The sequence below is a fragment of the Odocoileus virginianus genome, chromosome 2 (assembly GCF_023699985.2).
Source record: "Odocoileus virginianus isolate 20LAN1187 ecotype Illinois chromosome 2, Ovbor_1.2, whole genome shotgun sequence".
NCBI classification, from domain to species: Eukaryota; Metazoa; Chordata; class Mammalia; order Artiodactyla; family Cervidae; genus Odocoileus; species Odocoileus virginianus.
In genome coordinates, this window is record NC_069675.1 from 98745672 (window position 1) to 98854031 (window position 108360).

General features: G+C 60.9%; 3 protein-coding genes and 1 long non-coding RNA gene across 5 annotated transcripts; all 4 read right to left on the bottom strand.

Moving 5' to 3' along the window:
* Positions 1-20781: 20781 nt before the first annotated feature.
* Positions 20782-28439, bottom strand: LHX3 (LIM homeobox 3). Of its 2 annotated transcripts, none has more exons than XM_020888366.2 (6): positions 28352-28439; positions 23897-24068; positions 23103-23305; positions 22231-22382; positions 21955-22126; positions 20782-21200 (listed from the first exon to the last, which is right to left on the bottom strand). In XM_020888366.2, the coding sequence occupies exons 1-6, from the start codon at positions 28437-28439 to the stop codon at positions 20782-20784; spliced, it is 1206 nt and encodes a 401-aa protein (XP_020744025.2). The 2 variants fall into 2 exon arrangements, with proteins under 2 accessions (XP_020744025.2, XP_020744024.2); XM_020888365.2 differs by lacking the exon at positions 28352-28439 and adding an exon at positions 26293-26386.
* A 1443-nt stretch (positions 28440-29882) lies between these two features.
* On the bottom strand, positions 29883-54698 carry QSOX2 (quiescin sulfhydryl oxidase 2). Its single transcript, XM_020888504.2, has 12 exons — positions 54328-54698; positions 45266-45366; positions 43807-43855; positions 43172-43277; positions 42946-43036; positions 42081-42226; positions 40716-40850; positions 40354-40483; positions 38111-38233; positions 37027-37177; positions 33847-34035; positions 29883-32107 (listed from the first exon to the last, which is right to left on the bottom strand). The coding sequence occupies exons 1-12, from the start codon at positions 54665-54667 to the stop codon at positions 31563-31565; spliced, it is 2106 nt and encodes a 701-aa protein (XP_020744163.2). The 5' UTR covers positions 54668-54698; the 3' UTR covers positions 29883-31562.
* Positions 51002-54320, bottom strand: LOC110134082 (uncharacterized). Its single transcript, XR_002312962.2, has 2 exons — positions 53902-54320; positions 51002-53224 (listed from the first exon to the last, which is right to left on the bottom strand). It is a non-coding gene; the product is annotated as an uncharacterized lncRNA (long non-coding RNA).
* Positions 54699-61524: 6826 nt separating the features above from the next.
* On the bottom strand, positions 61525-107975 carry CCDC187 (coiled-coil domain containing 187). Its single transcript, XM_070472858.1, is given in 25 exon segments — positions 61525-65126; positions 65333-65463; positions 65986-66104; positions 66415-66650; positions 68217-68546; positions 70776-70939; positions 73231-73388; positions 74284-74430; positions 75588-75675; positions 76895-77708; positions 81056-81147; positions 81236-81357; positions 81602-81715; positions 82023-82075; positions 84448-84685; positions 86717-86906; positions 91175-91262; positions 91606-92168; positions 95483-95577; positions 95775-96937; positions 97387-97620; positions 102318-102413; positions 105540-105632; positions 106392-106922; positions 107494-107975. Coding segments are annotated over 25 exon segments (7860 nt in total). The 5' UTR covers positions 107657-107975; the 3' UTR covers positions 61525-63288.
* Positions 107976-108360: the final 385 nt, after the last annotated feature.

Below are 108360 nucleotides of genomic sequence, written 5' to 3' on the forward strand. Positions count from 1 at the left end.
CAGCCCCGCCCCTGTCAGCTGGACCCCCCAGGGCACTGCCTCTGAGCTGCTCTGACCCTCGATTCCCTCTTCCACGAAGTACAGCCCACTCAAGCCTGCCCATCCCTCGCAGAGCCTCATCTCATCGCCTCCTCTCTGACCTGCCCACCCCCACCCCCCCCACCCCCCGCAGTGCCTCATCTTTTGGCCTCTCTGACCTGCCCTCCCGGCTCTCACCTCCCTCCGCCCTCTGTCCTCCACGTGGGTGGACTCCTTCCTGTCCCAGGGACACTCACCCCACCTGTGTTTTTTTTTTACAGCACTTGTCACCACTTGACGCATCTCCCGGCATGCGGACTGTCATGGAGACTGTCCGCCCCACAAACACAGGGACGTCCGTGGCCTGTGGGCCGACCGCCCTCCCTGCCCTGGGAGCAGTGGTGGCCTGCTGTTACCAGGACGACGTGGAAACAGGCCGCAAGCTCGCCCCTGCCGCCCGCTCCAGAACTCATTAGTGGCTGAGACTGGGGCCTTGTAACAGGACCCCTGGGTAATCCCCTCTGGGGGCCACCCAGACAAAAGCCAAATTAAGTGGACAGAATTGCAGTCGGGGTGCTGGGAGGCCAGAACTTACCCCCAAGAGCAGACAAAGAAGGTCCCTTCTCAGGTGTGGGCTGCCTGGAGTCTGATTTCCATCCCGTGCAATTTAATGCCACCCTGGGAACCGGGGACAGTTCCCCTACTCGGGGTTGGCACTGACAGTTCTTGGCAGAGCCACCCCTGACGGAACATGGCATCTGCACCTGCCCCCGTCCAGCACCCCCACCCACCCCCTGCCAAGCCTTCCTACCTATCCCTGTCCAGCTCTCCCACCCGCCCCCCACTCAGCAGCCCCCATCCCCCACCCAGCACCCCCAGCCGCCCCTCAGCGGGTGGCCAGACGTGAAGAGGGGTCCCTGGGGGAGCCACGACCTTGGGGGGTGTGCTCTGGGCTGTGGAAGGCCCCTGTGGAATCTGCTCCCCAGGCGATGCCCTGAAGCCTGTCCACCCCCCTCCCCCACCACACAGGCTTGGTTGGTGGGGGCCTCTAGGCAGGCGCTGGCCACCCTGGGGCTCCCACGGGGCTGCGGGGTGTGGAAGACGAGCAAGGGGTAGCACGTCTTTGACATCAGCTGGTCATGGCCTTGGACTTGGCCAACCCCCCGGAACCCCAGCCGCAGAAGCTGCTTGGAAACTTGAGTGACCTCCCCTCTGGGAGACTCAGTTTACTCAGCAGTGACCGGGGAGATGACCCCCCTGCACTATCAGGAGGCTTGGCTGAGATGTCTTGGTGCTGGCCGCCTCTGGCCGCCTGGCCAGAAGCTGTGTCTGGTGGCGGTGGTCATAGTGACGGGTTGAGAAGCCCCCAGGTGTGGGGGGGTTTCGGGAGCGGGAAGGGGACCCCCACACTGGCACCGCTGGTGGGGCTGCAGGGAGGATGCCCACACCAACAAGGAGGTATCGTCCTGGCCTTGCTCCAGTGCTGAACACGTGGCCCCTCGGGGCTTCAGCCTCTAGACTGGCTGAGGGGGTGGTGGGCCAAGCGGGGTCGGAAGTGCCGGGCTGGGCATGTGATGCCCCTCCCACGGTGGTGGGCGAGGGCAGGGCCTGAGCACAGCTTCGGACCCCCATCCAGATCCCACTTGTGATAGCCGGGTATGCAGCCAGGGCAAGGCCCTCTGACTCCTACAGATGGAGTCTGCCTGAGCCCCTCTGATGACCCAGGAGACGGGGAGCACACCCCCTGGGGTCACTGTTGATGAGATCGTCCATCCCCCTCCCCACAGATGCCTCAACCACTCAAGCACAGCTGGATATTCACTGTGATCAAGAACTCTCCTGCCAGCTGGACCCAGGGGCATCCAGGGGAAGTTTGGAAACACTCATGACACTAAAGATATCCTTGATACTGAAATCTTTCCCTTGAAAGTGAAAGTGAAAATCGTTTAGTCGTGTCTGACTCTTTGCAACCCCATGGGCTGGACAGTCCATGGAATTTTCCAGGCCAGAATACGGGAGTGGGAAGGTTTTCCCTTCTCCAGGGGATCTTCCTTACCCAGGATTCGAACCCAGGTCTCCCGCAGTGTGGGCGGATTCTTTACCAGCTGAGCCACCAGGGAAGCCCGGAATCCTTCCCTTGGGAAAGCAGAAATCACCAGCTCAGCCCTGAGAGAGCTGGTGCACGGGGAGCTGACCCAGGGCACTGCTCTGGGTCCCGAGTCCACGTAGGTGGGCAGGCGGCCTTGTAGAGACCCCTGAGTTTGGCATCCCCGCTCTCAGGGAGGACAGCCACATCACCTTCCAGAAGGCACACGGAGGCCAGGAGTCAGCCAGTGAGCGGCAGATCCAGGGTCTTCGCTGATGTGTCAGTCCAGGAGCTTGAGGTGTTCCTGGGTCCAGGTGGCCCCACACCCAGTGACTGCTGTCCTCATAGGAGAAAATCAGAGTGAGATTCGAGACAGACACAGAGAAGCCGTGTGAAGGAGGAGCAGAGACCGCAGTGATGCGGCCACAAGCCAGGGACGCCTGGAGCCACCAGCAGCAGGTAGAGGCAGGAGGGACCCTCCCAGGGAGCCTCCGAAGCGAGCACAGCTGTGCCCACGCCTTCATTTAGGACTTCTGGCCCCTAGAACTGGGACAGAATCCATTTCTACTGTTTCCCACCATCCAGGCTGTGACATCTGTTACAAGGGACCAGGGACACTGAGTCACAGCAGCTCCCCCGACCCAGGGCAGGGGCATCCCGGCTAAGAGTCTGTGCCCCGCTTACTCCAGCCCCCCACCCCCACCCCACCCTCTTCCCCGCCCCCACCCCCATGGCCACAGGAGTCAGGGAGGAAGCTTAGGACCCCTGGCCGGACCTGAAAAGTGAACTGACAAGGACGGCTGAACAGAGAAAAACCAACAACCTGTTTCGTGTAAGTCTCCCCGCTAAGGAAGTGAACACCCGGAGGGGCAGTGAGCCCCGGGCTGTGACCAGGTGTAAGGGGAGCAGGCAGTCCTGGAGGAACCAGGAAGGTCAGGAGTGTCAGGCGAGCAGAGTAAGCGGGGAGCTTAGCAAGGCCTGCCAGTTAGGATTTTGCCCAGGGGCCTGGTCTTTGGAGATGAGGAGGGAAGAGAAGGTGGGGAAAGGTCAGAGCGACCTTCCTGCTTCCATATTTTTCTCCGACTCCTTCGGCTTTAACATTCATCAAGCCCAGGTGCTGTATTTTGGGATAGTGTATCCCGAACCCCATCACAAGCTCCTGCTCCGTCCCTCATCCACTCACAGGCCTCGGATACTCCCACTGCGGTCCAAGGGGACCCAGCGCTCCAGCTCAGGCCTGGACCACCCTCCAGTGGTTCCAAGTGGGGTCAGCCATGTGGAAGGGGACTCGGGAGCTGCTGGAGAATGTGCTAGGCGGAGGACACAGCAGGTGAAAAGGTCCTGAGGCTGAAGACTCAGGAAGGAGCCGGGTCCCAGGGCGGGAGTGGGGCGGAGTGGGGATGTAGGAGGTGGGCTGCTGTCCCCAGCACTGGCGGAGGACCGGGAAGAAGGCCAGCCCTGGGACCGCCCCGTCCTTTCTCATCTCTGGGCTGCAGGGACCTAGTGGCTCCCAGTGAGAGCTCCCTGAGGGCAGGGCGGGCCTGGGGGTCCCTGGGAGCCAGGAAACCGGTGTGAACAGACCCTTGTGGAAGCCGGGGAAAGGCCTTTCCAGGGCACCACCCTGGGCAGCCCCTGGGCAGCCGGAAGACCCAGTCAAGAGGCCCCAGAGGCTACTTGGGCAGCTGGTCCAGACTTCCTGCCCACCTGAGTTCGCCCAGACTGTCTAGTGAGGCAGCCATGCCATGGGGCCTGGGTTCCAGGGCCCTGAGCACCGACCTCCCTCCCAAGGGCAGGTCTGTGGGGCAGGGGGCTGAGGGCCCACGTAGGAGGCTGTGTACCCCAGGGCCTCCTGACCCTTGACCCTTGCCCGGGCCACTTCCTGCCTCCTTTTCCTCCCTGGGTTCAACAGAGACACTATTGTTCAAACCGGTGGAGACCTGCCGGCCTCCCCCGTCCCCACTCTCGGTGACCCAGGGATGGCACCCCACCCCCTCCCAACCCAAAACTAAATAAAATAAATAGATGGGACTTCCGAGGGGGTGCTGGAGGAGCGGGCTGTCCAAATGCAATCAGCCAAAAAGGCCTGAGCGCCTGGGAAACATTCATTCATCAGCATAATGGCTCTGCAGTGGAGACTGGAGGCCGGTTAGGGCTTTGTCTCAGGTGCCAGCGCCTAAGCCCCTGCCCGGCAGGAATGTGGGCCTGGCCAGAGCACCTGAAGCGAAACCCGACACCTCTGCCCGGCGACTGGCGACTCCCATCCTCTCAGCTTTGCGGGATTCCGTTCTGGGGCCCAGCAATTTCTCCAGCACTTTCCCCGGGATCAGCTCTTCACTGAGGCCATAAATCTTTTTCTTCCAAAATGCAGACCTCATTATTTTTGGTTTCTGGCACAGATTTGCAGCATATTAGACCAGGGATCCCGGAGCTGGGGTCTAAAGTCCTAGATGAGTTTGTGAATTGCATTCGTGGCAAGGTTGCCGTTTCCCCCCCTCGGTGGCACCACAGCCAACAAGGACCCTCCCTGGGTCAGAGGCCCAGTTCCACCCTCCTGGTCCGAGAGGACACGGTCCTCCCTCTGCCCAGGGCCATCGTCCTAGGTGCCACCTCCAGTCTTGATCAGAGCAGCTGGCAGGGGTATCACTTTCCTCAGTGGTTCTGGAAGCTGCTGTGCAGGGGGTTGGCATTCATGATCCAGCCCTATCTGTTCTGAAATAGTCGCAAGTCCTCACGTAATAGCAGGTCAGCTGGCTGAACGCTCCCTGCGTTCAGGGAGCCATGGGGGCCACGCCATTTCTCTCTAGCGGCTGTATCTTCATCCCTTAGATGAGAGATGAGGCTCAGAGAGCAGGCGGGGGAGGCCACGGGAGCCCCCATTTTGATCCCAAGGCCTCTGTCCATCCCTCACCCCGAGGGTCACACCTGGCACAGTCCTACGGCCACCCGACAGTGAAGGGCCGGGAAGCACTCCGAGGGGCTTTACCAGTGTGGCCGCTGTCCACCTGGAACCCTGCCTCTGAGAATGGCAAGAAGGACAAGCCCATTATTACTACAGAGGTTTCTAGAAATTTTTGACCGAAAGCCAACATGTCCATTGGGAGTAGAGGACCAGAAGGAATAGGCCATGAGTTGGGAGAAAGTCTTTGCGGGGCGGCGTGTCGGCCACAATCTGCGTGTCCTCCCTGCCTGGCGCCCCAGGCTCCCGCACCGTCTCCTGGCCCCACTCCCGGCTGTGGGAAGGGGGCTGGTGGGAGCGGGGGGCCCAGCTGGCGCCCCTCCTCAGCCACTAACTCTGGACAAACACCATGACCTAAACCACAGCCGGGAGCACCAACCTTTTCATCAAGAAAGATTTAATTTATTGGGAGTGCGGAGCCACAAATCACAGGCCTGGAGATTTATCGCCTCCAGGAGTGGAATTGACCACGGAGAGAAGGCAACATCCCCAAGCTACACTCGCTCCTCTAATAAAGTTGAAAATGTAAAATACACCCGTCCCACCCCGGGCGCTGGGCGCTGTGGGCAGTGGCCCATGAGTTTATGGCGGGAAGTAATATATGCCTCTCGTCACCCCATCCTTCCGGGGAGACTCAGAGAGGCAGTGGGGCCCTCCCAGGCCACGGCGGGTGTCCACGATTTAGGTGACAGCTGCCCGGAGCTGAAACAGGCCGGGAAGGTGCAGGTCTGGGTGGGGGATGGGGCGGGGGCTCCCCGACGCCCCTTCTGCTTGCTCCGCCCTGCCCCTGGAAACACCTCCCCAGTGGAGAGACCCTGACCTGGAGGGCTCTTGTCTGGGAAGACGACAGCCTTAGGAGAAAAGCTAATCCCTGCCCCTCCGGCCTTAATCCGCCCTCAGGAAATGCCGGTTTCCCAGGCCAGGCCTCCTGGAGATCTGAGATTCCGGTGCTCCCCGGCAGGAGTCAAGGGCTCTCAGACTGCCTGACTCCCAACTCTCCACTTACAGCTGGGAAACTGAGGCCCGGAGGGGGTGGGTTTCCCTCCGCCATGGGCAGCCCCCCGCAGACCACTGCAGGTACTTCCCTGGCCAGGATGGGACAAGTGTCCTCCAGAGACCCTCTGAGGCCCTGGCCCTGGAACCCCGACCCCCTGCAGACACGAGGGGCGGCCCCGCCTGCTGGCCAGACCGCACGCATGCTCTGGCCGTGGTCTCAGCCCTGGGGCTGAAGCTCTGCCCTTGATCGGAACCCACCTCTACCAAAGAGTGCGCGCCCGCAGTCACCCGGCAGGGCTCATCCGAATGACAGTGCAGAGTGTCCCTCTGCCCTCCGCCCAGCCCGGGACCCCGGTGACTTTGAGCCCCTCCAGCAGGGGACTGGAGGAGCGGCTCTGAAGCAGGAGGTGGTGGGGAGGCTGGGGGGCAGGAACCAGGTGTGCATGTGCCTGGGTGCTCACGTGTGCAGACCGGGGGGTGTGCACCGTGGGCATGTGTGTTCATGCACACGCTCCCAGGCGCGTGAGTGGCCGTGATGTTGCCATGTACACGTGTGTCAGCATGGGCACGCAGTTGCACAGGTAAGCGTGTGTACACTCCTGGGGCGAGTGCAGACGCCCGCAGGGGGCTCACCAGGCACCCCCAGGCCTCAGATCCCGGAGTCCTGAGACCCCCGGGATGGGGGAAGACGTGGTCCTCTCAGCGGGCCCCCCACCCGCTGCCCCTCCCCAGAGGGCCGCACCCTGGGCCGCCCTCCCGACAGCTCCAGGACCACCCACTTGTCCAGCCCCTGCCTCCTCGACGCCCAGCACTCTACTTGATGTCTTTCTCATAAGGAGTTTTAAATTATAAGCCTAAATGAGGTCCATAAATTTGACTTCATAAAATTCCACGCACATCATTTTCCAGCAGAAAAGGCTAAGAAATATTTTCCTGGAGACCCCCTGCGTCCCTCTCCCTGCGCAGTATAACATTTATTCTAATATTAAAATGGCAGGTGTTCTATAAATCGTGAGTCAGTTAGCACGCTTCATTGATTTTTTCCCCGCAGCTCCCAGCCCGGGGAGAAGCCACGTGTAGATCCCAGTCTATTCGATTGAAATTCATACCCTATTTGGGGGTCAAAGAGCGGGACCCCACGAGCTTGAACTTCTATCAGCCTAAAGCTGATCAATACTTGGAGATATATTGGGGGCCGGCGGCTCACACAGATTAAGTGGCCATAAATGCGAGGTGTGGGGGTGGCCAGCAGAGAGGAGGCGGAAGACCGGGCCTGCTGCCTGTCCAGTCAGGAAGGGGCTTTCCGGGGCCGTGGGGGCAGGGGTTCACCAGAGGTGCTGAACCTGGGTGGAGCGAATGTGGGGCTCAGCTGGGTGAGGGGCCCCTGGCCCACCCCGATCCCTCAGAGGTGGGGAAGGCAGAAGACACTTGAGGGGAACAGGGGGCACCCTTTTTTAAATTAATTTATTCTTTATTGAAGGATAATTGCTTCACAGAATTTTTCTCTTTTCTGTCAAACCTCAACTTGAATCAGCCATAGGCATACATACATCCCCTCCCTTTCGAATCTCCCTCCCATCCCCCTTCCCACCCCACACCTCTGGGTTGATACAGAACCCCGGTTTGAGTTTCCTGAGCCAGACGGCAAATCCTGGTTAGCTCTCCATTTTCCATATGGTGATGTAAGTTTCCCTGTTACTCTCTCCACGCATCTCACCCTCTCCTCCCCTCTCCCCATGTCCATAGGTCTGTTCTCTATGTGTTTCTCCACTGCTGCCCTGTACATAAATTCTTCAGTACCATTTTTCTAGGTTCCGTTATATATGTGTTAGAATGTGGTATTTCTCTCTTTGACTCACTTCACTCTGTCTAATAGGTTCTAGGTGGCACCCTTGTTTTTAATTGTAACAAGGGATTCAAGATCCAGCTGCAGATCTTTGTCCTGCTGTTTCGGGGTCTCTGAGCTGTCCGACCGTCTGTGCAGCCACTTCCCTCCCGCACTCAAGCGCACACGGGCAGCTTCCCTGCCTGTTGCACCCATGGATGCCGACCATCTGGGCCTCTCTGGCCCTGCCTGGGGTTCCAGTGCATTCTGCTGGGACCCCGGCCCCTCGAGGCAGGCCCAGGCGGCCCCTCCTCCCTGCGCCCCTTCAAGGCCCTGGGTGACATCGAACCCCCAACACCTCAAAGAACCCACTGTGTCCCACTCTGGGAGAACCATGCAAGGTCTGCAAAAGCCAGCCCTCACCCCGGCCCCACCCTCTACAAAGGTTGCATGGGGTCAGCGCTTGCGTGCAGGGCCCCGGAAGGGTCGGGCTGACCCCACCTCTCCTCCCCCCCAGAAGTGGGTCCCCCTGGCTCTGCGGATGCTGAAAAGGAACGTCCTTGCTGTGCCCTTGTGGTGGGGTCACTGCTGTGTGAGGATGGCATGCCCTCCCCTTCCCGCCCCCTCATATATCACGCCCACCCAACCCCACGTGCAGCTCTGGCCTCCCCCGCAGAAGGCACGCGATCTGCTTGGTTATTAGGGAGATAAATAATTTGAACTCTGGCCTTTTACCTTTTCCCCCAGCAGGCAGGCCGCCCCCACGCCCCTTGGGCGCCCAGCCTGGAGGAGCAATTTCATTAGGAGCCCTGGCAGCTGGCAGAGACCACCCTGCAAGGCCAGCAAGGAGAATTTCTTTATGGAGATGAGACGTAGGAATATGAAAATTTAAGCCGGAGCGGATGTAATTTAACTTTGCATTATTTATCGGGGACACAAATCCTTTCTAATATTGGCGGATTTGGGAGGGCTGGGCAGGGCTGCTGGGGCCCTTGGGGACAGAGGGGGCGGCCGGGGGCCTGCTTCCCACCCCCTCTGCCTGTAACAAGGGGACGGAGGAGTTGAGAGCACCAGTGGACAGGAGGCGAGTTTGCAGATGTCCATCCAGGCTAGGCGGCCAAAGCAGGGGCAGGGAGGCAGGCACCAGGCGGGGGAAGGTCAGAGGCCCCGGAGGTGCCTAGGGCCCAACCCCGCTCCCAGCTGACTCATTTCGCCCTGCCCCCGGGGTGAGCAAGGCCCTGAGGACACACACACACACACACACACACACACACACACACACACACACACACGCCCCTCCCAGCCCTGGAGGCCATAGGCCTGATGTGCTGGAGGCCTCAGGGCGGGATGCTCCACTCCAGGCCTCTCCTAAGCTTCTGGTGGGGCTCCCAATCCCCTGCTCCCCATGGATCGTAGATGTCAGGACCATCTTCCCACTGGTGTCCCTATGTCCCTGTATCTGAGATTCCCTCATCTCTGAAGGACACTAGTCGGGCCCACCACACCTGCCTCCTGCCAACACAGTCACACCTGCAAAGTCCCCGTTTCTAAATACGGTTCCCTTCCTAGGTGCTGCGGGTAAGAGGGGGCCCTCTGTTTTGGGGGCACATGATTCAGCCCACAGTTGTTGTGGGGGGGTGACGTCTGCCACCTCACACCCAAAGGATGTTCAGAGGACGGAATAGCGGAGTGTGAAGCTGGGCAACAAAAATTTGATTTATTCTGTGCTCTTGAATGTTTTTTTTTTTTCATAGAAAAGATGATCTTGTGTAATTTGGTTTTTAAAATATTCAGTTAACCAAAACTCCAGCTGTTTGCTAAGTTGTAAATTCAGTTTACAAATATGATTCTATTATGGAGCTTAGCAAATTCTAAGAACAATGTTAAGGAACTTTTACAACTCTATGAAATTCCCTTAAACATTTAAACTCCACTTAAAGTCTTAATATTTTATCTCCTTAAAAAAAATTTTTTTAATATCCTTGTTCATAACTTTGGTTTTAGGACATAACAAAGAAAAATTCCCCAAAGCATAAATAATCACATATCTAAAAAAACACAGCAGGAACTTCCCAGGTGGTCCTGTGGTTAAGACTGTGCTTCCAACGCAGGGGGCAAGGGTTTAATCCCTGTTCAGGGAACTAAGATCCCACATGCTATGCATCATGTGGCCAAAAAAATGAATAAATAAAATGAAGAAAAAATAAAAAACATAGTAAACTTAGAAACAGGGTGACTCATGTCTTCTTAGGTTTCCAACGCTGTTTACAAAGTCAGTAAGAGACTGATCTAAAAGTCTGAATCCGTCATTTAATTAAACGTATCAGCTGGAATCACAAACTGGTTGATGACTGATGGGCCAAGATTAAAACCAGAAAACAGCAAGTAGCAGATACCTTGAAGCCCAATCGGGGAAGCAGTCCACATGGAATTCTGCATTTTCCTGGCTTGGAGCTGCTCCCTTCCTGAAGACACAGGAGGTGAGGCCGTGGGCTCAGCGGTGGCCCTCCTCTCTCGGCCACTGCTCTGGGTCTCCGTCCCCCTGTTCCGGACGGCCCCGGGATGGTGAAGCTGGACCCAGGACTGCAGGGGTCCAGGGTCCCTGGGGGCCTGGGTGCAGGAGGGAGGAGGCAGCCTTGTCCGGCCCCTAAGGTTGCCTGGGCTCCCCCACCCCCACAGCTGTCCCCTGACCCCGACCTCATGAGCATTAACCCCTCTCATTTCATCGCCAGCGACTGGGGGAAGCCAGGAGACAGTTCCATTGAAAAAAATCCTTCAGAGGGTTTGTTAAAGGACATGACAGGAGGTGGGCCGGCCGGGCCTCTTGGGGAGGGGGCTCCCACTGGCCTAGACCCTCGTGGGGCACCCGCCCACCCACTGGCCGCCTCCAGCCTGTGCACAAAGCGCCAGATGGACAAGATGCACGGCCAGATGTAGGGGTGGACGGCGCAGGCCGGCGGGATGGGTGAGGGGTTGCATGGGCTTCTTCTCAGGGCCAGTCCCCTGGAGTCGGCCCCCAGACCCACTGGGGCCCCCAGCTCATCGGCCAGCAGGGAGTATGCCCGCATGTCTGGGCTGGAAGAGGGGCCAGGAGCCAGAAGGGGAGACCTCCAAGGGGCTCAGGATGGCCCGGAGGTGGGGAAAGGTGGAAAGGCGGGGGCCCACCTCTGAGTGATGGCGTCGCATGAACGGGTGACCTGAGGAGCAGCAGCGGCTTGGTCCTCGCGATTCTCCTGCACCCCCACCCCTCCTGGTTTGGACCCACCTCCTGCCCACTCCCCAGCTGGTCCCCAGGGCGCCCCTTCCATCTCTGTGTCCTCCGGAGACCGTGGCTGAAAGCTGCCCAAACCCAGCGTCTAACCCCAGATGCGAAAAGGACAGGAAGTCTGCCCAGGTTTGGTCCCTCAGTCAGGGAGACGCCCCTGGAGAAGGTAGAGGCTGACCCTTCCCTGGTGGGTCCTAGACTTGGAGACATACAGGGAGGGGCAGCCGTGCCAGCCTGGCGAGTGGCCCCCTCCTGCCCAGACGGGACCCTATCGATTCTGCTGGGAGCTGACACCTCCCCCGGGAGACCAGTACAAACAGCGGGAGGGGGTTATTGGGCAGTCAGACCTCAGATAAGGCCACCAGCAGACACATCTCAGAAGGGACACTTGGTGGCCCAGGAAATGGCCGGGCTGTGACACCACAGAGAAGCAGGTCACGAAGCAGCTGTGTACAGTCGTGACCCCCCCGACACACGAGCCACAGAGAGCCAAGTCCGGACGGAGCTTCGCCGACACGGCATCTTTGTTAGAGGAACTCAGGGCACCGGGGAGGGGGTGGTGAGGTTTGTTTTTCTACGTTTGTCAAATTTTGCAGGTTGAGCACACATCACTTTCCTAAGCAGAGCAGGAGCCATCGGCATTAGTTTGTAAGCCTGGGCAGCAGCCTCTGCCCTCTTGACCTAGGAGATGGGCCAGGAGGCCAGGGACCCCCAGGAGACCCCAGGGAGGGCCCCAGCAGCTCTCACCACCCAGCCGTCTTTCAGATCCCTGGAGGGCCCCGGGCTCCGTGGTCCCCACGGGTGACATCATCTCTCCAGGCAGTCGGGTACCCCACGCCCCCATATTTCACCTCCCTGCCAGCCAGCCAGCCCTCCCCTGCCCCCCCCCCCACTCCCCGCTCCATTCTGAAGCCTGGTGTCACCTGAAGGTTGAGGGGAGAACTCTGCCCACCTCAGTTACGACCTGGCTCAGGGCTCAGGTTGTGGCCCATAAAACTCCTACTTTCTGGTCCCCCTCGGCCCTGCCTGCAGTGTGTCCAGAGCCCACCCCCACCGGGCGTCCTTTTAACTAATAGGGCACTTAGTTTAATGAGGAGACTTTGCATAAGAGGGACTTGCTAATTAAACTTTAAACCTTGTCATTCTAAAGATTAGCCAAGCTCTGAACGGAGAGCATTTGTCATGGAGAGAGGGAGCCCCCCTCCCTGCAAGAAAAGGCAAGCTGAGGGTCTTGCCTCAGCAGCTTCTGGCTGACCAGCCAAGTCAGAATCTTCCGGAAGGTATAGCAAACCCCTGCCCCAGGTCGGGAACGTCCGAGGTGGCACTAGCAGTAAGGCCTCCCCTACCAGTGTAGGAGGCCTAAGAGATGCAGGTCTGATCCCTGGGTTGGGCGGATGACCCGGAGCAGGAAATGGCAACCCACTCCAGCACTCTTGCCTGGAGAATCCCAGGGACAGAGGAGCCTGAATGGGCTACAGTCCACGGGGTTACAAGAGTCAGACGTGGCTGAGGCAACTGAGCACGCACGGCCCCAGGACGAGCCTGGCTTCCAAGGCCCCCATGGAGGGAACGCATTCCCCCCACCCCACCCGGAAGCCAGGCTTAACACTCCGGCCACAGGTTTTCTGGAGGAGTAAGTGTCACGTGAGGTGCCCGAGCAGCGTGGAGGCTTGGCGACCCCTTCCTTCCCGTCATCCCTCCCCTCACCCGCCTGCCATCACCTGGGGACCCGTCCCCGCAGCTCAGAGCTGGCTGCGGCTGGCTGGCCCACCTCCCCTGTCCTCCAGAGTGCAGAAGCCCCAGCAGCCATGGCCAGCACTGACCACGCACCCAGCCTACAGCCAGCTTTGATCCCCCAGCAAAGAAAGACACTGGGGGGTGGGGGGGCAGCATGTGAAGGGAATGTGAGTCACCATGTCACTGTATCACCCGGAACATCACAGGTCTTAACCTCTGACCTTTCTGGAGGTCAAACCAGGCTGGCGGTCAGGGCAGGCTGCCTTGGGGACAATGGCCAGGGGACACAACTGAGCCACTCCCCGAATGACCGCCAGGCTGGGAGGGCCTCCCCCCAGCAGTGGGGTCTTCCATGTCCCGCTCTGTTCCTGACAAGCCCTTTCGGGGAGGGGCAGAGGGTCATTAGCATCCATTCACTTGCTGGAAGCTGGTGACAGCAGGCCGCTGTCCTCAGCTGGGGAGCGTGCCCCTGCGGCCAGGCCCCTGTCTTGCAGGTGGGGTCCAGGGATGTCCCCCTGTCCCCGCAGCAGTGCTTAGGACCCTCTGTGTGTGCCAGCCTGGAGGGGAGGGGGCAGGGGGAGGGGCTCTGGGAGGGCCTTTGAGGGACCCCTCTGGGGGGAGGGAGCTCTTGAAGGGTGGGAGCCTGATGCTGATCCCAGGCGCCAGCTGGACAGGGGGCGGGGGGGGGGGGGGGGGAGGGGGGAGTGGGGCACCCTTTATATAAGTGAGGTGAAATCCGCACAACATAAAATGAACCATTTTATAGCCTACAAGGTGCAGCCACCACCTGAGTCAAAACACCTCCGTCCTGCCCAAAGAGAAACCCCGGATAAGTCACTCCTTATCCTGCCCACTCCGTGACCTCTAATCCACTTCCTGTCTCTATGGATTCACCTGTTCTGGACACTTAGTAGAGACTGAATTATACAATGTGTGGCCTTTTGTGTCTGGCTGGGTCGGGAAGATCCCCTGGAGAAGGGACAGGCTCCCCCCTCCAGTATTCCTGGGCTTCCCCTGTGGCTCAGCTGGTAAAGAATCCGCCTGCAATGTGAGTGACCTGGGTTCGATCCTGGGTTGGGAAGACCCCTGGAAGCAGGAAAGGCCACCCACTCCAGTGTTCTGGCCTGGAGAATTCCATGGACTGCAGTCCACAGGGCCGCAAAGAGTTGGACACGAGCGACTTTCACTTCACTCCTTCACCCAGCACCTTTCTAACTTCCCGAGTTGTAGCAAGTCTGTGCCCCCCTCCACGGCAGAGGTGGACCACTGTTAGCAGTCACACATGGATGGATGGGGTTTTGGGCCACTTCCACCTTGTGGCTGCAGCGAACACACTTGCACAGGTGCTTGTCTGAGTCCCTGTTTTCGGGTCCTTTGGGTTTGACCTAGGAGTGAAATGGCGGCATCCCGTGGTGATTCAAGGTTTCCATCTCTGGACCCATCAAGCGGTCCTCCTCAGCCGCTCCGTGGACATTCCCACCAGCAGTGCCTGGGGCTCTGATCTCTCCCCTCCCATCATCCTGACCGCGTGGAGCAGCATCTCCAGGGCTCTGATCCCTGTTTCCCTGGAGCCGGGGCTGTGAGCGCCTGCTCCTGGGCGCGACGACCAGGATCACCCTTTTGATGGATGAGGACACAGAGCGTGCCGTGGCGCTGAGCAGGGGACACCCACCAACGTGGGGCTGGACCACGGCGTCCCCCCGGCCCTCAGGTTCTGGTGTGAGAAATGTGAAAGCAAAAACATTAGTCACTCAGCCGTGCCTGATTCTTTGAAGCCCCATGGACTGTGGCCCGCCAGACTCCTTGGTCCATGGGATTTTCCCGGCAAGAATACCAGAGTGGATAGCCATTCACTTCTCCAGATCTTCCCAATCCAGGGATCGAACCCAGGCCTCCCTCATTGCAGGCAAATCCTTTACCATCTGAGATGCCAGGGAAGCCGCCAGGTTCTCGGATGGGGTCCAAGTGGACAAGGACCTCCTCCAGCCATTCCTCATCCTGCCTGCCCACTGGCGGGGCAGACACTGACGAAGCAGGGCAGATGGGCATGAGCCACCCCGACTCCATCTGGGTTCCCCGCCCCCCATTCTCAAGCACAGGGGGACTTCCCTGGCAGTCCGGTCCAGTGCTTTAAGACTTCACCTTCCAATGCAGGGGGTGCGAGCTCCATCCTTAGTCAGGAAGCTAAGACGCCACATGCCTCCCGGCCCCAAATAAAGCATAAAAGCTGCTTTGGTTTTAAATCCCACTGACCTGGAGGCGGTGGTACCCACTGGATCCAAGAAGCTGCACGTATTCAGGACTTGGAACACAGAGCTTCAGGTTTTAAGAAATTCAATGAAGACTTTAAAAATGGTCCACATCAAAAAAAAAAAAAAAAAAAAGGCAGCAGCCCAGGGCACAGTAGGGCTTTCAGAACCTGAGGGGGCGTGGTGTTCCCCTCACAGCAGTAGGGGCTCGGTCCTGGAGCCACCCTGTCCACACCCCTGCCTCGGCGCAGGTCTGATCCAAGCCTGACCAAGGTGGGCATTTGACTTCTGGAACAGCAGACTGGGACCCCCCCGCCCCGTCCGATCTGGCTCACGTGCCTTTGCCCTCAGCGTGGGTGCGCAGGGCGCTGAGTGTGAGCTGTGTGGAGCGGGGGTGAAGGTGCGTGCCCAGGGGTGTCCCTGGCCTGTGCATCCGTGCCCCACAGAGTTCTGTGTCCCGAGTCCTGGGTGTGTGCAGCTCCCTGGGGCCCGGCGGCTCCCACCGCCTCCCTGTCAGTGGGATTTGCCCGCAGAACCGCGTGCAGGGCACTTCAGGGATGCCTGAAGGGCACTCAGGGGTGCCTGCTTCCGGCTGTGCCTTGGGAAGTGTCCTAGCAAGCCCGGAGAGGAGGTTATACTTGCTACTCCTCAGGCTCAGAGAAGCTGAGCAGCTCACCCGTGGTCACAGAGCTGCAGCGAGCGAGGGGGACGGAGGGGAGCGTCCCAGGTCCCTTAACTGGAGCCCGCGCGCTCTACCAGGCCCTTAACCACAGGCGCTGGGCTCAGGGGAGCCCGGACGCCCTTGGTCTGTGTCCCTCGTGCTCCCCGGGACCTAGCTCCAGCCCCAGCTCTGCAGGTGTGACCCCGGCGGGCACGTCCCACGGTTTGGACGGGCTCTTGGGAACGTGTGGAACTGAGGACTGCGTGAGCATCCTCGGGGCTGGCCTCTACACCCGCCTGTGACACGCTCTCTCTCTCTCTCACACACACACACGCACACACACATGCATGCACACCCTCGCTCTCACACACACACACACACGCTCACGCACACACACACGCTCACACACGCACACACACACGCATGCACACGCTCTCTCTCACACACACACACGCTCACGCACACACACGCACACACGCACGCACACACACACTCACACATGCTCACGCACGCACACACACACACGCTCACGCACCCACACACACTCACACACGCTCACGCACGCACACGCACACACACATGCATGCACACGCTCTCCCTCACACACACACACACGCTCACGCACGCACACACGCTCACACATGTCACGCACGCGCGCATACACACGCTCACACACACACGCTCACGCACGTGCACACACACTCACACACGCACACACACACGCTTACACACACACACGCTCACACACACACACGCTCACACACACACACACGCTGTCTCTCTCTCACACACACACACGCTGTCTCTCTCTCTCTCTCACACACACACACACGCACACACACACACACACGCTCACACACACACACACACACTTTCTCTCTCACACACACACGCTCACGCACACGCACACGCTCCCGCACACACACACGTGTGCCTCCCTGAATCTGGGGTCTGCAGTTTCCATACTTCTCTCCCAGGTCTGACTGCATTCCTGCGATGCCCCCCGAGACAGCTGCTTCTTAGGCTCCTATCTCTTTTTTGAATGCCGAGGGGGGCTCTGCTGGTCAGGAGGGAATATTTTTATGGTAAAAAATGAGTTGCGCTGCATCAGTGCCGGGGGTGGGAGCCGTCACCGCAGGTCACCCAGGCAGACTGATGAAAATTCTGCTTATGAAGTCACTGCTCCCCCATTAATTAGGGGGGAGGGGGGCCCGCGTGCCACTGCGTACCTCGCCCACGGCCAAAAGCTTGTCAACACTTTCCACGAAGAATGAAAATGTAAATACCTTTCAGATTATTCAATGTCACCAAGGTATGGAAAAAGGTCGGAATGCTGGGTGTCATTTATCTCGTTGTGGATTTGAAGAGCTTTTTTCTATTAAATTTCTTAAAATTAATGTTTTATGTTGCTCAGAGTAATTTGAACAATTATGGGCTTAAAGAATTGATCATTACAGCCCCTGGGCTTCAGAGCTCCTGACTGAGTCCTTTGAAAACCCACTGATTTATCGTTTTGCTACTCAACCAGGCAAGCTCCAGGGATTTGGGTCCCCAACCCCCTCCTGTCCCAGACGGGGGCCAGTCCCCAAGATACACCCGCCCTGATCTTCGGGAAGAGAAGCAAGAAGCAAGTGGGTCCCCAGGTCTCCAGGAGAGGGGTGGGGAGGGAAGGGTGTCTCTGATTCCAGAGCTTTCATCCGCCCTGAGCAAATTTTATTTTTAAAAGGAAAGAAGTCCTTTTACATACTGGTCGAAATTGTTTTTATCATTCAGGTATTTACCTTTGATAATGTATGCAATCGGGTTCAAAAATGAAAAGAATGTGATAACACGGTCAAGATGAGTATTCCACTTATGTTAAAATTTAAAGTTCTAAGTATCACGATACAGAGGTTACTGTTTTTCAAAAGTGAACAAGCCTAGCCCCTCAGGAAAAAAATAACTCAGGTGTGTCCCGCCTCCCCGCCAGGGTGCCTCCCACCCCGAGCCCACCTCCCATCTTGGCTGGCCGCTGGCCGCAATTCGGAGGGGCTCTGGGGAGGGCGCGGGGCCGCCTCCTGCTCCAGCCTCCGGAAGGCAGCCCTACCCAGCCCCCCGGCCCCGCCCCCACCCGCTTCGTAGGGCCCTGGCTGCCTGGAGCCGGACCGGCGGGAAAACCCCTCCGGGGCGGGCGCGCCCTGGACTCTGAACTGGGCGCCCACCGCCTGCATCCGCGGGGAGACGGGCCCCGGGAACCCGCATCCTGCGCTAACATCCACACGCCTCTAGATGCCCCGCCCGGTTAACAGGGTCCAACGTGGGAAATAAGTCGTCGTGGTCTCCAGGTGACCCTTGCAGGGGCCCGTAAGATGGGCGTCCATCTTCCTCTGCGGACCCGCCCGAGGTCCTCCCGGTCTGAGATTGGCCCCTCCCGCCTCCTCACTGGGCCTCGGGTTCGGGCTTTGGCCACCCCAGTCCAGGGTCACGTCCCCAGACTGAGCTGGGCCCGGACCTGGGAGCCCGCTTTTCTGCCCGCGCGGGCCCGCGGTTAGGGGGTAACTCGGGGTCAAGCGCTCCTCCCAAATGGGGAGACAGACCCGTGAGGTCTGCACACGGGCACTGTCCACTGCCCGGCTGACCGCGAGCCCCACTCAGCTGAGCACTTGCCCCGACAGGTTGGGCCGTGAAGCGGGGCGTGGCCCCGACGGGGTCCATTCTCCCCCCACCCCCCCAGGACTGGGGTCTGGGGCTCCGTTGCTGCCCGGACGCTCCGCCAGCTGGGAGCCCGCAAACAGGCGGAGGCTCCCTCGGGCACACTTGGCACTTTATTAACCTGTCAGTGCCTGAAAGGTCCCAGGCGGCCTGGGGAAGGTCTCCAGGCTGGGGGTTGGGGCCCGCCGCGACTGGAGGATTTATACTCCCCTCGGGCTGCCGGAGGCGGCAGCGTCGGCCCGCCTCCGCTAGGCTCCCTCCCCAAACCCTGAATCCACCCAGACAGGCTGCCTTCCTTCCCCTCGAGGGCGCCCCTTGCAGGACCGAGTCCAAAGTGGTTCCCTCCGGGACCGCGCCCTACAAGCGGCTCAGCCACACCCGTGGGAGGTCGAGATCTCGGACCACCAACCCCCAGGCCAGCCTGGGACACCTTTCACCCAGCCACTACACCTCTGCTCACCGGTTCCCTCCCCCCAATGCTAAATCGCCACCCACCCCCAATTTTGCTCAGCCAGGCTCTTCCCTGGGCGCTCTCCCAGACTGAAGGGTGATGGGGTGAGTGATGGGGTCACTTCTCCCATCGATTCCCCGAATTTCCTCCGGAGGGCCTCCCCCATTCCTTGCCATTTCTCCTGGCGGCTGCCAGCAAGATTCTTGGGGGGAGGGGCGGGCATGCTGTGGGTCCCGGGCAACAGCGGGTGCTGGTGAGGGAGCTGACCCTGCTGGAGTGAGCAGGACTGGAGGCCAAGTGGCTGTACCTAAGCCCCTTGGGCTGCCTGGTGGTCGGGGAGGGAGGGGGGACATCTGGGGAGCTCTCCCCATCCTCGCCAGGTCACTTGCTCAGCATCTCACAGCGAGTTAGCAGGTGGCTGGGACTGGAATCCTAGTTGCAGAGCCCCCGGTGACCGCGTTCTCCGGACTACTTGCCTCCTGCGGTCCCCCTCCCCCTGATGAAGCCTGCTCCAAGTGGCAAGCAGTTTTGCTAGGTCCTGTCACCTGGCCACCCCAGCGCCCGCCTCTCCCAGGGACAGGGTGGGAAGGCCCAGCCCCTCCACCCACAGTTGGACCGTCTGTTCTAAGTCTCCATCCAGTGCTCGGAAGCCTGGCGGAGAGAACGGGACAAAGGGGCCCCGATCCACACCAGGTGTCGTCCCTGGCAAGAAGCCAACAGCTACTCCAACGGGGCTTCCAGCTTTCAGAGATCCACCCCCAACCCCCAGCCTCACTGAAAGTACAGGCCTTCCAGTGACTGTAACTGACGAATTTATTGAAGTCTGGGAGAGAGCCAATGGTCAGAGAATAAATAAAAGACAGGGGAACGTCACAGAAACAACAGGTAGCTGGGGATGCAGGCTCAAGGAATCACTTGAATCCAGCCTCGGTGTCTGTGGTGGCCAGTGGCAGAAGCATCTGGCGGGGAGGCAGCTCAGAGGAGCCCCCGCCCCGGCCTTCCTTTGCCTGTGGGGCGTCCAATCCTTGGGCAGTCGGAGCCCACGGGGAGAACGGGAGCTGGGGGCTCTTTGGCAATGGAAATCGGCGGGCTGGGCTTGGCCTGAGCTCTCAGGGCAGCTGTGACGGGGGCGGCGGGTGTGGGCAGGGACGAAAACCTAGTCTGGACGGGAGGAAGCTCCTTAAAGGTTTCGAGAGTCCGCCTCTCTCCCCCAGGGTAGTGGGGTCCAGAAAGATCTAGAGCCGATGGCCCCAGGGGAGGGGTGGGGAGGGGAAGACAGGAATTGGTGGCAGGGGCGATGAGGAAGTTCGCAGGCGTGGCCTTCCCACAGCCACCTCCTGCTGGACGGACAGCCTGATCTCTGACCTAAAGAGGGGGTTCGGGGCGGGGGCGGGGGGAGCAGGGGGCTAGAGAACTCAAGATATATGGAACCTGGGAAACGAAAGCACAATTAGTATTGTTTTTAATTTTAGAAATTAAAACATCTTCCAGCCTGAGGGCTGTGCTGGTCTGGGCAGAGGCCCCTGAGGGGAGCGAAGGCCTGGCCTCCCTGGGGTGACATTTCCTGTCTGGAAATGGCGGCAAGCACTCCGTTAATTGGTTGATAAAGGGAAAATCTGCTTACAAAACAAGGCTTGCAAGTGGCCCCAGTTCCCGCGGCAGCCTCTCAGACCCGAACCGGGAGAGTCCCTCTGCCTGGGTGAGAGGGAGCATTCCCAGAAGCAAGCCCTCCCGAGTCTGCATCCTGTTCCCCACGGCACTGCGTCCTGCAGAAGTCCGTGCTTCAGGCAGGAGAGCTGCTGCCCAGACTCCTCACGTCCGGGGCCTGAGGGCGCGGGGACTCAAGTCAGAACTGAGCGTGGTCCACCTCGTCCAGCCAGGAGGCGGGGCTGGCAGGGAAGTCAGGGTAGCCCCCGCTGCTCCCGGTGGAAAGGTCAGAGCTGGGTCCGTTGCCTGCTAGCACTCTCATGGGTGGGGGCCCACCTGGGGCTCCCGTGGTCACGAGCCCTAAGCCGGCATCGGGGTACACCAAACTGGAGAGGAGGGGCTGCGGGCCAGACAGGCTCTGCAGGGCGGCAGGCGAGGGGGGGACGCCGTAGGGGCTGCCGGGGCGCAGCTCTCTGTACTGCTCCGGGCCGGCCAGGCCTCCGTGCTCCAGCTGGAAGCTGCCCGGGGCCCCCGAGGGCCGGCCCAAGGCCGGGGCAGGCTCTCCCAGGCTGCCGTAGAGGCCATTGGCGGGACCCATGTCGGCCATGGCTGGCTCGTCTGCAGTGGAAGCACAGGGCACTGCTCAGTGCCCACCTGCTGCCTCCCCTCAGTGCCTCCTGCAGGGGCGACGTGCCCCACCTCCCAGGACAGGTCAGCCCACATCTCTCACCCCTTCACCCCTGAGTTTGTTCAGCTCCATCCCACCCGATTCCTATGGAACTGTGGACTCCCGTGCTGGGGTCAGGGCCAAGGACTGTCCAGTCGGTGCCCAGGGGTCCAGTATGATCCCAAGGCTGCCCAGTTTTGCAGACAAGTTAATTGAGGCTCAGAGAGGCTAGGTGAGTAGCCTAAGGTCACAATACAGCCAAAGAATCTCCTTCACAAACTCTCTAAGGATGGTCATTAAGAGCTGGCTGGTGGAGGGGGGGGGCGGGGGTGGGTCCCTGCTTTGGAAAAAGGAGGTAACAGGTTCCAGAGATGAGGGTGGACCCTCCTCCAACTCTAAGCAGCTAGGACCTTTCATCACCCCAAAACTGTGCTGCTGCCTTCCTAAAATATCACTCTAAGTGCCAAGTGCCCTGAGTGGGGGCAGTGGGGGAGCATGATCAGACTCTCCCTCCAGGACAGAGCCTGCCAGGGGACACGCCCGTGGGTCACAGGGTTCCTGTCCCCCTCCAGAAGAAGGGCAGTGGTCCTGAGAGGCCAAACCACAGGGCCTGGGGATGGGCGCCAGGGTCTGTTGAGACAGGGATGCTGATTCCCAGGCTCCGGCGGTCAATCAACCCAACGCTCTTCCCGACTCCGCCCGTACCAGTGAAGGAGACCTCCGCGTCGCTGTCCTGCCCCTCCTCCTGGACGCTGTCCTTGTCCGACTTAGAGCCGCCTCGGGCGCGCTTCATGTTTCGGAAATACTGGCCCCAACGCTGCCGGCCCGCGTCCTTCTTGAGCCTCTTTTCCTTGGCCCGGCGATTCTGGAACCACACCTGGGGGGGGGGGGGGGCGGCGATGAGTGGCCGCTGCTCTGGGACCCGGGGTGGCCCTTGTTTGCCAGCGGCTCGCAGGGCGCGCGGGGCGCCGGGGCGCTGACCTGCACGACGCGCATGTCCAGGCCGGTCTCGGAGGAGAGCTGCTCCCGCACGTGGCGCGCGGGCTTCGGCGACGTGTTGTAGGCGCTCTTCAGCGTCTCCAGCTGCTTGGCTGTGATAGTCGTGCGCGGCCTCTTGGCCGTGGCCTCGGCCTCTGCACCGCGGGGGAGGCGTGAGGCTGCGCCTGCGCCTCCGCCGCTCGGCGCTCCCACCTCCCTCGGGGCGCGCGCACGTGGGAGTCGGAGGTGCCGCCGCCGCTGTGACCGCCCGACTCGCCGCCGCGGCGGGGAGGCCGGAGGGTTTTGCGGGACGCGGGTGCCCGGAGCGATGGAGGAAGCGCGCTGGGCGGTGACCCGGCCCAGCCAGGGGCGGCCCTCTTTAGGGACCCAGCTGCCCTGGGTCCGGGCGCAGGCGCCTCCAGCCTCGGCCCCCCACTGAGAAGCGCTGCCCCCCCAACCCCCACCTAGCTCCTCTTTGTTCTAAGGGTGCGGGTAGGGTCGGATCTTCACGGTCAAGGATTTAGGACGATAATTCAGACCCGAAGAGCTAATCCACGTAATTCAGGCCAATCTCCCTGCGCTGGGAGGGAGGCGGCTGCTAAGACCCTAGACCCGGCTTCCCCAGAGCGGGTCTGCTAACTGTACCCGCCACCCCTGGGCTCCGGGCCTGGAGGCGGGGGCGCCCGCAACGCCCCCACCCAGAGAGAAGACGCTTAAGTTCTCGCCGCTTAGTGAGCGCTTCGCCAGGGACGCTGGAGGGAAGGATCCGTCCACACCCGACCCGGACGGGCCTTAGCCCTGTTTTGCAGGGGAGGAAAGGGGAAGGTGGGCCGTGCCCAGGCCGAGCCCTGTGACCGCCACCCCCTCCCACTGACCTCGCTGTTTGGCCGTCTCGTAGTCTGCCTTGCACACGAGCCGGCTGTCCTCCATGAGATAGAACTCGTCGCCCGTGGCCAGCTGCCGCTTGCACACGACGCAGGCGAAGCAGTGCAGGTGGTACACGAAGTCCTGGGCGCGGCGCACCACCTGCGTGGGCGGGATGCCCAGCTGGCACGCAGCGCACTTGGTTCCGAAACGCCTGCGGGAGCACAGGGCGCGGCTCAGAGCGCCGCCGCTCCTTCGCCCCGAGCGGGTGGGAGAACCGCTAGCGCAGTGCGGGCAGGGCGGTTCCTGGAGGAAGGCTTCCTGGCCCTGCCCCTGATCGCAGAGACTGCCCGCAGGGACTCCCAAGAAGGGGATCCGAGGCCCTGGGGCACACAACTGTCCTCTGTGCCCGGATCGGGGAGGTGAATTCGGAAGGGCAGAGCCCTGGCCACTGGGACCGACCTGCAAACCCATGACCTGCAAACTCTGCCGGGTAGGAGCCCCATCCCTGCCGTTAAGCACGAATACAAGACCAAAACGAAGAGGGAGCACGTCCAATAGAGGCTTATAAATTTAGGGTTATCTTTTTAACGACTGCTTCAGTGATTCACAAAATTAATTACTTTTAAAGGTTGTTCGTGGGCCAGCCCAGCCGACAACAGAGAGGCCTCCAGGGTGCCCTGTTTGGGGAACAGGAGGGGTGTGGAGATGGGGGTTTTCAGGGCTCCAGACTTGGTTACGGTGAGGGCCCCGGGGGTCCCCCTGGGTGTGCCACCCCTCCCTCCCAGGCGGCTGGTGGGCTCACTTGAAGAAGTCGTCTTTGCAGTACACGCTCTCCCCACGGCTGAAGCAGCGCTCGGCCAGCGGCGCGTGGCAGTCGCTACACTTGAGGCACTTGCTGTGCCAGTGGCGGTCCAGAGCCTTGAGGATGAAGCGGTCCAGGATGTGCTGGTCGCAGCCGGCACACAGCGGGATCTCTGCAGGCAGGGAGCAGCCACCGCGGTCAGGGCCACCGCACAGAGCCAGAGGCCTCCCCATCCCATCCAGCTCCCAGGACCGGGCTGCCAGGAGGCCCCCTTCCCGGCACACCCTCGTCCCCGGCCGGCTTGAGTGGCCGCCCAGCTCCCCGTTCAGGAAGAGTGTGGCTCAGAAGTCCGCGCCTGGCCCGCAGTGGAAATCCAGGACAACTGAAACTAGGCTTACAAACGTGCTGGGGCAGGAGGGCACCCAGGCCACCCCTTCAGATACCCTCAACTGCAAGAACATTTCCAGTGCATGAAGGACGCACTTTGAGCTCAAATGAAACACTCACCCCTGGGGCTGTCTGAGGCTGGGCTGGAGACCGGGTCCTTACCGTCACCAGAGGCCCAGCACACATGGGCCATGGGGCACCCACCACCCCGTGGCCCTCATTCCTCACACAATCAAGTGCCATGGCATCTAGAGACTTGTGGCAGGTGTGGCTGCCCGGCGCCGGGGCCTGTCCCAGGCTACCAAAATAAACACTGATGCCCTGCCTGTCTTTGGGCGGCCCTGGGGGTACTTGTGCATAGACTGGACATATGGACCCTCTGTCCTCCTGCTCAAACATGGATGCCTGAGCACACACAGTAGGCAGTTTGCCTTCCCCACAGAGACACTTGTGTTCTGTTCCCCTGGGACTGCAGGCCTCCGGGAGAACCAGGCTGGGAAAATGCAGGGCCTCTGCCTTTGGGAGCCACAGGTCCATGGGAGTGCTTTGCAGGGTGTTCAGGGTGTGAGGACTACCTGTTAATTTAGAAAAGGCCTCCTCCTGAGGACAGAGAGCCGCGAGAATATATCACCTACTCAATATATTGGAATCTACTCAAATATATCACCACCTCAGCACACTCACCTCGCTGACAGTGGACCCCCTCCAGCCCCAGTTCGGCCTGGAAGCCGGTGAAAGGGCCAGAGAGGGACCTCCCTTTGCCCCATGCTGAGAGAGAAACGGAATCAACCTCCTTCCTACAGCCCCAGGCGCCACGAAGGACGGGGTCCCGCATCGGGCAAAACCGCGACCCTAGCTGCGGAGCCTGGGGATCTGCTCCCTGCCTGGCCCCCCAACCCCGGGCGGTGATGGCAGGGTGGCGGGCGAGGACACCCTTCTTAGAGCTGGTGGCTGGACAGGCCCGCGCGGCGCGGATTCAGCACCGCGGCCCGGACAGCTCCCAGAGCGCGCTACCCGCGGAGCCCGCGTCGAGCAAAAGCCTCTCCCGCCGCGCCCCTCGCGCTCTCGCGAAGCCCTGGCGACCCAGGCCTTACGCTGCATGGCGACTCCAGCCTTGGCGGGGTCTCCTACCCTCGGCGCTGGCGGGCCCAGCACAGCCTTGCGCTTGCCTGCCGGCCAGATCCCCTTCGGCTCTCTAGAGACGTTTCACTCAGAGCCCGCGCCCCTCCCTTCCTGTCTCTCCGCCCTCCCACCCCTTCCTCCCAGCCCCCGTGGCCACCCCTCCCAGGAACCGTCGGAAAATAAATAAAGAAGTAGGAGACGGAGGAGACCCCCACAGCCTGGATGTAACCCCTTTCCCACCTGCTCCCACCCCACCACTGCCCACCCTTCCAGGGCCACCTCCCATCCCATCCCGCGGGTCCCGCCTGCTCGGAAGCTCGTGGAGAACCATCCCAGTTCACGGGGAAGCCAAGGCGCTGGGGGTGAGCTGGGGGTTTTCCTGCAAGAGGACCAGCCCTGCCAGTGGAGCAGGTGCATGTGAGTGCAGACACCAAGACTCCAGCTAAGGGAGTTCAGCCGCCGGGGTCCAGCTCCATGCTGGCCCTTGTGTCTGACTCTTCGCCCGGAAAGTGTGGAGGGTCCGGGTGCAGGCAGCCTTCATGGAGATTCTCCTAACCCATCGACACTGGGACACACGTTTGCTCTCTGCACACTCTCCCTAAAGGAAGAGTATTTCCCAAACCAGTCCTGGGACCCAGAGGGCCCCTAGCCTGGGCAGCACCAGCGCCGCGACGAAACGCCCGACGACACAGCTCCAGGGGCCCGGAGGCGAGCCCGCTGCCGGGATGCTCAGGTAGGGACGCGCTCTGCTGGGCTCCTCGCACCCACTCCCGCCCGCGCTCCCCGGCTCCCGCCGCCTCCGTGGCCAGGCTGGGAAGGCAGCGAGGACCACTGAGTCTCCACGGGGTCCGCCCTCCCGGGTGCAGCCGATCGGCCGGGGCACCCACCTCGGCGCAGGTCTTCCCTCCGCGCCAGCAGCGCCAGCAGCAGGTCGCCGCCCGCCGATTCCCGGCCCGGGGCCAGCTCCCCGCGCGCCTCCATGGGTCCCGCCGCCCGCCGCCGAGGCTCTCCGGTCCTGAACTTTCCGGGGGCTCCGCGAGACCGCGGCCTCTATGGCCCCGGGCCGGCGTCTGCGCGACTCCCGGCGCTGCTGGGCGCTGCGCCCGCGGGCCGCCCAGGGGCCCGAAGCCTCGGGCCGCGCGGAGGCGGAGCGGCGGGGGGGCGGGGCCGCGGCGCGGGGCGGGGCCGGGGTCGCGGAGACGCGCGGCTGGCGTCCGCGGACTCTGCGCGCCTTTGCCCGGAGAACTGTGGTGGCGAGAAACCGCCCCGAGTGCCCGGCCCAGGGATGGGGACCGGCAGGGGAGGAGCCGTGTCAGCGCTGCCCGAGGGCGCGTGACCAGGCTCCGAAGCTTCCTGCCCCGGCGCTGACTCGGGGCTGAGGCCTGGGCTCCGGCGCAAAAGCCCGCGGGTAGCCTGCCGGTCAGGGAGGGAGCTGGATCCTACCGCCGCTGAGGCTTGGGCCCGAGAGGTTCCGAGCTGGGAGGCTTGATCACAGTGCCTGGTGGCATGTGCGAGACCCAAGACCCAGAGAGGGTGAGTGCGGCGCCCACGGACTCACAGGGAAGCCTCCAGGAGCGGACCCGACCTCGGACCTTCCTGCTCTGAGCAGCTTCTGGGCCCCGTCCTGGGCACTGCAGCCCAGAAGTGGGCGCGGGGAAGCAGGGCGAGTTTCCGGAGGGAACCCAGTGTCCTCGGCTCGAACTCCATGATGCAGCCAAGACTCCAGGTCAGGAGGGACGGAGCTGGGAACGCCGGGATCCACTCTCTTCTCTCCACCTCCGCTAGCACGGGAGGAAGCCCTGGTGCCCCATTTTCCCATATTCTGCCCCCCTCCCCCAGTCTAAACAGGTGAGCTCACAGGAACCCACCGCCCTTGCACGTAGAGACACACCTACCCCGAAGGGTGCCCACCACAGGCCAGGCCAAACCCCTGCATCACCCACAGTCAGCACACAGCAGTGTGGGTCCTGGCAGTACAGAGCATGACGGGAGCAGGGGGCCCCCAGAAAGTGTTGGGGGACTAGGGGTTGGTACCATCCTCCAGGAGGTTCCACCTGGGAGCCCCTCAGTGAGGCCCCATAGTCGCCTGGCCTCCAGTCGCCTGGTCTGTACACTTAACTTGGAGGCCGGTGTGGAAGGACCTGAGCAGGAGAAACAGCCGCCTCTGAGCTCCAAGCAGACCCCAAGTCTCAGTTTGAGCAAAGGTCCCGTGCGGGCAAAGTTAAGGTGCCCCTTCACTTTGTGCTACGTTTGTTCCCCAAGACAGGACAAGGGCATTCAGGCTGGGGAGCTGAGCGGGTGTTGGGTGCCCAGGGGTGTTGGCCGTTGAGTGTCAGCTGCTGTGGAGGCCTGCCTGAGAGGGGCCGTGTGTGGTCTGCCTGGGGAAGGGGCGGGTGGGCCTATGCGCTCGGCATCTGGCCGACCGGCCAACAATGCCTCCATTATCTCCCAACGTCCTTGTGACCGAATGGCTCTTGTGGAGTGCAGTTCGGGCAGGAGACCCGACCCAGGGCTCTTGGCGCCGTGGAATTGGGCCAGCTATCGGGGCAGGACTGGGCTGTGTGGGAGCTGAGAGGCGTGGTCTCCAGATTTTCTTGGCAGCCCTCTCTCTGCCCCATCCCCTCCCCACTAGACATGTCGGCGAGGTCCCTTCTGTCCTCCAGGCGCTCTGTGAAAAGCTGCAGACCTTTCAGCGTGGGTCCAGGCTTCTCAGACCATCACAGGGGGGCTCCAGGCCTTCCACTCACTCAGGGGTCTGCCAGCGTCACCCAGGTCTCCATGTCAGGACCCACCAGAGGCCTCTCCAGACTCTTTCCGCCCCGACCTTAGTGTGCTGCACGCCTTCCTTCCCTCGTCCCTCTGCTCGCCTCTGCCCACCCGTGCCCTTTCCCCTCTGCGTATTCCTGCCCAGTCTGGAGACCGCAGGAGGACATGCGGGGCTCTTACCCCTGGTCCCTCCAAAGGTGCAGAGGCCGGCGGTTGCGGGGGCCCGGGGCCGATCTCGGTCGCCCTCGAGATCCGTCTCCAGGAGCATCGCGGTCTCGGGGCCAGGCCGGACCCAAGCGGCCCGGGGAGCGCTCTTTCCTCCTCCTCTGCGACCCCCGGGATGGCTGGGCCCTCCCTGCGTCCCGGTGCGCGGAGCGTGGTCAGACGCGCTAGCCGCTGGGCCGGGCGCTGTCCGCGGTGCTGAAGGAGGCGCGGCCGCCCACCTCCCCCGACTGCGCCTGCCGCCCTCAGCTCCTCCTGCCCGCCCTCCCCCCACGACCCGCCGCCCGCCGACCGCCGCCCGCCGCCCCACCTTCCCAGGTCCCCGGGCCCTCCTCCCGCTCCACCCCCGCCTGTCCCTGGGAGGCAGCCTTGGGCAGCTCCGCCCTGAGCTCCAGTCCTGCCTTGAGGCCGGGGATTCGCCCCAAGCGGGTGCTCCACCTTGCAGTTCCTGCTCTTTCCCGCTTGCGGACTCCAGGAAGCATCGTCCAGGCCGCCGGCCCTCAGGCCCCCATCGGTCCCCAGTTCAGGCTCCTGCTGAGGCTCTGGCCCCAGGTACTGCCTTGTTCAACTGTTGCTTTGGGCCTGAGAAACTTTCTGCACTCATGACCTCCCCAGCATGCAATGCCCCTAGGTCTCAGGCGGCAGCCACCTCCCACTCCCCTGGGGCAGCCTGAGGAAGGACGCCCCCAACAGAAACTACTCAGAAGGACCCAAGGGCAGAGAGCGCCAAGACCCCCCAGTGACAGGGGTTACCAGATGGTACGCTTACATTGGCACCAGCACCACACAGACCCGGGCTGGGGGACAGAGTGCCCACCGATCACCCAGTGCCCTGTCTGATGGCGCACCAGAGGGCTGCCCACACCCTCCAGGCGCTGTCCGCGGTGCTGAAGGAGGCGCGGCCGCCCACCTCCCCCGACTGAGCCTGCAGCCCAGCTGGGAAGGCGAATTCACAGAAACTTTAGCCAGGACTCCCCCAAGCTACACTGACCACTAGACCTCTCCACCACAATACAAGGTGTGGGGAGGCGGTGGAAAGAATCAAAATAGTTTAGCACCGGGGGGCAGTAAGCAGGTGCAGGGCAAAGCTGAGGGGAGGGGGCAGCCGCGCTGCTGGGCACTCTGGTCTGGGGGTCCTCAAGTTCCCTGGAACTGGTGCCTGCGGTGCCTGTGAGCAGGATTCCCAGGCATCTCAGTCGCCATGCCCTCCCTCATCCCCCTCGCGGCAGGGGGGCTGCGGTCCCATGCTCCCTCCATCCAGCTCGGCCCTGAGAAGACCAACTATCGGGGACTTCCCATCTTTCACCTTCTGCCTGTCCCCAGGCTGTCTTCCAAAGAGTCTCTTGAGTCACTGGACATTGTGGAATTTCAGAGGTCCAGTCCATACACCCCTGCCAGACACCCCATCACTGGTAGAGCTAGTTTTACTTCAGAACAATTACAATTTTTTCAAATATCAGATTTATTTTTTAAAATGTGCACATTATAGTTTACTTAAATACAAAATGTTTATTTTTCTTGCAGGTAAGAAATTTCACTGACATTTCCATGTCAATTAGCTTCTTTTTAATCAAAATCCTTCCATTAAAAATAAATATACATTTAAATTACCGAACTATCATAGTTATTAGTCTCAATACTTACAACTTTAGAAAACGGAACTTAACCCTTGCCTAAGGGAGCGTCCAGCTCTGAGCAGCGACGGACACAGTGCCGCGGCCACCCTGACCTGCCGCCTCCAACCTGCAATGTTATCAGGAGCCCTGAACGCCGACGCTGCCCCTCACAGGCTTCTGTCAAGTACACAAGACCATCCACTCACAGCACCATCTCAGTTCCGCTGTTGAAAAAACGTACTTTAGGGGAGAAAACGACATTTGGCGCAAACCAAAGGCAGTTTAATTTATGGTTCTGAGTTATACCCCTTTGGGCTGTGTGTGAACTGGCCCAGTTTTCAAGTTGAAAACAAACAACAGGTGTCTTCAGTAACCCAGGCACACAGCTCAGCCATGAAGACAAGCCCATGGCTTTTAAAACACAAAGGCTTCCCGGGGTGAAAAAGTCTCAAGCACAAAAAGGCTCTGGCAGAGAAGTGGCGCATTCCCCGCCCAGAGGCTGCCAGGTCACACCTCCCACTGGAAGGGACCACGAAGCTAAAGGCAGCTCGAGGAGTCGGCCACCCCCTTCCCCAAACCGTCAGGCGGCCAGGGTGCTCACTGAACACAGTAACTGGAGCACAGAACAGGCGTGGTGGGGACAGTGACAACCATCATTGTCACACACACTCACTCACACTCAAAGGGAGTGTTCCCTGCCATAGTTGTTTCTGTTTACATTTTCAGAGGCAAATTTACTTCTGAGCTTTTTGGGTTTTACAAATAATGTGTTAAAACATTCAATATTTGCAATTAAACCATCAAAGCCTGGGGACCTGTGGTGAAACAGCTCCAGGAAAATGAAGCTTGGCCGAGACCACAGTCTGCCCTGCTGGGGGCCACCATCTCCCTCCCACTGAGCGCGGGGCTCTCGCAGAGACTTGTACGTGCTGGGGGATGAGTGCACAGGAGGAGGGTGCCTTCGGAGACCCCGCAGAGCACCCCCTGCCACGGTGGGGCTCAGCGCTCCGGGTCCGCGCGGTGGACAGACTAGGATCCCCTTACAGCCTCCTGTCACCAGGCTCATGAACAAAGACAGCGCCCCCGAAGGGCCCGCCTCCCCTCCACACCCCCGACATTCGGGGGCTTCCCTCTCCTGGTCCTGAGCTGCCTCGGTGCCCCAGAGACCACCCGTAGCTGAGAGGCACAAACGCAGGCAATCTCCGAGAACTGCAGGCTTCATGGAGCCGCGGAAGGGGGCGGCAGGCAGCAGGCCCCAGCGGCGGGGGAAGGGTGTGGGTTTTTCTCTCCAACTCCCAGAGCGAGGCCCTGCAGTCAGGGAACTTGAGGTGAAAGCAGGTGGAAAGTCCTGTTCCTGGGGTTTGGCCACCACTTCCGTTTTCAGACCTGGAAGAGTGAAAACACAGGTCTTTTTGCTCTAGGGTCTGTAGGGGACTTGTCTGGGCCACGCAGGCGGGGAGCAGAAGGTCCCCTCGAGGGGCCGCCAGGGCCGGAGTGTGAACAGTGTCCCTGATCTGAAGAGCAAAGCGGCGGCTCCACAGTCTCGCCGCGTCCTACACGGACGGGTGGTGGTGCTTGACTTTCCAGCGCTTGGAGCGCACGCGGAAGAAGAAGTACATGACCATGAGGAAGAGGGATGAGGCCACGTACAGCAGCACGCAGAGGCTCATGTCCAGGCTGGAGAAGCCCATTCCCAGGAAGGCCGCGGCCGCCTCGGCACCCCGGCGGCCCTCGCCCCCCGCCCGGCTCCCGAGCGGCAGGTCCAGGCCCGGCTGCGACCTCTCGGACAGGCGAGGCCGGGGGGGCAGCAGGCTGGGCGGACGCAGGCTCTCGGCACCGTGGTCTGCAGGGGGCTGCTCTGGGGGAGCCCGGCTGCCCTCCTGCTTCTCGCCCGGGGCCGGGGCACCTTCGCCGGGGCCCCCCAGGTCTGCGGAGTGCGTGTCCACGAGGTTGTCCCTGCTGTAGTGCTGCTTCAGGAACAGCAGGACCTGGCCTTCGTTCCAGGTCCCCAGGCCCTTGATCTCCTCGTGGCAGGCTGGGCAGAGGTCTGGGCTGGGCCATGGCACCTTCGGGAACTTGGGGTCCTCACTCGGATGGCCTGGAGGAGGAGGGCTGCGGTGAAGAGACCTTCCGGCCGCCTGTTCCCACCCCAGCAGCCTTCCCCGTCTCCCCCGCTGCCCACCACCCTGTCCGTCCGGGCCCACCCTCCCCGCCCTCCCTGCCCTGCACGGCCGGGCGCCCGCTTCCCTGAAGCACCCGCAGGTGCACAGGAAGTGTCCTCACGTGGCACCGCCACTCCCCTGGCCAGACGCTGCCCAGACACCCAGAAGGGGCCGGGCGAGTCCGCGGCTCAGCACCCTTGACCTTGGCCCGTGCCCGAGGTGCGGTCCTCCCTTCCCTAAGGTGCTCCATGGGTACAAAGATCTCCAAGAGGACCCTCTCCGACACCTTCCCTCCGGCTCACTTGCTCCCTCGTTCAGCACACCTGAGGGTAGAGCACAGCCTGGGCCGTCAGCCGTCGTGTGGGGGCGAGACTTGGAGGCAGAGCCGAGCAGCCCCCCCGCACGCACAGCGGCACTTCACTGGCAATGCAGTGATGGCCCTGGGCCCTGGGGCTCCCACAGGCCCGGAGGACAGCGAGTGTGGCCCCGTGGGCTCCCGGGACTCCCTGACCTAACCGGGCATGCCTTGCCACCCAGAAGTGTTCTAGAAGCATACGTCAATGAGCCACTTTGTTAGTGGGGTGCTCGCCTCTGGACAGGCTGCGCTGGGTGGGAGCCACAGGGCCACGTGGCCCTCACGGCCCGGGCGTTCCCCTTGGGGGTCTGGACACACACACCCCGAGATGGAGAGGAGCTGCTAGAGCGTGTCCCACACAACCGCACAGACCTCAACCCAGAGGCGGGACGGAAGGGCTGGGTGTGGGCTGGGTCCGCCCACACGCAGAGTCACAGGAGCGATCCCATCTCAGGCCTGCTTCACGCACTGCACACAGCACACAGTGCCTGCTCAGGGCAGCCTGGCTGGGGTCTCGCTGGCTGCTCCAGGGCTGAGCGCTGCCACGATGAGGTCACCATGAGGCCCCTGTGAAGGTTGGGGGGCGGCGGCCGGGGCAGGAGGGCCCTGACGCCCTGGACGTGGAGCCGTCGGAACTAGAGCCGCGGTGGACGGGCTTTCACCTGCAGCCGCAGGCGAGGCATGACTCCCACGTGACCGGACCCGCAGCCCTCAGCCCCACGTCCAGAAAAACCAATTTTCTTTAGTGCTTTAGTTGTAATATGTTTTTACAATACAGTGGATTAAATAAAAACCAACAGTTTAGTGGCGTTTTCTATTCATCTCTATTAAGACTTATTTCTCGGCGGATTATGTTTAAGCCTAATTTTAATCTGCCAGTGATTTAGGAGCAGTTTGAGTTACTTAACTCTGAGAAAATATGTGTGCCCCAGTTTTTCTTCAAACAAAATCATTCTGAGGGGTCTGGTCTAAGATCTGAGGACAGATTTGAATGACACTAAAATTCCTTATAGAAAATGAACTGTATCCCAAGTCTCCCAGTGCTGGGTTCACTCGGGGGCCTGGAGGGCTCCCTGGGGAAGGGCACGTCCTCGTCCACGCGGCTGGGAGCCCTGCAATGCAGGAGCGTCTGGAGCCAGGACGGGAGCTGGAACGACTGGGGCCTGCCAGCCAGCAGCCAAGGTCACTAGGAAACTGACACCTGATTGGACAGACGACCCAGCCGCGGGCGGCAGTGCCGCGGGGTGAAGCTCAGGCACACCCCCGCCGCCTACACGCAGGCCCCGCGCAGGCTCGGGCCACCCAGTGGCTTCTGCTCACCTGCCAAGCGGCTGTTGACCAGGTTATGCTTCTTCCAAAGCCAGAGAATCGCTTGGTCCGGGGTTTTCACGGAATCTATTGATTCTTTAGCCATTTCCTCAAAATGCTCGCCACATTCCTTACACCCAAAGAAGACGTGGACATACCTCCTGATGGTCTGCAGCACAGCCTGCGGGTCGTCTTCCAGACCTGTGGGGGGACCAAGGCGCCCGACAGTGTCTACCAGCACCGCGGAGCCGCTGGGGGAGCCAGCGACGAGTGAGAGCCTGACGCGGGCCACGGGCCAGCCCCCGGGAGAAACGGGCTCCTTCCCAGGTGCCCACGGCCACCAGAAGCTGGCTGCGTAGTCCCGACACTGCGCCAAACGTCCCACCCCACAGGCAGCAGGCCTGTTTCGGCTGCTGGGCCTGCTCCAGGGCCCGTGCTGCTTCCCAGGGAACGAGCCAGAGGCCCGGAGCGGCCAGGCCCAGCAGGACCCCGAGACCGGCCCAGAGGCTAGCTCTGTGTCCTGTCCCCGTCTCTCCTGCCCTACAAGCAACCCCAAAGGCCGGGGCTCATTCCAAGTCTCGTTTGTTTTGCTTTGAAATGCTTGCTAGGTGCGAGCCCGAGTGTGGATAAGGCCTCAGGAAGTGCCTCTGGGCGTGACGCCGGCCCCATCTCTGTGGCCAGTCTTTCCTGGGTCAGCAGCGGTGCTCCAGGCAGTGGCCTGTCTAGGCCTGCCCTCTCTCAAACAGGCTGAGCCCCTAGGTGTGAGGAAACCCTCTTATCTACCAGCCACACAGATGCTATTCACCCCTGCGTGTCAGCCCAATGGGACACGGTGCCTGTGCAAAGCCCCTGGGGTGGGGGGCACCCCGTCTGAAGGAAGCAGCACCCCCAACAGCAGGGCGCGGCATTCACTGTGAGGAGCCCCCGGGGGCGGCCTCAGGGCGGGACCAGAGTCCTGTCCAGACAACTAATGCGGGGGATTGAGTGTGCACACAAGAGACCCGTGAGATTAAAACAGATTAGATGTCAACACTATAAGAAAGGCAGCAAAATAATAGGGGAAAAAAAGACGTGGTTGTGGAGACTGAATCCGTCTTAACAGCAGGCCCTCAAGAGCCCTCTCTCCCCACGGCCGGCAGGGGCCGGGGAGCCAGCCTGATGGGAGAAGCCCCGGGGGCATCGGCCTGGTGGGCCCCATGCGTGTCCCTCAGAGAAGGCCCCAAGGAGCACGTGGCCACCGCCTGGCGCTCCGTGTTCCCACGGGCAGCAGGGGCGATCGCGCAGGCTGAGGACTCGCCGTGGCTGGGCTGCGCTCCCAGCCGCAGGCCCTGGGCCGACATCTGCTGCGCCTGGTGGGTAATCCTGCCCCCCTCGTCCCCGCCAAACCTCTGCACACTCGGGCCGCCCTAATCTTTAAAGTGGACAAGAACCATAAACCCTACCTGGGGCGGATTAGAGGCGCGGCAGGCTTTTTAGTCGATGGGGTTTAAGCGTGCAATAAGGAGAGGAAAAACCTTCCAAGACATAATCCGGGTCTCAGTCTGACCCAATTCTTTCAGCGTGAGACAGACTCCTCGGATATTGCTTCCATTTACGCCGACCAAAGGGACGGACGCCCAAGACCTCTCGGACTGTGCGCCTGTCCCCCGGCAGCCCTCAGGCTGTGGGCATCGGCCCTGCGGTGCTTTTACAGACTGTCCTAGTTGCTGACCTCCCTCTTCGGGCACCACCTCCATGTCCTCTACGGAATGCCCCCCGTCAGCATGAGGTCCAGGTAGCGGAGGCTCCAGGGCCCCGGCCAGCGCCCACCCGCAGCGCTAAGCCTCTGAGCTCACCTGCTGTTTGGAGCCCCGGGTTTCTCCTGAACATACCCGACACATTCTTCTGTGTGATTCTCCAGAGAAGCTGTGGTTTAAAGCACCTCCCCACCACCAGCCCTGGGGAGTAGACATCCAACGCCCCCTGGAAGTGGGGAGGGGCAGGGATGCCTTAAGAGGCCACAGGCCCCCTTGCTGAGTCCCTGACAGGTGGGCTGTGGCAGGGGGAGATGTGTCTGAGCCACAGGCTGTGGCAGAAGCGACACCCAGGCCCTGAAGCCCCTCCGGGCCCCCAGGGGAGCTGCACTGCCTGGGGCCTCAGCTTCCGAGTCTAGAGCACTCAGCTCCCACCCGCTCAGCGAGCCCACAGGTGAGCCCATCCCACAAGTCAAGCCCCAGAACCTGAAGCAAACACCTGGTGGTGATTTCAAGCCATAGCACTTGGGGTCTGTTTGTTACATAACAAAAGGTAACTCTAAAATAATTTTACAATTTCACTGGAAAAAATAGTGAACCGTGTGGGTCCAAAGACTCCACTCTGATTCAGTACAGATGTCAGTGAACCTGACGATTAAAGGACAAAACTGCAAGATAAGCAGATACCCCCAGGGCTGCCAGGGCCCGGCGTCATGGGGGCACACACCACACGGTCCAGGGAGGATCCAGAGACCCAGCACGGTTTTAGTGATCTGAAGGGTACAGCGTGGCCCCACTTCCTGCCGCCCCCTCTGTGGCACCCCTGCCCCTCGGGGGCCTGGGAGCTTCCTTTTAACAAACCATCATGGCAGAGGTGACGGACAGGCCAACAAGGGCTCCGGGATAGCCGCTGCCCGTGGGCAGGCCGCACAGTGAGGGACAGCCGCCACCCACGCGGGGCGCAGGCGTGGGGAGGGCATCTCATCCCCTGCCAGCCCTGGCTGGTACTCTGCCCTCAGGCTCTGGGGGACCTGAGGCTGAAGACCCTGGGCAGGGCACACCTGAGCGCCTGTCCAGAGATGCTATGGCGTATGCAGTGTGCACTGCTCCAGGCAACTTGTTATAAACGGGACACCGCATACCTCCCCAAACGGGTCTCACATTCCTTAAAGCAAAAAAGAAAAAATAAAGAGGCGCCGACATCAAGAGGCATTCCTGGCCAGCGCGCCCTCCCAGCCCTGAGATGTATGGCCCGTGGGTCAGCCAGGCCCCGGCCTCCAGGGCAGAAGGTTGGGCCGCATGTGGGTGCCTCCCGAGCTGGGGCAGAGGCTGAGCAGGGTTCCTGAAAAGACGCACGCTTCCACCCTCCCCAGCACAGACCTGGGCATCCCAAGGGCCCATCACTCTCTGCAGGCAGCACGGCACCCGTGCAGGCAGCCCGGGGCGGGGGGCTACTCACCTGTGCCATCCAAGGCCTCCGGGTGGGCCCCGGCTCCAACAGTCAGAGTGTGGAACAGCTCCCAGAGAGAACACGAGTAGCCCCGCAGCCCCGGTCGGCTGCCTTGACATCCAACCCACTCGACGCGGTTTGTGAGAGATATCCCGGAAATCTGGGCGGGGAGGGGTATGGAGAGAAGGAGAGAGGAGAGATGCTAAACTGTTGGTGGCCATCCTGTCTCAGCTGCATGGTGGTTACACAGGGAGCATCCGTCTGAGACCTTCACCAACTACGAGTGCGGTTAATCCAGGAACAAACGGGAGAAAAAAGCCTCTATTTTACTAATGGAGTTCTCAGAACATGGAGCCGTGGCCCGTTCTTTCGTCTTTGGGAGGAGAGAAGCGTCCAGCTGGGCCGCAAAGAACCAGCACGAGGAAGCATGCAGGACGCCCGCCATTGTTTCAGGTTAGAATTAGTTGTAATGAGGTTTACGGAAGACTAATAATAATAAAGGAATTCAACTGTCAGACAATTCTCAGCCAGAACAAACAGGATCTTCACTTAACGAGCAGCGAGCTGATGGGCCTGAGCCTATAACAGGCCAGGAGTGTGGGCTGCAAGCGGCCCCTCAGGCCCTGCAGGCGACCCGCAGGCCTGGCCCTGGGGCCATGGTCCTGCTCTCATCTACCTGCCGGTCACTCGGCCTGGGGCCCACGGAGGAGAGGCCAGGCCAGACAGTGGCACCCGTCAGGCAGCCGGGCGCAGACCCCGGGAAGCCCACACCCTGGGCCTGTGGCTGCAGCGGCCAGGCCCGAGGCCCAGCCAGCAGCCCGGCCTGCCTGACGACTCGAACAGGGTGTCCGCGCGGGACACGCTGTCTTTGCGTACTTGTTCAGGTGTGAAATCTAGGTGAGTTTACTAAAAATTAAAAAAGAAACCCTAGTGCGATCTCACTGCGGAAACCCCCATCATTTCAGTCAGCTGACCCAGATCCCGGCCTAGGGAGCAACGGGAGGTCGTCGTGGACACCAGGGACAGCAGACCAGTGACAGGGGGCGGCGAGGGGCCCCCAGACAGACCTCCCTCTGCGAAGGGGCCGCCTCACCCGCATCTTGTTGTTGACCAGGTCAAGCACAGCATCGTAGGGGATCCTGTCCAGCGGAAGGCTGGCTAGCCACTCCTGCAGCATCTCCAGCAGCTTCCTGACCGGCGGTCGTCCGGGGAACAGCTGGGCAGGAAGGACCACACTCAGCGACTGTTCAGGGAGCACCCGCCACGGCAGGCATGACCTCCCAGGGCCTGAGACCAGGCCTGCCCCGACCCGACCCACCGGCTGGAGGGGGAAGTGACTGCGATCCATCCGGCTGTCCTGGAGGCCCGGGCAGGGGTCTCTCCAGAACACAGACGAGGTGGCCTGGGTGGCTGCACCTTCCCCTTCCTCCAGCCCCACCGCTGCCCTCACGCCCGACGACAGGCCCACGGCCACCCAGGACCTCATTCATCACGCTGCCAAGAGCTCCGGGGGCCTCTCCGAAGTCACTGCTGACTCACTCAGTCCATGCTCCTCAGCGTAACTTACACCCATCTGCTGCTCTCCTCACTCCCCGCCCCCACCACCCGCCCCTCCGACCCCCACCAGCTCAGCCCGCGGGACTGGAGAGGTGTGCACACTCGAGGCTTCCGTGCAAACAAGTGCCACCCGCTGCCCCGCTGCACACGGACACGCAGGCCCTGCTGGCTGCACCTCGGCACCCGGGAAGCCTCGAGCGAGGGGCCCGCGGCTATCCTGAGAGGAGCTTCGCTGAGATGCTGCCAATCACACATCAAGTAAGGGCTGACGCCGCCCTAACCACAGCGCTGGGACCAAAAGACCATGCAGAAACAGCACATTTTCAACTCTGCAAAGTCTGGGTACAGAGCATCAGTATCAACTGATCAGCATTTCAAGTTTAAGTAAACTTCAGAAAAGTTAAGAATAAGCTATGCTGATCTTACAGGCCGTGCGTGCCCTCCAGCCTGACACCAGAAAAGATAAGGACAAAGAACTCATGTGCAGAGCGAGACCCCTGTCTTGACGTGCTAACAGCTGGGCAGCCAAGGGGGCACATTCTCAAAGGAACGAGAACAGCGCAAGAGCTCTGACCTCCGAGGTCATCGTGGGGGAGAACCCTCTTGACAGTTTCCATTTATTCATTTGCAACACACCATGCAGCTTTCTGTTCCCTTAAACATAAGTTCTAACTTTTTAATTTTTTAAATGATCTCACTAAGTAAACTCTGGCCAGCTGAAGTATTGATTATAAGCTACTGTGTCAGCGGGGCTTCCCAGGTGGCGTGACTGGTACAGAATCCACCTGCCAATGCAGGAGACCTAAGAGACACGCATTGGGTCCCTGGTCGGGAAGACCCCCTGGAGGAGGAACAGCAACCCACTCCGGGGTCTCGCCTGGAGAAGCCCATGGACACAGGAGCCTGGCGGGCTGCGGTCCACGGGGTCACACAGCTGGACATGACCGAGCGCATGTGTCAGGGCTGTACACTCGGCAAGAGGAATCGTTTCACAGTGAGCCTCCTTATCTCTCAGGCGACAGTCACCAGTAACTCAGATCTTGTCAGATCACGTCAGAGACTGTAGAGGGTGGCCTCTGGAAGCAGATTCCTCTTGAGGCAGTGTAGGATCAAAGGTGACCAACAGGTGGGGGCAGCCCAAGGGCCTGGGCTCTCTCTGAGGTTGGAGAGCAGAGGGCCACAGCAAGGCTGCCGGGCCAGCGGAACAGGGTGCACATCCACCCCAGGGGGCAGGGATGCCTGACTGCCTGAACTTCTGGCCACAGACTGCGGGCCCGGACTCTTAGCTTGGGAGCTCAGAGTTCTCAGCAGGAAATGGATGCCTCCCGACAGCTCCTCACCTCTAGACCCGAGCAAACACAAAGCCACCCCCTGCCCCACCTACTACTAACGGCGTGCATGCCAAGCTGGCCCACCCCCAGGGCCCCCCGAGGCACCGGCCACAGGCGTCTCCTATGAGCCCGCCAGCCTCCGTGTCTCCACTGACCCCAGACACACAGGCCTCCTGCCCAGTCCCTGCTCCCCAAGCGCTCCCCTCTCACCCTGCTGTCTGCAGCCCACTCACCGCCAGCCTGGCTTGCGCCCCTTTAGGCCACACTGAGCCATGCTCCAGCACAGTCCCCTCCTCTCCGCTCCACATGCCCCCAGCCAGCGCTCGTCTCCAGCACCCTACACAGGGACCCCGGCTGGGCAGGGATTTTTGCCCCCGCCACGTGCGTCCCCAGGCACGTCCGGCTCCCCGCAGCCAGGGACCCCGGCCCAGCTCGGACGCCCACGCACCTTGGCCAGGACAGTGACAAAGTCCTTGAGGGTCTTCAGCTCGGCGCCGGCCAGGGACCTGTGTGCGGCGAGCTCCACCCTCAGCAGGTGGTGCAGCCCCGACTCCAGGTCGGCCGTGTACAGCTTGGACCTGGGGGCGAGCACTGCCAGGTCAGGGAACCCACCGTCTACAGAAACCCCCTCTGTTCCTGAGCCCGACCCCAGAGGGACACCCCTAGGACGCCCCACCAGTAGAGAACAGGGAGACTCCCCAAGAGGCCGGCAGGTGGGTGGTGGGCTTCTGAACGAGCCGCCCAGAGGAGCCCTGGGCCCAGACCCCCACCCACGGCGGCTCCCGCAGCTTCCTGGGGAAGAACACTCGCCTGTCAAAGTCCCTCCAGATCACAGCCTCCGAGCTCTCCTCTCTGCTGGGTCTCCCAGGCAGGGAACTGGGTTTCTTCCTCACTCCCGGCAGTGACCTCAGGTAAGAGGAGAAAAACGACCGGAGTGGCTTCCCCCTGCAAGAGCGGGGCAGGGGCGGGCTTAGGCGGCTCCTGGGCCTGGCCCGTGAGGAGGTGTCTCGGGGCGAGACGGTCAGAGCAGCGCCCCCCTCCCCACCAAAGGCAATGTGGTCCGCCCAGACCAGTCATCCTCTGAGCATTTACTGCAGGTGTTTGAGGCAGGGGGCAGGCAGAATGGTGACAAAGCCTGGGCCTTGGGGAGCTGGCCCCACTTGAGAACATAAGACAAATCCAGGAACAGTACCGACCTACAGGTATAAAAAGGACTAGGATTCATTTGTTTGATGGGGAGGTTAAAACGGCCCCGACAGCTGGTGTGAGCACCTGCCAGGGTCAGTTTTGTCCAAACTTGTGGTTCCGACCTCAGACTCTCTGCCCGCAGGCTGCCAGCCCCACTTGGGGCATCCAGGGTCTGACAGCGAGGGCCTCCCGAGCACTGCGGCGCAGCCCCTCTGCGGTGGGCGGGGGCAGAACTGGGGTCACTGGAGAGCTCCACCCTCCCAAGGTGGTCAGGGGTCACCCGAAGGGTCCAGAGCCTATTTTCATTCCCAAAGAGAAGGTGCAACAGCTATTGCTAAAAACACCGCCTTTTCATGCTGAAGTTACAGGGACACTTGGGATGTAAAATGAGCGTTTTTCCTTGAATCGGGATGGCAGTGTACTCAGGGGTGTACTCAGGGCAGGTCTGCTGAGATGGGTGCCCGGCTCTGCGAGCCTGGGGGCTCAAGCATGACCCCAGAGACCTTGCTTGCCCTGAATTCCACTGCTTTCCCAGAAAATACCAGACAGGCAAGGAACCATGCATGTCTGAGGCTCCTGGGGATGGCACCCTCGGTGCCCCAGGAAGCTTCTTGGGGTGTGGGGGGAGGCCCATCCACATGTGGCAACTCACCAACAGCTCCGTGGATGCAGGCGGGGCTGACCCTGGCCACTGGCTGCAGCGGGGGCCCCACAGGCAGCTCAGGTTCCAGGAGGCACCCCATCCCACCCGTGAGGCCCTCCCAGACTAGACTCAACTCACTTCCTTTCCAGCCAAGCTTGTCTCACGGTGCACGGGCCCCACTGCAGAGGCCAGCGGCATCCTGCTGCTTCTGTGGGTCTCACAAGGCAAGCAACACATGTGGGGCCAGAGCCGGTCCCCCTGCTTTTTATTCTGGAGACGAGGTAGCGAGTCCCCCCAGACCAGTGAGTGCCACGCGGTGCAGGAGGGCGGCAGACGCTACTTACACGCTGACTGACCCGTGCGACCCGTTCGGGTGGATCAGGTAGCACGAGGGGAGGGATGGCACGCCGAGCTTCTGCAGGAAGGCGGTGTCGGAGCCCAGCGCCCGCTTCACCTCGATGCGCTCGTAAGGAATCAGGTCCAAGATCACCTGGAAGACGAGACGGCACGTCACCTTCTTGGTGGGCGGCGGGGTCCGCAGGAAGCGCTACGCTGACGAGCGTGCCTTCTTACAGAAACTGAAAGCAGCCTCTCAGCCCATCTCCTCCCTGAGGCCGACCGCCACTGACGCCCCTGCTGTGCTGCGCATTCAGGCCCCCGGGGCCGCAAGGGCAGGAACAGCGGCGGCCGTGCGGACCCTCAGAGCGGTCAGAGCCGTGCTCCCCACACCCCCGCAAAGCCCACCCCGTCAGATAGGGCCGGCCGCCCCAGCCTCCCCACCACCACCAGCGCTTGCTTTGGGAGGGGGACAGCACCCCCTTCCCGACTGGCCAGCTGAAGGGCACTGGGTTTGGCAAAAAGTTGGGAGTCCAGAATACAGCAGAGAGAAAGTCTGGACCATAGCACCTATGAGACAGAGAACGCCCTCAGGGACAATGCGCATCCTGGGGACGACATCCGCTGTGAGCCCACCTGGCCCCCAGGGGAGGCAGCACTCGGAGCTGCTTCTGTCCCCCTGGGAGGCAGCCCCCCACCCCGTCCCAACCATCTTCTCTGTAAACCAGTCTTCTCTAGTGAGTTTGTTCAATAATGCACACGACAACTCTGAGAATTAATGAGCGCAGGACACACGCTCCAGAGGCGAGGCGGAAGTCGCTCCTGGCACGGAGTCTGGCCGCAGCGCCGACACGGGCGGGGCGCAGACAGTACCTCACGTCCCACGTAGGAGCTGTCGTCTTCCAACAGCACAGCCACATACCGGTCGCCTCGCTTCTCGATGAGCGAAAGCACGTCACTGGGCCTTTTAAGAGGAACAGAGCCTTTTAGTGCCTTCAAGGCCACCGCACACCAGTGCCCACATCACTTAACGCAAGTCTCTACTTTACAAAATTAAATTCAACTTGAAATGTGCCACCTTTTCCACAGAAGCACGCACCTAATGGGGTCCAAGGACGGGCAGGCGGGGGGCCGATTTCCGTCCGTGTGGTTCTGCAGGAAGTTGATCATGGTCTGCCTCACTGTCTGCAGTTCTCGGTCGGGCCCTGCAGGGAGGCCCCCCTGTCATGGGCGAGTCGGCGGAGCCGAGCGCCCGCCCCACCCCAGGACCCCAGGGCGCGAGGCACACACAGGGGCGTCATGCAGAGACCACCTCGCGGTGACCAGCGTGGGAACTGGGGAGCTTCAGAGCCCCCGGGGCGCAGACAGGCCACAGGCACGTGTCCACCCCCAGCAAGCGCAGAGGCAGGCCCAACGCCCTCACCTGCGGGCTCCGGGGCGGGGGCGGGGGGTCATTCACAAAATTCACCGGGGAGCCCATGTGACGCGTGTACCTTTCCAAACTTTTGTTTTCAAAAAAATTTTACTTAAAAAAAATTTAGCTAGCCACCATATTTGCCAAAAGCAAACATTCTTGCTGAAACTGTGGCTGTTGAACCCTTCTGGGGAAGAAAAGGACCAACAGCGTCAAGGCAAATCTGCCGAAGCGGGGGAGGGCAGGCCTGCACAGGCCCTGGTCTTGCTGTGACGGACGCAGGCGTCTAGGGGAGTAAAAGACAATGTGTGTGTCCTTACCTTTAAAATTTTCTCCAGTTGTAAAGTCCTTTGTAAACGCTTTAAAATACTAAGGAGAAAAAACCAACAACAAGAAGTAAGAAACAGACTTGCCCAGCGTCTGTGTAAACGCCTGATCTTCAAGCCACAAAACGGCCATCACGTCTGAGAGCTTTAGTCTAACCACTCCAGGAACTTTACTCTGATAATGAAACCACCACTCTACGGGCCTCTGTGCAAGGCAGTGTTTCCTCCAGACTCACGAGGGCTGCTGAGTACCAACCGGACCCAGGCGCACATGGGTGCCGCCCTGACGGGGCTGGGACCCCTCGGCCAGCACTGCCCCCAACAGGCTCGTGGTGCGCCAGTGCACAGACTCCTGGGAGGAAAGCAGGCTCTGCGGCAGGTCTTACAGCGGAGGAGAAGCATTTCACTTGAACGTTAAAAACCTTCTTCATTAAAAGACTCAGTGAAGACAATGGAGAAAGGGACGGCTGGGGTGATAACACTCCCCCCTCACAACTGGACAAAGGGGCATGATGAAGACACACGGAGCTTGTACACCAGCCCAGAGAACACAGGTGAACAGCGGGAGACGGGTGGGGGGCCGAACAGAGGTCACCCCGGGCCCCCGTCAGCACCGCACTCCAGGGCTGGGCCCCTGCGGTCACCGAGCTGCCAGGACGCGGGGCCCCAGCCACACCCAGAGTGTGGGGGTCCCAGCAGCGTCCCGTTAGGTGAGAGGGGGCCCCCGCATACGCAGCACAGCACCCTGTGGGTAAAGCCAAGACACAAGAGGCAAACCCAACAGGAAGGCCCTGAGGGGACCCAAGCCTGGACCCGCGCTCCAAGGCCTGGCCAGGGATGGACACACGAGGTCACCAGGTCAGCATGGCAGGGAGAAGCAGCTGGCGCCGTGCTCATGGAGCGCGGGTTCAGGGCTGAGGGAGGGGGCCCCCCGAGCGTCCCAGAGGCCACCTCCGAAGGCGCAGCTTCTCCCCTCAGATGCGCTCCAAGGAGGCGAGTGAGCACACACGCAGGCACGTGCATGCACACACGCAGGCACAGGCGCACACACTTGTGCACACACACACAGCTGGGTGCACTGCTCAGGCTCCAGTCGCCCCCTAGCGGGAGAGATGGGGACAGACTTGTCTGCCGGGCGGCCACAGCGACCAGCAGAGCCGGCACCCAGAAACCCCACACCCCCACCCCCCCACCCCCCACGCAGGGTGCCTGCGGGCCCCACCTCACTCAGGCACACTCTCAGGGCAGAGCCCGGCCGCTCCCACGCCTGCAGGCCTCGCTCCCCTCCCCTTGCTGGGCGTGAGCAGTCAAAGTGTGACCCTGCAATCCAACCAACGGGCTGCAACGAGAGGTGAGCCCTGCACACAGAAGCCCCTGAGTGGGAAGACGCCCGCCCCAAGCCCCCAGGCTGTGAGCGTCAACTTGGAGCAGCTGGCGCAGAGGGGCGGCTCACCCGGAAGGTGGGGTAGAAGTGGATGTCGTAGGTGCGGCACGCCTCCTGGTTCTTCTCCTCCGCACAGTCTAGGGCGGCGACGCGGATGGCGGCTGCCCAGTCTGCAAAGCAGGAGCGAGACTGTCAGCAGGGCCCCGTCCTGGCAAGGACTGGGGGAGCCGCGCCCTGGAGACCCCAAGGCGCAGCTCACACAGGCGAGGGCAAGGATGGGGCTCACGCCTTCAGTCGCCAGCTTCAGAGGCAGGGTCTCCCCAACATCCCCAGGTGAGGGTCTCTCTTTGGAAGACGTGCTCCCTGCTCCGGGACAGTAAGAGCCCCAAACCTTCCCTGGCTCCTCGGCCGGCTCAGGGACAGCCTGCAGGGGAAGCAGGAGGGCTGGCAGCGTGGCACACGGGCAGCAGAGAAGAGCTGGGCAGGACCGGCCCGAGGGGACGGGCCAGGACGGGCCCTGCTCACCGCTGCCCGCGCTCAAGTGACATCTGAAGGGGAACCTGCGGCCGTCCATCCCTGAGCTGCGTGAGTTCTGACAGATGCCACCAGTCTAAACCAGTCACCTGGCTGTAAGTCACGGCAAATGAGTTTTCTCTGAGTGCTGCTAAAGCCAAAGACTTCAGAGATTATAGTAAGGACAGGCCTGGAAGGAGACAGGACAGCCTCACTAAGAACTACGCAGACACGAAGGCTTGTATACATCGGCAACTCAGTAACTGCTTTTGTTCCATCTAATATTACACTTATCTTTAAAACTACATGCCTTCCTCCTCTGCAGTTATAAAAAGTATTTATTGATATTAACATAAAGCAAAAGACCAAGTGATAAAAAAAACAACACAAGATAACCCTATATGCAAAACAGAAAAAGAGACACAGATGTACAGAATAGACTTTTGGACTCTGTGGGAGAAGGCGAGGGTGGGATGTTTCGAGAGAACAACATGAACATTATCTATAATGAAACAGGTCACCAGCCCAGGTGGGATGCATGAGACAAATGCCCGGGCCTGGTGCACTGGGAAGACCCAGAGGAATCGCATGGAGAGGGAGGTGGGAGGGGGGATCGGGATGGGGAATACATGTAACTCCATGGCTGATTCATGTCAATGTATGACAAAACCCACTGCAATGTTGTGAAATGGTTGGCCTCCAACTAATAAAAATAAATAAAAAAAAAAAAAAACCAACACAAAACACACGGCTCCATCTTTCGCAAAATCAATGACAGAACAGCGCTCCACATAAGTGGCCGTAGTGAGGCCGGCTCATCCTGAAGGCATTTGATAGGATGGAAAAAATCACAGAGCCCTCCTGAATCACAGGTCACGTCTTTCCGGAATCTCAAATTACAAGGAACTAAGGAAGAACAGTTAACACTCTTGTCCCATCAGTGAGGCCGGAGCGCAGACGTGGGCAGGATGCACGGCCCGGGGTCACTGTGCCTGCTGGCACCGCGCCCCACCCAGGGGCCGACTGCGAGCAGGGAGCCCCGTGCTCTCCACTCAGCGGCCTGTCCATCCCGCCAGAGCGCCTCACTTCTGCGACCTCCTCCCGGCTCACAAACACACGGATTCAAGGCTTACTGAGAATTTCCATGACAAGCTTTTGCTCCATCTTAAAAAAAAAGTGCTCCAGGACCAGAGAGAGAGGAGAAGGAACACGGCTCCAGGCGCTGACACTACACACACGTGGAGCCGGCTGACAGAGACAGGAAAACACTCAGAGCCGCTCACGAGGGCGCCGTTTTCACGCGGGACTCGGCCCTACGCTTTTTCAGGTTTTTCTTAATAAGCATGCGCTACTTATAAAATGTAGAAAAATGTGGAACCTTGGGGTACTTGGGACCGTGTGTTCACGTCTGTGTACCATGGGACCCGTGTCCTGCTCTCAGCTTGTACCTCCCCAGACTCCGGGGGCAGAAGGCCACGGACAGCAGCCATCGGGGCTGCCAGGCATGCTGGCTGCAGGGAGACGGGGCCCTAGGCCCGGGCATGGCCCTCCTGACTCCAGAGGGGCGCTGGCTTCACACGGGCCCTGGTTCAACAGCCCCGTGACCACAAAAGAGCACCGCAGGCTCCAGGGCTCGGCCTGCAGGCCTGCAAGGGGGTGATCAGGACCTCCCAACTGCCCCCGGGGCCTGGCCCCCACCCCAGCCCCCTGGCCAGAAATTCCCCATGGTCAGCGGGTGACACTGTCCCCACCACGACGCACCCTGCTCTCAGCGCCGGACAGATCCCTCGAGTGGACACTCCACTGGCCTGTGCTCAGCTGCCTTGCTCTTCAAGGCGCCCCTCCTGAAACGCGACCGACCCCCATGCCTCCCCTCCCCCCAGAGCGAGGAGGGGAGGGACAGCCGGCTCTGGGAACCGCCGTGTCCTGGCCACAGATGCCCTGGCCAGAGCAGCAGAGACGGGGTGATGTTTGGTACCAGCTTTGCTTCTCCAGCCTCCCAGGCTCCTTCAAGTATCCCAGGCACCCAGTAGGTGGGCCCTGCCCTTCCAAATAGGGTACACCTGCCAGTGACTTCCAAAAGAAAGACCTTGGTTTTCCCCAGGTTTTTAACCACCTGCTTATTCCCAGGGTAACAGTGAAAAGTTGAGGTGTTACCTGAAATAGCAGCAGTGCCCCAGCATCAGTCTGACTGCGCTGAAATGCCCTGTGTTTAAGAAAAACTTACGCTGGACTAATCTTTCCTGGGACATCTCTAGTAAATGAAACACTTCATAAATTTACAAGCGTGAGGGTTCCCAGCACTGAGTCCTTCCTAAGTCAGCATCAGGGTGTAATTTTCAAAAAGCCAAGAACATGACTCATCACCGCAGAAGGGGAGTCACACACACCTTCGACCTGCTTACTGACAGACCCAGCTGGGGTGAGAGAGGACCAGCCCCCCAGGACAGAGCTGGCCGATGTCGGAGGGCAAGAAGCCCTCGGGTTTCCCTTCCCGCTGGAAAGAAACGATTTGCATCGCTCCCCAGTGAGGTCTGTGAGTTCACTGCAGCCTGGGTCTGAGCCCTTGACTAACGGTCATGAAGCAAAAGTCAACACAGGCACAGGCCTGGGAACTCAGGCTCAGGGAGCCCGGGGAGCAGGCCCGGGTGATACTGAGAGGACACAGGTCCCAGCTCGGCTCAAGTCTCAAATGTGTCCTAACAGGAGGACGCAGAAGCAAGCAAGCCCCCTGGGCAGTGACCGACCAGGGGTAGTCACAGCAGTGCCCTGCAAACCAGCGCGACTGTGAGGCTCAGGGTCAGCCTGACCCCGGTCATCAGCCCCAGGGTGCAAGTCAGCTGGAGGGCCGTCCCTCCTGCTCCCAAGCTGACACCAGCTTCTGAACGGCCAACAGCTCTGGAGAGCCAGGGCCGCCACACCCCTCGGAGCCCGCCCACAGCCCCCCAGCACCCCCACTGGCCAGCGAGTCTCTGGGCCTCAACCCTGCAGGGAGCAGCCGGGGACTCTCCATGGAGAGACCAGGCCGAGGGGCCTCTGCTGAAGCCGCTCCTCCGGCAGCTCTCGTGGCCGTCAGGGCTGGGCCCTCTGGACGCGGCACCTGCTGGCCCTCTGCGTGGCGGGCCCCTCGCACAGCGGCCCTGCCTGGTGCCAACCCCAGCATCCCGCTCACCCTCCGAGGACCTGCCCCTGCCCCGTGTCCACCTGTTCACGCTGCTGACACACCTGCGCCTGGTCCGTCCTCCCCTCTGAAGGACGGGGTCCACACGGACAGGGAGCGCACGCAGAGCGTGTTCCGAGACGCATGCAGGTCGCCGCACGCCGGCGGGGACAGGACGGCCCCTGCCAGGCTGAGGACTCTGGGGTCCGCACATGCGCCCCATGGAGGCGGCGGCCCACGGGAGGGCCTGGGGCCTGGCCTGCCGACGCCTCACGTGGCCCTTGTGCACCTTTGAAAGAGGTTGCCTGTGCGGGGCGGGAAGGAGGCGGATGAGGAAGGTTCCGGTGACGCCGGCACCAACAGCCACCGCAGGCATCCCGGCAGATGGCGGCTTTCACGGCAGCACAGAAGGGAGCCAGTCTGTCTTATCAAGGAGAATGCAAACCGTTTCAAAGGGCGAGCTTCAGGGTCGGTGCTCATTCAGCTGGTGCCCTCCCCTCCTCCTGCCTCTCCCACCTGTCGGGACTTCACACACAAAGGAGAGAAGCGCTCTCAACTGAATGCAAACCGCCCGCTTTCAGCCACCCCCAACTGCCGGCCGGCCCAGGGCACAGGGCCTCCACAGGGAGCCGAGAGCCCCGCGCTCCTCACTTCCGCTCACAAGCCTATTTTTAGGATCACAGACTAAAAAAAAATACCAGAAATAACTAAGCATGTCTACACAGCAGACTACAATTCATCTCAAGTTTCCTTGTCAAGTAACTATATTATTTATCTTCACAGGATTAAACTTCCCACCATTACTTGGCAAGTTCTAATAGAACGTCTACAAGTCACACTTATGGTAAAGCATCCATCACTTGAAGAAAACGGTTACAGTTCAGATTAATTAACCCCTTGGGTTTCAGAGAATCCTGCCCCTCACTTCCTTGCCGCCTCCCGGTCCTCTCGCCCTCAGGAGGGAGGGCGGTCAGGGTGACGCGGCCGCTTGGCTCCCAAGCTGGCGCCGCTGGAGGGCGCTCTGGCCCCCGCGAGGCCCCTCCAGGCCGAGCAAAAGGCCTTTCAGGCAAGCTCCAAGTTCAGGACACACAGGCCTGGGCAGAGAGGAAGCCACGTGCTAAGGAGCGCGCCTTCTCCACCAGCCCCCCCCCCCCCCCCCCCCAGCAGCCTGGAGTCGCGCTCTGGCTCAGCCTCCGGGGAGCAGAAGCCGCTTCATCCCTGCGCTTGCACGCGGGTGTGCTTAAGCTAGCACTGTCTGTGGTCCCGCAGGCGTCGCGGCACACTCTCTGTGAACAGCACCCACAGGAAGGCTGGCCGGCTCTGCCGGCTGGGGCGGGGGCTCGCAGCACAGGCCACGGGCGGGAACCGCTCTGAGATCAGGGTCCCCTGGCCGCCCGTGAAGCCAGCGACGTTCGCCACCAGGGCTCCTCCGCTCAGGGTCCGGAGGGGCACGTGGCAGCGGTGTCCCTCTGGGTCTGGCTGCAGTGAAGCCTGGGTCTCACAGACAAGTCTCAGCGCGGGGGGGAGCCCCGTGTGGGGGACGTGCCCCCGCCCACCTTCCTCTCCAGGGTTCAGGTGGGGTCCTGTTCCATCAGCACCCTGCCCCCCTCTCCCACCGCCGCCCCCCCCCCCCCCAGCAGAGAGGGAGCGGCCGTGGGGACCATCAGCTGGTCTAGAACATGTGCATGAAGTCTGCAGCCACGTGGACAAGGAGACCAGCTGGTGACCGAGATGGGAGGCAAGGCGGGCGGCCACGGCAGGCGGGGCGTGACCAGCCCCGGAAACGCCAGGCGCGGCACCATGGGGCTCCGGCACCCGCCGCTGCCACTCGACGGCGTGGCCGTGCTGCAGTGCTGCCTGCCGGTCCTGCTTTCCTGAGTCTCTCATCAAAGATTTTGGGGCTCAGTGGTAAAGAATGTGCCTGCCTGGAGACATGGTTTTGACCCCTGATCCAGGAAGATCTCACAGGCCGTGGAGCAACTCAGCTTGGATGCAACTACCAAGCCTGTGCTCAAGAGCCAGTACTCCGCAAGGACAGAAGCCGCTGCAGCAGAAGCCTGAGCACTGCAGCCAGAGAAAAGCCCACACAGCAACAAAGATGCAGTGCAGCCAAAATGAACAAACAAGCACAATTACAGTTAAAAAAAAGAATGATCTTGTTTTAAAAAACAACATTCTAGGGTCAATGACAGAACACCTTCCCCTGTCCCTCCCCAAGATGGAGCGGAGGAGACACGGGCTGGAACAGACGCCCAGGACCCGGCGGCCCCGACAGGAGTACTTCGTGTCGAGAAAGTCTCCGAGGCGGGCAGTGGCCCACCCCCACCAGGTGTTTCAGCTCTCACCTCAAAAGGAGGTGGCGCAGAGACTGAGCTAACATCACAGCTCCAGGCAAGAGGGTTTTCAGAGCACAGTAGGGTTTTGTTTAGTGAAGGATGTAGAAGTGACGGGCCTAAGCCAGATCTACATAAAGACTGGAAGGACATTTGGCTGCACCCACAGTACCTCTTTTGTTTGTTAAGCCACCTTCATAGAAGGAAAAGCAATTATTTTCAAAATCTTAAAAATGTCAGCAAAGAGCTCAATCTTTTAGGAAAACAAAGGTGCCCCGACGCTGTGTAGAGAGAGGCCCTGCCAAGGGGAGGAGCCCCCGCCCCCTGCAGACCCCCGTCCACTCTGAGCAAGTGGAGGGGAGGGGAGGGGGCGGGCAGGGGGCGGGCAGCAGGCGCTCCCCCGGCTCAGTGGCCAGCCCCAGCCTCAAGTCAGGGAGCAGGGGCTGTACTGTAGCCAGCCGCCTTCTATAAGCCGTGCTGCTGTCAAGGATGGGGGTGGAGGGCAGACCAGCCTTGCAGGTTGGACACGGTGTTTGAAGAGGGGTGGGAAGAGGCATCTGACGGGCCCAGGCCAAGGTCTGCGTGTCCTGGGAGGCTCCCTGAACCCCCCCATTCACAAGAGACTGACTGGGCCTGAAGCAGTGAGGGTGGGAGCAATGACTGCGCTGAGACTGGAACTTGTGGGCGCTGGGCACCCCTGCCCCTGCGGGACGGCCCCTGGCAGAAGCGAGGTGCTGGGCGGAGGGGCTGCACCAGCCTCCCCAGCAAGGGTGCGGGCAGTTCTTCTCAACGCACTCCTCAGGGACTTCAGAGGTGACGCATGGGAAGGACCCCGGGTCAGCCAGGTGGGAGCTCAGGACCCGAGGGGCAGGTTCCTCTAGCGGAGCGTTCTCGTGTGCAGACAGCCACGGGGGGGGGGGGTCCCCCTGCACCCCCGCAAGCCTCAGCCCTCTCCTGCAAGTGCCTAACGAGGTCAGTGGCCCCAAGTCAGGGGTCCTCCACCTCTGGGGCTTACGCTGACAGGAGGCCGGGCCTCACGCCCAGAGCTGCGGCTGCGCTGACAGGAGGCCGGGCCTCACGCCCAGAGCTGCGGCTCCGCCTGCTTCTGTCTCCAGTCAGAGCTGGTGCTCAGGGAGCCCCCGGCAGTCCAGCTCTCAGGACCCCCTTCCTCCCCCCATCTTTGGAGCCACAGCTGTTTTTCACTCTCAGCCACATCTCCTTCTGTCTCAGGCCTGCTTCTCCTGCCTTCACTTGCAGAATGCCCAACTCGGCGTGCATGCTAAGTTGTTTCAGTCGTGTCTGACTCTGAGACCCCAGGGATCATAGACCTCAGGGTTCCTTTGTCCATGGGATTCTCCAGGCAAGACTACTGGAGTGGGTTGCCATGCCTTCCTCCAGGGGATCTTCCCCACCCAGGGACTGAACCCGGGACTGATCCCAGGTCTCTTACACCTCCTGCACTGGCAGGCAGGTTCTTTACCATGAGTGCCACCTGGGAAGCCCCCAGCTCTCTTAAGATAATCTTGTTTAGCCAATAGTTAGGCTAATCACACCACTAGGTAATGGATTTTACTACTAGACTGGCCAAAAAGTGCATTTGGGAACATACAGAGAAATCTGAATGAACTTCTTCGGCAACCAATAGTTTCGGTCTCAAAAATAACTTTCCTTCTGAGTTCAGGGACAACTTCCAAGGCTCCTTACATGCTGGTTCAACCATGATATGGTTTGCAATATTCAAATCCAATTTACAACTTTTGTATTTCATACACTAAGCTGAAAAAAAATCAAAATATGCACAAAACAGGTGATGACGTCTTGCCAAAACAATGAGCATTAAAATTTATGTATCCGTGTTTCTGCCTCCCAACAACAAAAGAAAACTGAAAAGTCCTTTTATTATTAAAAGTACTTGCTTGATGACAAAGCAAAGGCTTATAGGACACCTATTATGGAGCAGGCCGTCCATTTCATGAAGTCTCTGGCTTCAGTTCTGATCAGAGGTGAAAGTTCAAGAAAACACTAGATCAAAGAACAGATACTTTAGAATCAAGAAGTCCCAATACCTTGAGGCAAGAGAAGCACTAAAGATAATCACACAATCAAGTACAAAAGCCCGATTAAAAAAAAAAAAAAGCCCGATTTAGACTTTTTTTTCAAGTTTCACGAGGAATCTGTCTAGATATGAGAAAATCCCAACAGGGCTGGCTGTTAAACTGCAGTTCAGGAAGACAGCCCAGCGATTTGTTACTCTCTTGCCCTCGGAAATATATAATTAGAGGCCAGCTCAGCCTCAGCAAAGTCCTGGCAAACCCTGCTCTTGTCGGGGACAGGCCCCCACTTCAGAGCAATTCGAATTCTCTTCTGAAGCTCAGCCAGCTTGTAGGAAGGCTGCTGTAACACCCTTCAACGGCTACGACTGTGCAATTTAGAGCACGCCAAGAACTTAGCGGCTGATTAGCAACTCACATCCTGATGAGAAAGTGCCAAGCGTCAGTCAGGTGTGGGAACGGGACCAGAAGTTTGGTGGGTGACAGACTGGCCCAAGGCTGCGTGTCCACGCACAAGGAACCAACCAATGAAATGCGGGAAGGTCTTTTGCTGCTTCCACAGACAAGTCTCCGCACAGCTGGACCTCTCTGAGTAGCCACCATATATGCTCAGCTCTCTAAACCGAAGGAGAATGAAGAACGACCTACCCGGAAAGCAGCCCGGGAAAGAAACGGGGAGCCTCAAAGAACCGGGATTCCAGGCAGCGGGGTGGAGTTACTGAGGCCGAGATGAACGTCAGGACACAGCTAGGATAAAGACCTGGGGCGAGGTGGTTACTGAAGCTCTCAGAGACTCAACAAGAGGGTCTGGAGAGCTGGGGCAAATGGGGAAGGCCTCTGTGTCCCCAGCTGAGTGAGGACGGCGGCGGCAGAGGGGTTCCTGTCATCCTAACTTGACAGCCGACTTCCCAGATCTCCATGGGGTGGGGGAGTCATACGAGGGATGAACCCGAGGTGCAGGCCAGCGGGCGCCGAAGCGGAGTGCCAGGGGAGAGGGACCTGAGGAGAGAATCCGGGGGTCGCAGGCGTCAGGCCAGCGGCCGGGGTCTGGCCCCCGCGCCAGGCGCGCCTCACCTCTCACGTCCGCGGCCAGGGCCCGCCAGGTGGGCGCGTAGCCGATGCAGTGGCCGCACCACGAGGAGTAGAACTGAACGAGCCACGCGGCCGAGCTGTTGGCGGTGGCCCTGCGCACGCTGCCGCTGTCCAGCACCCACACGGCGTCCTCGCCCGCGCGATACAGTCGCGCCGCGCCGCCCGCGCCCGGCCCCGCCGCCGCCGCCGCCGCCAGCAGCACGAGCACCGGAGGCAGCCGCGCGGGCCGCGCCGGGGGCGGACGCCGGGTTCGGGCCACCGCCGCCCCCACCGGGGCTCCCGGGCTGCGCGCTGCAGACGCCTCCGTCCCGGCCGCCGCCATGTTGGGAGTGCCGCGCCGCGCCTGACCTTTCACCCTGGCAACCGCCGTCACGAGCGCAGCGCGCCCCGGGCCCCGCCTCCAGCGCCCCGCCCCGCCCCGCCCGGCCCCCACCGCCGGCGACCGGGTCCCGCCCCCACGCGTCTCGGCCCCGCCTCCCAGGCGCCCCTTGGCCTCGGACCCCGAGCTCCAGGCACTGCCCCGCCTCGCCCCGCCTCCTGGCCCAGCCCTCGGCCCCACCCACCGAGACACAGGCCCCGCCCCTTCATGTCCGGCCTCCGAGTCACAGGCTCCTCCCCTTCTCGCCCCGCCCCCATTCTCAAGGGCTCCGCAGACACCCCCCAAAACCGCCCACCGCCTCACCCCGCTCCGTGTTAAGGTCGCCAGATTTAGCAAATGAAGGTACAGGAAGCTCCGTTAAATGTAAATTTCAGATAAGCAGCGAGGTGTTTTTTTAAGTCTAAATATGTATCATACCTGAAATGCAAATTTAATGGGACACATTTAGACTAAAATCGCTTCGCTGTTCAACTGCAATTCACATTTTACTGGGCTTCCTGTGTTATATCTGGCAACCCTACCTGGGGCTTCGGAGGGTCTGCAACCCTGACTTTGTTTTTTTTAATCTGAGATTTTCAACTCTTAGAAAACTTGCAAAACTTACTGCACAAACCCCGCGGATGTGTTACAGAGCTAGGATTGCCCTGCAAACCTAGGAAAGAAAGCTTCCTACTATTTGTTTACTTAATTTAACGGGAGACCTGTTTTTTCTATTGCTATTCCTAATTGTGTTGTTCATATCAGATTTTCTCTGAACCGTGTGACCGAAAACAGAAAAGAAAGGAAGTGGACCACAGAACGGACATGAGTCAGCATCCATCCTCTGTGGGCCTGGAAGTTCAGGTTCCCATGTTCCAGGCCACCTCGCTATCATAGGGGATCAACAGTTAAATATGTACATGCTATGATTTGAACACAAACTACTTTATAGCCATGCAGTCATCCCCCTGCTCTTTGCATTGTGGGATGCTGCGTAAGATTTTGTCTGAAAAGGGTTTTGTTGTTTATGTTTCGAAGGTTAGAAAACCCTGGTTAAGGGGGATCCAAACTAGAGCCCCCTGGTGCAGACACGTGTGCCCCCTCCCCGTTCATTCGTCACTGACACTTGCTGGGCTTCTGCTACACGCCAAGCCCTGGACACTAAGCCAAGCCCAAGCTTCACTGGGCCAGGAGAGAGACCCAAAACAAACAAGCCTGCGAGGTGGAGATAAGTGCTGTAAAAAGCAGTAGAGTAGGGCGGGGCTGCTGTAGGGGGGTGGGGGTGTCAGGAAGTCCTCTCAGAGAGGGAGACTGTGGGTGAAAGAGGTAAGAAGAGAGGCAAGCAGCCCAGGCAGAGGACTGCACGTGCAAAGGCCCTGAAGCAGAAGGGGCAAGTGTGCTGGAAGGGCAGCGAGTGGAGGGGGGCGTAGAGCTGGAGAAGCAGCTGAGAGCAGGACCCCACAAGGCCTCCCCAGAGGAGGGCCCTGGCCCCAAATGCAAAGGTGGTCAAGTGAGCATTTTGAGCAGGGTTGTATGGTTCTGCCCTTCTGACTGCCGGCTAGAAGGGGTGGGAGGGGAAGCCCCCCGAGAGGCTGTCGCAGCCCTCTAAGAGATGGTGGGGCTCCACCAAGAGGCAGGCGGCAGTGCTGGTGATAAGGGTGGGACTTCACACACATGTGAAGGTGGGACGAGTGGTGGATTCAGTCCAGGGTGTGTGACAGAGAGGTCACACCTGCTGCAGGGCTTTGGCCAGAGCAGCTGAAAGAATGCAGCCACCCTTGGCTGAGATGAAAGACTGCAGGGGAGGCGCTGGGAGAGCAACATAGGGCTGAGAGTGGAGGCCAAAGTGCCCCTGGACCTGCTGAGTTTCACGGACCTTGGCACCATCTGCGGTTGGTACCAGGCCACTGGTTGGCTGTGTGAGAATGGGGCTCAGACGGTAAGTGGGGGCTGGTGAGGTCCCCACGGGAGGCAGTGAGGACTGGAGAAGGCTGGCCACACGCTGAGCCCCGGGCCTCCAGATGCAGAGCTGAGGTGAGGAGGGGGCGGGAAGGAGCAGCAGTGAGGCAGGAGGGCAGTGGGAGAAAGTGGAAGGACACGCAGAGATCAAGACCGAGAATCCAGGATGGGAAGGACGCGGCGAGTGGACCTGGTCTGGGTAGGGCGTGGTTGGCTCCCTGGCAGCCCCAGCTTCTTTCTCCCTGTCCTCCCTCCCAAACCACTGACCACAGGCATGACCACAAGTCACATGGTGATTATTGGGCAGATAGACCAGGATCTGGTCACATGGTTGGCAAAGGCGGTCAAGGCTGGGCTATCAGGAGGGAGTCTAGGGTCACCTGCACACCTGCTTCTCTCTGCAGGAGGGACTTAGCTTCTGAATACTGTGTCCATCTGCTCAGGCTGCCATAAGAGAACACCGCAGGCCTGGTGGCTTAAACCATAGATGGGCGTCTATTAATGTCTCTCACAGGCTGGACATCCAAGATCAGGGGCGGGCATGGTCAGTTTCTGGTGAGGACTCAATTCCTGGCTTGCAGACAGCCGGCTGCTTCTCGCCTGTGTTCACCTGGCCCTTCCTCTGTGCTGCCCGTGGAGAGAGAAGGAGGGGTCTCCATGGTCTCGTCTCGTAAGGTCACTGACCCCATGGTGGGGGCCCTGCCCTCGTGACCCCATCAAACCCTGATCACCTCCCGAAGGAACCTCCTAATGCCATCCCGTCGGGGCTTAGGACTTCGGTGGTGGGGGGTGGGGAACACAGTTCAGACCTTGTCGTCATTTAGTCGCTAAGTCTTGTCCGACTCTGCGACCCCATGGACTGCAGCACACTAGGCTTCCCTGTCCTTCACAACCTCCCGGAGTTTGCTCAAACTCACGTCCGTTGCGTTGATGATGCCATCCAGTTCAGGCCTTAGCAGACACTCAAAGTCCCCTGGAAGGACCGTGACCCTTCCCAGCCCCAGGTGTAAGCCCTACTGTCACTAACAGCTCTTGTTTTCCCCGTCCAGGTACTGAGGAGCGTGAGGGAGAGTCTCTGGGACCTCAGCTGTCTGGGGCAGCCAGAGGGCCTATGGGCTGGCTTAGCCGAGCACTGGGAGGCTGACCTTGAAAACAACACCAGTGCCTCCAATCCGCAGCACACGATTGGTTTAATGAAAAGTTCTTAGGAAAAGCACGCCTCGGTTGCAAAGTGCAGCCGCATGCAGAAGCATTCAGATGAGATGGTGGGTTGTGTCGAGAACCGTTAACACTGGCTTCCACGGATTAGCCAGGCCCCACTTCCCTGCTTGAAGCCGGGTGCCCCCACCCCACACCCTCCTCAATCTGCCCCTCCTCCCAGCAGGAGAGGCACCTGCTCTCAGGGCACTGAGACCCACCTGGGCAACTGTCTGTGCTGCCAGGCGGTCGGCAGGTACCAGAGGCAATTCTCAGATTTGTGAGATGCACGCTGATTTCAAAGGGAGTAAAATGTCGGGAAGTTTTGCATCTTAGATGAAATAAGGTATTGGTTTTCCTGTTTACGGGGCTTCCCAGGTGGCGCTAGTGGTAAAGAACCCACCTGTCAATGCAGGGGACATAAGAGACACAGGTTTGATCCCTGGGTCAGGGAGATCCCCTGAAGGAAGGCATGGCAACCCACTCCAGTATTCTTGCCTGGAGAATCCCATGGACTGAGGAGCTTGGCGGACTACAGTCTATGGGGTCGCAAAGAGTCAGACACAACTGAAGTGACTTTGCACGCACGTACATTCTTGTTTACAGAGGGGAAATCTGGGCCTCGGAGGGCCCAGAGCAGTGGTTAAGGACCAATGGAATGTATGTAGCAGAGGCAGAGGGACCTCCAACCCGGGTGCGTCCGACACCTGGGAGGGGCTGTTCTGATGCCTCTGACCGGGACAAAGGCAGAACTCTCATCCTCCCACCCTGAGTCTCCCCCATGGTAGTCATCCCGTCATGCCGGCTGGTGTGCAGCTGGGTGGCTGTGAGCCCGGGAGGTCAGGGCCGGCTGTCCCTTCTCCAAGCCCCCCCTCATGGGGCAGCTTCTGCACAAGGGTGGGAGACGAAGGGGCAGGCGAACTCCACTGCAGCCCGGCCCCGGAGTGGGTGCTGCCTCCACGCCCCTCAGCTGGCATCTGGTTTCAGGTTCAGCTGGTTGAGGACACCAGCCGTTCTTCAGCAAATTTACAGGAGGATTGTTCCTGAGTGCTTGCCACGTGCCGGGGACGGAGCCTGGCGGGGACAGGCCTCTGTGTCCTCACAATGATGCCATGAAGAGGGCAGGGACTGCAGTCATGGAGGCGCGGGTGTGGGCATCCCTGCCGCAGCCAAAGGCGCAGATGGAGCTGGCCCCAGCGTTGCTAAATGTCCACGTCACCTGAACGACACAGCCGAGGGGACGCCCCTTGATCTGCCGCAGGTGAGTGGCAGGACGGGTCGGGGGGTGCCCAGGGAGCCCACGAGGGGGGCTGGGGTGCCCGGTGCATGTGTGACTCCTACCTGCTCCTCAGCCTGCAGTCACGTGTTGCAAACACTTCTACTCCTCGCTGTGCTCGGCGGGCGTTAAGAGACAGGGCTGGGGGGAAGGGGGCCGCTGGGTGGGGCCCAAGCAGCTGGCAGTTGACGGCTGGGGTGGGGTGGGTGGCTAGGACATGGGACGGGGGACAGACGTGGGACCTGCAGACCCTCTGGGACCTCTTGCTGCGGGGGAGCCAGTGCTAAGATGCCGCTTGTCGAGCACTCGCAGGACGGCCTTGTCCCTCAGCTGCAGGCGAACCTGACCGGTGGCCCAGCTCCCTCGGAGGGCCAGCGCGCTCACCTCCCACCCTGCGGGAGCCAGGCGCCCCCACACGGGGGCGGGGAGGGCTCCCTCTAACAGGACCCGCGGACTCCTGCGGGCGTGCGGCCTCCCCCAGCTGCTGCCGTGGCCTTCGTCTGTATTTTACGGTGAGGCTGTTAGGGTTGCGCAGGGCCAGGCATCAGAAGGACTCGTAAAGCTCGTCTGGCGATTGGAGTTTAAGGCGCTGGGGGTGAGGTCCTGGGCGTTTGACGCAGGAGGGAACGGCTGAGGGGGGAGGCTGATGGAGACAGATCACGGGAAAATTCCGTGCGGGGTTTAACGGAGAAATAATCATTTTCTATGAAAGATAATGACTTCTCTGGAGGCTGGTATCAAGATTTATTGGCCCAAGAGGTTACAGGGATTGGAGCCAAGGCGAGCACGGTGAGACCTTGGAGGGAGCAATCTTGAAATTGAAGTCTCGCTTTGGGTCAATATATCTGAACGCCACAGCCCTCAGCTCCACATACGTAACGTCGGCGGAGATTAAGCACGTCCGATAGCTTCGGTGGACAGTCTTCCTCCTCTGGCCAGTCACTGGATAACCCCAAGCTCCCTGGATCCAGCTCTCATGGGAAGGCGAAGGCCAGGGTCTTCATACAAGTCCTCCTTGACCAGACTCCCTTCAAGGGCGAGGGGCCACGGGGCCACAAAGTGACTCCAGGGACACACGGGCATGCTGGGCACCCAGGAGGCCTCAAGTCCAGCTGCGGCCATGGCCATACTCCTGGTGCCCAGCTATCAGCCCCTGCCCGCAGCGGCCAGACCCAAGACTATCGAATCTGAGGCAAATCTGCCAGGTTTTGATGTGGGAGATTTATGACCGAACGTGATGTGTGTAAAATACATAATTCCTCTCACACAGCCTCGTAAATCCAAAAGGGTCAGCGATAAATAGAAAAAAGAAATAAAAAATCATAGACTAATTTGTTCAGAAAACTAGGGGAAAATCAATAAGAAAGCTGTAGCTCAAAATTTGTCCTGAAATTGTGTAGGTGGAGAATGCACACACATTTTCCCCCAGTGGGCCCAAACCTCTTCTGGGCTCTCAGGCGGGCTTGGGAAGATCGGGTGTCGGGTCAACATGGGTTGTTGTGATCGCTGCTCCCCAGGACCGTGATCCCGTCCTGCGTGAGCTGGGGTATAATGCAGGCTGGGCCGGTGAGCTGCCCCAGAGGCTGGAGCCTGGAGACAGTGGTAGGCGGTTCCTGCTTTGGCCTGCAGGCTTCTACGGGGGTCTGAGAGGCAGCACCTGGAGGCTTTGCCAGGCCAGCTTTGGACACGCCGCCCATTCTAAATGACAAGTACTGGAAAGTCTGGGTCTCTTCCCCTGGGTCCTATAAATGCTAAGTGAATGAGTTCCTCTCCTAAAGTGGAGTGAGGGCTGCAGGAGAGGAGTTCTTGTCATTCTGACTTGACAGCTGACTTCCCAGGACCTCACGGGGGTCAGATCCTGGACCAGCACCAGGACATCGATGTCCCTTAGGCCAACACGCCGCCGACTGCTTGACTCTGGACTCCCTGTCAAGCAGGTATTTTCCAATTTGAGAACTAGAAATGGCTGGACAGATGCTATAGTTGATACAGGTAGACAACTGATAGATGATATAAATGATAGATGATGGATAGACAATAAATAGATGATAGGTAGATAAGTGACGTGTGTGTAGTCACGTCTGACTCTTTGTGACCCCATGGACTGTAGCTTGACAGGCTCCTCTGACCTTGGGATTTCTCAGGCAGGAGTGCTGGAGTGGGTTGCTATGTCCTCCTCCAGGGGATCTTCCAGGGATTGAACCCAGGTCTCCCGTGTCTCCTGCAGTGGCAGGCAGGTTCTTTACCACCTGGGAAGCCCATATGGATAACTGATGGATGGTTTAGACGACAGGCAGTGAGAGAGACTGCCGTAGGACACGGGGAGTAACTTCTGAGAGATCAAGTGCAGCGTAAGTGAGCCTTATCTCAAGAAATCCTAACCACGTCAGAAGTTTAGAAGCCAATCTGAAAGCTGCTTCCTTTTATTTAATTTTCAGCCACGCTGTGTGACATGTGGGATCTCAGTCCCCCGACCAGGGATTGAACCCACCCCAGCACCCCGCCCTGGTAGGAAGCACAAAGCGCTAACCACTGGACCACCAGTGAAGCCCCTGCTCCCTTTTATGAAAGAGCTGATTGTTGGGCTCGCGGAAAAGCTACTTCTCCTCCAAGTGCGCAGATGACAATTCAGGAGAGAAAGACTGACAACACTGAAATGAGCCAGCCCCACGAGGACAGGGACAGAGCAGGGGCGTTGAGAAGACAGTGTTGGTTTCCAGTGAATTCCCTGGAGCACCAGCTCAGAGGTGTGCTCGCATTAGAACCAACACACACACGATGCAGCCTTCTTCTCCTCCTGGGGAAGGCGGGGTAGCTGCAGACAAGGCTTGGGAACAGGCGACAGGACACGGGGGGTGGGGGGGGGCAGGCTGAACCGGCCTGTGCCCTGGCAATGGTGCTTCCGCACGGCTCTGGGGGACGAGGGGGCCGCAGGGACCCCTCAGAGTCCATCAGCTGCTCGTGGGGTGGTTGCGGGCAGAGGTCAGTGCTGCAGCGGCCTGACCTTCGGCCTTGAAGGTCAGCTGCCCTGGTCTCACCCCGAGGTGGCCCGAGGGCTCCCCCGCCCAGTCTACTGAGACCCATGTCCCCGTCGGCCAGCGCCCAGCGGTCTCGCCCCGTCCTCCCGTCTCAGCCTCTCCCCACTTCCTTCCCACGGGAAACCCTCCTGGTGCTTGGCTGGGCATCAACTTCCTGGACGCCTGCCTGAGTCTGGTGCTGAGGGGGACAGGCGCTCTCGCAAGGAGACACCTGCGAGGCCGTCCCTGCAGGAGCGCCTTGTGCAGGAACCCATACGCCACCGCCTCTGGAACCCACCGGGGCCTTGCTGCGTCTAGAGGGCCCGTTCGACGGCCAGCCTGGCAAGGGGCTCTGATTTCTTCCGGGAGGCATCCTAAGCATCCTCAGGGAGGCGGGGGTCCACTCCAGCCCAGAGGCCGGGCGGAGGGTGACCTGGCCGCCGGCGAAATGAACTTCTCCCCGAGCTGCCGCCTCCTCTAATCTGCACAAGGGGACGCACACAGACCTCCCAGCCCGGAGTCACCAGCTGGACGCCGTGGAGGCACCAGGTTTATCCTTCAGAAATCAGAGGCAGGCAAACATTCCCACTGACGGTTTCCTAACGAGGCAAATCTGAGAGGGCGTGTCAGTGCAGACTTAACCCCCAGCCTCAGCATCTGGCCTCCCCGACCCCCCAAAGCTGCGCTCTCATCCTCTCGGCCCCTCCTGAGGTCCACGGCAACCCATCCTGACACGTGGTCTCTAGGTGCAACCCTGGGGGGCTGCTCCCAGCCCCTCTCCTTGGGACCGTCTCCTTCCAGTAGGTGACCTCCTCACCTTTTCTTGGCCGGCCAGCTCTGCATGCGTCCCACACACCCTTTGACCTTAACCTCTGGGTCAGAGCCAATTTGCAGTTGACATCCACTCGATGGCCCTGTATCAGCCAGCTGCCCACAGGTGGCCCCACCCAGGGCAAGTCCAGGCTTCCTGACGCCCCCGGCTCGCTCACACATGCGCACGTGCTGACACACAGTCACATCGCAACGTGTCCAGGACCTCGCTGAGCCTAGGAGGCCTCGTTCGATGGCCAGCCAGGCAGGGGGCTCTCGCAGACAACGTCTGTGTCCCCACAGCCCCCCGCCACTGCCCCGTCTTCTCAGAAGTCAAGCCTTCCCCACGACTGCCCAGTGGCTGCCGTGTGAGCCCGCGTGCCCCGGCTGGGCCCCTCGGCCGCCGGGCTGCCTGCTGGGGCTGTCTCCGAGAGCACGGCCAGGGCGTCCCTCAGAACCCTGCTGCTGAGCTGGGCGGACAGCAGGCCCACCACCTCGGCTCTCTGCACGCCCGGCAGGGCAGCGTGCGGTCCGGCACCCAGAGCCAGAGCAGGGTCCCCCTGCCCTGAGCCAGGCAGCCCTGGGTCCCCAGCCGCCAGACTCTCCACAGATGCACAGGCCACTCCAGACAGGGTCAGGGGCTGCGCTGACAGCTCTGGGAGCCACCCCGGGGCATCCCCTGCTCCCCCACAGCAGGGAGACCCCAAGCTGACTGGTTCAGACAACCGGCTGTCCATGGCCTGGTCCCTCCCAACAGAACCTGATTCACCCAGTACTTCCCCAAGGCTTCTGCCCTGTCCTGCCACCCCGAGGCAGAGCCTGGCCTCCTCCTGGGGCCCTGGGGACGGTGACTCAGACAGACCCTCCCCAGACAAGGAGGACCACTCTCCCATAATGAGGGAGGCAGCTTCCCCTGGGGTGTCCAGTGAGACCCCAGGACACACAGCATCTTCGGGCGGGGTAGGGAAGTCTTCTGAGTGGGGGCTGGCAGGGTCGGCCTCCCCATCCGCTGGGAGGGTGGGAGGCAGAGGAGGGAGGCAAGCGTCCCTCTGGGTGGAGGGCGGGAGGTCCAAGCTGCTTTGGGACAGCGCCTCGCCCATCGGGGACAGGATCTCAGGCAAGACGCCGCCGGCCAGAGGAGTGCAGGCTTCCTTCAGGACAGGGGGGGCTCTGCTTCCCCCACACCCAGGGGCCCAGCCCTCAGCTGTCTGGGCTGCCTGCCCACCGGGGTCCCCAGGAGGAGCCCCTGGCATCAAGAGGACCTCAGGCTCAGAGGAGGTCCGAACAGGTTTCCCATCAGTGGAAGGGCTCGGATGAGTGCCCCGGAGCCCCTCTGGGCAGCCACCCGAGGCCTGCGGAGGCACTGTTTCTCCTCTTTGGCCAAACTCAGAGACCGAGGTCCCAGAGGGGAAGGAAAGGGTCAAGTGTAAATCACCTGAGGAAGAGGTTTGGGATGGGAGCCTTGCTCCTGCAGCCTCCCGGGACCGCCGCTGAGCTTTTCCTGTGTCTGATCCACTGGTCGTGCTCCCACTGGTTCCAGAATCTTCCCGCCCCTTCCCTGAGCCCAGGATGGGAGGCAGGGCAAGGGGCACCCCCGCCTGTTCCAAGTGGGATGCATGTCCTACAGGCAAGCAGCGCCCTGGGACTGGCCCCGCACCGGCGCCAGGGCCCCGTGGGCTCTCCCAGCCCCAGACCTCGCTGGACAACTCGGACCGCTCCAACCCTGACTGCAGAGACTGGGCAACGGGGAGACCCCCTGCCAGAGCCAGGCCACCCACCCCAGTGCCAGAGCTGTGCCCGGAAAGGGCCTCAGTGCCCTCCAGCCCCCCCCAGGTCTCCGGCCCTCCACCCCGGTAGGACTCCCAGGAGTCCAGAGCAGGGAGCCCCCCAGCCCAGCTGAGGTCTGTGTCTGGAGTGCCCCTGGCTTCCCCATCTGAGAGGGAGGTGGGGCTCTCGGAAAGCTGGACCAGGATGGCGGATGCTTTCTGAAACTCCTGGAGGGAAGGGCAGGAAGGGAGGCTCCCCGAGGAGGCGGCAGTGGACCATGGAGAAGACGCCTCTGAGCAGGCGCTGGGGGTGGACTCGGAGCCCAGGTCCCAAGGGGCCATGAGCCGGGCCGGGGGGCCACCCTCGTGCAGGGCTGGGGGTGCCACCACCTCAGCTGCTGCAGAGAAAGAGTTTAGGCATGATGTCACCACCTTTACGCTGAGGATGTTCCGCCAACCCTGGGAAGGACACAGCCCATATCCCACGGCCCCCAAGCTGATGGATCAAAAGCAGAAGACCCCAGGCGGAGACAGAGTGCCCAGGTGGTGGGGAGGGCAGGGGCCGTGGAGTGGGCTGGCTCTGACTGGAAAGCTGGTCCATTACCTGGGGACTGGTCCTCATGTAAGAGCGGGGCCCTTGAAGTGGTGGGGGCGTCACCAGGAGACAAGGTCGGTGGGGCAGCTTCCAGGCAGAAGAAAGGGGTGTGGGGGTTCTCCTGCGGACAGGTCTCTACCCTGAAAGCCCAGTGTGAAGTCTTGGGGTGCCCCCAGAGGGAGCCCCATCTTCCAGCCAAACCCCTCGGGCCCAGAGTCTCCTCCGCAGGGGGCCTTCAGCCACTGCAGATGCTTAAAGCACCTGCCTGCCAGCTGTCTGTCCCCCAGCGGAAGTGACTGTCAGAGGCCAGGGCTCCCCCAGCGGGGTCTACAGGGGCTTCTGGCCTCGGTCCCCCCCTGGATCAGGCAACTGGGAGTCACCATCAGAGAGATCCAGAGGCAGCGCTCCCTCGAGGGACCCCTACAGCTGCCCCCATCCAGTACCCTGGGCCGACATACCAGGGGGCGTATTTGTTTCCTAAGCTGGGGGGTCAGGCTCAAGAGGGCACGTGGGTGGGCTGGGGTGCATAGCGGCCCCAGCCCAGCATGAAGGGCACCAGGAGCGGGTGAGTGTCCCCCAGCAAGAGGGCAGGATGCTCTGGCCAAACTGTCTCCAGGCCCCAGGGCCCCCCCAGCCCGAGCCGCCCTCCAGGCCCCCCACACCTCTGCTCCCCTGAGCAGCTCTGAGCAGCCTCCACAGTGGCAGGACCCTCCACGGGGATGCCGGCAAAGTCCAGCCCCGGTTCCAACCCCGCGGGACTCCCGCCGCCTTCAGCCACCTGCTGGAAACACCATGGAGAGACACCACGGTCAGGGTGGGGCCGCCTCTGCTGGACCTCGGGCCGTGTCCCTTAGCTGTGGACAGAGCCCCTGTGTTCTTGTGACCACAGAAAGGAACAAAGGCCGCCCCCCAAAGAGGGCCACAAAGACCCACCCATCAGACGTCCCTCCTCCCAGTGAGCTCCAGAGACCTGTCAGCAGACAAGATTCCCCTGAGAAGGCTCAGAGATCCCACCCGTCAACAGCCTGCATCTGATGGACGAGGGGCCCCCGCCTGGCCCGCAGAGAGCGCAGGGCCAGGCCCAGACTCACACGGGCTTCCTGGGGGCCGTGGGGACACCCTGCGCTCAGGGAGGGTCGACTCTGGCCTTGGAAGTGTGATGCTGGGCTTCCCGTCAGAGCCCGGGTCTTTTCCTCCGCCGGCTGGGGGCTGGGGCCGGTCTGGGGGTCTCCTAGCGGGTACAGAGACCATGAGCGCTGACGGGCACAGAAGGCAGAGGATGCAGTGGGCAAAGGGTCCCGGGACGCTGAAGCCACGTGCAAACAGCCTTAGCGTCCCAAACAGCCACCACACCTGCTTGTGTTTGGTTAGAGTGAGGAGAGAAAAATACAAGGTTAGCTACTCCTAAAATTACCCTCTTGTTGGATAGTTACGGATGTGAAGACTCAGGAGAAACTTTAGAGACAGCATTTACGATGTAGATTTAAAAGCCCTCTTTATGGCGGTTTTTGGGTGGCGCCTGCAGACCCTCTGCACAGCTGCTCTTTCCTCCGCGTCCACTCTTCCGGGGCTGGGCTGGGGGGCTGGGCCGGGGGAGGGAGGGAGGGGTGTGGGGACATGTCAAGGTCACCACCGCACAGCTGGAAGGCCGGCAAAGTGGGGGCGGGGGGCTGCAGTGGGGTCTCTGCCAAGAAGCCCCAGGGACTTACCATCTTCCTACACGTCCAGTCCACACTGGGACCCGGCAGGGACAGCAAGGCCCGGGGGTCCATGTCAGTCCCAAGGCCACAGGCCCGAGGGGACCAGAGCTCTTTGGCTAAAGCTTGGATTTGTGGAAGCTCCACCAACGGGAACGCCTCCCTTTAGTCCGCGGCCCACGGTGAAGGCCACGCTTGCTTTGCTCTCTAGTCACTGAGCAGTGTCTGACTCTCTGCGGCCCTGTGGCCTGTACCCCACCAGGCTCCTCCGTCCATGGGATTCCCCAGGCAAGAACACTGGAGTGGGTTGCCATTTCCTTCTCCAGGGGGTCTTCCCGACCCAGGGATTAAACCTGCGTCTCCTGCTTGGCAGGTGGATTCTTCACCACTGAGCCACCGGGGAAGCCGCAAGGGCAAGGTGCTGTGGGTCGAGCTGGAGGCCTGTGATGGGGCATCACCCAGGGGGCCCTGGCAGGCCCAGTGCCAGGTCAGACAGAGCCAGCGCCAGTCCTGGACCTCCACCACGAGCTCTTCAGGTGGTCCAATGCCCCAGGGCAGTTCCAGCCTCCTCCCATCTGCCCTGATCTGTCCTGAGGACGCTCTCCCAGGCCAGACCACAGGGAGCCCCCAGGAACACACACTGGCTGGTCTGAACATTCTCTACCGCTCCCGAGGGTGGCTGTTGAGAGGGGCTTCTAAGCCCAAGACGTGGACTCAGGCCTGAGAGGTGAGCTCCAAGGTGGCACCAGGGCATTGAGACAAGGCGGGGCCCCGGGACGCCCCACCCTGGGCTGTCCAACCTGCTGTCCCCAACGCACCACTGGGGATCCCCAGAGCTGTGAATGAGTCTGCTCCACCCTGGGAATCAGTGCATGCAAAAAGCTCTCTTTAGCTAAGAATACACTTCTGGCACACGAGTTCCCACGTCACTAAAGGTCTGGACCAGGTAAACCAAGCTGGGACCACCACAAGCAGAGCAGGCTAGGGTTTTCCCTTCCAGCAGAAAAGGGCCACATCACCCCAAGAGGCACAGGGCAGGGGCAGCTCCCACCTGTGCCAGGCTTCAGGTGGTCTCCCCCGGGCCTCCCTGTCCTTGTTTGGGGGCTGGCACCGCCTTGAGGGGGGACACAGCCGGTTGGGGGAGCTTCTGGCAAGGCTCACGCATGGGAGGACTTACCCGGGGGTGGCTCCTTCACCAGCAGGAAGCAGATCTGAGCGGCAGGAAGGCTCCCCTCCACGTCGCCCGCCTGTGTATACAAGTGGGGACGGGAGATAGCCATCCTGCAGGAGCCACCTGCGGGGAGGGCGCTGAGGACCAGCCATCAGGACAGGAACTGAGCCCGGGGCCCCACCAAGATCAGGCGCAGGTTGGCAGAACAGGGGAGGGTCCCCCCAACTGGGCAAAGAGGTGAAAGGGCTTTCTGGGGGTGTGCGTACAGGAAAGGCTGGGCCTGGTGGCCATCCTGTGTCCAGGGAGGTCGCCCGCGGAAGGCCCGGTAGAGGGACATCAGGCTGCTCCCTTGGCTCTAAAAGACATACAAACCCGTACACGGTGGCTTCCACCAGCCTCCGACAGAGCCCTCCAGAGCTGGGGCGGAGGGGGCAGGAACTGGGGAGAGCCCTCAGTGCTCGAGGGGAGGGGGCAGGAACTGGGGAGAGCCCTCAGTGCTCGAGGGGAGCCCCAAGAACCTGGGGAGAGCCCTCAGTGCTCGAGGGGAGCCCCAAGAACCTGGGGAGAGCCCTCAGTGCTCGAGGGGAGCCCCAAGAACCTGGGGAGAGCCCTCAGTACTCGAGGGGAGGGGGCAGGAACTGGGGAGAGCCCTCAGTGCTCGAGGGGAGCCCCAAGAACCTGGGGAGAGCCCTCAGTGCTCGAGGGGAGCCCCAAGAACCTGGGGAGAGCCCTCAGTACTCGAGGGGAGGGGGCAGGAACTGGGGAGAGCCCTCAGTGCTCGAGGGGAGGGGGCAGGAACTGGGGAGAGCCCTCAGTGCTCGAGGGGAGCCCCAAGAACCTGGGGAGAGCCCTCAGTGCTCGAGGGGAGGGGGCAGGAACTGGGGAGAGCCCTCAGTGCTCGAGGGGAGCCCCAAGAACCTGGGGAGAGCCCTCAGTGCTCGAGGAGAGGCCCCAGAACCTGGGGAGAGCCCTCAGTGCTCGAGGAGAGGCCCCAGAACCTGGGGAGAGCCCTCAGTGCTCGAGGGGAGGCCCCAGAACCTGGGGAGAGCCCTCAGTGCTCGAGGAGAGGCCCCAGAACCTGGGGAGAGCCCTCAGTGCTCGAGGAGAGGCCCCAGAACCTGGGGAGAGCCCTCAGTGCTCGAGGGGAGGCCCCAGAACCTGGGGAGAGCCCTCCACAGCATGGGGGAACCCCCGGACCTGCAGAGCAAGCAGAGCTGGTCTCCCAGGAAGGGTCTCACAGACGCTCCAGTCCTCCTGCCCCTCCGTCTTCAGAGACCAGTCCCACAAGCGCCCAGGCCCCACTGTTCCCTGGGACCCCAGCGCCGCACTCCTAACCCCTCCTCGCCTTCCTCTCCTTCGCTTGCCCAGCGGGTCTGTCTGCACAGACCCCTCAGCATTCCTCCCTGTGCTTCCCAGACGGTGTTCCAGGGCACCCTGGGGTTCTGAGACATTCCCCAGGGTGACCCTGGGGGCCGGCGAAGCTCAGTGAGCAGGGTCTCCGAGCCCCCCTGCAACTCATCCCCCACCCCCTCGCCCCCTCTTCTCTGCTTACAGAACCTCCTCTACATTAGTGTCACTGCCTGGAGAGTGCAGAGAAATCGGCAAACCTGTGTCAGCAGGGATGCAGTTTTTGCTAAGAGCAGGGCTTCCAGTCACGGGGCTTTTTAGGGGACGGGGTGGAGGGCAAGCTGTCTCTTTAAGAGGCAGGTCCAAGTCTTAACCCTCAGTGCCTGCAAACCCTTCTATGAAACTAGGGTCTTTGCAGATGCAGACACACCACAAGTCAAGGAGGCATGGAGGCCCCCGAAACTAGAAAAGGAGGGGAGGGCCTTCTGCCTACACCTGGATTTCAGGCTTGTGGCCTTCAGAACTGAGAAACAGGAAGTTTCTGTCCTTTTAAGCCACCAATGTTGGGTAATTTGCCAGGGCACAGGCCCCTCACTGCACAGAGGGGCGGGGGAGGAGCTGGATGGGGCGCCCTGCCAGACGGGGGGGCCACACCAGCTGCTCTAGGGGCTCCCTGGGGTGTCTGTGGGCTGGGGGTTACAGCGCGGGAGATGGGGACGGCCTGGGGGCACGTCTAGCTCCCTGTCTGGACAGGTCCCCTGCCGGGAGGCCTGAGTGACCCAAGAGCCTGCCCAGCCCTGAGCCTGGGGCAGGCCTGGCGGGCCCCTGCTCCCACCCTCGGTGGAGGCAGCGTCACGAACATCTGGACTCAGTCGGGCAGCATGTCCCGGGGTGTTCTCGGGCAGGTCTGAGGTTCTGGGGGCCAGCCTGGCGACCGTCCACAGCTCAGCTGGCTGCTCTGAGTTGTCGCATCGCCAGGAGGAGGAGCGGCTGCTCTGAGTGGCCTCTCCCACCCCGGCCAGCCCCCACCATCTGTAAAGTCAGCCCTCCTGAGCGCCCAGACACAGGGACAGGGAGGCCGGGTCGTCCCGAGCACACAGCTCCAGCCAGGCCCAGCGGGATGTAGGCCTGTCTGACCCTGAGCTGACCGCAAGCCCGAAGCGGGCATGAGCTGCCGGGGCCCCCGAGGGGGTGGCGTCTGTCCTCAGTTGCCACCGCTGCCGCCCCGCCTGGTTACCTTGGCCCGTGTGGCCGTGGCTCCCCAGGGGTTGGCCTCCGGCATCAGGTCGGCCAGCCGCTGCGGGTGCGTCCTCGTCCCACGCCAGCCTCGGAGGCTGCAGGTGACCGTCCACAGCTGAAGCTGCCAGAGGGGGTGTCCCGTCCTGCAGCTCGCCGAGTCGGCTGCAAGGCAGTGCAGGGTGGGCTGGGGTGACTGCTCACCCGGCTGCCCCCCACTCCCAGGTGGCCAGCCCTGACCAGAACATTCCACCAGTGGAAGAGCACCTCACATCCAGGGGAGAGCTGCATGCAGCGGCCAAGCGGTCAGCACCGGCAGGAGGATGGGCCCTGGCCCCTCCCTGCCCGGCAGCTTCTCGAGCAGGGCCTGCACCCCTAAATGGGACCACTGCTGGGGGTGGCAGGGGGCGTGTGGGGAGGGAGACTCTGTCTGTGCCCCTGTTCCCTCAGGACCTCTGCATGGAGCCCGACCCCCCAGCCCGAGGGCAGCACTCAACGTGCCTGGGTCCCACCTGAGCTCCAGGCACACGGACGGCAGGAAAAGCGCCCCATCGTGGCCCCAAGGCGGGGGCCTGGGAACAGGACTGCCAGGTTTCCTGGTTCCTTCTGGGTTTAAGGTCATGCCCACGGGGAGCCTTGCTCTAGAACATTCCCCCGCTCTCAGGTGCAGCAGGGTGTTCCTTCCGTTCCCTTTCTTCCCAGGCACGCACTGCAACTGGGCACAGCTTGCTGTTCCCCCAGGGCAGCCCTGAGTGTCCCCCTCCCCGGGACTGGCACCCATGGCAAGGTGTGGACTGGGGAGCGGGGTCAGAGGGCCATCGTAGCCGAGAAACTGGGTCTCGGGCTTTCGAAGGAGGAGACATCTCGGGGGGCTGGAGTTCTGACCTGTGGGGCAGGAAGTAGCAGGCACCTGTCCGCACCAGTGTGTCCAGATGCAGGGCCCGGCCTGCCCTGGGGGAAGGATGCAGAGGACCGGAAGGGGCTGTGCCTGGCCCAGAACCTGGCCGAACTGAACCTGAACCGGAATGGGACGCCCCGCCCCCACCTCCTTAAAGAGGTACCGTCCCTCCCCCAGCCCTTGCCAGTGCACACAGGGTCTCAGGCCGGAGCCCCCAGCCAGGGCAGTGAGGGCCCCCACAGGCCCTGGATCAGGGATGCTTCCCAGCCCTGAGCAGCTCAGTGCTCCGCTGCACTTCTCTTGAGGGAACAAAAGTAGGAAGCAGTCTGTCCAGGTGGCAGGACCTCCCGGGGAGGTTCCAGGCCTCTGAAGCCTCCCTCGTAGACACACAGCTCTTCTCTGGTTTCTGACTCGCATCACTGTTGTGATGAGGAGCCTCGTGCCCCGCCAGGACCTCGACTTCAGGACACACCCCCCACCCTCGGGGCAAGCAGCCAGCCCCAGCGCCATAAACAAACTCCTGGTACCAAGAGGGTCCGGTCCGGTCAGCCAAGAAGCCTGTCAGAGATTCCTGGGCTGGGCGATCAATAGCCACGTGAACTACAGATCAGCGTGTGAAAAGCGCTCTCAGAGGGCCCAGGGCCAAGTGTGCGATGACCCCCTTTCCTGGGAGAGGCATGAAAATGGGCCCCCCTGCCGGAAGGAGCCGCTGGACGGCAGTGGTACCCCCAGGGGCAGACAGGGGGCCTGAGAAGGCCACTCTTGAGGGGTCAGCCCCTTCCCAGGGTTGGGGGTCACCTCTGCGGCCTCAACCCTAGGTTGCGGCTTTGGGTGGGGGCGCTCAGGTTAGAGCCTGGCAGGCGGCCAATCCTCGGGGGAGGAGCTGGGAGCTTGCTAGGAGGAAAGGGGGCCTCGTGGGCTCTCAAGGGCCATTGTAATGAAGACGGAAGAGGAGGAGGGGTCCCAGAGCGGGGTCATCAGGACACTCTTGATGGGAATAAAGCGGCTCCGCTCCCATCCACAGCCAGGACTCTGCCCCCTGCCCCAGACGACTCAGCTCTGGGGGGCCTTTGGCTGCAAGCTGAGGCCAGTGGCCCCGCATCCAGGCTTCCAGAAAAGGCCAAGCCACCCCGGCCGGGGGAACAGCCCACGCCAGCCTCGAAAGGGGGTGCCTGGCAGCTAGGGGGTCCCACGCACACACCACCCACCCAGGTCAGTCCACCTGACCCGTGTCGCTGTGCCCTATAGCAGCCCTGGGGATGGTGGCACCCTGTCCCCATTCAGCTGATGAGCAGGGAGGACACAACCCCGCCAGTGGCCCAGCTGGGAATGAGCGAACCCCTGCACTTCTCCCAGCGGGCCAGGGAGGTCCTGGCCTCCGCCGCCGGCCCCGTGGGCCAGCCGGTGGGGCAGGAGCCCCCTCCCCGTCCTCCAGCATCCCCGCCCCTCCTCCCCGTGGCCAGGTGCGCAGGGCCCAGCGGCTGGGACAGCACGGCCACCCAGCAGGCAAGGCTTTTAATGGCAAGCGCCAGGGCCAGGGCCGCCCGTGACGACTCACTGCGGGACTGGCGGGCTCTCGCTCCTCTGCGGGTGCTGGCCGAGGGGGCTGCCAGGCGTGTGCCAGGCATGGGAGGAGCCCTGGGCCGGCCCCTCCGGCTGCTGGGGGCTTGTCCCGGGGCCCTCCTCCTGCCTGGCCTTGACTTCAGGGCTGGAACTCTAAGAGAAACAGCGCAGAGCGAGCTGGTCCACCTCCCCTTAGGAAAAGCAGGAGGCGGCTTCATGCGGCGGCCGCCACGGCAGGGCAGCCCGCAGCTCGGCGGGCAGCCTGCTCCCGTGAGGAGGCAGCGGGCTGGCTGAAACAGGGGTCCTCAACTCATGGGAGCCCCACGGTCCGTTGCTAACAGTCCCCAACGGTGCAGACAAGAGGCCCAGAGCTGGGGGGCCCTTGCCTGAGGCTGCCTGGGTCACCGGGGTGGAACCCACAGAGGTGGGGGCTGTGGAATCCGGCAGCCCTGGGCCCCTCTCCTGCAGGCTGGCCTGGGATGACTGGGATGACCGCTAAACTACCCCAGCTGCTCCGCAGAACCCAGTTCACCACCCTCCGCCACCCGCCAGGTGAGACAGTCACCATCCCCAAACTGTGGGAGAGATGCTCGGCCTGGGGACGGGCGCCCGGCCTTGTCCTCACCGCCTCCTCCCTGTGACGGCGGGGACAGCCTGCAGGAGCAAGGACACACCGCCACTCAGCTCCCGAGGGGCCAGCCTTTCAAGGGGCCCGGGCCTCTCCCTCCTTCCTGCCTCACCCCCACCGGCCCCGCCAGCCCCCTCCACACTGCCCCAACCCTGCTCACTAAGCTCCCCACCTCTGGGCCAGAGCACTTTCCAGCCCCGGGGAGTCTGGTTCCTCCTCCAGGCCCGGCCAGGCAGCCCAGTCCAGGAAAGCCCCCTCGGCCCCCGCAGCAGCTGCCACCCCTCTGGCCCAACCCTCCCGAATCCCTTCCCACCCTGGGTCACGGGTGTTTTACACAGGACTTGCACGTGCCCAGGAAGCGGCCAGTGAGCAGCGTTTCCGGCCACGAGCCAAGCCCCCAGGCCGGGTGAGAACGCCCACCTGAGGCAGGCGGGTCTGGTCCTGAAGCTCTTGCTGCAGGAGGGCCGCGGACCTCTGCACGGAGACAATGTCCTTCTGCTGCTGCAGGAGCAGCTTCCTCTCTCGGTGGGAGGACAGGTGAAGGGTCCACAGGTGCCGGATGCCCCTCTGAACCAGAGGAGCACACATCAGCACCCGGGGATGGGACAGGGCGGCTCTGGAGCTGGGGGCCCCTGGCCCCTCAGATGTCCCTGCCCTTCCCATCCTGCTCGGACAGGAGGTCCCCCCCTGCACCCCACACTTTGGATTCCCCTGCCACTTGGGTTTGGCCATCAGTGGGCTCTGGTGAGAGGCAGGAAGGAAGTTGGGGTGCTCATTCCTTGGGCACCTCCAGGCAAGGCTGGCACAGGCTGGCTGTGTCCCTGCCAGGCCCCACCGCCCTCCCTCTTGCCGTGTCCTGGGCTCTGTCCCTGACTGCCCCCTGTCTCCTGCTGTGTCTCTCATGGCCATCCTTTGGCAGAACCACCTTGCTGGGACAATGCCCCCCCCAGGGGAGGCAACAGCCTGTCCAGGTCAGAGGAGGAGACTGAGGCTCAGCAGAGCTGGGTCCCTCACCCCAGTGGTCAGGGCCCCGACCCAGAGTCCACCAATGTCTCCACCCACAGCAAAGGACCCCAGGGTCCCCGCCTCATTTGATAACTGGAACCCTTCCATTCCCTCCTCACGGTGTCCTGGGCTCCCCCTGTTGCCCCTCTGCCTGGAAAGCCCCACGCCCGCCGCCCCACCTCCCTGGTCCACCCAGGTCCTCTAGGATGGAGGTCAGGTCCACCACCACCCCTCCCTTTGCAGCTGAGGGTCCCCGGGCAAGACCAGCCCCAGCCCCCAGCCTCAGTTTCTTCATCCAGATGAAGAGAGGGACCACGAGCTCCCACTCCACACAGGGGTATCTGGAGTCAGAAATGGAAGGACACTAGCGCCGTGACCCCTGACCCCAGATGAGGAAACTGCGCTCAGAGAAGCTGCAAGTCCCCTCTGAGGTCAGGGGTCAGTGCTAGCTGGGCCAAGCCCTCCAACAACCCCACTGAAACACGCACGGCTGCAGTTTTCCCATAATGAGGCTCAGAGAGGCCCGGCCTCTGCACAGAGGCTGCAGGGGTCAGCGCACCACACTGCCCCCGCCGGCTCTGAACGCTCCCCATGCAGCCATGAGCAGCCCTGGAGGGTGCCAAGCACCCAGGGGTTCTGTGGTGGGGGCGCTCGCGTTCCCAGCCCCGGGAGAGCAGCAGGAGCGCCTCGGGGTCGGCCCGCCCGAAGCCCGCCCTTACCAGCTCGCGCTCCAGGTGGCTGAGGGCCTGCCGCTGCTTCTCCGCCAAGGCTACCAGCGCTGTGTCGCTGCCGATGCTGCTCAGATACCTGGCAGAGGAGATGGATGCACTGGACTGACTGCTGGCCTTGGGGCCTGCCCGTGGCTGTGGAAAACCGCAGTCCTGGCTAGCCCGAGCTATCCAGGCGGACCTGGCATGCCCAGTTCTCACGGCAGGGCCATCGGGAGGAGATGGCCGTGCGTGGGCAGGCGGGGGAACCCCGAGGGGTCCAATGGGCCCGGCCCAGACTGTCACTCTTCCTGTCCCCTCGTGATCACCTTTGGGCCTGGAGAGAGGAAGCGAGGACAGCGTGTTTCCTATGCTGGCACCCCAGCCCAGCCAGAGGGCCCTTTTGGGGAGGTGGGAGTCATCATGGAATAGAAGACCCCCAGCCTGGCACGATTGTAAACCGCCAGTGATCTTAACTGGAATGAGCTATTTGGAGACCAATACGGGAATAACAAGAAGCTGTAAAAAAATGTGTCCTCGCTGACATCAATTCCACTTCCACAAATTTACCTTAAGGAATTCATCTCTGGGATGTTCACGACTCAGGACACAGAGTTGGAGACACCCCAGAGGTCCAATTCGAGGGGCTGGCTAAGGGGACTGTTGTCTCTGTGCTGGGTGCGCTGGGTGTCGTAGCGCTCATGCAGGGACAGAGAGAGGGTTTCTTGACTTTTAAACGAAATCTCAAGCTACAACAGCGTGTCAGTTCAGTTAAGTTCAGCTGCTCAGTCGTGTCCGACTCTTTGCGACCCCATGGACTGCAGCACGCCAGGCCTCCCTGTCCTACACCAACTCCTGGAGTTTGCTCAAACTCATGTCCATCGAGTTGATGATGCCATCCAACCATCTCATCCTCTGTTGCCTCCTTCTCCTCCCACCTTCAATCATTCCCAGCATCAGTGTCTTTTCCAATGAATAGGTTCTTCGAATCAGGTGGCCAAAGGATTGGAGTTTCAGCTTCAGTATCAGTCCTTCCAATGAATATTCGGGACTGATTTCCTTCAGGATGGACTAGTCTATTCCAAATGCTGCTTAAATAGTTATGTGTGTGTCTCCCTTAACAAGACCTGCCAAGACAGCCTGGAAAATGGGCAGAGATGATCTCGCACACGTGGGGCTAGGAGAGGTTTCAATGCCACTGTATTCACCTTTTGGTACTTTTGGTCGCATCAAACGCCCATTACCCTAGGTAGCAGCACTTTACCCTGGGGGTACCGAGTTGGGGCGGGGCGGGGCCGGTGCTGCGAGCGTGCGCTCACCCTCGCTGATGCTCCAGCCAGGCCAGCTCGGCGCGTGTCTTCTCCTCCAGCGCTTTCTCGCGCAGGCGCAGCAGCGCGGCCTGGTGCCGCGCGCGCAGGTCCTCTTCCCGCAAGCTCTGCTCCAGCATCTGGATCGTGAAGCGGCTGAAGGGTACCGGCGCCGCGCTCCGGGGCCTCGTCCGGCTCCCCTGGGGTGGGGCAGGCTGACCGGGCCGTGTCACCACCACTGAGTATCTCTGAGTGGGAGCAGCACCCAACTCCCCGGGGAGGAGGCCGCCGCCTCCAGGGAGCCTTCCCGGACTGGCCACCCCGTTGTTCTCCATGTAGTGCCCCTCTTCCCCGGGACACGTTACTATCCTCCTCCCAACTGGTGGCACCCGAAGAAGGCAGGGTGGGGTCCTTGTGAGGTTGGCCCTGTGCTCAAGCCGGCCACCTGTTTGTGCTCTGGATGGGTTAGGAAAGACGGCCCCCCTCCCTGAGATGTGCAGTCAGCACTGCCTGAGCCAGCCCTGCCCCGAACACCTGCTGTCACGTGCCACCCCAGCCGTGAGGAAGGGGCTTGAGCAGATGTAAGCTGGACGGGTCGGTGGTACCCATGGCAGGGAGAGCCTCCCTTCTGGGCATAGGCTGCAGGAGGGGTGGGTCTCAACACCTGATGTCCCCGGGGATGGAGAACTGGGTCCCCTCCCCTGGGGCTCACTTGTGAGCCCCTTCCCCGGGTTCTGTACCTGGAACCTGGGTTCCTCCCAGGGGCAGAGCCTGGCTGGGGGCAGCTGGGAGGGGGGCTGGGCTGGTCTCCCTTCCTGCACGGGCTCTGAGGACAGAAAAACAGGCATGGCTGGTCATATAAGGCTCCAGGGGCCTTTCTACAGGAAATCTTCACTGAGCTAGGGCGTCTGGGCAACTTAATCTACCACCACAACCACCACCGCGCAACACCCCGCCCCCTCAACCGCCAGACACACAGCTTCAGCCAAATCTTCAAGAGGCCATGAGACGGAGCAGGACTGTATGGTTTTTCCCCCGACACACACCCCAATCCCAGTCATGTCCCTGACCTGCTTTAACTAAAAGACTTTAATCAAAGAATAAATGTAATCAGAGAAAAAAATGCAGAAATTAGTCCTGAATATTCATTGGAAGGACTGATACTGAAGCTGAAACTCCAATCCTTTGGCCACCTGATGCGAAGAACCAACTCATTGGAAAAGACCCTGATGCTGGGAAAGATTGAAGGCAGGAGAAGAAGGGGACAACAGAGGATGAGATGGCTGGATGGCATCACCGACTCAATGGACATGAGTTTGAGCAAGCTCCAGGAGTTGGTGATGGACAGGGAAGCCTGGCGTGCTGCAGTCCATGGGGCCACAAAGAGTCGGACACAACTGAGTGACTGAACTGATGTATACATACACACATATATACACATATGGGTATACATACATGTGTATGTATGTGTATATAATACATAAATATATAAATTTTAAAAGTTTCTTGAATGTTTAAAGAAATAACAATGTATTGTGGAGTTATAAAGTAAAATGCATGACTAACGTAGCCTAAAGTCCAGAAAAAAAGAAATGGAGGGCTGGCTACAAGGGCCTCCTACTCTGGGTGAGCCAGTGGAATGTCACGTGAAGGTACACCACAGGTACCATTGTAAATCCTAGATCAACCACTAAAGTCAGTTACAGCTCATAAGCCAACAACAGAGAGAAAACTGAATGATTAAAAAAAAATACTGTTTGACCCAAAAGAACACAGAAAAAGAAAACGGAAAAAAGGCCAGTTGAGACAAAAGAAAATAGCAGGATGATAGATTCAAAACCTAACAACATTGGGACTTCCCTGGTGGTCCAGTGGTTAAGATTTTGCCTTCCAAAAAAAAAAAAAACCTAAACAAAAAAAGAAGAGAAAGAAACAAAACAACAATAAAAGACTTTTCTTTCCAATGCGGGGGATGCAGTTTCAATCCCTGGTTGGGGATCCCACCTGCCTTTGCGACCAAAACTCCAAAAACAAAAGAGAAACAATATTGTAACAAATTTAACAAAGACTTTAAAAAATGGCCCACATTAAAAAAAAATCTTAAAAAACTCTTAACGATAATGATAATTCTGTTACATGGAAATAGCGAAGCACTCCAGGCGAAAGGCAGAGATTGCTGGATTGTATAATAAGACAAAAGAGCAAGATCCACCTACGGGCTGCCTCCAAGAAACACACTGGAAATATGAAAACACACATCTGTTACAAGCGGGAGGATGGAGAGGGCAGACCAGCTGGACCGTCTGATGCTAGCTGTGGGGAAGGGGGAGTGGCTGGATCAGACACAGCAGGCTGCGCAGCACAGCGGGTCGCTGAGGACAGAGGGCTATCTCGTGAGAGCAGAGTTTTAAAGGGGTCAGTCCACCAAGGGCACACGGTAATCCTAAACAGTGATGTTCTCAGCACCAGGGTTTCTTTTCAAGAGCTCACGGAACATCCACCAAGATAGACCCACATCTCTACATATTTGGGCTCAGGTCCGTCTAGTCAAAGTTATGGTTTCTCCATTGGTCATGTATGGATGTGAGAGTTGGACTCTAAAGAAAGCTTAGCACAGAAGAATTGGTGCTTTTGAACTGTGGTGTTGGAGAAGACTCTTGAGAGTCCCTTGGTCTGCAAGGAGGTCCAGCCAGTCCATCCTAAAGGAGATCAGTCCTGAATATTCATTGGAAGGACTGATGCTGAAGCTGAAGCTCCAATCCTTGGGCCACCTGATGCAAAGAGCTGACTCATTTGAAAAGACCCTGATGTTGGGAAAGATTGAAGGTGGGAGGAGAAGGGGACCGCAGAGGATGAGATGGTTGGATGGCATCACTGACTCAATGGACGTGAGTTTGAGTAAACTCCGGGAGCTGGTGATGAACAGGGAAGCCTGGTGTGCTGCAGTCCATGGGGTTGCAAAGAGTCAGAGACGACTGGGTGACTGAACTGAACTGAACTGAGCTGACCATGAGGAAATTAAACCACAAGTCCATCACAGGAGCAAACAAATCCATCATATGCCACCAGCCCAGCCACGGTTCAAACTCCCGGAGGTTGTGCTGGGCTGTCCCTGCAGCCTGCACACAGGGAACTCTCTTTGCCAACAAGGACCCAGTATCCAGCTGGATATTCGCGGGGCCAGCACCTGAGAGGCCTCAAGGAATGACTGCTCAGAGGGACGGAAGTGGGCATATTGGCAGACTTGGGAAGAGTGTGGGCTTCCCTGTTCCCCAAGGGACAGAGATGGGCTGTATTCAGGATTTCAGCAGGAGGGTGACGGTCACCCTGAAGGTCTGCCCAAGCAGGACAGACAGAGCTGGACGTCTCACCCACCACACCTCCTTACTTGGCCACGCCCTGCGCTGTTGGGCTGCTTCGCTAGGCATCTAACCGAAAGCTTTCTTATAATCCAGGTTCACTGCCCCCAGGTCTGGGTGGGTGGGGGTGGTGCATCTGCTAACTGGCTCACTGGCTCCCTGATTGCCCTAACAAGCAGGAGGCAGGAAGCAGCGATGCCCGATGGTGTGTCGTGACATCAAGTCAGTTCAGCTGAGTCCTCAGTCGTGTCCAACTCTCTGTGACCCCATGGACTACAGCACGCCAAGCCTCCCTGTCCATTACCAACTCCCGGAGTTCACTCAAACTCATGTCCATCGAGTTGGTGATGCCATCAAGCCATCTCATCCTCTGTCATCCCCTTCTCCCACCTTCAATCTTTCCCAGCATCAGGGTCTTTTCAAATGAGTCAGCTCTTCGCATCAGGTGGCCAAAGGATTGGAGTTTCAACTTCAACATCAGTCCTTCCAGTGACTATTCAGGACTGATCTCCTTTAGGATGGACTGGTTGGATCTCCTTGCAGTCCAAGGGACTCTCAAGAGTCTTCTCCAACATCGCAGTTCAGAAGCATCAATTCTTCGGTACTCAGCTTTCTTTAGAGTCCAACTCTCACATTCATGCATGACGCCTGGAACACTTTCAAACCCCAGTTCCCCCTGTCCCGTGAGGCCGTGGGCGGGTCGCCCCCTCCCCAGCCCCTCTGTTGGGCGCCTGACCCAGCTGCCTCCTCAGGGCCCACTGGGGCACGAGCTATGCTGTTTGGTGGCTGGGGTGTCGGTTCTGAGACCACTCACCTGCGTGAGCTGACGCGTCCGCCCAGCTCTTCTTTCCATCCTGGGGACTAGGGCAGGCCGTGGCCGTGTCTCGGCCCGGGAGTGGGTATGAGCTGCCAAGTGAGAGAGTGCTGCAGACTGTGGCCCACGCGGCCCGAGACCCCCACCCAGCCCCCTCGAACGCTGGGAGGGGGGCCACACCTGGGCCTGGCTGCCGCGGCGCTCTGAAAGGTCCTCGGCTCCGGATCCACACGCACCTGCGGCCGCTCCAGCTCCAAGGCCGCCCCTGGCCTGGCCTGGGTTGAGTGCTCCTCCCGCAGCCGCTGGGAGGACAGGAAGGCAGTGAGTGTTGTGGAGGGTGGACCAGGCGGGGTCCCAGGGAGGAGCCAAGGCCGCGTGAGTCTCCTACCCCAGGGCCTGCCTGCCAGCCTCTGCGGGCAGCTGCACTTGGAGGCCCTCAGCCTGAGCGGGACCCACAGCCCACTTCCCCGGGCTGACCTGACCCACGCTTCCCACCAGCCTTCCCCATGCTGGGCTGGGCCTCAGGGGGAGGGCCGGCCGGCTGACCTCCAGCCTGGGTCTGGAAAGCAGCTCCCCCAGGGCCTTCTGCATCTCCCAGACCTCCAGCTCTGCCTGCCGCCGAAGGAGGGTCAACGCCTGTCCCTGCTCCCGCCGGTCCGGCTGCAGGGAGGCGAGGAGCAGCCTCAGGACTCCCCGGGGCCCCCGCCTGCTGCCCCCACGCCACCCCCCGCTCCCTGGCAACGACCCCGCCTCAGAGGGCAGGCGGTGTCACCTCCAAGGACTGGACCCTTACAGAGCGTCCCCAGCCCGCAGCCTCCCTGCCTTGGCCCGGCCGGGGCCCTGGGCTTCCTTTCTGCTCCAGGCTCCCCTCCCTCCCTCTCAACTCTGGGGCCCCTGCCACCCAGCCTCAGGGGTGAAAGCTGCTCCCGGTGGGCCCCCAAACAGAAGCGGCCTAAAGGTGACACACCCTCAGGGACTCCAGGAAACGCAGCGACTTCTGCCGGACGTCGGACAGCGGACCTGCGGGGACCACAGGAAGCGGTGGCTGGGCGCCTGCCTTCGCCGGCCTCGGTGCTGGGCCTGCAGGACACGCACTGGGGCAGGACACCTTCCCTGCACGTCCAGGGAGGGGCGGGCAGGGCCCCCAGCCGGAGGGGCAAGGAGACAGGTTGCTGCCTGCCGTACCCTGCCCCCCCCCCCCGCGGGGGTGGGGGCCTCTCCCTGCCTGACAGTCAGCCACCCTCCCCTGGGAGCAGGGACCCAGGCTGCAGACATGTGGCCGGGGCCAAGAACACAGGTGTTGCTGCCAGACAGTCCTTGGCTCATTGCTCACTTGCCTGGGGCCCTGGAGAAAGTGCTAGTCGGTGAGTGCCTCCATGGGGACATCCCCGTGGTAAGATGCTCTGATACCTAGTGGCTGCCCTAATAAGGGTCGCAGCCCCTTGGGTGTGCGGCAACCCAGGCCGAGGGGCACCACCCTGCGGCCTCCCTGGGACTGTCCAGAGTGCAGGCTCAGAAACCTCAGGCTCCCTGAGCAGCCGAGGGCTTCTGGTTCCCAGTGGGGGCCCCAAGGACACAGCCTGGAGGCTGCCTGGGGGTGGCAGGGGATGACTGTAGTCAGAGGCAGGGGCAGCAAGTGTTGCTTCCTCTGGCCCCACCCTCCATCTTCTCGGCTGGACCCCCATGAGAGCCAGCAGCAGAGGGCACGGAGGATGGGGGCTTCCCCACCCCGGGAGAGGCCTTGGGTCTGTGGACGGCAAGCTCTCCTGGTGGCTCTTGGACGAGCTCCTGGGTCATCCCTGGTGATTGTGCAGAAAGGAGGGAGGCGCCCTGCTTCCCAGAACAGGGCAGCTCAGCGTCCCACGTTAGAGCGACCAAACAGCTGTGAACAACAGCCAGCCAGCTCCTGGGCGCTTCCACGGCCGTTGAGGACACTCTGCAGCGCGGAGCCCAGGGGAGGGGCAGGGGTTCTGGCCAGCTGACATGCGGGGCACGTGGGGGAGGCCTGGCGTGCTCCCCCAGGCTCCCGGCTGCCCGGCAGGTCCCTGAAGAAGGGGCCACTCCTCCCTTGCTCTTGCTGGTGGCCTGGAAAGAAGATACCCTGGTCCTCCACTGAGTTCCTGTTGATCCTCTTCCAGGGCCTGGAAGCTTCAGAGAGCCGAGGCCCCCAGAGCTGCTGCTCTAAGAGGTGCCGACCTCTCAGGGCCATCCCTGGCCAGGCCAGCACCCATGACAGGTCACCAGGCCCCCGGGCTGTGGGTCCCCAAGCTCTGAGCTGCGATCCGGGAGAAAGCAAGTGTTCCCCGAGATGGATGTGGCCTGGGCCGACTGAGCAGCTGGCCCTGCTGAGCAGAGGACGGTACCGGCCTCGCTCCCCAACTCCTGATGGCCATCGGGGAGGGGCCCCAAGAATCCAGCACGACCTGCCTCCCCAGAGCGCCTGGTGGCCTTGTGGCTCCAACGGGATGATTAAACACATACGTGGCGACTGTTACTGTTGCCAACAGCGACAGGGACGCTGAGGACTGGGTGTGCTCTCCCTGACCGCGCTGTGGCTGGGGGCCCACGGCCTCAAACTGAAACAAAGCCAGTGGGGCCCCGCCTGGGCAAGAGGCTGCCGTGTCTGCGGGCTGGAGCCTCGCTGTATGATGGCACGCCGCCCTTGCTGCTCACGTTTAAACTCAGGGGAAACAAAAATGTAAAACTTCACTCTCCAGTGGCACCGGCCAGGTCCCAGAGGCCCCCACAGCCACACGTGGCTGGTGGGCACCAGATCAGAGGGCCCAGAATTTAGAACATCTGTGTCACTGCAGAAAGTTCTGTTGGGACGGCGCTGCTCCCAGTGGGAAAGGCTGGGCCCCGGTCCCCGCTCTGCCGTTCACTGTCGGGCGGTGGGGGTTATGCCTCTCTGAGCACTGGCTTCCTCTTCTGTGAACAGGGGCATGAGCTTGGGACCTGCCCGGAGGCAGGTTGCACCAGTGAGCTGCCTTGTACGACACAGACAGGCCCAAGGGCCTCAAGGCCTTTAGGAAGTCATTCACGCATTCAGCCAATATTCCCCAAGCACTTGGCCGGGCAGGAGCCGGGGCTGCAAGGAGAGCCAGACCCTCAGGTTCTCATGGCCCACAGAGACAGAGGTGCACACGTGAGTTTCACTCCCACCAAGCATGCTGAGACGGCTGAGCAGAGCACCAGCCCAAGTGTTATCCAGGAGACTTCCTGGAGGAGGCGTCTGGTGGGAGTGCCCAGCGCTAGCACTCTGGGTTGTGCTGGCTGCTTGGTGGCGGGCTCCCGAGATACTGCTTGGCTCCCAGCCTCCCAGCGAGGCCGCCTACAGGCAGAGCTGGGAGAGGAGCGGGTTTTTCTGGAAGACCCGGCACTTGGCCTGGCACCTGGCCTGCTGGGGTTCCGCCGAATGGAGGATGGGGGCCTGGCCCACAGCTCTGCCCACACAGACCTCAGAGGCTCCAGGGGGCGGGGTGGGGAGGAGCCCTCTGCCTCGGCTGTTACTTGGGGGGCACAGTGGGGTAGCGGGGGCCCCCTGGCGGGCTGCAGCTGGGCACCCTCGCGCCAGGCCCCTCCTTCCTCAGGAAGTCTGTGGCCCAGCCCCTTGCCTGCCGAGAGGCACCCCTGGGGAAGAGGCAGCTTGGCATGAAGGAGCTGCTGATCTGTTTTCCTTTGCCTTTGCCTGGCACCCCACCCAGGCTACCCACTCGAGGGGTGACTTGTGGGAAAGCTCGCACCGCCCCCACCCCTGACGTGTGGTCCACCGTCCAGGCATGTCATCCTGTCCGTCAGCAGTGGACGGCCCCTCCCTTTGGGATGTTGAGAGGAGTCTGCCCTCCCCGTGGGATCCGGGTGGGTCTGCTCGTCCCCAGAGACACTGTACCGCCTCCCTCCCACGACCCTGGGCATCGCCCGCCCTGTGTGGGCAGACACAGTACGGGGCACATGGGGGCTGTGCCGCCCGAGAGGACGGAGTGGGCTGGTGTTGCGGACCAGCAGGAGTGGAGGCCAAGGGCAACGCTGTTGCCCAGCCCACCTGCTTCCTGTCTCAGCCCCTGAGTCCCAGTGTGACCCCGTTTGACAGACTGGGCACAGCTGATGGTCCCAAGGGGCCAGGTGTGCCCGAGTCAGAGGTGCCCCGCCTCCCAGTTCCTGCTCGGCCAAGATGATGGAGAGGGGTGGGCAGAGAGCTGGCATCTGAGCCCAAGTCTTGGTCCCAGCCCGTCCTGGGCACCCTGGGCAGCTCATGCCCCTCACTGGGCCACACTTCCTGGAGACTGGTACTGGAAGCATCCACCTACTTCCAGGCAGACTCTCCCCCTGGGCGTTGGTTGCCCAGGATCTCACAGCTGCAGGTGGTTATCAAGGCATCTTTTGATTGCCCACCACCTCCTAAAAGGCAGGCTGCTTGAGGGCAGGGCCTGATGCCCGGTCCATGCCAGGCTTGGCAGGTCCTCAGCGAGCTGGTGCTGAGTGAACAGAGGGAGGGTGAGCCAAGAGACTAGCGGGCTCCCCAGCAGCCCCCTCCCCAGGCCGGGAGGGTCTCCCAGACCTTGGGGCGGTAGTGGGGAGGTTGACTGCAGGATGGAGTGGCATAGAACCTGTCAGAGGGCCCAGGACCCCCTTCTACACACACACATGTATGTGTGTGTCCAACAGCTCATACATGCCTACCCCTGGTCCGCAGAGGACTTTGTTCCCTGCCTCTTGCCCAGCCTGGCCTGAGGGGCCCTCTGTCTTCCAGGGAGGGGCAAGTGTCTCTTGGGGGCACCGCTGTGGGCAACCTCTTGGGAAACTGCTCATCCACAAGGAGTCCCGCACACCCCCTGTTTCCTGGTAGGAGCTCTGAACCCAGGCCGGTGGGACGCCAGAGTGCAGAGCTGAAATTCCTCCCGCCCGCCTCTCCCCAGGCACCAGGGGGACCTGGGGGCTGCTAACCGCCTCCCAAGCCTCTCACAGGCCGCCGGATCCCACAGGCCTCACCGCCCTCCTCGTGAGATGGGCAACTGCGCCCGGGCCCCTAAGGAGCTGCGGGTTTTATCCGGGGCTGCTCCTGAGCGGGGCAGGGACCGGGGTTCACTCTGAATGCACTGAAATGGCCCAATTCTCCTACAGACGTGAGCACGTCTTATTCTTATTTTGGAGAAAACTAACTGGAAAATGAGAATGAAACAGATGCGCACCCCAGACTTCTCAGAACAGCTCTTGGTTCCCAGCGCCAGGCCAGAGCCCTGCAGCTGTCCCCCTTCCTGAGCCCCACTGGGCCGAGCATCCACAGGCCAGCTCATGCTCCACTCTGCACGCTGCCAGCATAAAGGTCTGAACCCAGGAGGGTACCCAGCCGGCGCCTCACCCCCACGGCCCCAGCTATGCACCAGCTCCGGGGTTCTGGGCAAGTCTCAACTGTAACCAGAAACGAAAACCCTCTGGCAGCAGAAGAGAAGGCAGAAGGCTGGGCCCCGGGAGCAGAGCTGTGGATGAAGCAAGCCTTCGATCCTCGTGAGGGCAAGGGTGAAGTCAGGACAGAGGCGTGGCAGGAGCACAGAGCAAGCAGCTGGGCCCCGAAAGCCTCCAAAAAGCTTTAATACTGATGCGTGGATACGCTCCACATAAGAAAGGACCTCTCTACACCCAGAGGCTCGCTGAGCATCAGGCAGTGGAGGGGGTCCCCAGAGGACCTCCCTGGCCACCCGACCAGCTAGCCCAGGTCCTATGCACAGGCTTGCCCTTACCACAGCTCCGGAGGGTCCAGGGCGCGACCAAGCCTGCCCCTCTGGCCGAGCGCGTCTCTTCCAGCCGCAGGGAGCCGCCGCGGGGGTCTGGCGTGGCCGGCACCCCGAGTGAGCTGGAGACACACAAACACCTGTGTGAGCAGCGAACACCCTCGAGGCAGGAGACAGCTTGGGGGCCCAGGGGAGGGCCAGGAGGCTGGGCTCCTGCAGGCCCGGTGTCCAGGGAGACCCAAGGGCCAAAGAGGGGCCGGGCCTGTGACCAGAAGCCCGGGGGTAGCTGCCCCCGCAGCATCTCCTGGCTCGGCAGGGCCTGATCGGTGAGCAGTGACTTGGGGCTGAGTGCTCGTTACTGCAGGGGGACCAGTTCCCGGCAGGAGTGCGCGGCGTCCACGGTCACTGTCCAGGGGTGGGGCCCACGTCAGAATGCCCTTTGCCCAAAAGCCCTCGCCTCTGCCCAAAAGTCCTCGGTCTGCTCACTCAAAACGCCCACTCTGGGGTGACAGGCACAGTCCTCCATCCTTCATGAGGGGCATGTCCTTCATCCCCGCCCCCTCGGCCATCGGCTAGGGGGCACTGTCCACCAGGCCCATGGGGGAGCGGGGCCCACAGCCGAGCTGTAACTCCACCAGTGCCCTGCACTGCCGCCCTGGTCGGAGAGTGACCTCAGCCGGCCGGGCGACCAAGAAGGCTGGGGTCAAACTGGTCCGGTTGGAGTCAGAGGCCTGCCCTCCATCAGGGCAAGCTGCCTGGCACGTCTGCCCATGGGAAGAAGAGGAAGGCGTGGCCCTGGGCCCCTCCCAAGAGGGTAGCAGCCTAGGGGGGGCAGGAGAGCAGAGGTGGGCGGCAGCTGCCTGGGTTAGGGGCCTGTGGCCCAGAGGCGTATGCTGGGCTTGAACGAGCGGTGCTGACAGCCCGCCTCACTTCACCTCTCACCAGCATATGTGCCTCTCTCTCCCGCAGTCCAGCAACCCAGGACCCCTTCGAGTGACTAAAGACGCGACCACACCTGTGGGCCATCGGGCCCAGCCTCCTCCAGCCCCCCGGATCCTCAGGCACAGGTGTTTGCTGAGCAGCTGCTCTGCTTGCCCCCCGACCCCGCAGGGGAGATGGCGTGAAAAGACTGTTCCACAAAGAGGCAGCAGGCCTGGGCCTGAGACGAGATGCTGCAGAGGTGAGGGGCGGGCCCAGGGGCTCATCCCGGGATGGCCTCAGGGGCGCTGGGGCGGGAGCGCTGACCGCGGGCTCCGACGGTCAGGGGAGGAGCGTTCCTAGAGGCAGTGGCACCAGGGGCTGCTCCAGGAACGCGTGGGCATGGAGGCGTTGAGGGCAGGGTCGTGGCAGGGTCTTTTCTAGACTCTCTCGCTCCCTCCTTCCCAACCCAGAACCCGTAGGCGTGCAGTAACTCCCGCCTGGGATCATCAAAGGGCAGGAAGGAGCTGTGTCCTCCAAGGCCATCAGTCCCCACGCCAGTCGCCCTCCATTATCTAGATCACGTGTTGCAGAATTTCCCGCAGAGAGACAGACCATCTGTGTTCAGGCTCTGTGGGCCCCCCAGGCCTCTGTCTCCATGGAAACCACTCAGCTCTGCCTTTGTGGCAGGAAAGCAGCCACGCTCGCTGTGTAAACGTGATGAGTGTGGCTGCACGCCAATAAAACTTTATTTACAAAGACTGTTGGTGGGTCCTGGGGGCGGTGGCTTGCTGACCGCAGGTCTAGATTTTTTTCTAAGGCAGTGGTTCTCACCGGAATCACCTGATCACAGGGCCCACCCCGAGCACATCAGATTCAGGAGGGCGGGATGGAGGAGGGGGAGGACACTGCATTTTCTAACGAGTTCCCGAGGAACAACTTGAGAACCACTTGCCAGAGAGGGGGTGTAGCGGAAAAACCACGGGCTCTGGAATCCAAGCCCTGGGTCTGACCCTTGGTTTGTCCTCCCCCAAGCAGGTCATTCCTCCGCCAGTCTCAGCTTCCCCATCTGTAAAATAGGGATGAGCATACATCCCTCAGGGTGCTGAAAGCACTGCCTAGGTTCAGGGAGGCCTGCGGGGTGACGGTGGGCACACAGCTGGGCCACACACTCTCCCATCCTTCCTTCCAGACGGGCTGGGGGTGGACTGGGCATCAGGGGCCCAAGCTCCGTCGAGGGTCGGGGGGCAGGGCGGGAAGCCCTAGTGTCCCCACCACATGATGCTGGTAACAAGCTCCGGCCCCACCCAGCCACTGAGCACCGCGTTCCCAGCAAGGAAAGGAGTTGATGGAGGAGACCCACCCCGACTCAGGAACTGGCCTGAGAGGAGGCAGGATGGGCCAGGCCCTGGGGAGCGGAGCTGTGCCCTGCAGCCTAGGACTCACAGGGCACTGAGGGAGGTGGCCAGAGGTACAGCCGCAAAGCAACCCCCGGGGAGCAGTGAGTGGCGACCTGCTAGTTTAGAAAGCAGGGCCGGGCCAGGCCAGGGGCCCTCCTGGAGACCCCGATCCTGGGCTCCAAGGGCGTTGGGCCGTCCAGGGCATGGCTCTGAACAACTTCCACCTCTGCCATCTCTCTGTGCCTGGGCAGGCTGCGGGAGGGGTGGGGAGGGGACCTGCGCCCTGGTGGGAAGGCTCTATGACCTGGGGGGTGCTGCGGGTGCCCAGGGTTCCCGGCTCTGAGACCTTTGAGGTCTGAGCCCACAGGAACTTGCTGGCCATCCAGCGACAGGACCTACAGATGTAGGCTGTCCACCTTGGAGCCTCCCATCCCCCTCCCCTTCTCAGGGTCTAGACAGGGAGCAGGGGATGACAGCAGCCAAGTCTGGCCCAATGCTGACCCCTACTGGTGGCAACAATTCCATTCCAGCTTCTCAGGTGGCGCTGGAGGCAAAGAACCTGCCTGCCAATGCAGGAGACATAAGAAACCTGGGTTCGATCCCTGGGTCGGCAAGACCCCCTGGAGGAGGGCATGGCAACACACTCCAGTATCCGTGCCTGGAGAATCCCATGGACAGAGGAGCCGGGCGGGCTACAGCCCATGGGGGTGCAAAGAGTCGGACACAACTGAGCACACACACAGAGGATACCCAACCTGACTGAGGCTGGGCCGGGGAGGGGAGGGGAGGAGGGTGAGGCAGTGCTGGGGGCATCAGGGTGATACGGGGAACCCCCACCTCCTAGGGAGGACGCAGGCTGGGGGTGGGGTGTGCTTTCTGCACAGGCCTGGGATCTGCGCTGACCACCCCCCGCCCCATGAGAGGGCCTCCCCCCCACTTGGATTCCCGGCTCTCCGAGCACGGCCACAGTCTCCACCCTCCACTATCCTCTCTGCTCACGAGCACTGCGCCCCCCAGGCGGCCCCCCGAGGCCCCAACCTGGGCACCGAGTCCAGGACACACCTGGCGAAGTGGGTGGGGAGGATCCCCTTGAGCGTCTCTGGCCAGCCCCCCGGGGACCCCCCCACTGGCCTGTCCCCCTCTGGAACCCCCCCGCCCCCGCCTTGGCTCTGAGCTGTGGAGCCTGAAGTCGCAGAGGACCTGTGGCCAAACGAGGTGAGGGGGCATCCTGCGAGGGGCCGCCCGGCGGGGCGGCAGGGGACAGAGAGGGGAGGGCCTGGGGTGTCTGAGACCCTCCTGGGGCAGCACTGGGAAGGCAGCTGGTGGGGCTGGGGGCCAGGAGGGCACTGCTGGCCGGGGAGGACGGCTGGACAGGGACCCACGCCTGCAGGAGCCGCCAGGCAGAGGGGCTGAAGGAATGGATCTTGGGGTGGGAGCGGGCAGTCCTTGCCGGAGGAGACGGGGCCACAGCTGCTCAGTGAAGCCCAGGGGCCGACATGGGCCCCAGGGGCTGAGGGCGCTGGGGGGGCGATGAACTGGGGGACAGAGGGGCCGGGGCGGTCGCAGCTGCACGGCCGGGGGCCTGGAGTGCGGCTGGGCCCAGCAGAGCGTCCCCGGGACAGTGACTGCTAAGGCGGCCTCGCGGGCCCAGGCTGGGCTGGCCGGGTGGACAGCAGGACTGCTGAGGGCGCCTGCTGCCCCTGCCCCAGGCCAGTCATCCGTCCGTAACAACTGATGGAAAGGGACCCGTGTGAAGTGGCTCTAGAGGAGGTCAGGGCTGGAGACGGGCCTGTTCAAGGGCTTGTGGGCAGGTGGTCCTGAGGATCCGACACCAGCGAGCAGACCCAGATGGAGGTCCCCTGACTCCACACGCCCCGGACACAACCAGCCTGCCAACCACCCGGGGACGCCTGGGCAACTGGGGCCTCCCGTGGCCCACTGCACACTGCCCAGCCGGAGGCGTCCAAGGCCCGCGTCTCCCCCAGGACAGGCCAGGAGCTGTGTCGCCCTGCCGGCCCGGCTGCACCCACTCCGGGGACATGAAGTTACTCGAGGGCAGCGCCCAGCCTTACCTCCCTGCGAAGGGGCTGAGGGCCTGGAAAGAAGCCACGTTTCTTGCCAGCCTCCCATCCAGCTCGGAGCGTCCATTGTCCGTGAAACCTTTCGAGAGAGGAGCATCGGGACTTCACTTCCTACAGGCCGGCGGGGTGTGGAGGGGCTGCTGCTTTGCAGGGAGTGAGATGGTCCCCCCTGCATCCCCATGGCAGGAGGCACAGGGGTCCTGCGCTCTCACCCCTCTGCAAAGGCGGGGCGGGGAGGGGGCAGGACTTCAACCTCAGGACCGGGGCCCGCCCCTCCCCCGCCAGAGGCAAGGTGGCGACAGCAGGCACAGAGGGACAATGGCTGGGGTCTAGTCATCGTCCCCCCTCGAGGGGAGGAGACCCAGGGGCAAGGAGAAAGTGGGGGTCCCCTGGCTGCCGGCGGGGCCTGGGGGTAGTCCTACCTATGGGCTCACTGGCGTGGCGGGCCCTGGGGCTCGCGCTCTGCGGCCGCTCCCAGCCAGGGCTCCAGCGCGCCGTCTCTGTGTCCCGGAAGCCGGTGGTGGAGAGAAGCGGCCTGGCCCGCAGCCCTGCCCAGTCCCAGGGCGCCCCTGGGCCCACGTTGGGCACTAGGGCTCTGGGGCGGGCCGGCGTGCTGGCGTCGGAGGGCAGCGGCCCCGGGCCAGGCCCTACCAGTGCATCCATTGCCTCGGAGCGGCGCAGCTTGTCCGTCAGGACGTCGATCCGCTGCTTCAGGATGTTGGCCATGGTCTCCAGGGCCTGCAGCCGGGCCTGCTTGTACCGGAAGTGCAGGGGGCCCGGCATGCCCAGGCGCTCCGACTCCTCAGGGTCCAGGTATATGCAGAGCCCCGGGTTCCGGCAGTGCGTGCTCAGGTCCTGGAACTTCAGGGGCCCCAGGGAGGAGCTGGCTGGCATCAGCAGGGGCGCGCCCTCCCAGCCATCTTGGGGGCCTCCCACCTCCAGAGTCTTGGTGGGGTTCAAGGCTCTGTTCAAACACAGGCAGAAGCTGCAGGGAAAGAAGGGACAGGGGTCAGCCTGGGGGCGGGGGCGACCGTCTCCATGCGTGTCGGAGACACGTGTGTGCAGGGATGCACGTGGAAGCAGCTTCCGGGCCAGGCCCAGGTCCGTTTGTGACCGTGGTGATCACGACAGACCACACGCACCTATTAGGCAGAAGGAGACCAGTTGGCAATGATTTCTTGGATGTGACCCCAGAAGCACTGGTAACAAAACAACAAATAGGCAACTTGGGCTACTTCAGAATTAAAAACATGTATGTGTCAAAAGACCCAATCAACAGAATGAAAACACAGCCTTCTCGACTTCCTATTTTTGCATTCCAATTTCCTCTGATGAAAAGGACATCTTTTTATAGTGTTAGTTCTAGGAGGTGTTATAGGTCTTCACAGAACCAGTCAACTTCACTTCTTCGACATCAGTGGTTGGGGCATAGACTTGGCTTACTGTGATGCTGAATGGTTTGCCTTGGAAACAAACCAAGATCTTTGTGTTGTTTCTGAGGCTGCCTCCAAGTACTGTGTTTCGGACTCTTGTTGACTACGAGGGCCACTCCATTTCTTCTAAGGGATTCTTGCCCACAGTAGTAGATATAATGGTCATCTGAGTTAAATTCTCCCATTACTGTCCGTTTTAGTTCACTGACGCCTAAGATTTTTATATTCATTCTTGCCATCTCCTGCTTGATCTTGTCCAATTTACCTTGATTCATAGACCTAACATTCCGGGTTCCTAGGCAATATTGTTCTTTACAGCATCAGACTTTTTACTTTCACCAACCAGACACATCCACAGCTGAGCATCTTTTCCGCTTTGGCCCAGCCACTTCATTCTTTGTGGATCTGTTAGTAACTGCCCTCTGCTCCTTCCCAGCAGCGCATTGGATAACACCTCTGACCCAGGGGAGCTCGTCTTCTGGTGTCCTATCTTTTTGCCTTTTCATACTGTCCATGGTGTTCTCGAGGCAAGGGCACTGGGGTGGTTTGCCATTCCCTTCTCCTGCGAACCACGTTTTGTCAGAGCTCTTCAGTGAGACCTGTCCATCTCGGGCGGCTCTGCATGGCATGACTCATAGCTTCACGGAGCTTTGCAAGCCTCTTCACCATGACAAGGCTGTGATCCACGAAGGGGATGTCATGTGCATTTTAAGTGAAATGTTTGTAAGTGAAAAAAAAAGGACACAGAGAAGCAAGATGAAGGACCTAGAGCCGCCCCACCGATGGAGATGACCATCCCCCAGTGTGGTGTCCAGCAGAAGGAGCTGCACAGTCAGGACCCCAACAGCCTTCCCAATGGGGGGCTGCCCTTGGGGTGTGATGGGTTTCTCAACCCTGGTGCAGGTGACATGTGCGCTCAGCATGAGCACGTTCACTTTGGACCTGTGTCCTCGTCTGGATGTGACCAGACACCAACACTGAGATGGTAAAAAGAGATGCAGACCCCGGGCTGCCCTGTGGAACCCGAATCTGGGAAGTGGCCCAGGGCCGCGCACTTTCAAGATGAATGAAGAAAAAGGAGCCAGAGAGAGAAACTCCCAGGAGCCAGGGGTCAGGGGAGGGTATCCGATCCACTGAGGTGAGCTGCTGCAAAGAGGGTGGGTGCTGAGCTCCAAGGGGTTCAGCCCAGAGCCCCCTCCCAGAGCACTGGCTGCCAAAGGTGCACCCAGGGCAGGCAGCTTCTGCTGGGGCGGTGTCTTGTGGGGACCCCTATCCTCAGCCCCTCTGGGTCCGCTTCTCCCCTATGGCCACACGTAGATGACGCTCCCGGAACCCGGCTATGAGCTCCTTGTCACATTGCCCTCCCCTTGTCATCAGGCAGGTGGCCAGGAAGTGGCTGGCCCTGGCCTGAAGCCCACAGGGCACTGCCCACAGCCCCTCGCCATGGGGATGAGCACCGTGGGGTGAGGACAGGGAGAAACTGGATCTCCTCTGCGCTGCTGGTGGGAATGCAAAACGCTGTGGTCACCGCCAATACAGCCCAGCAGCTCCTCCGTGAGTGAGACACAGAGGTACAACATGAGCGGACAACTCTCCTCCTGGGTGCGTGCACAGGAGAGCTGAAGACAGGTGCTCGGATGTTTCGATCAGAGTGGCCAAAAGGGGGACACAACCCACAAGTCCATGAGCTGACCAGGGGTGTGCAAAATGTGGGAGATGCCCCAGTGGAATATCACTCAGCCCTAAAAAGGAAGGAAGTCCTGACATATGCTGCAACACAGATGAACCTGGAAAACACACTCAGAGGAAGAAGTCAGGCACAGAGGCCCTGTGCTGTCTCAACTGACATGAGACAGCAGAACAGGTGAATCCATCCAGCCAGAATGGCCATCATCAAAAAAATCCACCAACAAGAAAGAGGGTGTGGAGAGAAGGGAACCCTCCTCCACTGTGGGTGGGAATGTAACTTGGTACAGCTCCTGCAGAGTTCAGCATGGAGGTTCCTCAAAAAACGAAAAACAGAGCTACCACATGACCCTGCAATCCTAGTCCCGGGCATTTATCTGGGGAAAAGAAAACATGATCCAAAACGATTCCTGCAACCCAGTGTTCACTGCAGCACAATTTACAACCGCCAAGACACGGAAGCAAGCTAAGTGTGCATTGACAGAGGAATGGATAAAGAAGATGTGGTACGCACACATGATGGAACATTACTCGGCCGCAAAAAGAATGAAGAATGGCGCTTGCAGCAACATGTATGGACCTAGAGATGTCATACTGAGTGAAGTCAGTCAGACAGAGAGGGGGAAATAGTGTATGACATCCCTTATGTGTGGAATCCAGAAAGAAATGACACAAAGGAACTTACTTACAAAACGGAAAGAGACACACAGACTCGGAGAATGAACGTATGGTTGCCCGGAGGAATATGGTTAGGGAGTTTGGGATGGACATGTACATGCTGCTGTGTTTAAAACGGATAACCAACAAGGACCTCCCGTAAAGTACATGGGGAAAAAAAAGAACAGGTGAATCCATAAGGACGAACAGCAGATTGGGGATGCCTCAGGGCTCAGGGGACGAGTGGGGGGCAGTGACTGCGAATGGGAACTGGGTTTCCTTTTGGGTGATGAAATGGTTTGGGACTAGACAGAGGTGGTGGTTGGTTTCACAATATTGTGAATGTGCTAAAGGCCCCTGAATAGTTCACCTTGTAAAGGTTAACTTTACGTGACAGCAATCCCACCTCAGTGGAAACCAACGCAGCCCTGATCACAGGCTCTGTGCAGCTCTGGGCAGAGTGAGCCAGCCCCTGCCCCGGAGAGCCCCCCTGGGAGTCCAGCCCCGGCCCCTGCACACCCACCTGCCTGGGGCCTCCTGGTCCCCCAGCACCATGCCGGAAGTCACCTTGCTCCACTGCAGCACCGGCACCCTCGGCCCGGTGGCCGCTTCCAGGTCCTAAAGCAGAGAAGGATGCCATCAACCCCAGCCCAGCCACAAGACCCCAGGTCCTGTCTCAGCCTCGGAGCTGTCCCCGGCCTCCGCGGGATCACAGGCTGGTCCTTCCCGGGGAGGGTGGGCAGAAACGGAGGCAATGGGGTACCCGTAAAGCCCCATGGAGGCCAGGGGAGCTGGGTGTCCGAGCTGCTGCATACCCTGGACTGTGCCTCGTGCGGGACGAAGGTCACGATGCCGGGGGTTGTCTGGGAGACCACAGGGACGGCTCTGCCCAGCACGGCCTCCCTCTGCTTCCTGTGGGCGTCCTGCAGCCTCTGGTTTCTGAGCTCCAGCGAGCGCATGGCCGAGGCCTTCTCCTCTAGGGCCTGCCGTCGCCAGGCCACAGTCTTCTGGCGCATGAACTCACGCAGGGACTCGGAGCCATGGAGGGGGCCCAGGGCCCCCCGAGGCTTGGGGCAAGACCGAGGTGGCCGCACCTCATTCTCCTTCTCAGGCGCATTCCAAAGGGCACCCTGGCTGGGCCTCGGCCAGGTGAGCTTGGCCCCCGAAGAGGTCCGCAGGGGACCCCTGCCCTGATACAGGGGGCTGGGCCCCTGCGTGAAGGAGGCACTCCAAGGCCGCCAAGTGAGTTGGCTCGGCCTTTCCAGAGGGCTCCATGGCCTCGGGGCGGAGGTCGCCAGGTCTTCAGAAGCGGTCCAGGCCCTCTGCGGACCCCAGGCCTGCCCGGCTGAGGCGCTCCAGGACCGCTGCAGGATGGGGACCCACCTTTCGGGGGGGCTCCCAGGCCTCTGGAAGGTGGGGTCTCGTCCTTGGAACGCCCAGGTCTTCGGTGGGCAGGAGGCCTGCCTGGCCGAGGCGCTCCAGGGCCGCTGGGGGAAGGAGTTCAGCCCTTCGGTGGGGCTCACGCATCTCTGGAAAGAGGTGTCCCATCCTGGAGCTGCCCAGTTCCTGTGTGGATAGGACTCCCACTCTGCCACGGGGCTCCAGTGCCGTGTGGTAGGGAGGCTCCCAGCCCTCTCGGAAGTGGGCAGCCCGTCCATCGGGGCTTCAGGGCTCTTCCAGAAGGAGCCCTGGATGTCTGGGGGTTTCCAGGAGCTTGGCTGCCTCCTCCCTGCCAGGCTGTGCAGCTCCAGCCTTCGGCTCGGGTGGCGGGACCGGGCCAGCTCCAGCCGGGCCTGGATTTGCTGGCGGAGGTCTCGAAGGACTGCCATAGCAGCCTGGACGTTCACGGGTGGATCACGGGAAGCCAGGGTGGGCACGTTGGCTGCAGGCATCTGCGGGTCACTGCGGATGGAGGCTGGACTTGGCATCTGGGGGTGGACAGGGGAGCTCTTGGGGGCTCCAACCTTCTTGCTGTGATCTGCAAAGACAGGCAGTCACAGGGTTGCCAGGAGGAGCAGAGCCCCCCAGAGACCCCTCTCTTGGCTCTGTACTCGTCATCCACGCACAGAAGCCCTCTGCGGGCAGATGCACGTCTGGGTGACTCATGGCCGTGCCCAGGCATCTGGCACAGAGCCATCCTCTCTGAACATGTCGAAAACTGAGTGTGTGTGTGTATGTGTGTGTGTGTTGGGGGGGGGGGGGGTAACAGACGTCTCCTGGGAGCCACTGTGGCTGCAGGCCTGCATTCTCTAAGTCAGGACAGCCTGGTGGCCGTGCCCTGTCTTCCAGGAGCAGAAATTTGCTTCTCAGCAACAGAAACCCTCTTTTTGTTTTTTTTAAATGCAGTGACTCCCCAAAGCCCCTGTCTGCTGGTGGGTTTGGAGGGCATCTGACAGGTCTCTGTGGGAATAGGTGCTGCGCCCGCACCCTGATGCCGTTGCTGCCTGGGCGTCTCTCCCCCGGCGCCCACCCTGCCCCCCAAGATGCCACACAGCAGAGCAGCGTCGAGGCGGAGGTACAAGGTACCTAACTCTGCGACGGGGGCCTGGTCTCTCGAGGGGGCCTTGCTCTGGAGCCTGGGGAGGGCAGGTGGGGGCCCCAGCAGCACCCTCACCAGAGCTTGTCCTTTCCTCCAGGCATGAACACCAACCAACTCAGAATCTTAAAGAGAAAACACATATACAGCCAGGTGCCCGGGGCCCTCGGCGTGCTGGCCCAGAGGGGAAGGCTGGCAGCTCCTCACAGAGCCAGGACACCAGGTCACACGCTCCCGGAGGGGACAGGGTGAAAACCCTTGGGTCCAAGCCACTCAGGTGCTGGGCCATACCCCAGCTGGCAAAGTTGAGTCTCAGGATGCCCTGGACATGTGACCTGATTTCTCTGGCCCTCAGGGGTATTAAAACGTACTCCCTATGGATTTCTCTGTAAAACATTCAATGCAGGCCCTGAAGCACTGCACACGCTCTGTAAAGGCTGGTCAGTAGCAAAGACAATCACTAGCACACACAGAGCTCGGGGGCGGGGGGTGACACTGTCGATAATCACTTGCCCTGAACCAGAGGAAACTAATTCGTTTTTAAACTGGTGAGAGCGGGGATAAGGGTAGGAATCAAGGAAGCTGTTGCAGAGAAAAGGGGAAATAGAAGGCTGAATTTCTCTTTTCTTTCCTGAGAACAAAGAAGATAAAGAGAATAGTGAGCAGGCATGATCACTCCTAGTTCTTAACTGTTCCTAGTCTGTAGTCTGTAACTAAGTTTGCTTTTCTGCCCTCTAACTCTGCAGGAGCTCGTTCTGAACCTACTATCCTTTAGTGTCCATCACTCAGTCGTGTCCGACTCTGTGACCCCATGCACTATAGCCCACCAGGCTCCTCTGTCCACGGGATTCCCCAGGCAAAAATACTGGAGGGAGTTTCCATCCCCTTCTCCAGGGGGTCTTCCTGACCCAGGGATAGAACCCAGGTCCCTTGGGCGGCAGGCAGATTCTTTACTGTCTGAGCCCAGGGAAGCCCTGCTATCCTTTAACTCTGTGCTGATCACCTCCTGTTTGTGGTGCTCACCTTTCAGCACGCTTTTGCAGACCACCTCTTGGAGGTCTCTTTTTGCATTACAGGAAGGAGGTCACAGTACAACACACAAAAAACAAAGGACCCAGCTCCTGGACTACCTGATGCCAGCCTGTGACTGTGTTTGAAACAATGCAAGAGGGACAAGAAGAAGAATACAGGCTCCTCACGTCTCTGTTCTTTAGCACCAACACCTGACTGTGAGCCCTCCTCTATACGATCCCCAGATTCCTCATGGAAGTGGGGCACAGTTCTCGAAGCACGGACCAACTGTGTTCTCCGCCTCCTCCCACTGAGGATTAAAGCCACCCTTCCATGTCCTCCAAACAAACTGGCTCCGTCTGTTTTTATTTGGCTTTGTTGGGCAGAGAAAGCTAAGATTTTGGCGGCAGCAAAGCCACCCAGGGTGGCAGGATGAGGGGTCCGGACAGTGTGTGGAAACAAACAGCCACCACATCCCAAACATAAACACTTTCTTTAATAAATGCTATCCGTCATAAACATCATTTATCAAGGTTTTACTTCATAACCCCAAATCGCCCTCACAAAATGCACCAAAAGCAGCCCCACCATCATTACAAACCCAACCGCAAGGGCCCTGGCAGAGGCAGAGGCAGGAAGCAGTGGCCGACCTTGAGCGCGCGCGCGCGCGCACACACACACACACGCGCGCGCGCGCGCGCGCGCGCGGCAGGGAGCCAGCCCAGGCAGCGCCCCAGGAAAACAAGACTACCCAGACCAAGACTTGTCCTGGGGGCATTTCTGCCCAAAGACGGCGCCTCACAGCAGGGATCACCCACCTAGCACACCCTGTTCCCTAGACTCGGCGCCCTCCCCAGCCCAGAGTGAGACTTGGGGCACTGGCCCGAGGATGGAGCTCCATGAAAGGGAAGGGCGACGCAAAGCCACGCCCCCAGAGGCCACGCCTTCCAGAGGCCAAGCCCCAGGAAGGAGAGAGGCCGTGACCACGCCCTCTGAAAGCCTCGCCCCTGGAAGAGGGCTCCAGGACACGCCCCCTCTGCGACCACGCCCTCCGCCCCAGGCTCCTGGGGTAGCGGAGGAGGAGAGCGCAGTGTCCAGAGTCCCGGAAAAGTGAAAGTCTTAGTCTCAGTCCTGTCCGATTCTCAGCGACTCCATGGACTGTAGCCCGCTAGGCTCCTCTGTCCATGGGATTCTCCAGGCCAGAATCCTGGAGTGGGAAGTCATTCCCTTCTCCAGGGGATCTTCCCAACCAGGGATTGGGACCACCTGCATTGGCAGGTGGGTTCTTCACCAACATCACCACCTGGGAAGCCCCCGTCCAACCAGTGAAGAAGTGAAAGTCACTCAGTCATGTCCAACTCTTTGTGAACCCATGGACTTGCATGGACTTCTCCAGGCAAGAATACTGGAGTGGGTAGCCTATCTCTTCTCCAGGGGATCTTCCTGACCCAGGGATTGAACCCAGATCTCCTGCATTGAAGGCAGATTCTTTACCAGCTGAGTCACAAGACATGGGTTTAAATCCCCGCTCCTCCATTCTCCAGCCACAGGCCTTGAGCAAGTGACCACTTCCCTGTGCCTCAATTTCCCCATCTGTACGCATCTCTCCACAAGGATGAAAAAGTGAAGCAGTCACCCCCACTGCAGGAGTTTCCCAGAAAGGTCAGGCTTCTGCTGACCAGGGCTGAGTCTGGGACTGCCCACCTGCCTGCCACGTTTGACCTATGAGGGGGACCTGGGGGGTGGGCTCCCCAGGAAGGGTCCTGCATCCTGGATCCCAGAGCTGCTGCACTGCACAAAAAAAGGCCACACTCTCTGGATGGGGCACTGAGCAGGGGCCACACTGGGTGAGGAGGGGCCCGCAGGCCCCTCTGAGCACCCCCACCCACAGCCCCCGACATCACTAGCTTCCCCATTAGCCAGCCAGAGGGGTCCAGGTCAATAAATGGGCCCTGGTGGGCACGTTTTTCCTTCTGCAGAGCAGTTTAATGGCAATTAATTTTTTTACGAGAGGATTTTTAATCTGTGGAAATGGATGAAGTCCCCAAGTGCCTGTCAAAGTTCCAGGGCCAACCTAATCTATGATAAAAAATGCAAAGTGAGGTGCTATAATCTAAAATTAAATATCGGGCTTCATTTTCCCTCAGCCCGGATGGATGAATATTTTATAACTATTGTGATTTAATTTTTTGTTAACTACAGCAAATTTCTAATTCATCCAATTCCCAAGTCCTGTGGCTCTGACCTCTGAACCCAAACTCATCTCTTCTTAGCCCAGCTGTGACTTCATCACTGACAGAAACTAATGGTCAGCTGCATCAGGGTGACACGGCGGTTACGGTGATGAATGCAGCCCGTGGCACGCCCTTCTGACCCAGTGTCAGGCACAAGGCAGGTCATTTTTCAAAGGAGCCATTAAAATAAAACAAACCCCAAGGTCCAGAAGCAGGGGGAAACATGATGCAGAAAATTGTTATATTTTGTGCTTTTTCAGGGGCCTTCTGGAACTTTCTCTCTATCTCCTGGCATCCCTCACTCTCCAGTGGAGGTTTTGCCAACGTGCCCCCACATTGCTCTGGGCCCACCTCCATTGAGGCACAGAGGAGGAGGACAGTCACTCAGCCCGCTGGAATGGTGGGTTTGCCCAAGGGCAGAGGAGGCAGGTATCTGAAGACATGGGCAGACCTCACACTGGCATTCCCGTCCAGGACTGCAATATCGTGCCCGGGGGAAACTGAGGCACAGAGATGCTGAAAAACAGCTCCAACATCAGTGTTGCTTACTCCCAGCAAGACCAGGGGTCCCCACAGAGCCGACCTCGGCCCCCCAGGGCTCTCCCCACCTGGGGGGGCTCTCATTGGTGTCCCCAAAGTCTGTGGTGCAGTGGTCCCAGAGTCCAGGCCCTGAGGGTGGGCCTCGAGAAGGCCTCCAGGCGCGGGTCCAAGTGTGCACAGCTGGGCTCTTTTGGGCGGGGAGCACAGGGCTGGAGCCAACCCTGGCTGGCCTGTGTGACCCTGGGCAGGTTGGTGAACCTCTCTGAGCCTCAGTTTCCTCATCTACAAAATGAGAGCGAGCCCGTCTGCCTCCGAGGAGAGCTGTGAGGAGTTATGTGAGCCGCTGCTGCCTGCGTGCTTGGCACACACGGGCAGAGGGAACCCAGCCCTGAGCGTGTCACCCCATCCCGCCCAGGCTGTTCTGAAGGGAGGCCCAGAGGAAGGCTGCCCGCTCTGCTCCCCACAACCCACATCCAGCTCATTCACCCCACAAGCTGCATGAACCAGCCAGGCTGGGCGGCTGGGTCTTCACTGGACACAACCATGTGACCCACCCTCAGGGGAGAGACCCCCGAGTTAGGAATTTCTCTGCGAACCAGCGGCCCAGCACCACCAAGACCCCTGCACAGAACTCTCAGGAAGTGGATGCGTCCTCCCCGAGGGGTCGTGGGAAGTAGGCACCGCCAGGCCTTTCCTCCCAACAGGCGCCCCAGGGGAAGCCGGCCTCCTGGGCTCGCTGCCTGGCGTCCACATTCCAAACCAGGCGACAGGGAGGCTCATCCCTCAGTCACGCTTCCTGCCGCTGATGGCAGCCAAACGGCCACGGCTTATCCAGTGACACCGAGTCACGAGAAAGCAAGCACGTCCATCAACTAGGACCTCGCGAGCCCCCCGCTTCACGCCCGCCTTTCCAAGGCGCAGACGGTGCAGCACACGCTGTCCGGGCTTCAGAAATAAGCCACGTGCCCGCCTCCTGAGCCTGAACCATAAACGTCCTGTCCCCAAGCCCTGCTGGGCCCCGCCTGGGCCAACCCTACCTGTGTCTTTGGCAGCTCTCCTAGGGGCAGGCGGCTTGGGGGCCTTCTCTGTTTTGCAAGAACTACTTTTCATCCTTTTGGTTTTATCCTGTGCAACTTCAGCGAGAGGAGAAGAGGGAAGCAAGGGAGAGAAGGTTGAGTAGCAACGCAGCACACGGGTCAGCCTGCTCTCCAGCCCCTGACTGTCCCCGCAAGCCACCCCCCTGTCCCTCCGGGGAAATCCCTTGCAAGGCTGGGCTCGCCTCGCCCTCCCTCATAGCCTTGCCCATGCACCAGTCCCCAGAGCCCCTGAGCACAGCACCCGGATCGAGCTGGCCCACAGCACTTGTGTTTGTTGAATGAATAAATGACTGGATGGGCCCACAAGCAAAGCTGTGGCAGGCAGCTAGCCAGATGGGACATCGGCTCATCAGGGAGAGGTTCTTGTTGTTCAGCTGCTCAGTCATGTCCGACTCTTTGTGACCCCATGGACTGCAGCACGCCAGGCTCCTCTGTCCTCCACTCTCCCCCGGAGTGTGCTCAAATTCATGTCCATTGAGTCTGTGATGCTATCTAATCATCTCAACCTCTGTTGCCCCCTTCTCCTCCTGCCCTCAGCATCAGGGTCTTTTCCACTGAGTCGGCTCTTGCATCAGGTGGCCAGAGTGTTGGGCCAAGAGTAGCCCCTGCTCACTGCTACTAGAGAAAGCTCCGAAATATTGGAGCTTCAGCTTCAGCATCAGTCCTTCCAGGGAATCTTCAAGGTTGAGTCCCTTTAGGATTGATTGGTTTGATCTCCTCACAGTCCAAGAGACTCTCGAGAGTCTTTTCCAGCAACACAATTCAAAAGCATCAATTCTTCAGTGCTCAGCCTTCTTTAAGGGCCAACTCTCACATCCGTGCATGACCACTGGAAAAACCGTAGCTTTGACTATGTGGACCTTCGTTGGCAAAGTGATGTCTCTGCTTTTTAATATATTGTCTAGGTTTGTCACAGACAAACCTTCCAAGGAGCAAGTGTCTTTTAATTTCATGACTGCAATCACCATCTGCAATGATTTTTGAGCCCAAGAAAATAAAGTCTGTCACTGCTTCCACTTTTCCCCCTTCTATTTGCCATGAAGTGATGGGATTGGAAGCCATGATCTTAGTTTCCTGAATGTTCAGGGAAAGCAGTGTGCACCAGACCCAGAGGGGCCTTGACACGGCGGGGCTGCCCCAAATGGATGGGCGGGGACCTGCAGCAGGCACAGGGGCCGACTGCCCAAAGGCCAGTGTTTGGCCTGGCCCCCCTCTGTTTGACCTCATTCGTCTCTGTCGCCTGCTGGGTGGGGGCTGCATCTGGGAAACACCAAACGCCCACCCAGCTGGTGAGCTGGGAGAGCTGGGCCCCGCCCAGCGTGTCCCCAGGAGACCAGGGGAGCATGCAAAGAGAAGAGTCAGGCCCCAGGGACTCCCAGGCCTATGCAGAGCAGCAGGGTTCCGGCCTTGGCACTCCACCACCCACCCCACTCCCACCCCGGCAGGAGCGGCCTCAAGCCCCAGCTTCACACAAAAAGGACAAACCCTGTAGGATTTCACTCATATGAAGTCCCTAGAGGGGTCAACCCCCTGGAAACAAAGTAACTTTGTACATAAACACAGTAAAAATGGTAAACTCTGTGTGTGTGGTGTGTATGTGCGAGTGTACAGTCGTGTCCGACTCTAAGACTCCATGGACTGTAGCCCGCCAGGCTCCTCTGTCCATGGCATTTCCCAGGCAAGAGTACTGGAGTGGGTTGCCATTTCCTACTTCCAGAGGGATCGTCCCAATCCAGTGATCAAACCTGCATCTCTAAACTTTATGTGTATTTTGCCACAACTAAAAAAAAAAAAAAAAGACCCAGGCCCTGACCCATGCCCTGCTTCCAGAGGATTCTAAAACGAGGAGGAGCTGGTGACCGACGCCACGGGGCACTGAGCTCCCTGAGACACCAGTGGCCGGGTCATGATTTCAGCCGATAGGCCCCAGTGGCCTCCGTGTTGGGGGACGGGGACAATGACCTGCTGGACGAGCCCAGGCCATCGAGGTCCTCTGTCCCCAAGGGGAGAGGCCAGGGAGTGCACGAGAGCCACCGCCGCTTCTGGGGAGCTGCCAGGGCCCACGATCAGGCCAGAGCTGGGTCAGAGAGAGGACCTGCCTCCTGGCTTCACGCGGCCGGCGCCCCTCACTCTGCCTGGGGCTGCACTGCGCTCGCACCTCTGGCTGGGCAGACCGGAAGCCAGTCTGTGGCTGCCAGCCAGGGGATGTAGACTCAAGTGTCGACCAACCCTCATCCCACCCTACTCATCACAGCGCCACTAGGATAGGTGACGGACCCCTGAGGGCCTGACTCTTGAAAACCCTGGCCAGAGACCCCCAAAGCCTCGGGCCTCCAGGGCAGCCTGACCTCAGCTCTGGAGGCCTCTCCCTGCCCTTTTCTGGGGTCTCCAGAATCTTGCTGGACCATAGCGACGGCCCCTGCACCCGGCGCCCACCCCACAAACTGACCAAGCAGTCAATGCCCAGACCTGCCGAGGTCTCCCTGCCCAGAACCTTCCAACTGTCCTACAGGTGGCGATGCCAAGGTTCCTTAGCCCTGGGAGCAGCTCCAGTCTGCCCTCCCCCAACTCAGACTCACCCCTCCTTCCTGCTGAGTGAGCCAGAGTCTACTGGTTCCCCGGGCCCCGGGACCCTTTCTCCCCCGTCTGGAGGTCTGCCAACCCACTGTCGACACTTCAGCTTCTCCCAGGCTGGGCAAGGTCATCTGTGGGTCAGGTCAGCAATGCCTCCTGACTGTAGAATGGACCAGCAAGCCCAGGAACTGATGAGAGCTGAACAGCCTCAAGCCCAGACTGTGGCCAGCCTGTGAGCATGCAGTGCAGAGAAGCTCAGCGACGGCTGTCCCTGCCTGCCCAGGCCCCTGTGCTTTGAGCTCCAGCCTGCCCTGCAGAACCCGTCTGGGTTCCTCCCCTGGTGACTGGAAAGCGGGCTCCAGAGAATGGCAGGCTGAGAGCAAATCCCTGCTTGGCCCCTTCACAGCTGGGGTCCTCTCTGACCCTCAGTATCGTCCTCGGTGAGTGGTGAGGTAACAGAGCCAATCCCACAGAGTGAGAGAGAGGCTGCCTGGAGACTGCCGGCTCCAGAACCATATGCTGCTCACACCTGGGCTGAGGGTCCAGGGGGGCGGGGGCACTGAGATGGCTGCCCACAGGGCCACTCACCTGAGGCCTGGTGCTGGGAGACCCGGGAGGTCTCACGCCCCTGGCCGGGGGTCGCCTTCTCTTCGACTCCACTTTCAGTCCCACTCAGGATGCCTGAAGTGAAAGGAAAAGTGAGAGTCGCTCATCTGTGTCCGACTCTTTGCGACCCCGTGGACCATACAGTCCCTGTCCCAGGCCTTGGCTTCCCTGGTGGCTCAGCTGGTCAAGAATCCGCCTGCGATGCGAGAGACTGGGTTCCGTCCCTGGGTTGGAAAGATCCTCTGGAGGAGGGCATGGCAAATCACTCCAGTACTCTTGCCTGGAGAATCCCCATGGACAGAGGAGCCTGGCGGGCTGCAGTCTGTGGGGCTGCAGAGTCGGACACGACTGAGCAACGGAGCCCAGTACAGACAGGATGCTTGAGCCACGAGAAGGGGCATCGTGAGGACTGTGAGCCCGTGAAGCAATGTCCAAGGAAAGGTCCCCCTGGTTTGAGGGTGCAGTCTCCCCTCGGAGGGCTCCTGGAGGCCTTCTTCCCATCCACGCGCCTCGCACACGCTCCAGCCTCCCTGTACCTGCCCTTGCACCCACCCTCCTCTTGTTTCCACCAGGCGGTCTCCATCTCCTGGATGAGTCAACGCTTCGTGCTTAAACCCAGCTCGAATGCAGCCCCGGGAGGGCTCTGTCTCCACTCAGCTTCCCAGGCTCCGAGACCCTCTAGGGCTGCGGGGCACACTGCCCCAGCCTCCCAGGGGTCACCAGTCCAGGCGGGGCCGCCCAGTGCCCCGCACGGCCTGGCTTGCAGCAGCCCAACCTCCTCGCTCTCTCCCTTCTCCCTGCCTGTCCCTCTCCGGGGAGAGCTGCCCCACTGACCTGGGTAGGCTGGGGCTGGAGCGGGGTTTGGTGGCTTTCGGGCCTTCCTCCGGGGCGCTGGCGTGGGGGCCTTGTTGAGGTGTGAGGCGCTGGAGGGTGTCGAGGTGCCCAGCGAAGCACAGCTCGCCTGCCGCTGGGCCTGGGCCCGGATCTTGTCCCTCAGCTGCTCCAGTCGGGGGTTGCTCTCTCTCGGCTGCCGCAGGGGCCTCGGCACCTGGGGGGCCCTCTCGGTCCAAGTCCTGTGGGGCGGGGTGCACGAGTCGTGGCCCCCCGAGGAGCCGGAGAGGCGGCCCGATGACACGGAGCTGTCCCCATCCTTGGCCTCCTCGTCGGTCAACCACATGGGGACGCTGCAGGCCTGCCTCCGTTGGCCAGGCTCCTCAGTGTAGTCAGACCAGGCTGTGGGGGGAGATCCCCGCAGGGCGCCTGCCTCCCGGGGGCACTCGGGCCACCTCACGGCCGCCATGGCATCATCTTCGGCCACCAGTGGACAGAGCCTGCCTTCCCTTGGGGGAGAGAGGCAGACACAACCTGTCAGGTGCAGAGACACGGTGGTGCTGAGCAAAATGTCTCACATGCACCCCCCGCACACACCCCCAGCACCCTCCCACTCGGTGTTTTCCTGTCTCAGACCGAGAAAGGGATGAAAGGTGAATGTGAAGTCACTCAGTCATGTCCAACTGTCTGCGACCCCATGGACTGTAGCCCACCAGGCTCCTCCATCCATGGGATTTTTCCAGGCAAGAGTACTGGAGTGGGGTGCCACTGCCTTCTCCAGGAGCTCTTCCCAACCCTGGAATCGGACCCAGCTCTCCCGCATTGCAGGCAGACACTAGGGGCTCAATCTCTGGAGAGAGGGATGAGGGGACAGTAAAACGCAGCCCCCTCTGCGGGTGGCAGGGCAGTGACACTCCCTCTTGGATCACAACCACACTCCTTTCAGGTGGGCACCACCATTAGCCCAATTTACAGACTCAGGGAGAAGGCACACAGAAGCACCCTGGCCCATGACCTCGCTCCCCACACCACCTCGGCTGCCCTCCGGGGAAGGCGTGGCCACCTCCCTGACGGCACCACAACATCCACGAGCTGGCACGCGCACCTAAGTCGGCACAAACACGGCCGGACTTGGTGCTGGCCCTCCGGAACGCCGGTCCCCCCGGGGCCCCGAGGGAGACGGGGCACTGCCTCTGGCTCTCTTTAGGGTGGGGCTGGATCATGTCCCCCTGGCAGGCGGGAAGCATCACCATGACTGAGGCGGACATGGCAGCAGGGCCGGGAGCGAAGGCGGAGCTGCTGAGCCTCCGTCACCGCCTGCCCTGGGGCCAGATGGTGCTTTCACGGGGCAGCCCCGGGTCCACAGCCCCATGCTCGGCCGCCCAGCATCCTCCCCAGCTTAAGGTGAGCTGGCCGCTGCCTGGCTCCTGGTGCTGGCCTGTCCCGGGCCCCTGGCCCATGTTGGAAACTCTCAGCACGGTCATGGAAACAGGGTGGGCACAGTGGGCTCCCAGGCCCTGGACTGGCGAAAGCCTGGGGCTGAGGGGGTTCCCAATGCACTGACCCTCAGTGGAGGGTGAGAATTCCAGGCAACCTCATGACAGCATAATAACCCCGTGTCACGCAGCAACAGAGAGCCGGGCCTGCATCTCCTGCTGGGACCTCAGGCAGCACGCCCACCCCAGTCCTCCTAGGGTGCCAGGGCCAGCGGCTACAGTACGTGGTGAGCTGGCCTGGGCTGGGGTCAGGCTCGGCCTGGGCCAGAGCAGGGATGACGTGAGGGGCTGGGGCCAGGGGCGGGCAGGGGCAGGCGTGGGCTCTGCTGCACGCAGGTGTTGGGCTGAAGGGTCAGCTCCGGGTTGCGGTCAGCCTAAGGGTCCAGGCACAGGAGAGGAGCCAGCCCGGGGCACGTCGCCAGCAGCTGGGCAAGGGGCTAAGAGCCCCGGCCCTGATGCTTTGGCTTCTGGGAACT

What these genes read in the sequence shown, in the direction of transcription:
- LHX3 (XM_020888365.2), bottom strand. Translation starts at nt 26,386, where the DNA reads ATGGAGGCGCGCGGGGAGCTGGCCCCGGGCCGGGAATCGGCGGGCGGC. An exon ending in CGAGACGGCCAAACAGCGAG is followed by an intron (nt 22,383 to 23,102) that starts GTCAGTGGGAGG and finishes CCCGCGGTGCAG; the next exon opens with AGGCCGAGGCCACGGCCAAG. An exon ending in TGGACATGCGCGTCGTGCAG is followed by an intron (nt 22,127 to 22,230) that starts GTCAGCGCCCCG and finishes CCCCCCCCCCAG; the next exon opens with GTGTGGTTCCAGAATCGCCG.
- QSOX2 (XM_020888504.2), bottom strand. Translation starts at nt 54,667, where the DNA reads ATGGCGGCGGCCGGGACGGAGGCGTCTGCAGCGCGCAGCCCGGGAGCC. An exon ending in ACTTCTACCCCACCTTCCGG is followed by an intron (nt 43,856 to 45,265) that starts GTGAGCCGCCCC and finishes TTTTCTCCTTAG; the next exon opens with TATTTTAAAGCGTTTACAAA. An exon ending in TTGTCACTGTCCTGGCCAAG is followed by an intron (nt 38,234 to 40,353) that starts GTGCGTGGGCGT and finishes CTTCCTGCCCAG; the next exon opens with CTGTTCCCCGGACGACCGCC.